The sequence below is a fragment of the Lepisma saccharinum genome, chromosome 15 (assembly GCF_977018435.1).
Source record: "Lepisma saccharinum chromosome 15, izLepSacc3.1, whole genome shotgun sequence".
In the NCBI taxonomy this organism is placed as follows: domain Eukaryota; kingdom Metazoa; phylum Arthropoda; class Insecta; order Zygentoma; family Lepismatidae; genus Lepisma; species Lepisma saccharinum.
In genome coordinates, this window is record NC_139243.1 from 46,630,342 (window position 1) to 46,774,520 (window position 144,179).

Consider the following 144,179-nt stretch of genomic DNA (forward strand, 5'->3'; position numbering starts at 1 on the left):
CAAATTATCACATGTAATGATTGGAGCCTCCTAGGATTTACTTAATATTATAAAAATTCCGGCAAAATTAATAAGCAGACCGTTATAAATTCTAAACTCGAAAAGTAGGCGTTTTCGTGTAACTCCCAGGAATTTTTACTAAGGGAATAAATGCTGAAGTGACAGCATGTGCAGATATAACAGAATACTGCTGGACACCAGTAGTTCCCCAGGAGATTTAAATTAGATTGGGAAATAATATACTCACGAAAGTAAATCAATGAAATGATCCCAATTAAACATAACAAAGCAACTTGCGTATTTAGTCTTTCCTTATTGGATACATATATATTTCGATATTATTAAATGTATTCTCATTTACGCACATGTACAGTTGGTGTAGCTCATTAACCAATAACCAAACTCGTGTTGTTCTTTTTTTTATCCAATTTTAACACACTTATTTGTGATAGTTAGGCATGTAAGGTAAGTTACATATATACCAAATAGGCTTAAGTCACTCTCACTTTAAATAATTTTATAATTATATAATATTTAAAATAACATGTTATCGTATATTGATTATAGCCATGTGACAAAGGTATTAAACAGTTTTTCACTGTAATCCACTAATTATATACTATTTATAATACATAAAACTTATCCTACCCACGCATAAGACAATACCTAACTTATTCTATCTTTCTATTGCAACCCCATACGGAATGCAAGACGCGCTCCTGTTCTGGAAACCAGAGCGAATCAAATCCACCAGAAGCAAACTTATGAATCCCATTAATAAATATTAACCTATCATCGGAGCCGAATGTTTATAGACTCACCATATATAACCCGTACAAACAAACATTTCCCATTTACATTTCGACTGTTTCTTGCTCTAATTGACTGGCCACAATCTCAAGAATAAAATTTTATAAATAAATCAATCGATAGAACGTGACACAATGTGACATGTATATCAAATTCCAAACCATTCATAAATGAATAGGAAAGATTTGTTCTGGATACCAGAATGAATCGTGACATTAAATCACAATTGATTATAACAACATAAAATACATAATACCCAAATTATGTGAAACCCTGCTTTTCTGTTCATTATTTGTAATATGTAGGTAATTGCACATTATAAATAAAGAAAACAAAAAATAAGAAAGCGATAAAATTCGGAATGAAACAAAAAAAGAACGCCCTGGTTTAATTAAAGGTACCAGGGCATAAGTGCATACCTTGGAATGTATGCGGGTAAAGGCGGGGCTATTTTGTGTGTCCCTCCAACCTTTTTCTGAGTAAAGAAAGTAATATCGAATTTCTAATATCGGAATATCAAAAACAAGATTAATGATTACTTACATTTTATCATTAGCTTCAAGTCCACCGGCGATTTGAGACAATTGATCTCTTTGAAGACCTGACTTCACCAAATGGTCGACTGGAGGAGATTTCATCCTTAGGCAGGAGAATGGCGACGGAGCTGACGAAGGACTGATTTACACTGATTTCAGGATTGGAAGCGTGCTGTCTTCCCTCTGAGAAGTGACGAATGTCTGTGCAGTTCTTTGCATCTGTGCAAGTTTCACATTAGGTCAAACGCTTTCTTCAGTAATACCCGATGCTGTCGACTGCCTGACACAGAGGCACCTATTTTCTCGAGGCTGGTGGCAATAGAAAGATGCATTGTAGTGGTCCCTGAAGTTATGTCGATCATTAAGAGACGTTGGTTCCAGATCCTCTTTCTCCCGGAGGCTCGTCAACAGCTTCTCCTTAAACGTTGCCCCATTGGTTGTGGCAACTTGAAACATTGCCCCGACTGGTAAACACAATAAGGAAACGGCCGTGATTACCCATCCAGACACAATAAGAACGCGAGGAGGATGGTCTTCGAGGTAGGTGTGGATCTCCACTGCAGTCAACGATGCCAGGATTCCGAAGAGGATGAGGGGCAGGACGAATCTCGTGTACCTTACCTCCAATCGCCTCCTTCTTAGACTAAGAAAACTCAGCAAGCAATAGATGCGCTTCCCGTTGAAAGTGGCAATCATCAACACCTCAACAAAACACAGGAACGCTGTGGACATGGGAAGAACGTGTTCGTCCACCATTTCGAGTACGTGCAAACCGTTGACCCTGTACCCATAAGCGCTGCACATGAACATGGCTAGGGTCAGCTGCACTCGCAAACTAATTCGCTTGCTAGCAAATTTTGTGGAAATGTCTCCCAATGCAGTAACTAAGGCATCTATCTGTATAGCGATTTTCAGGATTCCGATGATGGCCAGCGAGAGGAAGATCAAAGCACCCCATGCTGCAGGAACAGGAAGATGGTTGATAACGGGTGGAAGTGTTTCGAAAATCATACCAGGACCCCTTGTCGTCACCTCTTCTATTCTTATGCCAGATCTTGTTGCTAGATGACCCAATACACTGTATACCGCAATCGTTGAGAGAATGCTTGTCATACCAGATGAGAAAATAGATATTGATGCTTCAAAATGAACGCTGTCGTGTATCTTGTTTCGTCTGGCTTTGTGAAAAATAGTGCCGATGCCTGGAGCCAATGAGAGGAGAACTTGACTGGCCGCAGCAATCCATGTGTGAGGATTCACTAAGTTATCCAATTTGCAGCTGAAGAAAGCGTTCAGGCCCGCGTTTGCTCCTGGCAGCGTTAGTGCCCTCGCAAGAACCACCACGAGAAAACTCATCCAAACTGTTGAGCCAAGAACAACAGCTCGTCGCAAATGGGTCCACCTCAAGGAAGACACGACAAATACTATGAAATGGACGGCGGCGAGTGTAATGAACAGGGGCCACACAATTCCTTGCGCATATCCAAATTCTTCAGATAGCAACAGGATTTTGTTCTGTAAAAATTGAGTCTCAGGTATTTGGGCGTCATCTTCAGGGCCTTCAGAAGCGGAGCCTCTGCAACGGATGTCGGTCCACTCCGCAGAACACGTGCTCCAAGCGGGCATACTTAGTGAATGGGTGGCAAAAGCGACGGCATATGAGGTGATTGTGGAATAACAGGTACACAGAACGGTCGATGCAATAACAATCATACCTCGGCATCCTACTAACAATGGTGTTTGCTTGTAAACCCATAAGACCCCTTTTCCTGTAAATTGTGCTACAGCAGTTTCCAGATTGTACAAAGGAAGGCCCAAGACAGTCAGGAGAGTAATGAAGGCTATGATGAAAGCACTACCACCATTCTGCACAGCTGTGTAGGAGCATCTCCACGACATCGCCAAACCGACTCCGTAACAAAGGAAGGTTGTCAATCTCTCCAGCAAAGACTCGTGTTCTGCCTCCGTAGTCTTGGTGTGCTCGTGTAGAGTGGAACTTGATTTGTTGCTGTCCGGGGGACTGTCCTGAAGATCCTCAGATGCAGATTCAATGGAGATACTGATGGTCTCACCTTCGGCTTGGGAGTAGGCGATAGAGCTCGAAGGGTCGGTCAGCGAGTCTGCACAACTACTTGCGTTGCTCTCTGTGTCTGCCTGCTCCTGCGGTTCACGCCCGACGTTTCCTGGATCGTGAGAGATGTGGATGCTTTTATCATGGGCCTGAAAGTGGGCGATGAATCTGGTGTTAGCAGTGAATGGTTCTGGCGAAGCGGAAGCTCTGCTGTCTGTCTCCTCACTCTCTGCCTCGTCTTTACAAGCGGGGCTACAGGGCGCTTCTTCGTCAAGGCCGGGTTTAGAGCCAAGATCGGGTATGTCGGGAGGAGCTACCTCACCGACAGAGTCGCGGTCCGTTATGCTGGGGCTGCTTGAGCCATCGCCAGCCAAGTCGTATCCTGGTTGGCGCAGCAGGCCATCGACGAGTGGGTCCTCGGTTGACTCGTGCTGCGTCGTTACGTCACTTCCGGTTCTTGCGAGAGAGACACCGTCGTATGCACGGGCCTCTCCTCCTCTCGCTGTATAATATACTGGGCCGCAGGTGGTCGGCGACCCAGTGCGTGCGTTACTTCTGTCTCCCCAGAGGGCCGGGAGCAGGATACGACAGCAACCCTCATCAGGAGATGGGGCTGCTGGGGTCGGTTGATCGACACCAGTAAAGGCGGGTGGAATCATGTTGAGCAGGGTTTTTTTCACTAAGAACACTCGGAGCGAGTTAAAAGTACGTCTACTCTGTAAATACCTTTACCATCACCCGCAATTGTTGCAGGGCCGTTTCCTGGCACTTTGGCTATTTGTTGGCGCAGATGGTTGCAGAACACATTATTACCCACCACAATTTTTTGAATTGGTGTTTTAAGTTCACTTTATGCACAGTAAGGCTAATCGTGACTCGAGCTACAGTTTAAAATGGGATCCCAACCATTATGTGCCTCCACCGGGTATCGGTCTCTGGACCCCTTGATTACAAGGCTACGACGCTACCACTGCGCCACCACAATTGCTCTGGAAATTATTACGAAGTTGCTCTCAGAGGCACCTTTACGAGAGCAACTCATTGCCTTCGCCAATTTCTTTAGTGAACATATTGCACCAAGCAACCATTTCAGTGCAAACTTCAATGTAGCAACCGTAGAACAATTTTTACGGAGCTGATATCTAGCACCACTGACACTACACCTTGTGCACTAACTTCTTCTTCCGCAGTAACTAATATCCTTACAAAAAAATAATTTCACCAAGTCAAAAATAATGTTTTAAATCTGTTACAAATCGGCTTAGTTATTGATTAGGAAAGCCATGTATGTATTTATATATTGCATGCATGCCTGTATATTTTGTAACTTCATAAATTCGTTAAACTAGTGCATGGATGTCTACCACCAAAGAGAAGATAAAAAATACATTCAACCAGTGATCCCACACCACTTCCAGGAGATGGAAGTCTGTGGCTGCAGTAGTATTGGCAGTGTTGCACTGTTAAGAAATCAACATGAATGGTCTCATTACCAGTCATACATACTAACTACAGCCACGTTTTTACACTCTATGAGTGACAAAATAGCCAGGGAAATTGCCACTGAAATTTAGAGAAAAGGCACTGTAATATTCACTACATTCTGTAAAAAGAAATAATGGACCATAAGTTGTAATATTTCGAGTCAAAATAAACATAAAATTTGAAATATCTTTTCTAATCAACTCCATACTATTAGCCAACCGTAATTGTTTCATGTAGGTAAAAGATCGTACAATTTTTACATTAAAATTTCCACAAACAGCATTGTGTATATGCAATTATAACATTTCTCGGATATGAAAACAAAATAATATTAGAATGCTCTGTTCTATCAAATTCTCAAATAATAGAAAACTTGTAATGTACCTGAACAATTTCTGCATGCTACTCTACAATAATAAAAAAACAAAAACATTTTTTTTCTTTCTTCTCAGAAACATATTTTTACTTAAGGAAAGAATCTCAAGTTCGAAAGGAGCTATACGGACAATATTTCAATTTAGAACGGTAACTTGGTGTTAATTGTCTAAACTAATCTAAAAATTTGCACCTTTAATTCGACCATTTTAAAGCACACTTTTCACCCATTTCTTAGCATTTCCATAAAATAGGAACTAGCAGTTTTAGACATAATACAATATGTATACAGGTGTCCTACATAATAACAATATTCCAAATAATTTATAGTCGTATTGTTGTTTAAGAGCAATAAGCAGAACTTTTTGAAGGTTAATAAAATATTCTAAATTATTTTTCATTTTCGTTTCCCATGAAACACTGGTGTGCCTAATATCAGGCCGTTATTTTACCTATCAAATCATAACCAATTGCATTCTAATCATAATATTCTTTTGTAAAGTTTGCATTGAATTTTGACGCTATCTGTGGTGAATTTACAATTTTCTTTAAAAAAATATTTCATATCATGATTACATTTTAAAATTAGATGAATATTAACTATTTTTAATTGAAGTATTTGAACGCAATTTTTATGTAGCTAGTGCTTTTTCTGGAATGTGATGTCAGTACTTTTGGATATTTTTAAATGTGTCTAAACAATATACGAAGTCGGGAAAATCAGATTAGTTACTTAATTGGAAGCATCAGCTTCCTATAAATTCGTTACAAACTCTACGTATACTAATATTTAATCCCGCACGAGTGTACGTATTTCACGTAACACGTAACCTCAACTTCCTTCTGAATACATTGATTTCGACCTACACTCTGTCCCAGAAACCTGTGGAGCAAGTGCTCTGAGAAAGCAGAGACTCGAGAGGGTTCGACCAATGAGCATGAGAGACGGAGAGAGGTTACTTGGAGGGGCAACGCGACGTTTCTACACAGACACCTGGGACAGAGTATAGCAGCCTAAGTGACGCAAAATTGGGACTAGCATGTTTTCAGGGGAGAAGTCACAAATACACACCTACATATCGTACACAAAATCATATTTGAACTAAACAAAAGCATTCATTTATCAAGTTTTTCTTGTTCGATGTGTATGAGTGTGTGGGTGGCGGGGGTGGGGGGGGGGTAGGTGACGGTGCTTGCACGTCATATCAATAACAACAAGAATAATAATAAAAATGTAATATATATAAGTTTAGCACTGTGCATATTACAATAACAACACCTGCTCCTTCATTTTAAGCGGCGGTAGAAGGGATATCTAAAATTATACATAAATGATATAAATATGAATATAAGTTAAATTAAAGGGCATACATACATATTACATAGAAATAACTATAACATAAGTACCTACAGGGTGGTCACAAAGTGGGCGTACCCCTTTTATCCCGATACTACAGTGATTGTTGTTGTTATAGTGATGTGATCACGTACCTGATAGTTAACTTGTAGAGGACATTGGTATGGAGACTTTCATGATCGTCGCACAGCTGAATTCTGCGCCATGTCCTTGGAAGATGTTTTGCGGAGATATTCTGGCGTCCTATCAGCATCAGAGAGTTCATTAACGTGACAAGGACGGTACGGCTTGCACTTTAAAATCAATTCCATGTGTTTCATCATGGTCGAATGATTGCAAATCACAACATACTTTCGAACGAAAAACCAGGGGTACGCCCACTTTGTGGCCATTGTGTATGCTTGTGTAATGTAGAGTAATGACGTGCTATATCATTAGGGAATATAGTCTAACATCACATATCTCATGAATGCACATGTAGATTAGATTTGCCCAGAATAAATATAACAATGACAGAATAGAAATAAGTAATGAAATAAATTCATACACATACTAATGGACACATATATAAGCTCATCCAAATACATATATTAGCATTTCTTTCACACCCACCCACGCACATATTTATATGGATATAGACATGCATACACAACATATTCTAAAATAGCATCAAGAAATAATTATCCATTTGTGGAAAAAAAATGGACCAAAATGCAGAACCAGTCCAGATTAACTTCTCTTTTATAAAACGTTCGTTCGTTGCTTTGTTTATTTTCTTACATGATACTTTTTATGATTTATTACTGCCTCGTTTCATGATCTATATTGTTCATGAACACTATTACTGTACAGGTGGAATACCCATTTACAACAAATATGAAACGCGAATAAAACATACCGATACATGATTCAGAGAAGAGAAAGAAATTGATGGAGTAAGTGATCAATGTGGGGACAATGTTGAAATCCGCCATCTTAGATTCAACTTCAGGTTTTTTCTGTGTGTGTGTGTGTGTGTGTATATATATATACACATACACACACGTATATATGGAAAGGTGGGTTATGTGACATATGTGAATACGCGTATAAGAATGACAAATGTCACATTTACACATCTTTCACGATATATTCGTATGTAAGCCATATTGAGTACACCTTACATAGTGTTCTTTTCTCCTTCGTTATGAACAGTACTTTAGCTTAGAGTCTAAACTAGTAGATTGTTGTAAAGTACAAATTATGAGCTATCATAATATGTACTAGAGATATAAACACATATCACTTTGAAGAAGTAGTAAGTAATAACTTACTTGGGCCAATATTAGATCACGTAGAAGACAATAACGAGGTCCAGTTATTTCGCTTCATTGTCTTCAAGTTACTTTACTATAGGTACACGTACAGCCAACAGATTCAATGACGTCATTCAGGCAGTCTAAATGACATGCTAATGTTATCTCTTGAATTTACCTTGTAACTACTTGGGAACAGCAACTAGGCCATATTGGGTTCAGGTACCTTACAATATCATTAGGCGCAAGACTGTAAGACTTTCTACTATATTGGGTTTGACTAAGCGAGTTTTAGCTGTATCTATAATATGTTGTTACATCAATATTCTTTTAATTTTAACATAATATTATATTCAACCAATTTCGCCCTGTAATGGGCAAATAAATATAATGAAACGAAATGAAATAACTTTACGAGTTAAAGTCTATCACATTCATCCAACACACGTCTTAAATGCGCTGTCTATCCATTTTCAGAGTTATATAAAAATGAACTTTCTTGCTCTTGACCATTTTCATGTCACATTTCCATATAAAAAAACAACTGAAGTTGAATCCAAGATGGCGGACTTCAAGATGGCCACCACGTTGGTCACTTGGCCTATCCGGTTTCCTCCTTTCCTGTACCATGTATCGGTATGTTTTATGTGCGTTTCACCATCCGTATTTGTTTTAAAATGGTGTCTCCATACTTATGAACCACTCGGTATAAAATGAACATTAAATATTCAATATGTGTAATGCATGAAGTTATTACACGTAGTCATAAAATATATAAAAACAGTTTAACCATAAGAATAACCCTACTAGTACTAGTAGCAGTAGTAGTGCTGGCCCCCGTGGCGGAGTGGTTAGCACATCGCACTACAACGCCAGGGGTCCGAGTTCAAATCCCGGCTTGGGCATGGATTTTGGGAGTGTCCATTCATCAATTTCATCATATCATCACTCATCCCCATCTTCGCAAATTAGCCAAAAGTGGCAGAAAAAGCGAAGTAAAATAAAGCAAATGAATCAATCAATCAGTAGCACTAGTAGTATTTCTGTCAACGATAAATACTATTACTGCTACTACTAGTAGTAATAATTGCGTCACTATGTATCAAGCGCAAGAAATATACCAATATGAGGTTTTTTCGATTATATATAAAAAACGCACTCCTTATTGGAAGCTCTGCACCTAGGGTGGATTTGAACCATGCTTTTTATCTTTAAAAATCATTTTTGTTAATTTTTATTTAAATCGGATTTTTTTATTTAAATCGATTTTTTTATTTAAATCGATTTTTTTATTTCTTTTAAAAAACAAGATTAAAATTGCTTGCACGATTTTTGGCACCATGCACATAGATATATTTTTTTTAAATAGAAAGGCCTTTTCTAGTAAACGACCCTGTAAAATATTTGAACAGTTTGATTAAAGCAAATAAGCATACATTTTTTTTGTTTCTGATACTGTAACTACTATGGAAATGTTTGTTGAGTTTGTTAATGAAACTAATAATAATTTCAGTAACTTTTCTTCCAGTGAAACTAAAACATTCTGGATGAATTCTATAATTGTAACTAAAAATATTAACTTAAATATTTTTATAGTATTTGTATCTGAATTTTGAAGATTTTTTAATGATAGTTCGAAAAATATCAGATGCTATGTTTATTTACAGTTTAATGATATTGACACTATTTATGGTTTAACATGATTAGTGTTTTATATATTTTTCTACACAAAATGTTTGCTACTTTTGCCCATAAAATTATTGAATTTTAAATCAAGAGAAATCCTGTGTTTACATTTCTTTTCGTAAGAGCTTCACACCATCAGTACATATGTTTTATTTCCTTTATTTTCCTAGCTCAGAACCTAATAATCACCATTAAATGATTACGAGAGTACTTTCACCAGAAGTGTGTCTGATATCTACAAAATCCTCATGTACATTATTCTATAAATTAATTATTTAGAGAGATTTAAATCGTGATATAGAACTAAAACAACCCACCCTGTCTGCACCCCATACACACTACTAAATAGGCGCCACCAATGATGATTTGACATCTTAGTATGACGTAACAACTTAGTAACATAGTGCTCATTCTTCAAACAACATGTGTGGCGTTTGATAAACGATTGATTGATTGAATTACATTATTTTACGTCGCTTTTACGCCACTCTTTTTGCAAATGACGGCGATGATATGATGAGTGATGATGTGATGAAGGGACACTCGCCAACACCCATGCCTAGGCAGGGATTCGAACCCGGCACTAACACGACTTCCCCTGTCAGCGTTTTCTCGCACATTTTCCTGTTCAATCCCCGGTGGAGGCACTTTAAACTACAGGTCCAGTTCAACTGTCTGCGCATACAGTGACGTGCGGTGACGTCGACACTTGGGGTAGCAATGAGTGGCGTGGGCAACGGGGGTTGGTGTGGGTCATAATCCCCCCTTTTATGGCCCAGTATGCCTAAAAGAAGAACGTCAAAGAGAGGAAGAATTGCAAAACTAGGAATGACTACTACAAAATTGTACACATAACTCCCACCCACTTTCGAAAATCAAAAACGATTTGATTTGACAACTGAGCCAGAGATTCCGGGTTCGAATCTCGGCTTGACAATGGGTGCTCTTTGTGTGTGTCCCCCTTCATCAATTTTATCGTATCGTCTCCGCGATTAGCCAAAAGTGGCGGAAAGCGAAGTAAAATAAACCAAATCAAACAACCAATCAATGAATGATTTGATTAGGTTTTTGTTACTTAGCGTCGCTTTTTTGACACATTTGGTTAATCGCGAAGGGACAAACAAAAAGAACACCCATGTCCAGGTAGGGGTTCGAACCCGGAACTCCTCGTGTCGTAGCGCGCTGCGGTAACCACTCCCCCAGGTTGGTTGATTTGATGGTTGATTTGGTGTTTTATGTCCACTTTATACACATAAAGGCTAATCGGGACTAGACCTATAGTTTTAAGTGGGATCCGAACCAGTATGTGCCTCCACCGGGTACCGATCCGGGACCACTTGCACTCCCCCACGGAGGTCGGCCGACAACAAACATGAGAAGAAGGCGCTAACCATTCGGATACGTGGGTATCGGTAAAGCAAGCAGCATTTTTCCTGAGTAGTAATTTTCAATTGAATTTTTGAAATACCATCTTTGTTTTTTCAAAAATTTTGCATTGCTTGATTTCCTTAATTTCCCTATCTCACGATCTCGTTACTGCAGGATCCGGGCTCGAGCCATGGCCTGTGCATGAGTGTTTGTTTGCAACCGCTCTTCACCCGTTTAATTTAATCAACGTTCATCGTCATGGCAGAAATTAGGTAAAGTAATGGAAGAGAGAAAAAATACCAATAATTTCCTTCCAGTGCATCTTCAGGGCACTGTGAAATCAGGAGCCTAGAATTCTCTGTTTATTGTCCGTCACGACTTTCATAAGCTCTCAGCTACTTATTGCGATTAAATCTATACAGCTACAAAAAGCTATGGGAGATGTCAAAAATGCAATATATTAAAGGGGAAAAACAGGTAACAAAACACTTTCTTCAATGATATTCATTTGGCTCTTTAAGTTCTGGGATACATTTTTCATTCCTATTTTTTTCATTATTCACTGCAAGCAGAGTACAACACATAGGAAGAAGAATGCACGCTCGTCACGAATTGCGGCCTGAATTGTTTTTGTGAGGTCTCTTCATCAATTTCATTATATCATCACTCATCCTGATTTTCGCGATAACCAAATGTGGCAGAAAAGCGAAGTAAAATAAACCAAACCAACAAGAAGAATTAGAACACGCGTTCTCTTGCCCAAATAAGTACATCCGTATTTATGACTGTTTAGCTTATCCATTTTTTTATTGGAGGCCAAGAGATTAGTATATTTAAATAAAACACTACTAAAACGAGATCAAGAGAGAGCGTGAGCAAATAGTTGTTATTTAATTATTATATATTCCATATTTGAAAAAGAAAAAAGAAAGCATAACATTTTTGTCATCACTTTCAATTGCATAAATAATAAAACTACATCCCATATTATACATACATATTGTACAACGTTAAAAAGTAGTGTAAATATAGAGAACAGAAGTACTGCAGAAAAATTTCCCCTTAGTTCTTTAGAGGATTTACAAAGGAATCGAATGGAAACCAATCCCCTATCTGTCCTATAGGAGATAGACTGGAGGACCTGAAAGCACGGGCTTTCAAACATTGGAGCGGGGGGCGAGGGGGCAAGGGAGTTAGCACGTTTGCACACCAAGAAACAACGGAGCTAAATGGGACAGACGCACACGTAGCCCAATACGACAAATTTCCTGGAAGGACCTTCCGATGGTGGGTATGCATCCGGAGCTCCCCTCGACACAAAAACAGTCGAACCCAGCCCCCTTCGCCTCGGCACTGAAAAAGAGAACACCGACCCAAGGCATAAATTAAGCTGGAAGTTGTTTTGAAGAATGGCAGCGATGCCAACCCTAGCATAATGATGCTAAACCTAGCAGTCTGTGATTGCATGATGGGAAAATCTAACATAATTTGCAAACTTCTATTTCTTTTCTTATCTCTGTACATACCAATAATTCTCTGCTCTACTTTTATATACTGCTGGACAAAAAAAAAACACCTTAATATTTGACATCTGAATTGCAATTACTTATGAATTACGCTCTCAGTTAAGTATTGAACAATTGTGCATTCATTATTGAACATTTTCCATAGTTTTTCCGTTTATTATTTATCTATTTATTTATTTATTTACACGTATTTACTTCTTTGGAACACCTAGTAGGCTCAAAATTAATTTCATGCAATTTTGTTTTAATTTATTGATTTTCAATTCCTGTTGATGTTATTTTGTTTAATGTCTAGAGAGGCATGAATGTTGGTTCATAGTAACTATAGTAACAGATATTATTGACATTGTCATTGCTGGTATTTTTCTTGCAAGTGTATTGTAAGTTTGCTAGCTTGAAAATGAGACGTGAAGAGGTAGTAAAAGCAGTAGCTCTTTGTGACGATGGTCGTAGTGTGCGCTATATTGCTAGGGTGCTAAATATAGCACCAAGTACTATCCATGAAGCTCTAAGACGGTATGATGCAACTGGTTCATATGGTAGAAGACCGGGTTTTGGTCGGAAACGATGCACAACAACACGGGAAGATCGTTTCATGCGTGTCATAGTCTTAAGAGACCGTCGTACGACTTCAAATATTGTGGCACAGCGTTTGAGAAATGTTCATAGAGCTGTGGTTTCTTCTCGAACAGTTCGTAAAAGAGTGAATTAAAGTGGTTTATCATCTCGGAGGTCGGCTACAGGTCCCAGATTGTTAGCACGTCACTGGAAGCGAAGACTGGAATTTGCTACACAACACTTACATTGGAATGTGGAGCAGTGGGAAAAGGTTTTATTCTCCGATGAGTCAAAATTCAACCTACGTTCATCAGACGGGCGTGAACTTGTGTATAGAAGACCTAATGAGCGTTATGCCCAATGCTGTTTCGTTGAAATAACACCCTTTGGAGGCGGTGGTGTCATGGTCTGGGGAGGTATTTCTTTACAAGGACGTACAGAGTTGGTTCTTGTAGAGAATGGGGCAATGACAACTCGCAGGTATATTACAGAATGTTTGGCAGATCATGTAGTACCATATGCACCATTCATAGGCCCACATTTTGTTTTTATGCATGACAATGCGCGTCCTCACATTGCGAATATTGTCACGGTGTACCTGGACGAAGTTGGGATTACGCGATTAGAATGGCCACCACAAAGTACGGACGTAAATCCGATAGAGCACGTTTGGGATCAACTGAAACGACATATCAGAAACCGCGCAATAGTTCCAGAAAAAAAATCCAGAGCTAAGACGTGCTATTCAAGAATAATGGGAGCAATTGGACCAAGAAGCGATTGACAACCTTATTCGAAGTATGCCACGGCGGTTACAAGCTGTAATTGATGGCAGGGGAGGTAACACCCACTACTAGACAGCTTATATACCCCACCAGTACCAGTTAACAATATTTAAAAAGAAATATTGCTAAGGTTTTTTTTCTATTTTTTTGGTAGTTTTCTGTAACTTTCGTTTATGTTCTAATTTAACTTATTAACAATTTTAATTTGCTTTATGTTGAATATATTCAGGTTTTTTATTTCCAATAATTTCTGCAACGTTTAGTTAGCCTTCGAATCAGAATTTATGCGTTATCACAAAAAATGCAAGTGTCCGGGTTTTTTTTGTCCAGCAGTGTATAATGTGATTCTTTCGACTGAGCATATTCTAGATTAGCAAGTCAAATTCTGATAATGTAATTAATAACAATTTTACTTGTATGTGTGTGACATGTATATTTGTAGCTGTAACTTTTAAATGTAATTAGCGGAGACCTATAATTGGGCATCTAAATGCCTGTTGGTCCCCCAAACTTAAATAAATAAATAAAACTTGCTCCTCCGGGAGGGAGAAATTAGCTTCAAAGAACGATATTTTGAGAATTAAAAATAAAATTACATATATATATCTTATTTCCGGTCTAGGTACATGCGGTTCCAACCACCCCCTCTCCTCTTCATTCTCCCGTTTACCTCGCGAGGAACATTTCATGGCAAGAATAAGCAGAAAGTTGTGGGCCACAAATAAAACAAATATTCCGCTTTGTAGTCGACGAATGAATCATCTCAAACTTTCTCCAACTTCGATGTTGAACTCATCTCGAAAAATAGATGCATAACTTAAAACTACATTCATCCTAAAAATAATCATAATAATAAGTTACTAATTATCAATGATAATAATAAATAATTGTTACTATTATTTATATCCTAGCAGAATTCATCAGCGTTTAGCATAATTTCACAGATTAAACAGCTTTTTCTTATCGGGAGGTTGGCAACACAGGGCAGGATCCATCAGGCTTTCATTCCTTCCCTCCAAGGCCATGGCTAGAACCCCGATTGTGTGAAAATTACGCTGTCGGTACCGGCGCTGTCGCGGAAAACTACCCCTGCAAAAAACGGTGTGTGTGCGTAGAGACAGAAATCTTCCCTTTCATTTCGGAAACCCGTTTCTACCTGGAACTCGTGAGGCGGAGGAATAGCCAGCTTTGTCCGCTGAACGCACCGAGGGACAAGAAGCACGTGAAAAAGTGTTGCATGTGAACTCTGGCTTCAACAATACAATAAAGATTGTGATTTGAAAATAATTAGAGATGCGAGATTGATTGATCTGTCTCTGCTAGACTAGCTACTCCTCAGTGCACGTCACTGTGCGCATACTTACTTACTTGACTGAATTCCTTTTGCTCCATCAGGAGGATAGGGCTTCAGTGAAACACCTCCATTTGACTTGACCTTGACCTCTCTCCGTGTTTTTCCTTTCTCGTCTGCTTCTTTTTTTTTTACTCTCCTCTTCCATTTTATCTTCGGACGTCCTATTTCTTGGACTCTTTGGGGGTTCCAGTCTCTTATTTTTATTTGGGATGCAATCCAAAGGTAAATTGAAGCTGTTCTTGTCCCCTGTTACATGATTATTTTATTGTCCTGAGTGTAGCGCCTCTAGTGTGTTTCTCGTGAACTACTAGAGCGCTCCATTTCACTGTCGCCCACTATTCAGGGCTAAGCTAAACTGAACTAACAAGACAGTAACGCTCCCTAGCGAGTTACGAAAGAACTTCGTACTCTTCCAACTTTTGCAATGAAATTATACTGTAGATAACAATGGACATCACAATTCTTAACAAGGTGAGAAAAAATCAAACGACAATTTTGAAATGATATCGCAGGATCGTTGCAAGAACAGTCATTTGTTTTCTTCTCTCGCTTCCCCTTCACTTGCTCCCGTGTTCCCAGATGTATATTTTCCCTCCCTTGCTTGCTTCGTTGTGTCAAAAACTTTAACAATATCAAATACAAGAGCGCCGTCCCCTGAGGGGAAGGGGGCAAACCGGGCTTCCCCTTGATTAGTTCCAAAACCTTATTTCTGATTACATAAGCGTAGCTATTTGTTTGATTGTCTTAAGTTTATTATTCTTAAGTAATTTATGCACAAAAAGGCTAACAATACTGGACCTACAGTTTCAATTGGATCCGAACCACTATGTGCCTCCACCGGGTGCTTGGCTATTTGTTTTAAAAAGAGTTGGATTCATTGTTGACAAGAGTTAATCGAAGTTACTGTTGCGTAACACAATAAGTATATTGCAAAATCATATAGCAATTTAAGCTAAGTAAGACATTGAAGTTATTTTGATGTCATTGTGTAGGTTTTTAAACAAACACGTACAGGGACGGTGCCAGAAAGGTGCGCAGCCAGGGTGCACCTTCCACCATCAACAATCTTAGCCTCATAAATCCCCGCCACCAAAAATTACCGGCCGGGGGGGGGGGAGTTTTTGTTATAACAAACAAGAGATACGCAATTACTTTTAATTTCAAATATACTTTACTAAGAATAATATCGAAAACACACACAAATTAGTGTAGTGGTGAGTATTGGATGCTTTCTCTCTCAAGAGATCATTAACAAATATACATCAATAAGCACGATAGAAGCACAACAAGAATGCAAGAAAATAATAACTATGAAATCTAATTGATTTATCATAAAGCACAAACTAAACAAAAAAACTTCCACATAATAAAACCACTTGAACTATTTCATAATTTATTAACATCTTTAACCAGTTAGTAAAGGAATTAATTAGCTGTTTTGCAATATCTAAAATGTATAAAAATAACAAATTAATTTCCTTTATGTAATTAATAATAGTAGTAGTAGTAATAATAATAATACATTTTAATTGAGTAATTTATTTTTACTTTTAATAACATTACAAATATGGATCATATAATTTACACATATGTTTGTGGGGAGGGGGTTTGTAGATGAATAACTTTCTCCCCCACCAGATTTCAATGATTTCGCACACTGTGCGCACCCCCTTCAGCACCCCTTTTCCAAAACCTATATTCAACAGAAGACACTAACTCTTATAGTGCCATGTTATCTCATGTCATATTGAGCTCCAAATGTTAGTAGCTACTGAAGTGAAACCGCTGTTATTCTTTACAACAGGCAAGCATTGATCCATCCTACTCTGAAAGAGAAACCGCAAATGCTTTCTTGTACTGTCGGAAGTTCATAAAGGCATTTGTCGTTCTAGAAGCGTTTTGCCTTATCGAGCGAAGTGGTGTGATTTTGGCGGAAACCTAATGCGCACTTGCCGTCAAACGGATACCCACATCATCGGTATTTGTCGCGCTAGAAATAATGTAAAGCGACTTCCTCAAAAATGGATTCCAACGTTTGAAAGTGTCATAGGCATAGGCATGTGCAGTAGCGGCGATTGGGAACCAAAACTGGGGGGACAAGGTACCAAAAGTGGTAGGGGCAAGGACAGTTTACTTTCCCTTGGTACGTACATAAGGTTTAGCACAGAGCGGGGGCAAAAATGAGGGGCAACTGCCCCTCCCACGTCCCCACTAATGACCGCCACTGGGCATGTGCCATGTAAATTAAAATACTAGCTTAAAAGTGCAATAAAAATTTAATTTAGGTATATTTGGCACAAAGTTCAGTTAAAAAGAAACTCCAATTTTTAGGTAAACATAACACCGATAGTAAAAATAAAATAATACCGAAGTCTTATTTTAGTCCTTGACTAAGAAAAAAGAATGAATGCCACGTGGAGGTTCCCTGTCTACAAGGTTTTCTGTGGGTCTTGTTACTAAAACTGGCCACCCTAGGGGAGTATAATAAGTATATTTGGATGAAAAGTGTGCTAAAGTAAAAAAGGCAAATTTCGGGAAAATAACACCACTTTTTTTTTTAAAAAATAATAAACACCGAAAAATCAAGATTCCTAGTAATAAGCTTTTGAACAATACCAGTTTCCAGGAGTTGGAGTATTTTGTTTTAGGTCCATCTTGTGCACCGAAATGCTAATTGGGACTGGAAATACAGTTTAAAGTGGGAAAGGATCCACTTTGCCTCCGCCGGGTATAGAACCAGAAGGAGTCGACCGTCCGAATCCCCCCCCCCCGCCTCAATTTCTCTCGAGTCCATGTTGAGTAAAGTTGGTATATTGCAGACATGACTCAGAAATAAACGTTCAGGGTAATGACGCTCGGAGGGGGCAGGGGAACACTAGCCCCCTTGATATTTCTGGAAAGTATTAATCTAATTCGAATGGTAAAATTGTAGCTATATTTTACAATAAATATTGTTTTCTTACAGGCGGTAAGTTACAGCAAATATTATTATTATTTTTATTATTATTATCATCATCTTCTTCATCATCATCATTATTATTATTTTACAGTAACCTTCGGCACGTAAAGACATGGATCCGAGGTACATACCATGAAGGCACTAGATGGCCTGTGATATCTATGACATTGTGAAAAAGTACATAAACAAAGAACTGTTCATCAACAAAGTGATGGATGTTTATTGAAAGGAAGGAAGACGAATCCTGCTTCTATCTTAAAGGTAGACTCGAGTCTGAACTTCTATAGAGAAGGAGAGAAGAGAGAGAGAGAGAGAGTAAGTACTCTCACTCTCCCTTTCTCTCTCTCTCTCTCTCTCTCTCTCTCTCTCTCTCTCTCTCTCTCTCTGTGGCGAAAAAGAAGAAAGAGGCTCCGTCAACCCCGGAAGAAGAAAGAAAGAGAAAAGAAGGAAACAGAGAGAGAGAGAGAGAGAGAGAGAGAGAGAGAGAGAGAAGGAAGGAAAAATAGAAAGAGAGAGAGAGAAAGAGAGAGAGAGGGGGCATAGTGGGTTGGGGGGGAAGGTTGTCCTCTCTCTCCCCCTCTCTCTCCTCTCTCTCTTCTCTCTCTATATCTCCCTCTTTCTCTCTCTCTCTCTCTCTCTCCTTCTCTCTCTCTTCTCTCTCCTTCTCTCTCTCTTCTCTCTCTATCTCTCCCTCTCTTCTAGGAAATTAGAGAAATAAAAAGTAGAAAGAGAGGGGGAACAAGAACAGAGAGAGAGAGAGAGAGAGAGAGAGAGAGAGAGAGAGAGAAGGAGACAAGGTTAAGCGGGAAGAAAGAGAGAGGGAAGAAATGAAGGGGGAACGAACTCTCCTATCCCTTCTCCATTTCTCTCTCTCTCCATACAACGCCAAAGTACATTGGCCATTTCATAAATAATACACAGTGTGGCAACACTGCGGAGTCGATGATGCAAGCGAAATAAGAATGGCGTTATTTTACATTGAGGGCATGACACAGCCAGCCATGTGTTTCTGAGCAGGGCCGGATTGAAGACGAAATTGGGCCTCATGCTGCTACTAAGTAAACTGTTTAATTTTAAAAATGATAGCATTAACTTCAAATCTTCGGTGAACAATAACCACAACGAAGTTACAGTTACGTCACAGCGCAAAGAATAATAGTAACTGTATAATAAGGAACGTTGTGTCCAAATTTCCTTCTAAGATTTATTTTCAGGTTAATATAGCAAAAGAAAACTGTTCACCTTTCGGAAAATTCTGGTCTGTTTTCATCTGGGCCTATTTCAGGAATGGGCCTAATGCTGCAGCATCAATAGCACCCACCTTAATCCGCCACTGTTTGTGAGCTCTTTACTGTACATAGCGTGACTGTGAGACGGAGTGGAAATGGAGGCTGCAGGTGTATCGGGGAAGGGTGCGAAATAATTTAAGACTGTTGGGGGGGGGGAGAAAGAGCTTAATCAACAAACCCCCTCCCCACAAACATACATATAAATTATACGATATACATATTTATAATGTTATTAAAAGTAAAAATAAATTACTAAATTAAAAATATATTATTATTATTAATTACATAAAAAAGAAATAAATTTGTTACTTTTAAATAGGCTATATCAGATATTACAAAGTAGTAAACTACGTCCTTTACTAACTGGTTAAAGATGTTAATAAATTATGAAATGGTTTTATTATGTGTAAGTTTTTATTAAGTTTTTGCTTTATGTTAATATAAATCAATTAGATTTCATAGTTATTATTGTTTTGCATTCTTGTTTTACATTTATTGTGCGTAATGATGTAGATTTGTTAATAATCTCTTGAGAGAGTAAAAGGATTGAACACTCACAACTACACTGTATGTATTCCATATTATTCTTAGTGCAGTTTATTTTAAATTAAATGTAATTGCTTGTCTTTTGTTTGTTGTAACAAAAACTCCCCCCCCCCCAGAAATTTATGGTGTGGGTATTTTTGAGGCCAAGATTGTTGGTGGGGGGAAATCCCACCCGTCCCCCAGGATTTCGCACCCTGTCTCGGCTACTATTACAGTTGACGATCAGAGGTCATACATTAAAATTGAAACTCTACGTGGCAAAAACCCGACAGAAATCTACAGAGCGTTACTGGAAGTGTGCGGCGAGTCAACATTGAACCGTAGTACAGTGTCTCGTTGGTCAAATCGTTTTCATAGTGGTCGTGTGAGTATACAGGATGATGCACAATCAAAATTCAAACACATGATGATTTTTGCTTATGATCATCAGTGAATAATCCTCACAGACAAAGTTCCATGTGGCACACGTGTCACAGCAGTGTATTACCGTGATTTCTTGCAAAATCTGCGAAGAAAAATGCACAAAACACGCCCTCAGCTACTCGAGGCTGGTCCACTCATTCTTCAAGACAACGCTCGGCCGCATATCTGGCATGTCGTCAATGAAAAACTAGTCTATTACGCTTGGGATGTGATAGATACCCCATGCTCCGTATAGTCCAGACATGAGTCCCCATGACTTCGACACTCTTCCCCAAGTTGAAACTGCCTTTGCGTGGACGTCGTGTTTCATCTCTGGAAGAGCTTTCTACTGCCGTTAACCGATCCATTCGTCAGCTGAACAAAGATGGCGCGTTGGATGACATACAGAAACTTCCTCGACGTTGGGATTCGGTCATTACCAAGCAGGGAGACTACATTGAAGGACTGTGAAGAGACATCGCCGCTACAGTAACATACGGGTGAGTAATAAATTAGTGTGAATTATTTTTAAAATGAATTGTATGATTTGTAAATTACTAGTAGCAGCAACAGCAGCAATAGTAGTAGTAATAATAACAATAGCAACAACGAAAATAATAGCAATAATAATAACAGTAATAATCGCAATAGCAGTAATAATATTAACAACCAACGTTTCTATGAATCAGCCTCCCTGAGAAAAAAATCCTGGGGGAGCCCTTGGTTTGGAACTCAAAAGCCGCTTCTGGTCCAAATTTTCTAAATACTAACAATAAAAAACGTTATGCCTACTTATTAAATCCTCAATTCCCTTCACATCGATATTATACCTTACAGGTACCATCTGAAACTATATATCGAGATGGATTCGAACCAAGTGTGTCTCATAGCCTCTAATAATAATAATAATAATAATAATAATAATAATAATAATAATAAAAAATATTATATTACATGTGTTAATAAGATTTATATGACTATTAATAATATTGTTATTCAAATACTTATCTTAGCTTTCGACCTTATTGTCAGTTTTAGTGCCTATTTACTTGTTTACTTTCTCTCTTCTTGAACATTCCTTCGTTTTCCTTCCAATTTTTTTTTGTTTTTTCTTAGTCTTTTCTCCCATTTTTTTGTTTTTCTTGGTCTTTTCACCCATTTTTTGTTTTTTCTTAGTCTTTCTCTCTACCTTTCTTTCTTTCTTCCTCTTTCTGCTTGTTTTATTTTATATTTCGTTTTTGTTTCGCTTTTCCATTTCCTTTCTTCACCTTTTCTCTATGGCTTGTGTATTTATCTCTCTCTCTCTCTCTCTCTCTCTCTCACGTTTCTCTTTATTTCTTCCTTCCTCTCGTCTCTTTTTTCCTCTCTCTCTCTCTTTCTCTATCTATCTATCTCTCCTCTTCTCTATCTTCCTTTCTGATCTCTCTCTCTCTCTCTCTCTCTCCCGCTAAGAATCGGATGTACCTGTAAAAAGCACACCCAATAGCTTGAACCTGGCGCTGAAAATCCCAGATCATACATAACTATACCCTGTCCCAACTATCTCTGGAGCAAAGCCGTGCATAGCGTCAGAGAAGGGGAGAAAATCGAATGGGCAGAGCGAAGCAGTACACGCTGCTGTGAAGGTGTAACTGCAGTCGCTCCCCCTCCCCTCCACGCAATTCAGTTCTCTCTCACGTGTTCATTGGTGGAGCTGTCTCGCGTCACTACTTGCGCAGAGACTTGTTTTCGTTCGCCTGCTCCAGAGATAGCTGGGACAGGGTATACATAAAGAGCTATCATCCGACGCACATTACAACATACCATGGAGGCATGTTCATGACCTCGGCCAACTATGTTATTATCATGGAAATCTCATGACTGTGAATGGGAAGCGATACAGGAATATGGTGGTGCAGTTTTTTGTGGCCTAAACTGGCAAATCTTGCCATCAACAATGTGTTTTTCCAACAGGAAGGTGCAATTTACAATACACCTCGCCAAACAATGAAATTATTGCAGGAAAAGTTCCCAGGACGAGTTTTGTCCAGAAAGGGTGATGTGAACTGGCCACCAAGATCATGTGATCTAAGCCCCATGGATTATTTTCTATGGGGTTATGTCAAATCTAAGGTCTATGAGACTAAGCCACGCACAGTTCGTGACCTGAAACGCAACATTGAACGAACCATTGAGGCTATACCGCTAGTGTTGCCCACGGGACGAGACGGGACAGGCTTTTAAAAATTCGAGACAAGACGAGATTGATCATGTGTCCCTTTGACAAACGAATATTTTCGAGACGAGACAGCATTTCACAGCATTTCCACGAGACGAGACAGACCAAAGTCTCGTCTCGTAGGCAACACTATATACCGCTCAATATGTGTGCAGACGTGCTGGAAAATTGAACATCCAGAATCCATTCCACCAACCGAAGCAGAGGAGGCCATTTGAACGACATGTTGTTCAAAACATAATGCCAATGCCATTGTTTGCTCTTCAAAATAAAATAAAAAACGTCATTATCTATTGTGGTTTTCATTCTATCTAATTTTAAAGTTCTGACGCTCAAATTGGTAGACCCTTTATTACCTTATGTGACTTTCTGCTTTGTATATTTGTTAATTTTAAGTTAATCTAGTCCCGACATTTTATGAATCCGCCTTCTAGGATCTCGTTGACCGATGTTGCTGATGGTTGGGCTGATATGATGTTGCTGTTTCGCCCAAAATGTTATACTTTCGCTTTGCTCGAACGACGTTTCTTGGTCTAACTTGGTACCACACTTCGTACACTTTGTAGCGATCTTTGGTATGAAGGCGCCAGGCCCTTACCCAGGGGGGCCAAGGGGGCCATGGCTCCCCCTCGAACCATGAAATATTTTGATGCAAACCTACAAAAATAACATGTATAATATTTAAGATTTTGCAACTTCTTGTATAAATTAATGTGTTGTCTGCAGTCTACTATATTTAGTAATTATAGTTTTATAACCATTTATGCGAAGCTACTAAATGAACCAATTTGGTCGGGAACATACTGCATTGGACCACTTTCGCTCGAAAATACTCGATCGAATCTCCGACGCTCGATCGTATCGCACTCGTAGCGGATTGATTGACAACGTCCAGTATTTCAGAGCCTAATAAGCACCACTATCAACCTAAAACTTATACATGGAAGGAAACCACTCTACGAAATTACAATTCTAAATAATAATTCCGTATATTATTACGTAAGGCTCAAATACATTATATATGAAAGTATGCAATATCTACAGACCGAAACGTAAAACGGATACACATGCTGACAGACCTGCCTAAGCAATTACAAATATTGTATCACAGTGAAACAAATACGTGTACATCATTGTTCACTTACCGAAAAGGATAATCATATTCTGCGAAATAATAAAATACAGTTATAACATTCAATCGAATAACATTTTAATGTGACAATAATCGTAGAAACATAAAATATCAGCCTTGGTAGTTTCAGCCCATAACCATCTATTTAATTTTCATATATCTCGGTAAGATATACAAGACTGTATTTTTGTATAGAGATGATCAAAATGTTCACTAATTTTTAATTTCACTTCGTCTTTTACTTCACGATCCATATTTGAGGGCGCACTACCATAGACAAATTACGGAAATACGTTCACTAATAGGGTTCGAAGGTATTTCGCTCGTTCGAGTGTTTTTCGCTCGAGCGTAAGACATATCAATTCTGCATGCCATCTAGCTTTGCTCGTGCGAACTATTTGCCGCTCGCGCGAAAAGCGCTCATTCCAGTACTATAGTCGGGACAGTTCACCATCTTTACTCCTGTTTTGACTTTTCTCGAACTGCAGTCTTGATGAGGAAATGTCCTCTTTTTATGGTTAATTCACATTCAGACATGTTCTTCATTATAAGGATAATTCCATAGCGTTGGTGCATTCAGGGTACGAATTCCCATGGCAGAAGGGAAATCTCCCACCTTCCCACTAACGACCCTGTTCTATTAAAATTTATCCCCCATTAACATTTTCCGAAGGGTAAGACTATGTGCTATAACAACAAAGATAAGCAATTACGATTTAGACTTCAAACATACTTTACTAAGAATGACATCATAAACATACAAAGAAGGAATATCTTGTTTTCTCTCTCTCTCTCTCTCTCTCTCTCTCTCTTTCTCTCTCTCTCTTTTTTTCTCTCTCTCTCTCTCTCTCTCTATTTCTCTCTCTCTCTCTCAGGTGTATGGAGGGGCCCAAAGGAAGAAGTTCGTGTTTTTGTGTTTCAGCTAAAAAAAACTTTTAGGGGGCACCCCCCCCCCTCAAATGTCAAGATGAGGAGAAATTGAGTTGGGGATCTGACCCCGAAACCACGTAAATATGGCATAGGAAGAAACAGGAGGCATAGGGCCCCTCTATACACCTGCCAAATTTCATGGAAATCGGAAGGGGACACAGGGGTCATATCCCCACGTTAATTTGTCCTCATCTTGATATTTGAGTCGGGTTTTGCACCTTAAAACAGTTTTTCAGTCAAAACAAACTAACACGTATTTCTTCCTTTGGTCCCCTCTATACACCTGGCAAGTTTAATGAAAATCAGAAGGGGACATTTAGATAACCTACTTTGTTAGTCTTACACTTTGTAATTATATAACACTGCATATATTATAATGTTTTATTTTAATTTGTAAAACTGTAACTGTAGAACAATTGTATAATTTTTGTATAACATTTCTATCTTGTTAAATGTGTTAAAGCTTTCATCCTGGAATGGAATGTCTCACATTTGATATGAACCTCACGCCTCATATCCATGTGCCGTTAATTATTCTGGATTATTTTATATTAGTTGGGCATTATTATTTGATTATTAATATTTTGTATTTGTAATCTTTTATGTTTCATAATTTTTGATAAACAGAAAGATTATTACTAGGCTTATAATCCACTAATATTTCCTTTCTTGTAACAATAAGTGTAAACGCGGCCTAATGTAATAATCCGTATGTTAATTTTCTGACCGAATCTTTAATATTGGATATGTAAATCTGTGTTCTTTCACGGCAGAAAATGTTTATGATTTAGATTGACATAGATTTCGTTTAGCAACAATGGGAAGATCGAACTGTTCTTTTAAGTTTAATGTATTCAATAAGGTTCAAGTTGCAACGGGGAATGATTCGAGTTTAGTCTTTATTAACAGAGATGAATCGTTCCCCTTATACAATTTTATTTGGTTTTGCTGCAACGTGGAAATTAGTTAAACTTTGATATTGAGATTGTGAATATAGACATTGATGAGTATTTAGTTTTTGGAAATGTCGCAAGTCGCGCTGTGCAAATTACGTAATGCTTAACAAGTGAGCATCGATTGGAAAGGTATATAAGTAAATGCGGAGCTTAGTTTGCACGTATTCCATCAGCGTCGGCTCTACGATATAAACATCTAATGACACTTGGGAATAAAGATACCTGTATTTCGCCAAGCCCATTTATACTTCGAAATTTATAATGTTATGGGACGACAGGTTAGGATCGGCCGAAATCCTTTGAGGTTAATGACGCCTGCCTATTGGACATGTATTTGTCACTGTTGACCCATATATTCTCATTCTTACGGATAAATGATAGAATTTCAAATCTTCGAACTTTATTTTGGCCTTCTTCAAAATTTATTGAACGCAGACTTATTTGGACAAGGAAGCAAGACTAGACATGTAATGCAATGTCTCTCGTTTTTCAATGGAAAATGTCATCATTGGCGTGTATCTTGATGCAAGCTCTGCCTACTAACGTTTCTCGATCCCCAGTACTCAGTGGAGCCCGTAGATTCTATTCTGCTTAAATCCTGCCCGTATTAACATCGGTACTCTTGACACATTTTGGTCGCAATACTGTAGGGAGGAGCACGTACGAAAGTTTTTGTCTGCTACTGAATGGTAGGCCGTAAGCTTCGTCTACGGTTGCAAAAACGACAGGGTTCTCTTCCCTGGTACGGCTTCCTCCTAGCGACACACATACACACGTAACTATTCCCTGCACATATACATATTTGGATTTTTCCCATGGAGACATGCAGCAAATTAGAATTCTGGATTCATCGAATCGAATATTAACGAACAGGGGATTCTGTATTTCTTTTAAATTTAAGGATATTCATGGACTGTAAATTGTAACTGAGTGTAATGTAAGCTTTCGTATGTATTGGAAATAAACCATCTCCTGGATAAAAATGAATGAAAAGAATGGTCAAAGTAACCTCCCAGAAGATGCAGTTGCCAATCTTAAAATTTGAGAAGAGTCGTTCATTTATTTCATGATTCACCAAAAAAAAAAAAAAACTTAAGTTCTCGATGCTTTGCTCACCAAGCCCGTACCTGAGAGGGGTCAGAGTATCCCATTTAGCCGTCTGAGTTTTAGCCGATGTGAAATTAGAACATAAGGTATTTGGAAGACAGAGGCAGGCTACGATTGCCATAATTTGCAGCTCTGTGTGTGTGTGTTACTGAAAGGCTATCTATAGTGGAGAGTGAAATAAAACACAGTTATATAATCATATATATATATATATATATATATATATATATGCAAGGGTCGTTCAAGGGATTTTCGTACGTAAAAAATCGATGAATAGCCGGATCATGATGAAACGTGCGGGTGACGTAATGTATTCCTTCGCGAGTAACTAGCGCCAGGCATGACGTATTTCGCGCATGCGCAGCAGTCGCAGCGAACATGGCGGCAAGCAGTGTGTCTGTGGCTGTGGAGCAGTGGTGTGTAATCAAATTTCTCGTGAAGGAGAAAGTGAAACCAGCTGAGATTTTCAGACGATTGCAAGCACAGTATGGTGAACAAACGATGTCGCGGACAAGAGTTTACGAATGGTGTGAGCAGTTTCGCGAAGGACGGGAGCTGGTGACAAATGAAGCGCATGGACACATTCGCCCGACTGCAGTCACACCAGTGAATATCGCACGTGTTGAGCAAATGATTCTTGAGAACCGGCGAGTAACAGTGCGGGATATTGCTGCCGAGGTGAATATCAGTGTCGGGAGTGTTGAGACAATCATTCACGACCACTTAGACTTCCGCAAAATCTGTGCAAGGTGGGTTCCCCGCCAGCTGACATTTGATCAGAAGTGGACACGCAGGACGGTCTGTGAACAGCTTCTGAATCGGTTTCGAGCAGAAGGTGATGAATTGTTGCAATCCATCATCACGTGTGATGAAACATGGTTGCACAATTCAACCCCAGAGACCAAAAGACGCAGCATGGAGTGGCGCCATAAAGGTTCCCTGCCCCCCAAGAAAAGAAAAACGCAGCCGTCCGCTGGAAAGATCATGGCAAGTGTCTTCTGGGACATGAAGGGCGTTACCCATGTGGATTTTCTGGACAAAGGGAGCACGATTAATACCCAGTATTACTCCACATTGTTGAGTGGTGCTGTACGAAAGTCCATTCGCAAGAAAAGACCTGGGATGTTATCTGGAAATGTCATTCTTCTCCATGACAATGCCCGCCCTAACACGGCCAATGTGACAACAACAACTCTGGCCGACATGCGCTGAGAAGTTCTGCCCCATCCCCCCTACAGTCCGGATTTAGCCCCCAGTGATTATCATTTGTTTGCACCCCTTAAAGACCATCTGGGAGGGAAGAAATTCACGACAGACGAAGCACTGCGGAGAAATGTCCTCCAGTGGCTACGACAACAACCAAGTTATTTCTACGCCAAAGGAATTCGGGAGCTGCCAGAACGATGGCAACGGTGCCTCGGCACGCACGGAGAATACTTCGAAAAACTGACATAGTTTGGTGTTTCTTCTGCTACCTATTTCCTCTGCAGAAATAAAAGTCCCGGTCAACCTTGAACGACCCTTGTATATTACGCAGATGAATTGCGTCTTACAGAAAGCTAAGGTCAACCCTCATGCGTGAATAAGCACCCGTAACGGCCATGGTAAGTCTCGCAGGTAGGTAAGATGAGCAGAGCCGCGCTCGCTGTGAAAGAGGTTGAGTTGACAGTAGCGTCGAGACGTTCGTCGCGTCCAGTTAAGCAGCTGCCGTGCGACCGATCAGTGGTTGTGCGTTTTTCTTCGCCTGTGCCTCATTTGTCTGCAGTATATTTGGTTATACAAACTGGCGTCCGACCGGAAGTCACGTCGTCCTTGGCAATTGGCACTGCCATTGCGGCGTTGTTGTTTGCGATCCTGTCAGTCGTCGTTTCGTCCGTGACACATTTACGTGTGTTCCATTTCCAATACATTCGAATGAATACATATTCCTTTCAATGGCATTTACAAAATCACCTCTGGCATTTTATGTTAAAAGAGTAAGATTATTTTTGTGCACGAGTGTGTTAGCCGATGCGTAGCAAAGTATTTTAGGAACAACACTTGAAAAAAAATCTTGAAGGCCTACTAATGAAAAATTTCTTTGTAATCGAAGATCATAATACCTTTTAACGCGTGGTAATATTAAAATGAGATTGAGATACGAAACTCTCGGATCCGGATTTTCGGATCCGAAATTTTCGGACCCGGATCCGGATCCGTTTGGCCATCCCTAATTTAAACCCATATCGAACAGGGAATTTAAAAGTTGGAACGGGAATTTGGTAAAAATAAAACATTCAAATGCTGACAAAGGCAAATTTATTGTATAAAAAATATATACACTAAAAACGTAGTTTTCACCCTCTGACAGGGTCTTCTTCAGTCAAAAATTCACAATAAATTGAAACAGATCTTTGTCTGAAGAAGACCCTGTTAGAGAATGGAAATGTTACGTTTTTAGTTTATATTTTTTTATACAATAAATGTGCCTTGCTCAACATTTGAATGTTTGATTAACATGGAAACTAGGCTGAACAGTGTTACCATTGGGAATTTTCAGTCAGATACAGTAACAGTACTGAAAAGAAGACAGCAGAAGTGAAAATGAAGGGGTTGCAGGTGAGCTGCAAGAATTAATCCAGTTTCCCTCAAATTCCCGAATTCAAATGTTTCAAAATTCTAGCTCGATCATTTCAGCATTGTCTCCCTGTTGTATTCTTGTAAAACTGGGAATAAATTTTTGACAATATGTTACAAATTTTGGTTTCGGAACTTACATTAATCCAACATGCAAGACGTTTTGGTCGGGGGTTGAAGCCTAACTCCCCCCCCTCTAAATACGGCCATGGATCTTGGGCTCGCTGTAAAGAGGAAGGATAATAGCATACTATGAGCTGCTCATACGTTCAAACATATTACATTTTGTACACTGTTCAAACGTTCAAATTTCAAGCTTGAATAGCTCAAGACACCCCCCCCCCCCGAATCTCTTTTTTTTTTCTCTCTTTTTCAGATATTTTTAAGTAAGTATATACAGTAAGTATATACATGCTGTACAGGGACGAAATGATTCACTTGAAGATTGGCTTGTTTACATGTTATATATATACAGGGTGTTCCGTGAGGAAGTCGCAATACTTTGGGAACTGGTTTAACAACAACTGTAAATATGATATTAGTGATTTATCCACACACCCGCAAAATTTCTGCAACCCACCCTCCTTTTTTTCAAGGGCCCATTTTATGGTTAGTCAAAACAATTTTAGAGGAATGTGGCGATAGATTTGGGTGTGTGGATAATTAAATCACTGCAGTGGTTGGTATAGTCGACGTGCTGGCTTTGGAGTCCATGGAGCGCGTCCACCAGCTGCAACAATCACTATCAAAGCCCAGTGTTGCCACACATCTACTCTACGCCACCTTGTCGCTCCCTCGTACTTGCACCTTCCCACGGTCTCCACATTGAAGTTGCAAAGTACGGCAACAGCGTATCCCCAGTCATGTGACTGAGACTCCACGAGGAGTAGACGAGCAGAATGACAGCTACGCCCATTGGCTGCAGGTTGAGTGTGATTGGACGAAGACAACTCGCCCGCTGTTTAACCCCACCCACGTTCGTGGCGGCGGCTTCCTTCAGTTCTTGGACGTGAACGAAGTAAACGCGTGGACTATCCAGAGAAATCTTGGTGGAAAGCCCAACAGTGACGTCAATGTTTCTAGGTGAGAGCCTCTTTTTTTTAAGTTGGAGAGGGACGCAAGATTCCTTGCGCCGGAGAACCAACTATTTTGGTGCAGGTAGAGGTTGGTGATAAGCCCCACAACTGCGTCAAAGTCTCTACCGTCTGTGGGGGCCTCTTTTTTTGGAGTTGGAGAGGAGCGCAAAGCTGCTTGCACCGCACAGCCTTGCGTCGGAGAACCAACATTTATATAAGCAGCAAAATGGTTCTCAAAACCGGTGGGGAAATGCCACAAGGCAGCTACAGGGGAGGAATGTCCACTCCCGTCCTGTGGAACATAATCATCATAAATAAAAATAAATTATAATAAGGCAATCAAACGAGACGCCCCCTCATTTTTGTGTGACGAACTGAAGAGAAATACAATTCGTATCAAAACTAAAAAATTCCCATGGCGCAGGTGCGTCATGAATCCGCCATGTGGGCACCCTTGTAAGGCCTTTACCACCGCATATCTCCGACTATAGCCCTGCATTTGAAAGTCGTGCGGTTGTTACAACTCAGAAATGTCGGACACTTCTGAATTGTAAGTGTATCGCTGAATTTCAGTGCCTCTATTCAAAACTGATTTTATCTGCAAACAAAAGTTATTAGTAATTACAATAGTATCCGAATTATGAATGAGTTGTCGTTTTTACATAACCGTCTTTAAAGCTAAATAAGACAATGATACTAGTTAGCCTATTCAGAAGCATGGACGTGCGCAGGATTTTTTTCAGGGGGGGTAAGCAAGGTACATTTTCCCCAATAATAGTGTTGTTCCCTCAAAAAAAAAATTTCTTAAATTTGAATTTATCATATTCATGCAATAATTAACACATATTATTATGGCTGAAATGAAATTATACGACAAATATATAATTTTTGGTTGACTTTCATTTTTCATGGGTTGGCACGGACCCCCTTGCCCCCCCCATTCCGGACGCCTATGATCAGAAGGGAAGCAACACTATTTTATCAAACTGTTTTGTCAATGTAGAAAGTGACCATTCATTACAAAAGAAAAAATAACCTAGAGAAATGCAATTTAAAAGCATTACCTCCAATCCATTTACACAGTTGTAATGTCCGCCAACAGATGGCATATACCGTTTTATACCGATTATTATACCGTTTATAATCTCAATAAATTTTGTCTTTAAATTATTAAGTTGTGGTAAATAATTTTAAAAATAAATTTACGATAAATACAGTATATTAAGTTTTGTAATCTAAACTCTTCAATAATTTGTAAAAACTAAATTAACTATAAAATTCGTAGTTTCCTGTAACTATTCTGGTGAATTTACTTTATAAGAATAGATAGGGAAGAAAAATTGAATTGCACCGTTAATAGTTTTGGACAGGTTGGGGGGTCGACCGGCTTTTAAAGCTTTTCCTCGTAATTTCAATAATTTTCCCTTTTTAAGTTATGATAATTTCTTTTAAAATGCATAATATAAAGTTTTCCATTACGAATTCTTTAATAGATTTTTGTGAAATAAAATCAATTAGAAATACGCGTACATCGTTTCCTGTAACTATTATAACGAATAAGATTTAAAAGATCATGTACAGAGAACCGCATTTGACACAAAAGCAAGAGACCTTACGCACCTGTTTGTATCTTAGTATTATTTTAACATTATTATTTTTGCGGGGTCGACCGGCTATCTTTTTTTAACTGACAAACAAATAAAGAAAAATGGCGATCATGATTAAACATTTGTAATATTTTTTACATTCAGTGGTCATTATTTTAACATAGCTACTTTTATTGTCTAGATATTTTTAGGAAAAAAATTACTAAAAACGCAAGACTTGCTGTGTTATTTGCACGCACTTTTTCTCTACTTCAGAGTTGAGTTTATGCAGAAACGAAAATTCTTAGCAATTAGAACGTACAATTTTAGAGTATGTAAGGAGTATTATGATTTTTTAAAAAGCATGCTACCTAGCTTCTATCATTATCTGTTTGTCAGAATACTACAGTTGTCAGAGGTGGCCCTGGAGCGGCGGCTAGCATACCGGGCAGCGAGAGCGCATCTGCCAGCAAACTGGATGCAACATCCGCGTAACTGGAACCGCTTGCTATGGAATGAAATACGTTCGTACAATTACATTGACAGTTACAATTAAAATGAGCACGTACCTTGTTACAAGAGGTGTTAAAAATGTTGTCTTTGTGCATCCACTCATTTACGGCATTTCTAAAGAAATTATCACTAACACGTATCACTTCCTCTTCCGAAATTACTTCAATTTATTTTCTAATGTTTTTTTTCTATTTTTCTAATATATGGCGGCTTCAGGTTTAACAGCTGGGAAGCTCGCCACGCAGACGTCTGTTTCTTCTGCAAGGAGCCGGAGGGATTTTTGAAGAGTATGTTCCAATCGTTCTCCAACGTCGTCTAGTTTCTGTTCAGTAAGCACACGACGTTTCAAACTTCGCTTCTTAACAAGAACAAACCCTGTTTCCCTAAATTTGTTCAAAAATTTTCTAACACTGTCTCAAAACACCTTCTAACTTCTCTACAAGAATTCGTAGTGACGTAATAGTCGCACATAAAAAAACGGTTGTTTTAAATTGTACGCATAGCGTGGCATTATTAGACAGCAGATAAACACCAGTAATACGAAAACTAAAATAAAACAATCTAAGACACTTGTTAACACCTTAACACTTCACAAACACGAGCAAACTGGACCAACGCTCTGGATACTGAAGCACTGACGCGTCCAGTGCCAAAGTCAACATAGAACTGTGGGTCTAAATGCCGGCAGATGCGCTCTTACCTCCCGGCATGGTAGCCGCCGCTCCACGGCCAACTTAACCGTCAGATGCACTGTAGAATCTATAATGTTTAATTTTAGAATATGCATACGCGTATTATGTCGCATGTGTGTTCTTTGAGAGTCTCCCTTCATCAGTTTCACTCATTCTTATCATCCCGATTACCAAAAGTGGCAGAAACGCGACGTGAAATAACAAAAATCCTTGCATATTGAGTATGGTGTCTAGACGAGACGAGATAGACGAGTCTTAGCAGTCTCTCGGCCTCATCTCGAATTGGAAATACTCGTCTCGTTTTCTGGATCACAGTACACAGGGTGTTACCACACAAACTGTCACGTCAAGTCTCGAGGAGTCCTATTCTCGTTCTCGTCTTGATATTTACAAGGCCGTCTCCAACGGCAATTGAATATTCTTGGCTTTCATTTGGATAATATTGTTTTAAACCATAAAGATATAAATATAATTTATTTTGCACATAATGCAACTATTTACCCGAACTACAACAAACATGATGGCCACTTTCTTGTTTCTTGATCAGGGAAAATGCTCATTTGACTCCCACGGGGATTCAAAACCCGGATCTCCTGATGACCAGGCAACACAACAGAGGAACCAAAAATGATACATCTTATTGTATCTTAACGTTAGAAGAAAGTATTGTTGTCGTAATAAGATTGTTTCATATTCACTCTTGTTGTAGTTCTAATACTTTAACTACCTGGAATTAAAATCTTAATCCTAGCATACCCGAGGAGGAGGAGGGGGGGAGTGCTCTCGGGCTCACCACATCTATTTTTCCCCCAATTTTTCAGCTGTGAACATTTTTATAGAAAATTGAAAATAAATTACATTGTTCCCTAAGGTGTTGTGAATATTCTGTATTAGTTTTGTTCATAAAAACATAAACGTAAGATAAATAGGAGGTAATATGCACTTGGAGGACGTATCAGGCGCCATCTGTAAAAGCGCGTTTTTCGAGACACTCATGTTAGTGAGAGTGTACTATTGGTTGGTAATTTTTTATATAATTAATAAACAACTGCCCCTCTATAAACAAAGAAGCATCATTAAAATTTATTATTGTTTTTGGGAGTTTTAGCGAATGGGAAAATATGGGTGTGACACTCATGCAATAACTCAGGACTAAAAGTGGTAAACGTTGTAAGTGCCAAAACGGAAAGTGTTGGGAAATCGCATCGTTCCGCACATCAGTCCGTAAGAACGTTAACACTAGTGACCTCTTTACACGCCCTTTGAACTACTTAGAGGACTATCAGCCACATTTCATGTTTACCACATTATAAAGCTTCATACATTTCACAGTTTAACGTGGAAAACGGTGTTTGAACAATTACAGCGTTTACTAATTTTAGTCTTCAATTCCTTATTATTTTTTATTAATGATGGTAATTTATGTAATCATTATAATCAATAAATAACTAAACTTCTATAAAGAAGAAAGCAAGAAGCAATTCAATATAAAAATGGTTTATTGAATTTTTGTGATTTAAAAAAAGTGTGGGCCTGTGACTTCCCCCCCTCCTCTCAGGTAAGTATGTTTCTCTTACGGCACGGGTAAGTTATGGTTAATCTTATCGAGAACAAGACGAGTTTTTTCGTCACCCAATGAGCAACTTCCCCAAAATGATCCAAACATTTCACAATTTCTGAAAATAATCTGCATTGAAGGATAGGCAAGACATTGTTAACAGACAACCGCTCCAGTTCAGATTCAAACTCACAATAATCTAGCGTTATCTCTTTACGCGCCGTTGCGGTTAATTAGTAGTACAATGCATTATTATTATTAATCAATCCATTGCAGATGAAGGCACCACATCCCACTGCCAACTAAATTTAAGAACAACGTAATAACATAGATAAATGTGAAAGACCAAAAGGTGAAAATTCGATTCTGTAGGACCATAATGGAGAATTGAAGAATTGTCAATTTTTCAGTTAGTTTTTCAGTTGCTCCTATAGAACTTAATTGGCTTACCTCTAAAGGAAGAATAAACTATACAATCTTACGGCTTTTTTCAGATTCCTCAAAATCACTGCATAATTTTCTTGCTCACTATATGTTGCCATGGAAAAACTTATCTGCGCACGGTATTGTCATTTTTCAACTTAACTCCATTGTCGTCAGTCTGCACTAGCTTCCGAAATAAGAGTTGATGTGGTTGTATCCAGGGCTGGATTTATAAAGATGAATAATAAAGATCAGGCAATTTTTAAATTCAACGAACTGGAATGCTTTGCTAACAAGGTCTGTCCCAGCGGAGAAAATATTCTAAAATGTTCAGATTAAATTAATTCAAGATATTTAGCTTCTCAGTCCTGTCATTTGTGTCCTGCATAGTAATAATGCAAATAAATATTGTGATATTTAATAAACAATTAATTTGGTATTATTATTATTATGGAACGGCGGTGGTCCGTCCAATCGGTGGGACGACTGACTGCTGGGAGGTCAAATCAGGCAAGAGTTGACCCTCCTAGTCACAGATTTTGATGATATTTGGTACAGAGCTTCGCTTTGCTCCAAAACCTACACCTTTAAAAGGATTTTGCTGAAATATGATTATTCCGTATTATATGAGGAGTGTTCAAAAAGTCATTTTTCACGAACATGTAATTTTGAATTGCACATATCTCGGAATGGATGAAGATATAGAATCGATCTTGGCATGGCCGTACGCAGAAAAAAAAATCGGGAGGGGGGGGTCACTCATCCATGTGCGTTGCAAGAAATTTGAATAATAGAAATAATAATAAAAAAATATTAAATAATAATAACTAAAATTTCATTATAATAAACATTTTTCCAAATGTATTATTATTATTATTATTATTATTATTATTATTATTATTATTATTATTGCTGTCCTTATATCCTTGAGGAGACTTTTCTACTCTATCCATCAGAAGTTTGAATATGCAGCACAACTGTTTTTATTATGTTATTTTTGTACGTTTCATGCAGTGTGTACTGAAATGTACAGTTATTATAGTAATATTTTGTTATTAAATTGTAGATACCTTCAACGAAAAGCTTTAAAAGTAAGATAAATTTTAGTCATCAAGTTTATGTTATTTGACCATTCACAAATCTTAATTTTTTTAATTTTGAAAACTGTGGAGCCAGTTGTTCTTTGGATTAAGTGGTAAAACATGACCTGGTGCCTGTATTGTAACCTCAATTTTTCGATTTAACGCTGTTTCTCTTTGCTTAGTCTGTTCGAATACTAACTAACTGGACTTTATTTCCGTTATTACAATAAAACTAACAAACGTTCAGCTATTTTGTAACTTGCAATAAACGATGTCAATTGGGGAGGGGGGGGGGTGCCCTATGGTTCAGTTCGATCCCACTTTTCGACGCTCATATTGTTCCTATACTGACCAAACAGCATTATATAAAACCACTATGCACTATACAAGTATGTGCTTTATAGGACCGTATATAGGTTAAATATATATGTACTATATCGACCGCTGGGTGAAGGATAGTGAATGTAACATACTACGAAGCTGGATATCCTAGGATATCCTCTTATCAAGGGGGATTTAAACTAGGGATGGCCAGGTCCGGATCCTGGCGGATCCGCATCAGTTTTGCCATCCCACATGAGCGCTTCCTTGGGAAGTAAGAATGTGTTTATAACATATTGTTACCATAATATACACATATATATAAGATACATACATATACAGGGTGACCTGTAATTAGATGTATTCCCTGAAAGGGGTTAAAGTAGAGGCAATTTGCAATAAATTTGACCACATGATACCCGTCCAAAAATTAGTAGTTTTCGAGATAATCGAATTTCTATTGTTCTTTTTTAAAAAATGACAATTTTCCACATAAAAATACGAATTGAACAAAAACAGCTCATTGTATGGCACATATTTCAGCATTTTCTGATAGCTGACAAATAAGTGGTTGGTTGAAAAAAAGTTTTTCCCAAATAACAATCACATGTAAGTAACGGGTGGGTCTAAACTTACAAGTTGTGATAAAAAAAATCCAATCTTAGTTTACCTGTTAATAACAAAACTGGTATGACACGAAGCGTACAAATTACTTAAATTACTTCCTTGTGTCATCAGCTATCCGACAAGGTACAAATGTTGCTAACATTCACATTTGGGTACAAGAAATAATACTTCATTCATCTTCATGTGAATGGAATTAATGAAAAATTCAATTAAAGAACCCTATACGTTTTGCTCAAAGTGGGCACCTCTGTTACAAATGCAGGCACGGAGGTTTTTACGGACATTTGGTCTCGTAACTCGTGATGTGATGGTGTCCTTGATGTGTTGACCAACTGTTAAGATCCTTTCCCTGAGCTATTCTTGAGGGTTTACCGGTGTCTTGTTAACTAAGTCTTTCATGTGGCTCCAAATGTAAAAGTCGAGAAGTTGAGAAGGTAAGCTGATCAAATGCAACTTATTCTTACACACTCAACTTTTTTTTGTTTGTTTGTTTGAATTGTTGTTTTAAGTCCAGTTTATGAACAGAAAGGCTAATCGCAACTGGGCGAGCTTGATTACACGTTCGGCGAGTTTTCCACTCCGCTCCGGACCTAGTGGAAGTTAGTGAAGGACGATATCTTTCAATATATATGTAGGTGAAAAACTAGGAAGAAAGACGCATAGCGTTACGAAAGATTGGGAAGGAAAACAGAACAACTTACGAGATGATGATGATGAGGGAAAACGCTTAAAATCAAAATCAAACAAATATCACCCTTTTAAAATCATCATAGCTTAGCCGCATGGCTGGGAAGAGACCTGCGCTTGATCGCCAGCTCTGAAGAAAGTGATCGGAAAAATCCATCGCGACACTTTACGCTGCTCTCATACTGAACTAGGCTTGGTGACGGTTCCTCTCTCGAACCTTTAGGCCACTCTCTGTCCTCGAGCATAAATCGCCTTCGAAAAATTATACAAGCGGAGCTACAACATAAAAAAAATCACAAAGACAAAGCGTCCATCCTCATCTTTACCTTCCTATTTCCTTCGATCACCTTTCATATTTAATTTCATCTGTTCCTTCACCTTGGCAGAATTCAGTGGGCTAATGGGATGCTCTGACCCCTCTCAGGTACGGGTATAGTAAGAGAAATACATGTGATATGAGGCTTCAACTGTTATGTACTAAATCATTTTGACACAGGCTATGGAAAAGGGGGACTAGATAAATGAACAACATCTGTTTCTGAAGAAAGGTCTGCGTCTTCAGTAAAATTCTTTAAGGACAAATCCTTTTCTGCAGATGGTTTATTTTAAGGTTCTTTCAGAACATTTTACATGGGTTCTTTACAAGTTTCCAAAGATCAAGTGCAGAACAATTATTCTATGCAACTCTTGCAGTTTATATTACGTTTACTGAACATGGATTAGGTTGACAAATTCGCTATAAAGACGACTAGGCGCTTGCTTGGGTCTTTCTGAACGCTCCCTGACATAATGAAGTATAACTTTGACATGACTGGCGAACCTACCCATACGATAGGCTAACAATACGTTTCGAGATTTGAGTCTAAATTTAACATTCCTATACGATGATTTCATTTAAAATATCAGAAAACTTCAATGTACAATTTAAGTAAACTTATTCTTTCGAATGGTAACATGTTAGCATATCTACAGAGTGAACCTACCCATACGACAGAATAATAATGGATCTAAGTCAATTTGAGAACGAAGACTTAAGTTCGTGAACCCTCCCATAAAGGGAGCTGAGTATTTAAGATGTTAACCCATGGGAGTAGGTGATGAAAATGCCCAGCAATTAGGTTTCGAGGCTGTATTTATACCCTCGCATGTCAAGCAGAGCGCCTCCCGTGACATAAAAGATAAACATACAGCTGTGATAGAGAACTAATTTGTGTACAATGGCAATATTTTAAAGATTAAACAGTATGTTCCATAAGGTTGATTTTTCTATGTCTAAAACAACAATTATGACCCTTGAAGTTTCTATGATATTCTTTATTACAAACTTGTCACATTTGTAAAGAATTGCTTTTGAATGTCCATAAGGCTTATGTTACTAATAGATTCAACTGGAATTTAGCTCTCCTGATTTTCATAATAGTTTAATTCTAAAACTGAGAGCAACATATTTTTAACTAATTGTCAACAATGAAAGATTTTGCTTTGATGAAGCTTACAAATAACAAACACGAAACTTTTCAGAGACAAAATTATGTAATTAGGTCGACCATTAAATATCATAACTTTTGTTACTCGTCTGGCCCCCCACACTTTACCTCCGCACTCGAGGTTCGGTGCACTTCGTACTCGGCTCAGATTTGTCTAGGGGTATCTTTCTTTGTACGACAATGCACGTGGGTTGCTACAAGTCAACATAATTATATAATTAACTACAAGAGACAACGGATAACCTTTGCGAAACCTTATTGCTATAGGGGGATAAATTACCTTGTCCATCATGTGTGAAATTAAAAACGGAAATTTTGGATATTTTCTATAGTTTAATTAACGTAAAATTTGAAGTATATACAAGTCGTATCCGAACGTTGATTTCTCTAATTATCGGGCCAAAAATCTAATTTTGATGTTGGAATCTCTATTGTTTGTAACTGGATGCTTTACATTTCATGAATTACATCTGGAGTACGCTTGTCACAAGGTAGACTCGCGTTACTCCACGAAACGTCTTAACAGGCGCGAGGTCGTCCGACGTGTACATTTCTCAACACTCCACGGTAACAAGGCACTAGGCTGCCCGGCGCACCGTAATTACTTCAAAATAACATCCAGTACAAACTACCTTTTTACCTGTAAATCGGACACCAAGGCACTAGCTTGCCCGGCAATCCAATCTCTTACAGCATCCGTTTCGGGAGACCTGTCCTCCGGTCCTAGCTGACCGAAGCAAAAACAGCCTCTCCCTTCCAAGTCTCAGTTCCAACAGCCGACCTCCCCCACTCTCATCTGGGAGTTTATATACGTTTTGTTGGCGTCTGTTGCCAACCGCCCTTCTTTCAAATTTTTTTAAGCCCGCCTTTCTTTTGAACGTTCGAAACACGAAGCAAGAACAGAGAGCTACATGGTATTTATACATGGGATAATACGAACCTAAAAATGCATAATAAATTGATTTACACTAATCACATATATATGTTTATACACTTGATTACCCAATTAATTAACATATTAATAAATATTTCAATAAGGAAAAGAAACACTGTTGCCCTGACACGGGGGCAGGGTAACAGATTCCCCCTCCCCAGCGTTACAATTCAATCTGAAATTTAAATTTCAGTCTATGTGAATTGTCTTAAAGTCACTGAAAGAAGTTAAGCACTGTATCTGAAAAAAGAAAAGTTTACTGATAACGTTATTTTCACTACACGTCAAAAACATCTCTGAAAAAGAAGACTTTCGATTTCACTGCACTAAATGTCCTATTTCCACACGGTTTCTTCCTCAGAAATCCTGGAACCTCCTGGACATCAGGGTCATCTGGACTGCTCCCAGGTGCAGACGTATTCAGCTCCTCCAGCTTCCAAAGAACATGTACGGCTCCCGCTCTAGGGTCGACTCAGCCTCCTTCTCGGTCCATCCGAAGAACCCCCGGCTCCTTAGTCCCCTAGTCCTTGCGTCTGAGACTTCTGCAGTACTCGGTTCGACTCCTGCCGAATTTCAGCTTCAAATGCTTTCAAAAGTTCTATCGTTCGATCACACGACCCGACTTTAAAATGGCTTTCCCATTTTTCATCTATAAGGAAACTTTCCCTTCCTTATCCGGTCATCGAACTGCCATCCTTCAGCATTCTCTTAGCGACGAGAATATTCATCTCCTTTTATCGGTAAAAGATTCACATAACATAAAATCCAACAGTCCGTAATTTAAATCGTATATTCACATGAAATAAATTTACCAGAACTCTAATGTGTAGCGACAATAAATCAGGAACTTAATTACAACTGTACAAACAAGAAGTCGGTCACTCGGTTTCCTTTCCATCATTTTTCACAGCCCTTCTACCCCCTCCCCTTGAGATGGATTCTCAGGGTAGAATTTAGGGACGAGTGCTTTCCCTCACACCTCTCAAATTTCTTCTCGGAACGACCTTCAGCTGGTCAACGTTAGCCAGAACTCTCTTCCCCTCACCCTCCTTTTCCAAAACAACATTATTTGGAGTAGTGAAATTCAGAATTCTGTAGATCCCTTTGAATTTCGGGAAAAAGCACGCAGTTTGCTTATTAAAAGCAGACGAAATTCTATGCTCTTGAAGCAGTACTCGATCTCCGACACGAAGATTAACCCTTCTTCTGCCCTTATTGTAGGCCTTTGACGCCTTTTGCCTCGTCTTTTCCTCTTTTTCTCTTGCAAATTCGAAAGCCGCGCCCATTCTTTCCTTTAACTGTATGACGTAATCCATCTGTCTCTCCGCCGTGACGTCTTCCCCGGTTCCATCTTCCCTCTAAAGCTCCATTTTCCGAGTGTCATGCGGTGTGTACAAATCACGTCCAAAGAACAAGAATGACGGCTTCAATCCAGTCATAGAATTCGTTGCATTATTAATGGCAAAACTTATCGCGTCCAAGTTTTCAGCCCACGACGAGTGTTCCTTGCAGAACTTTCCAAGTGCTTGCTTGATTATCTTAATAGCTGCTTCTGATTTGTTTCCCTTCGGTCTATATGGCGTAATATAGACAGGCTTGCAATTCACAGAACGCAACGTTTGTGAATACAGTTTGCTTCGAAATACACTCTGGTTGTCACTGACAACGTATTTCGGGAAACGATTGAAAACAGTCCTGATTGAAAACAGTACTTCAAGAATGCTTGCGAGATCGTCCTCGCCGTTGTAGTTCTAAGCGGTGTCAAACTAATGTGCCTTGAGAACTCATCTTGAATGACCAAACAGTACTTGTATTTCCCTTTCGTACTTGTAGGCAGTGGTCCAAAAATGTCCAGAAACACTTTGTATTCAGGCGCAGTAGATTTTCTCGAGTTCATAAATCCCATCTTTCTGCTGTTGTCAGGATTATACTGAAGACAAGTGATACAACTTTTACAATAGTTACTGACATCTTTGACTACTCCATCCCAAGTATAATTCTCTAGGACCTTAAACATTGTCTTTCCATGTCCTAAGTGCGCAGATAATAAATCTTCATGCGAAGATTTAAGTACTTCATTCTTCAACTGCTCTGGTACCCACAGCTTCAATCTGGAGCTAAACGGTGGATAAAGTCCAGTGTTTTCGTCAACGAAACGGTAAAGCAGTCCATCATCGTCGAGACAGGAATGTTGCAGATAAAAGTCAAATTTTCTCTTCTCTCGAGAATCCTTTATTTCAACTTCTTCTCCATTTAAACATCCAATTAATTTCGACAAATAAGGATCACTTTGTTGTCCTCTTTTCCAGATTTCTTTATCGTTAAGATCTACGGGCGGCGAAGTTTCTGTCTGTCCGTCCATCTGTCTTCCATTTACAGTGTTGCCAGCTGCATCTACAAACATCGCTTCCGTTTTCCTTTTCTGCTTCCCGTCGAATTTCTTCTTTTGCTCAGAAAGTGGCCTAGTTTTCGCTCGGTCCGGCTTCTCGTTATTCACATCCAAACGAACCTCGTAATCCTTTGCTAATCCCGGTTTATCTTGAAAAACATCAATATGCCTTCTCAGTATGGCAATCAATTTCGGCTTGTTTTCCTCTGAGATATCGGTACCCTCCATCAGCATGGCAATCCTTCTCTCTTCGTCAACCCCCTCCCCTTTGATGTCGCTGCTACGTGTCTCGCTCCGCAAGCAGAAACGTTCTCTCGGACTCCTTCGACTCCATCCGTGGTCGAACCCAGTCCCCTTGAACCAACAGCATCAACGCTGTCACGCGTCGGCGGCGAATCAAAAGGCACAATTTTCGAAAGATCAGGCTCAATTACCCACCCGTTACGATGAATCATGGGTATAAGTCCCAGTTTAGCCATCAATGTCCTTCCCATTAACATTTCATGATTAGCATTAGATAACACAAATATCTGATCCCGAGCCTTGTGTCCGTGAAACTTAATATTCACGTAAGCGTTCTCCAAAGATTCCACATTTCCTTCCGCAAGTATTACATTAGTTTTGCAACCCTTCAATTTCACTCCATTTGCCTTCATTTTCTCGAAAACCTCCAAAGATACAAAGTTATTGGACGACGCCGTATCAATACATGCGTGTACTTCCACATTAGCCACGTTGCATAAAACGATAGGTTCCCTTACGTCTTTTACATTTACATTGTGAGGTGAAAAATTTTCCTTCTGTGTAAAATTTGCAGTTTCCACGCCACGAACTTGACAAATTCGTGGCGACTCTACGCGTTTTTTGTTACTCCTTTCCCACGTTCATTTATCTTGTTTTGATTTGATTTGTGATTTGAAGCTCTGCAACCTTTCTGTCCACAAGTGTAGCATAATTTATTTCTCTGGCAATCTTCCTTCGAAAAGCGGTTCTGTTTGTTTTCATCCCTCACCGCAAGCCGCGAGGGTGGAGGGCGTGAAACCACATGTTCTGCCCTCAAGCGCTCGACTTTCGGGCGGTCAAAACCAATGCTCACAGGGTCCAAGAAAATATCAGATTTCTTTCTTCCCCCTCCTCATCGCATTCCTGGTTAACGGACTTTCTCATCACCAAGTTGCGAATTTCGTCTTCAGAAACGAAAGACTTGAATCTCTGCCTTTCCAAAAACTCCGCTTGCAATTCCAGCGCGTACTCGCTCATTTCTCTCATAGAAGTGAAAGCTTTTTTTGTACAAATAATCCCTAAATATCGGATTGCAGTGCGATTTCACAAAGTCAATTCTCTCCTCTGCAGAAGCAGAAATTCCTTATCCTGCTAAAATGCCTGTCAACTTTGCGAACGCCAATCCCTCGTTAGCAAGTTGAAACCTTTGCGACAAAAATAACTCTGCTTCTCTCTGATAATCCAATCCATGAAAAGCCTGCAAGAATTTATGCCTGAATTGTGAAAAATCACCGAACGGTTCCGTGAACAAAAACCACTCCCTCGCTTCATTTCGCAACGAAAGAGGAATAAACTGCTTCAGATCATCTTCAGAAATTTTCAGTGTTCTCGCGTAATCTTGAATTCTATCCAGATACGAAAAAAGCATCTTGCTTCCCTACATTTCCCTCAAATGTCGGAAGCGGCAAACGAATTTCCTCCATTGTCACTCTTGGAACGCACCTCTGTTCCTCAACAACAGAAAGCTCTGACGCGGTCTAGCTGGACCTGCTCGAGTTACCAAGCGACATTCTTGTAACTTCCCCTTTTCTGTTTCGCAAGATCATCGGTTCGATCCTCGTCCGTTTCTCCCCTTAACTTTCAAAGCAAAAATCTCGTTCAATATCCTGCGACAGGCCCCCATTAATTATGTTACTAGTCTGGCCCCCCACACTTTACCTCCGCACTCGAGGTTCGGTGCACTTCGTACTCGGCTCAGATTTGTCTAGGGGTATCTTTCTTTGTACGACAATGCACGTGGGTTGCTACAAGTCAACATAATTATATAATTAACTACAAGAGACAACGGATAACCTTTGCGAAACCTTATTGCTATAGGGGGATAAATTACCTTGTCCATCATGTGTGAAATTAAAAACGGAAATTTTGGATATTTTCTATAGTTTAATTAACGTAAAATTTGAAGTATATACAAGTCGTATCCGAACGTTGATTTCTCTAATTATCGGGCCAAAAATCTAATTTTGATGTTGGAATCTCTATTGTTTGTAACTGGATGCTTTACATTTCATGAATTACATCTGGAGTACGCTTGTCACAAGGTAGACTCGCGTTACTCCACGAAACGTCTTAACAGGCGCGAGGTCGCCCGACGTGTACATTTCTCAACACTCCACGGTGACAAGGCACTAGGCTGCCCGGCGCACCGTAATTACTTCAAAATAACATCCAGTACAAACTACCTTTTTACCTGTAAATCGGACACCAAGGCACTAGCTTGCCCGGCAATCCAATCTCTTACAGCATCCGTTTCGGGAGACCTGTCCTCCGGTCCTAGCTGACCGAAGCAAAAACAGCCTCTCCCTTCCAAGTCTCAGTTCCAACAGCCGACCTCCCCCACTCTCATCTGGGAGTTTATATACGTTTTGTTGGCGTCTGTTGCCAACCGCCCTTCTTTCAAATTTTTTTAAGCCCGCCTTTCTTTTGAACGTTCGAAACACGGAGCAAGAACAGAGAGCTACATGGTATTTATACATGGAATAATACGAACCTAAAAATGCATAATAAATTGATTTACACTAATCACATATATATGTTTATACACTTGATTACCCAATTAATTAACATATTAATAAATATTTCAATAAGGAAAAGAAACACTGTTGCCCTGACACGGGAGCAGGGTAACACTTTCATAACTTTTATTGTGAATATAAAAAGCAAAAATTATAAGGAATAACATTAAATATGGCCGAATCTTTAATAGGATTCGGGAGGATCATTACACAGCAAATCGTGCTTGGGGACGTACTTCATACGCCTCGTTGTCACATGAAGCAATTTAATGTTCATCTGTGACTATAAAATATCATCTGTAGAAATTGATATGATCCTCCCGAACCATATCAAAGATTCGGTCATATTTAATATTATTCTTAATTATTTTACTTTTTATATTCACTATAAAAAAACGTTATGAAAGATGAGATATTTAATAGTTGAACTAATGACCTAATTCTGTCATTCGAGAAGTTTAGAATTTGTTATTTGCAAGCTTCTTGAAAGCAAAATCTTTCATTGTTGACAATTAGTCAATAATATGTGTTCTCAGTTTTAGAATCAAACTATTATGAAAGCAATAAGAGCTAAATTTCAGTTGGAGCTATTAGTAATATAAGCCTTATGGACATTGGAAAGAAGTTTTTAAGAATGTGACAACTTTATAGTAGAGAATATTATAGAAACTTTAAGGATCATAACTGTTGTTTTAGACATAGAAAAATGAACCTTATGGAACATACTGTTTAATCTTTAGAATATTGCCATTATACACAAATTAGTTCTGCATATCTCATCTGTAGCTATGTTTATCTTTTGTGTCACGGGAGGCGCTCTGCTTGACATGGGGGGGTATAAATACAGCTTCGGAACCTAATTCAGGGGCATTTTCATCACCGACTCCGATGGATTAACATCTTAAATACTCAGTTCCCTTTATGGGAGGGTTCAAGAACTCAGTCTTCGTTCCCAAATTAGCTTAGAGACATAGTTATTCTGTCGTATGAGTAGGTTCGCCCTGTGGACATGCTAACATGTCACCATACGAAAGAATAAGTTCTTTCAACTTTATTTTGAATTTTTCTTAAATTTTAAATAAAATCTTCACAAAATAATGTTAAATTTCGACTCAGAACTTACTGTTATTCTGACGGATGGGTAGGTTCGCCCTGTGGACATGTTAACATGTCACCATGCGTGAGAATAAGTTAATTTACGATTGCTCACAACTTTGTGATAATTCAGTTTGATTTCTTCGAAACATATACGTAATATATTTTCAATTTTTGCATAAAGCAACAGGACTTAATGTTATTCTGCCGTATGAGTAGGTTCGCCCTGTGGGCATGCTAACATGCCATCATACGGAAGAATAAATTCAGATTATTTCGTCTCCATGATTATTATTTATTGATCAAGTTATTCATTATTGATATCTGGCATGGTTAGGTTTCGCCCTGTGAACATGCTAACATGTTGCCATACCCGATATCAAGTCGATGTCTCTAATATTTTACGAATTATAGCAGTTTGTATTTCTGCATATATCTTGAAGCCAGACGATAATGTCCAATTTATATTAAAATCGGAGTCAATACTTAAAACCTTCGCCAGTCACGTCAAAGTTATGCTTCATTATGTCAAGGAGCGTTCATAAAGTTCCAAGCAAGCGCCTGGTCGTCTTTATATAACTGGTATGACAGCTTGATTCATATTATGTAAATAAACTGCAAAAGTCGCGTAGATTTAATTATAAGAAAGAAATCTGTTCTGTCCTTTATTTATGGAAATCTGTAACTAAGATGTAAATTTATAAAAGTATCTTGAAAATAAACCATCTTCAGGAAAATAATTGCCTATAAAGAAGCCTACTGAAGACGCAGACCTTTCTTCGGAAACAGATGTTATTCATTTATAAAATCTCCCTTTTCCATAGCCTATCAAATGATTTAGTACATAACACTTGAAGCTTCATATCACACGTATTTGTACTACTATACCCGTACCTGAGAGGGGTCAGAGTATCCCATTAGCCCACTGAGTTTTAGCCGAGGTGAAGAGACAGATGACATAGGATATTGAAAGGTGATTGAAGGAAATAGGAAGGCAAAGATGAGGATGGACGCTTTGTCTTCGTGATTTTTTTTAATGTAATAGCTGCGATTGTATAGTTTCTCGAAGGCGATTTATGCTCGAGGACGCTGACGACAGAGGGTGGCCTAAAGGTTCGAGAGAGGAACCGCCACAAAGCCTAGTTCAGTATGAGAGCAGCCTAAAGTGTCGCGATGGATGTTTCCGCTCACTTTCTTCGTCTCCTTCGAAGTTTAGAGCTGGCGATCGAGCGCAGGTCTCTCCCCAGCCATGCAGCTAAGCCATGATGATTTCAAAAGGATGGTATTTGTTTTATTTTGATTTTGAGCGTTTTCCCTCATGAGTTGTTATGTTTTCCTTCCCAATTTTGCGTCGCTCTTCATAGGCATTGACCTGTTGATACGTGCTGATAGGAATATTGGCAGCCCTAAAAGAACTCCCCCTGAAATTGGAGGAATGGATTTGAAGGGAGAAAGTGGTTGATGACACGGCACGGCACATTACAAAATAATGATGGAGTAATAGGGATATGATATGGATGAGATCTGATTTTTGTAATTTAGTGTCGCTTTTCTGTCACTGTTCGTTAATCGCGACGATTAAGATGAGTGACGACATGATGAAATGATTATAAGGAGCACTCACAAAGAACAGCCATGCCCATGTCGGGATTCTAATCCGAGATCCCTGGCGTCTTTGTCCATGGGGACAATACATTGAAAATCTAAATGTCAGATACTCGGATAGAAATATACCAAGATATCTAGATATGGAGAAATGTAGGAACTTCCCAGAGATACTATAGAGAATGCATAATTCAGGAAAAAGTAATTCCTTTTTATCCGTTTGTACCAACGTTGTACAAACTCACGAGTTTGGAAACCTACAGGTCGGTAATTCTCGAGTTTAGATTATCTTCCATGACAACAATCTGAAAGACATGGCAGTCAATTCAAGTCAAATCTGTGGATAATAGGTAGCCTGCAAGCAGCCGCCTAAATTTCATTCAAATGGAAGTACGTGATTAGCTTAGCTGTGTTAATAAGGGGCGGTCCTCTACTTGTGGTTATTTGAATGTTAGAAAGAAAAAAAGGATTGTTTCCTGTAACATTTTTTTAAAAAGATATCATTTCATGCTTTTATTTGGAACCGACTGACCTTCCCATCGAGAGAAGGGTGAATTGTCATATTGTAAGCCAAACAAATGTCAGTAGAGCTGCAACAGTGCCATTACAATACGTAACAATCATTCGAAAACTACCTGTTTCCGTGGAAAACGATAAAAATCAGACCATTGGTCTTTAAATTTTTAGAACGCACGCGAATTCATAAGCTGAAGAAAAAAAATATTAAAAAAAGCGAAAGTCTTAATAAGGAAGCGAAATAATAGGAAGAATGGATTCTAAAGGTAAGTGGCTTAGATTACAAGGAATATTAAGCAATATTAAGCTACATTAATAGTATAAATTATGAAGTGGCTACTTCAGCTTACGTGCGAGTACTCACTATTTCATTGCATGGACAGAAATATTCGTAAGGGGAGGGGAGAGGTCAGGCCATGGATAAAACTCGAATGGTAAAAAATCATAATAATTGAGTGAAAAAGCAACACAACTGCTTCTATTACCTTTTCTCATGTCTATTACCTTTTCTGTGTCCAAGAGGCGTGACTCATGAGTAGACTTCGGATTTTTAGGTTCTAAAAAGTGTGCTTTTAGGTTCCTAAAATAGTTGTACTTCAATGTTAATTCAGAGATATCGGCAATAATGATGAGAAAATAGCCAATTGAATCCAGTAATGGTGTTAAATCCCATCCAACTTGTCAATTATATTATTAAAATATTCACATATTTTGATTAGTGTAATTATTATAATCTTAATTATTATCATCATCATTATTTATTTAGATCAGAATTACTGTAATTGTCAATCCTAATATTAAATGTCAAAACATTAAAAATTATCACAACTTTCTATAGATTAAGGTATCTGAGAAATCGAATGATAACGCACAGAAGGCAAAGAGTTATGACATGCTATCACCTATTTTTCATCTCTAGGCATCCCAACCTTACCAAAAAATCATAATAGAACCCGCCGCCCCGAGTGATACCGACAACTTGTTGCCTGGCTCAAGGCCTAAATTACCAACAATTCCTAAAACCCAATGCGTTCATTAGTACCTATGTGTGGTGGAAGGCGTGGAGTGGGGTGGATGCAGCGATGAAAAAACTAGGGAATGGATTTTAAGGTGCAAAATAAATAAGCTGTTTTCATACCGATCGTTTAAGATATGCATTATAGGACATGAAATCAAGTAAAATAAACACACCTTTTTGCACATTTTCGTGAGATTGCATGTGTATACCTTTTTAAACCCTCTTTCATGCTTCAGAATCATTCTCCTTCCTTTTCTTTCATGTTTGGATATAAAATTGGACAGAAAAATCTTGAGCAGCTACATAAAATCCTAGTCTCATTTTGTGAACAGAACGAGAGCTATCAAATGTTATAATACAAATCATTGCACCCCCAATAATTCCCAAGATAATAAAGCAAAACCTCAAGAGAAAACACAATCTTCAACAAACCTATTCGGTAGAAGCACAGTTCTCTATGCGGTCCGCGCGCATTATATACAGAAGGCGCAGTTAAGGAGAGCATTGAATCAGGCATTTTATCGGCACTTTTTTAAAACATTTTCAGAAGCTTTTTCTAAATTTCCCGACCATAATTTTGCACCTTAGGATCCTTTCTCTAGGAAAAACGAATGAAAGTGCTGAAGTCATCCATGAAATAACCAATGAGCGGTATCAGCAAAAACCAACCACGTCGGTGAACCGGTCATCACCGATGCCAAACCTTGCCGCTCTCATGTTCATACGGCTTATTCTCTGCCGGCACGCAAGGCTCTCCTGCTTGTTTCTGCTATGAAGCAGACAGCGTGTGCATCGGCGAAAGCTTCCCAAACTCGGCAGAATTAAGGCTAATGCCGTATAAGAACAAAGGGGGTGCTCCGTTGGTACGCCACTAATTGTTAAAGATAATATCTTTCTCTCTCTGTTTTAGGTGCAAAGGAAGCTAATCTATCCGCTGAGGCTTCGAAAGAGCTCCGGAGACGACGGAAGATGCAACTTGCAATCGCAGCCGCAAATGCTAGCTCCTCGTCATCATCCAAGTCATTCGCTGCAGAGCAAGGTAATTGATCTGTTACGTTCGGACATTTTAGTCGGGGACAAGTCTTTCTTCTAGTTATTATCCAGAAAAGGTTTGCCCAGCATTTTTGTAATAAAGGGATGGATAACACATTTAGAGGTGTTGATAATATACAGTATGTACCACAAAAATAGTCAAAAATTATGTCTTTCGATACTTTATGGAGTTATCGTGAAAAGTATGGGAAAAATCCCTGGTAGCAGTATTTCTGTCATGTCTCGGTGAGGATAGAGGACATACCTCTGCTCGCTCATGCCGCCGGTGGAATGTAGAGCTTCATTGTAGTCACAAACATCTTTGAGTTGTAACGCACCAATTGAAAGGAAACAAGTTTGATGTAACCCAGAAGTGTCACGTGCCCTTGATTGTACTAAATCTTCTTCTTGGAAAGCCACTAAGAAGGAGCTAATTCAATAACACAGGTCTGCATGTTTCAGGGGTTTGAGAAATAATGGTGGTATTTTACTATATCCGTCGTCCTGAACCCGAAAATGACACCCGTTTTATTCCTTCACCATTAGTTCTTGCTCCACGTCTCTCCGCGTCATTAATATGTAGTATACGTATGTTCACTTTGTCTTGTCTGCAATGCATTGTGTCTTGTGACCTTACGGTTTAATACAGTTCCATGTTTTGTTGTTGCAAGCATGTACGTGTAGCAACAATGTTTTCCTGATGCTATGCCGGGAAGTTCAGAAGCAGGGTGACATTATTGGCGGTGACCTGGTGAATATTTCCAGTACCTCTGTAAGAAATTTCACACAGCACCATACGGCAAGGTGAAAGAAGTTATAGTTTAGGCACAGATATAAGAATGTTAATCAAGGATTTTTCCAAAACACTTTACTGAAGTGTACTGTTGACTTGCAAAGTACCTGACAAGTGAACTGTTATTTTTGTATACCCTATCTTACGGAGGCACATAGTAGGTCGGATTCTAATTTAAACTGTAGGTCCAGTGTCGATGAGCCTATCTGTGTATAAAGTGAACTTAAAAATACTCACTCACTTCATCACAGCTCATTAACATAATGCCAAATGAAATATGGTGTTGTATAGTTTGTAACGTACTCAGTAACATAATGTCATTATTTGTAATGTGGTGTATATTTTGTAATATATTGTCTATATGCTTTTTTATGATACTTTTTGATGTTATTTGCTGTAAGAGAACTAAACATAATTTAAAAGCAACTCTCCAGCTTCTTAAACTGTATGCCTTTCCGTGAAAGAAACTTTCCACTTCAACTGATCACTTGTACAAAGGTTATTATGTGAACACTTCCTAATATGAAAGAGAACAGGTACCAGTAATGATGATGATGATGATGACTGTAACTGTTGTAATGGCCCTTCATGGGATTGTGCCAACTAAATGTAACTTCAGCGTGCGTTTGTTGCTGTTTCAGAGTGAATAAAATTTACTTATCAGCATTGACAGTAACGTTATATTTCATTTCATGATTATGATGATGATGATTGTAAAGAAACCTTACGCGATGGAAAGAAAAGAGTGTCATTTTTTAAATCAGTGTTGTCGAATTAGTAAATATCACCTATAATTTTCCAAACCCCAGACATGAAGTTTAAAAATGCAGAGCCCTGTAATCACAACACATTCTATTTCCGAACAAAAAATACACTTTCTCACAGGCCAAGCTTTAGTGGAGGGCGGTGAGGATCCGGGGGGGGGGGGGTACAGATTCGGGAGTACATCTAGGCAGTTCATTAGTTGAAACATTGGTCTTGTATATTATTTAAGCTAATAATAACATGAAGGCTTTGCTTTTACTTTGCGAACTTAGTTTTCACATGAATTATTACAATAATATTTCACTTAAAGTATATGGAAAGTAGTATTATCAGAAAAGAAATGCAAGTTCCCCATCTACTGAACGTGTAACTTGTCAGGGGGTAGTAACTTGAACAGTAAACAATAAAATAATAGCCATGACTGAAACATGAATTGACGCCCAGAGATGGAATTATTTTCGTTATTGAAATAAATAGCATAACTCACCTCTGACTACTTAAGAATCAACTTCCTAAGTTGTGTTTCCTATACATAGCTAATGTGCATACGAGATGGTGTAGTGGTAACGTAACGTCTTCGCGTTGCAAGGAAGGAGTCCCGCTGTTCGATACCCGGTGGAAGCCCATAGTGGTTCAGGTTGCACTTTAAACTGTAGATCCAGTCCCGATAAGCCATTCTGTGCATAAAGTGGATTTAAAAATTAAATTCCAAAATAAGTAAACACAGTAAGAGTTAAATTGAGTCATGTGATTTCACTTTCAATTTATCCACAGCGGAGAGCTCCTTCGTCGAATAAGAAATCCTTGATTTTATTGTTTTAAATACACTTGATGCATAGATAGATCCATCCTCACCAGACCTACAGTTTAAAGTGGGATCCGAACCATTTTGTAATCTGCCTTCACCTGATATCAAACCCGAGGCTCCTTGATTACGAGGTGACGGCGTTACTACAACGCATTGAAGGGGCCTTGTAAGTAGTTTGAATTTCCCTTCCTTGCCTCTGCCTACTAAACGCACCACTTCCAGTTGGCGATCAACTTGAACTAGACTAAAATTAGTGTAAAATGCGAGTACTATATACGTATTTCCTAAAGAAAGTAGACGTTTTGTTTGTGCCGATGCAACACAATACCATTCTATAATATTGGTGTGAAAAGAATGTGATCATCCTCTGGACTTTCTTATGTTATGTGTGTGTGTCGGTGTGTCCTAAAAAACAGTTACTCCCCACTATCTGTGAACAATTATTCAAATAATTATAATTTTTGTAATTTACCGTATTTGCCGGCATATAAGATGCACTTTATTTTCCTTTAAAAAATTGTCTGAAAAACAGGATGCGTCTTACACTCCGATACTGTTTTCGATTACCAGTACCTTCAATTCTGATTTACGAGTAGATGAGGTTTCAAGTTATACTTTAGGCTATATAGCTCTGGAAACGAATATGTTGGTTTGACGAAGAAGAATAAAAATTATCTTCCCTAGTTAGATTAAAGATGTTAATAGGTTGGAAGTAGATCTACATATTAATTTGTACTTCAAATACCGTAAGTTAATTTTAATCCACAGTGAAAAAGCTTTTTCCTCAAAATTGCGTCATACGTCGGCAAATACGGTAATTTAAAGAAAACTGATTTCATTTTTTAAAAAAAGTTGTAGCAAGTTTTCGAACTGATTGTCATTCTTGTTCAGGTACTGCTAGGAATAATGTAATTTCTTTGAAGGAAGTTATTTGCTTACAATATATTTCAATGTCTGTTTAATCAAATCATTCCCCGCAGGCCCGTACCCAGCATTTTTTTGAGGGGGGAAGCCCATATACAGGGTGGCTCAATAAGTCCCCTAACATCCCAGATACATCGTGGAAATGATCACGACCAATCGTTGCCAGACCAAGAGGGAACCACATTTGTATCGGATACATCCTCGAAGAGCTGCGAGTTACGAATGTTGTCAAGAACAATTACAGTGTTGAACAATTACAGCTACTTCCGCTGAATGAAAAGTCCTCCACAGTGACAATGCTAATGTTTACGTTCATGGTGAAGTTAATAAACAGAATATGCGACACTTGTCATCTCATAACTAACTTTGGACAGAAACTGTCTCATAACGTTCGCATAGTGTTCTGGTGTTCCGCCCTACTGAAAAAGAATTTGTAAAAAGCACCTTCTTCCGTAAGCAAGGATGCAAAATCCTGTTCATTTAACAAAACCAAGTAGCCCTAAGCATTTAAAGTTCCGTCGATGGAAAATGGATTAACCAATCGTGTTCCACACAGCATGCCACAACATTAACTTACCAGCCCTAACCATTGGGCTGTGATCTGCCCAAAATAGGTTTTCAGATAAAAAGCAGCGAATGTTCTGTTCATGGACTTCATTTTAAGATTAAAATGTAGCCTCGTCACTGTGAAGGACTTTTCGTTCAATGGAAGCGTGACACTTTAATTGTTCGAGACAACCATTCGCAATGCGCAGCACTTCGAGGATGTATCCGATTAAAATAGTGTGCAATGGCATGCGAACTTCTCTTCCTATTCGTCACTTTGATCTCGATGCGTTACTGACGCGTTACAAAAATTTTAATGTTAATTTCTGACACCTCGAAAAGGAGCAAATTGGCACAAGAATTCAGTCATAACGTTTTACTGGATGAACATAAATCGGAAACACCTTCACCATCGCATTTCTTGTAAAATTCTAGCCTGATTTGATATATCATATCACCCCCTTCCCATTTAAAATTCTGAAGATGAATTCAAGATGGCGAACGTCAAGATGGCCGCCGAACGCGCGGATGGTGTCAATATGATTCCCCCTTGGCCTGGCAACGATTGGTCGTCACCATTTCCACGTTACGTGCTGCAGTGGCCTTGTACCGGGGATTTTAAGGGACTTATTGAGCCACCCTGTATATATATATATATATATATATATATATATATATATATATATATATATAAATAAATCCCGGTATCATTACGGCAACCACCATACTCTGCAGGAGTGTGGCAACCACTGGAAATCTTTGAGTATACTCGTTTTTTAACGTGTATATTTATATATCATATCGTACTGAGAAGCCTGTTTAACTTTATTTGTAAAATTTGGATAAATCTCTAGTAAATTCACTCCGATATCATTGTGAAGGCCATTCGCACCACTATCATTGTAACACCCAATGTATATATTTGTTATTTTGCTATCATTGTGGAACCATTGCAGCAACACTGCTACCAACTGTTGAATATCATACTTTTTGTCCCTGGCTTTGGTTATCAGTTGACATCACGTCTGTTCGTAATGAAAGACAAAGCAGCTTGACAAATATATTGTAATGATGGTCACGAAGAAGGAGAAAAAGAAGAAGAAGAAGTTAGCTGAAAGATGCTCGTATGATTTAATGTGGTGTACTGTGGTGTCAATGAAACCTTTTGAGCATAGCTGGAGTGAGTTGAAGGATGATTTGCGAAATTATTTCCCTCGCACTCGAGCATTGGAATTTTACATAGCATTAAATCGGAACAGTTCCGCATTGTGTATTTCAGGCTTGTATAAATACTGAACTTGTGTTGCAATTTGCAGGAATAAGTACCAATCGTCATGAAATTGGATATCTTATGGTGTATGGTACCTCAACGAAATCAATATCAAACATATTCAATACTTAAAAGGTAATTGTGTGGTATGTAGAGACTGTAATGTTCCTACAAATTACTTATGTTTGCAACCCACGAAACTGAAAAAGTGCCATATATTTGCAGAAATAAATATTCCGAGTGAAAAATACGGTGAAGTGCACCACGAAAGTGAAAAAGTGCAATATAATTGGAAAAATAAATATTCCGAGTGAAAAATAAAGTGAAGTGCACCATTTACATTTATTATAGAATTGAGAAGGTATGTAGTAATTTGCACAAGATAAGCATGTTAATTGCAAACAATTATGCGCAGCAATTATAATTGTACTGTACAGTTTTCGTTATCATGGTTGATTCATTCTTGTGGTTTTCATGAACGGTATTTGTACTCGGTGTTATTGATGATCTCTTGTTCATGAAGTTTTATTAAATTATGTGCTAGTTATTTCAGAAGAAAAGGAAAATTTGTAAACATCCAAACTAACTTTTTTTAAAAAATACATATGGAGGATACTCACTGCTAAAAATCTGTAGTTTCCAATCTGTAATTATATTTATCTTGAGACTTTATCTTCCTTAAAATCCTAAATAAACTTAGTGAATTTTTTCATCCACAGTTGCATTATTTTCTCTTGTAATTAGTTCTTCTTCATGCAAAAAGTATGACAATTATACACTAAAAAAGTGGGAATCAAGTGGGAAAATGTAACATTATATTTCATGTCATGTATGTAGCTGAACGTTTAAGGGAAACGTGCCCTTTCAAGGATGTTTTAATTTTGAAATCATGGTAAAATTCTGTCCCATAGGAGACGCCTGGAAATCATCGAATTTCGCGTATGTTACATTTGTACTTACTTATTATGCATTGCTAAACGTCGTCTGCGTGTTTTTTTTGCTGTTTTCACTTCAAAAACTTCGATTTCTGACAGTATTCTTCGATGCGTTTTCACTTACGTTACGCAGAACATAGCGACCAAATTTTGACGACCGTTGTCTGTGATGGACCACAAACCATTGGCGCTAGCTCCACACACCATTGGCACTAGCACCACACAGCATTGGCAATAGCCCCACATATCATTGGCATTAGCCCCACAAATCATCTACAGGTAGCCCCACGCACCATTCGCAGGAATGAGGTATGCCTATGAGGTTAGGTTAGGCCTGTTAGATTAGGTTCTATTAGCATAAATACAAAACAAAAAAATTCCCGTAACCCCCCCACAAAAAAAAAACATTGGCGTTAGCCCCACAGACGATCCACGGGTAGCCCCACGCACCATTCACGGGATCGAGGTATGCCTACGAGGTTAGGTTAGGTTCCATTAGCATAAATACAAAACAAATTTACAGATTTTCGTGTTAATCAGAAAAAAAACACACAGACTATGTTCAGCAATGCATAATAAGTAAGTACAAATGTAACATACATGAAATTCGATGATTTCCAGGCGTCTCCTATGGAGCAGAATTTTACCGAAATCATTTGTGAAAAACTGGAAGATTTTTTTTTAAAATGGAATTAGATGGAATGAAGGTGTTTTGATATTTTATACCGTTGACCTGTTTTGTTATGTGTTTATTTTAGAAGGGCACATGTCACAACACCCTTTTATTTTAAAATATTCCTTTGGTAAACAATTTCAAAGTTTTACATTCTGTAAATACTAGAAGAATGCTCAACACTACTCAGCTGGCTTATGTAAATAGTATGTGTGAACACAAATGCCCAAAAAGATGAGATACATCCTTTTTACCAGTAACTGCACACTGGACCAGCATTGGAATTAACTTTTATCTGTATTAGCACTTTCAAGCAAGGCTTTGAACTCAATTTAGCCAACACTGGACTTATACCACTTTCCCTTCTCTTCTCTCCCCCAACATGATAAATTTTTTACCAATTCTCTTAGCAGGAAGACTAATTTTTGTAGAATTTTGGCAATCATTGTTACACAAAATTTGAACCTTCATCAAAGTAGTGAGCACTGTTTGGATTTCGAAAAATGGGTAAAATTATTGCAAAGTTAAAACACTTTTCAAAGACATTTCTGTACAGTTTTTAATGGTCATTGATATTTCTTCTTGTGAAAGAAACACATTCCCAGTTAATTACGATGTGTTTCTAACGCCAGAAACCATCTACGGATAGCCCCACACGCCATTCACAGAGACGAGGTATGCCTACGAGGTTAGCTTAGGCCTGTTGGGTTAGGTTCCATCAGCATAAAAATACATTACGATGTGTTTCTAATGCCACAAACCATCCACGAATAGCCCCACGCACCATTCACGGAGACGAGGCATGCCTACGAGGTTAGGTTCCATTAGCATTAAAATACATGATTTTCCTCTTAAATTACGTTATTTTGCTTCTGAAAGTTTGCGTTCGAAAAGAATACACTTCCATAAACATAGGAGAGTCCACAGAAATGTGTTAAGGTAAGTAGTTTCTTGTGTAAAACGTAAGAAAACTGTTTTAACTCTGCGATAATTTTACCGAAAAATGTTATTGGTAAAATTCTTGATGACTGCGAACACTATTTCTACAGAAGAAATTACTTAGCAAGTTTCTGTACCATTTGTGATGTTTCTTGATGTTATTCCTGTAGAGTGTATTGTGTTTAACATGAAAATCTGTATATTTGCTTTCTATTTATGCTAATGAAACCTAACAGGCCTAACCTAACCTCGTAAGCATACCTCGTCTCCGTGAATGGTGCATGGGGCTACCCGTGGGTGGTTTGTGGGGCTACAAAATCAATTCTTGTTTCGCGATTAAACGTGATTCCCACCTTAAAGAATGTTTCGCAATGCATAATAGGCGAATTCCGATGGAAAAAAATAGAAAACTAACGTGGGAAACGTGCTCGCGGTCATCAACAGTTTTAATATGTTATTTATGTTTTAAAAAAAAACAACTTATAAATTACCGTATGCAAGTATGCACGCTTCCCATGGAAAATGTATTTTCCGTTGACAAGTGACTAAGTATCGTACACAAGTGGTAAATAATGTAGAAGTAAATTAAAACCTCAGTAGAATCCATTTACGGAATTTATATTGATGCTAAAGAGAATCAAACATGTCCTGCCTAACCTAACCAGGTGGTGAAGCTAGAATTTGAACTATTTTCACCAGATTTTAAAGTATGCACGTGCATGATCTACACTGTGGTCTGGCATGCTATATACATGTGTGTATTCTTCAGTTGTCAGTGTGCATTTATTTTCATGTTGGCAATATTTTTTTCTGCATGCCATGGAGTTGGAGTTGACGGTGTTACCAGTATGCCACTGACGAAACCCTTACATATGCTTTGATCAATGAAAATGTTCAGTGAATGAAACAAAAGAAACCTAACCTTTTCATTTGTACATGCAGTACTGTTTTGCATTTAAAATATAATTTTCTATAGTTTGACGAGTGTTGACTTTTTCCCCTCTGCGACCTTTCAATTACTAATTTAGTCAGCAATACAGGGTTATTAGAACAATGGTTGCAAATTTGACTTCATGCTGCGACACCTTTAAGGGTCAGAGTATGCCTGCCAAGCAGATTCTTGTTGGTGACACATGCATCAATTTCCATACAGGTTGGCATGTTTAAAACTACTTGTTCTAAACATTTAAAACACAAAACTTTGTTTTCTTTTAAAATACTTTAAACATTTCAAGCACACTGCTGTAAGCATGTTTTTTCAACTTTGTCTTGTTTAAAACATATTTTGAAACTTGATATTTGAAATTTTGTTGTTTTACTTATCCTTAATCTCGGTTATTTAGTTTACTGTGCACAGACATTGGCCAAATATGTATCCATTTCACAAAGAAACATGCCATTATGACTACCTGTAGGTTACATTTAAAACACGTGAATAGTGTTGTTCCGCACTCATTGTTTATTGTTGTTAATGCGATTTGTTTGCATCCACAATAAAATGTGATAATTGGGAAAACAGTAAAACAACTACAGAGATTGATTTGCTTTATTTTAATTGCTTTCATGCCACTTCTGGCTAATTTGAGAAGATGAGGGTGAGTGACGATATGATGAAGGGACACTCACAAACATCCATGCCTAAGCTGGGATTCTAACCCGGGACCCGTGGTGTCGTAGCACGATGTGCTAATCACTTCAACACACGTGTCGGCCACTAGAGTTAGAGTGGGGACTGACAACCGTGGATTAACTAAACCTTGAGCCTACATGTAAGATTTAAAAGTAATGTAAATAGATATTTTAAGAAGTTCTTCAAATGTTTTCCGTGTAACTAGAAATGTAGTCCTTCCTTGCATGATAAACATATTACTTATCAGAAATGTATTCTTGGCACTCTGTTTAAAACACATAGCTATTTTTTCTTTTACCAAAGTTTAAAACACATTTGTGGGACTGATACATGGATGAACAGTTTTGTTCTGCACTCAATGTACATTCCCCTTCCTGTAAAATGACACAAACTTTGTAGGGTTGTACAGTTAATAAATGTGTCACTTTATCTGAACTGGAATGTACATTATTGTTAATGGTTTTTTTTTTTGCATTCACAATAAAATGTGTGGTATTTCCGGCAACAGAGTGGCTAGTACAGGGATAGAGTGGATCCTGGTAACTGTGGATTAGTTGAACATTCTCAACAGCCAACATGGAAGACTTAAAAGTATAACGTAAGTATTTTAAGAAGGTACTCGGGTGTTTACATTATAACTAGAAACACAGTCTTTCCTTGGATGATTAACCCTAAACAGCTAAAGTGGAAAATCAGTAACAGTAACGCTAAAGCTAAGGCATTCTCATCTTGACGACCTTATTCTTTGGCTTTATTGGCTACCAACATAATTTATTTCCGATAGTAACAAACAAAAAAGTTTTGACATGATTTAACGTTCATAGTTGCATTAAAAACAGCAATTTGTTTGGTATTTTCCACATATTGCTTTGGAACAAAGACTGCAATACATTTTTGTTGTACCCTCTTTTCCTTTGATGGTTATCACAGGTTATTTGGAAGTTTGATACATTGATGCTGTGGCGTGAGTTGTCTAAAGCAACAAAACACATATTTTTAGTTTTGTTCTGAAAAACAATTTTTTTTTTACCTTGTTGAAACAAAAAATAGATATGGCAAATTTGGTTACATTAAAGCCAATGCTTCGTCACAATGACTACCCACATAAAATAATATCAAATAATTTGTCAACTAGACAGAAATTGAACCCAGACAGTATCACTCCCTCTTTCAGAGTTTAAGGTCAGTTGAAAGTATCGAGGGTGCCAAGTATATCATGTGGTAAGAAAAGGTGGAAGGGGGGGATACCTTTTTGTATTTACTAGTCTTCATTTTGATAAAGCTTTATCTTTTTGGGTTAACAGATAATTATCTGAATATGTTTTCTTGGCATTATGTTTTAAACATTATTTTCTTCATGGTCAAACGGCCTCCCCGATGGCGCAGTGGTAGCGTCATTGCCTTGTAATCAAGGGGTACCGGGTTCGATACCCATTGGAAGCACATAGTGGTTCAGATCCCACTTTAAACTGTAGGTCCAGTCCTGATTAGCCTTACTGTGCATAAAGTGGACTTAAAGCACCAAATCAACCAACCAACCAATCTTCGTGGTTTAAAATAATTTAAGAAAACAAGGAAAGTTGTTTCTTCATTAAAAAATGCGAACCCTGCTTTTATAGCTGCAATTATCTGGTATTCTTGACTTAAAAATGACAATTTTTGTTAACTTTTCCACTTGGAGTTTTTAAGTCTAGTCTATGTATAGTATAGCTAATTGGGACTGGACCTACAGTCCAAAGTGGGATCCAAACCACTTGTGCCTCCGCCAGGTATCAAACAACTTTAGCACTTATTAAAAACATTGAGTTACATAAAAATATGTCACTCTGTCCTACCTGTAATTATTAAATTGCTGATGGGCATTTGTTACTTCTTGTGTATTTCACAAATAGTGATTATATTGCTAATATTTGAAAAAATCTTAACAGCTGTGCCTTGATTTAAAAACTACTTTCTCCTGCTAAGACAAATTTCATAAGATTGATGTAAATTATAAATGTACATTGTTTCAGAAAATTTCAGCCACAGCACATGCTGAAAACATAATATTTTGTTAATGAAAGTAGAAGCTATTCATAACTTGCAGTCACTCAACACTTCTTTGTCAGCCACCATGGATGAGAGATATTTCAGCATTGGGGATTCCTTATGGTTGTCTGTTAACCTGTATCAGAACAAGAACATTTTTGCAAGTATTCTTGTGAAAGTGATTCATTAACTATATACATAATAAACAACTATATGTACAGACTAAATTCCCTGCAATGTGTAAAACTTAGTAAACTCTACAAAGTGTGTTGTTCTACCACCTTGAGCTACCTTGAAAACAACGATACCATATGAGTGAAAAAGTGTTGTGAACATTTTCATTTTACACAAATAATTTGTATTGAAGTTTATATTTTGACTCACAATAAAGTTTATTTATCACAACACAAACCTATCTATACTTAAGTTTACACTACGACACCACAACGTGAAAAAAACAAAACAAAAAAATGTTGGCCAAACCTTGGAAACAGCCAAAATTACCAGTGCTTTATGTTCGTATATTTGGTAAACCATTTTTAGTATGGTTGGTCGAATGTCGAGCCAACTACTTTTCGCTAGTTGGGATACCACAATATTTTGTGAATTTCTTATGATGAACACAAGAAGAAAACAACTTCAAAAGTTCCAGAACCTTTATTCCCAGAAACAAGTCGGATTAGAAGCAACCCCCTTTTTTAGCACAGCTAGCACAATTTCAGTGTAACATAAAATTGCATTTTATCCTTAAACAAACACTGCATCCGAAGCATAAAATTTGCAATGTTTAACGTTTTTTTGTAAGTATAATATTTTCTCTTAGATATATTAACGATTTTCAATAGGCCGTAATAATTTTCATTTACATTATTGTTGTTGAAACATTGCTTACAGAGAAAATAAGGAACTGTTGTGTGTACATAAATTATCAATTCTTGACTTGAGAAATGTTGCGAGAATGCATATCCAGTGTTTGTTTCAGAACATTCTTAATTTTGCTACAAGTGGAAAACATCAATCATTATGCAAAATTAACAGAAAATATTTAAATTGGAACAGGTGACATTACAAGTGTCGACAACATACATAATGGCTTACACAGTAGAAATTTTAATCATAGTTTCTGCAAGGAAATCACATTCTTCAATACAATATGTACTATGAAAATGATATAATGCATTTTTGTACAGATATTTTCTATAATTTGTCCCTTACTTGCTACAGTTCTAATTAGAACTGATCAACAAAATTTTTATTTCAATGATATTCCAGGATATCATGTTTACAACATTCCGTACAAAGAATTATATACAGGATAACTTGCACCACATAACTGAATTCCAGTTTTGCCATGTACTTTTTTTACACAAGTTAAAGGGGTAAGACAAGAATGGTCAAATAATAAAACTTGGGAACGTAAGTACATTTAAAAGATTAAAGTTGATGGTGAAGAACAGCAGTGACAGGGCACTCTGCTAAGGCAATCTGCCATCTAATAACTTCAATGTTGACCTTTTAAACCAACGTGCCTTCCCATATTTTAAACTTTGGCTAATATCAATGAAGTCTTACATCTTTAGATAAGTGATAATTGAGTAATTTGTTAATCGAAGTGAGAGAGGCTGTGTGCACTGTACATGATTATTTTGTTGGTATTGTAGTTTACTTTATAAGTGTTTGAAGTTTCTTGGATAACTTTTTAGTGTAACAGTTCTGTACAAACACTTTTATTTTAAGCCAATTTTTATTGTTCAGTATTTCAGGATTTGCTTCAATCAACATCTCACATTCGAGTCTCCTTGGTGGCTTCTTTTTGCAAATATGGTTTTTGAAGAACTTCAAAACCACCTTCTTTTGTTCATCGGTCCAAGGTACAACCTCTCGCTTTGTGCCTTCTACATATCCTGGAGCTCTTTCCTTCCGTTTGACTGAAATCAAAGTTCCCTCAGATTTTTCATAAGTTTTTAGTGTCCTAACATTCTCATCCATTTCTGTGGCTACTTGTTCATGATTGTCTTCATTTTCATCTCCTGAACTAGCAATCTCATTCTCACTCAAGTTGGTTTCTTCCGATGCTAACAAATTTTCTTCAATGTTGACATCTATTTCATCTAGACTTTTACCTCTAAACTTAGAAGCTGCACCACTTTCCATCATCAGAAGTAACTTACTAATTTTGGCTGTTTGAAAGATATGATCAGGTAGTCTGTATTCACTCCGGTGAATGCCACCTGTATGTCCCATAAATGTAGACAACTGTTCAATGTCTTGTTCTGACATCGCTAGCAACTGGCTGATTGTTGCAAGGTGTTTCCTTAATCTTCGTGTAGTTATAGCATCAGGATTTTGGAGTCCTGCTCGTTTGGCATGATTGGTTAATACCTTGTATCCAGCAAACGGATTGGTTGATTTGGTATTGCAAAAGAGATAAGGATTATCTTCTCTAACGAATTTGCTCCTTAACCACTTGCCTGATTAACCCGAGTTAACTCGGAATTTGTTTTTGCTTTACATATTATTTACCCGAGTTATCTCGTTAAAATCGTGCAACCGCAGTGCACTTTTCTACCTACCCGGATAGACTCGTTTGAGCTTTAAAAGGTGTTAATTCCCATTTTGGCCACTAGATGGTAGGCCATCTACCGGATTCCCATGACACTACGTAGTTGTCAGCTTTCCAGTGGTAGTTGTGGTCGTTCTGTGAGTGTAGTGCCAAAACTTACAGAGCGTTTTTGTGTTGTGAATACATTCTGTTCATGTTTTAGTGTTTTCCATCGTGTGAAGAACAACAAGATGAGTAACGATAAGCTTAGACAACAGTATAGAGGAGGAGAAGGAAAAATGGATGTGAGTGGAAGTGATACAACAGTGGACAGTGTGTGTACTGACGGGACAGATACAGATAGTTGTGGTGGTGTACAGTCGCCTTCTAAAATCTTTTCTTTGGTATATGATTTGTTGGGAAAGGGGTACTGTTTGACAATGGACAATGATTATAACTCCCCACAACTTGCAGATCTGTTCATTTCGAAAAAGCTGATGTATTTGGAACACTGAAACGCAGTAGGAGAGATGTACCACAGACTCTAAGAACAGCCAAATTGAAGAAAGGCGAAGAAGTAGGGTTGCAATGCGGAAAAGTGACAGTCATGAAATGGAAAGATAAGAAGGATGTGACATTGTTGTCAACCATCCATTCTGTTGAAATGATGACTGTAACACAAAGTCACAAAGCCAAAATTAAACCACGAGTGGTGGTCGATTACAACGACAAAATGGGTGGTGTTGATCAGCATCTTGCTTCATACGCCACACCAACAAAGCGTGGCAAAAAGTATTATAAAAAGATTTTCTTTCATCTGTTGGATCTGTCTCTTTGGAATTCAACATTAAAATGTGAAGACATTTTATTTTCCACAGTTTATATGCTATTTTGAAACATTTGTAGTACTTTCCATGTATGTACGAGTTAACTCGGGTTAATAATTATGGAAGTTTTTTTAATAGTTTGGTAACCTTATTTGACCCCAAAAATAGAATTTCATTACTGTTCCTTAATTGCCGATATCGGTACATTACAAACACACAATAAAAAAAATGTGTAAAATATGGACCACTTTTGGGAAAATAAAGTGTCAGGCAAGTGGTTAACTTGATCAGAAGGTCAATATGTTGCTGAACGTCCAAGCTGAACAAGACTGGCGTCGTTTTCCGTTTACCTTCTATCACAACTCGCTTAAACTTCTTAATAAATATCTTTTCGGTTTGTTTCACAGCATCTGAAATTTTTCATACCCCTGACTGTTTCCAGTATTTTGATAAAGGTCAACTGTAAGCCTAGCAAGTTCCCCAGGTCTTTTTCGACATAGCAGCATGACTCTGCAATACACAGTTTCAAGCAAGTCTTTGTAAGCAGTCTCATCATCGTTGTTCATTTCCAAGTGGGAAAATGCAGTTCTCCCTTGATCTATTAGAAAGTCTCTAAATTTTTTCAGATCACTCGCCAAAGGAATTGTTGTAATTGTATTCATTTCTCTTGTGCGCAGGTTGTTTGCAGCCTGGTGCGACACTTCATATTTCTAGTTTGATTTTATGAGCAAAATCATTGTTCGAAGGTCAGCCTCGACTTCACTTCGCGTGTGTTGATCGAATTTGTTTTGTCGTTTGTAAATGTGAGAAATCGCTATCTCACAACATTCTTTTAAGGAAGTACTTATATTCATAGCATAAGTAGGGGCATTATATCTGTCTTCATCTCTGTCATATCCTGCTACAGATTTCACAGCTTCAACTATTAGATCAAAATGTTTTGGTTTTAGAGCCTGCAATAAGCTTTCTATTGTGGGATTTCTATTCTTGATTTCTATTAAAAGTTTACCCAGCTCTCTTATTTTCCTTGACGTTACATTTATTTGGTGTCTTTGCCGGTGTATTTTGAGGAAACGTGCACCAAAAGAGCATATTAATGCATCCTTTTTAGCAGCAAGTGAAACACTGTCTGCCCGCATTCTTGGGAAAACACTTTCTTTCAGCTGTAGGTCAACATGTGTACCCTTAATGAGGTAATCTTGTGCATCCAGTTGTGCAGATGTCTTTTTTGCATTGTCAGGTTTCTGTAGGCAGTGTTTTCGATGTTTCCATAGCTGTTTTCGAGAATAAAACCCAAGACAGTAAGAACATGGTAATACATTACTTGGAGAATCATTCAGTACTGATTTCCTTACTGGTTTGATATTTCCTAGGTTGCAGTTAAGGTAGTTGCCTTTTTTTCTTAAAACTGTGATTAGATGTTTCCGTTCTTTACTTTTTAATGGTTTTGACAAAATTCTTTGAACTTCAATTTCACATTTGTGATTTCTTGCAATGTGTCTGGCAAATTGTGTGACTAATGTTTCGCAAAAGAAGCAAAAATCTCTCTCTCTCTTTCGGGTTTTCTTTTCTACAAAGGTATTATGCATTTCAATTGAACCTGAATTTTCATGAACTGGAGTGATAGAATTTTCATGGATGTTGTTGTCCTCACTGCCTGTCTGAGGTGATGGAAGTGAACATGGTGATACTTCGTCTTGTAGTCCATGAAGATTTTTGTCCAAAGTTGGGTTCTCTGAGTCTGTGCTACTCTGAGGCACGTAGTCTGGATCTTTTACACTATCATGAACAGTTGAACAAGATGAAGATTCAAAATCATCATCAGTTTGAGTTTTCAAACAACCTAAACTCTGTGGTTGAAAATTTGCGAAATGATCCCCTGCGACATTATTTATGCATGAATCTGCTGTGTTACACACATCACCCAAATCATATTGCTGCACTGTCATCATGTTATCACTCAAATTAAGTCCTTTCACGTAGTCTGGATCTTTTACACTATCATGAACAGTTGAACAAGATGAAGATTCAAAATTATCATTAGTTTGAGTTTTCAAACAACCTAAACTCTGTGGTTGAAAATTTGCGAAATGATCCCCTGCGACATTATTTATGCATGAATCTGCTGTGTTACACACATCGCCCAAATCATATTGCTGCACTGTCATCATGTTATCACTCAAATTAAGTCCTTTCACACACATGAGGAAATTGCTTTGCATGGAATGGGAATCTGTGAATGGATCATGAAGCAAATATTGCTTGCATTCGTCACCACTGTACACTGTCGAGGAAGGTGAAGGTGGAACAACTTCTTCAATTTTCACTTTTGGATCACTGTGTAATAATAGTCCATAACCTCCAGCATCTTCTAAAACTTGGCATATTGTCTCTGAACATGTTACGTTACTATTTACACTCCATGACATGGGTTCGGAAACTGTATGAGGTTTATTTTCACAGGACCTTGTTTCACTGTTGCTCACATCCAGCATTTGGTAAACTAAAAATAAATACATGAGAAAAAAATAGTAAATACTATCTTAAATATCTTTAAGTGAACTACAGTGAATGACCATTACAGTTATCATAAAACTGTATTCATGAAATTTAAGCAGATTTATTAATAGGCACTATTTTGGGTGCATTCCGAAAGTCTTAACGAAACAAACGCATCCAATGAAAATAACTGGGCTTGTGAATCTGTTGAAACCTGTTATTTTACAGACTTATGGGACACTAGACAAAAGCGCAGGTGCAGCGTTTTGTTTAGAAAAAGTTTCCACATGGCATCTAGCGGAAGGAATATCCTTATTGCAAAAATAAACTCTACTGTGGGCACTGTTACTCACTTTACTCACATTCTAAGAACTGTTATAGTCATACTCATTTTGTGCATGTTGCTTCATATCGCTATCTGTTAAAATTATAACACATTTTCCGAACTAGTGCAATTTGAATCCAACAGCACGTACGTTGTCTGGAAGCAGCAACTATTCTCACCGAACAAACGAGCCTCCTGATCCATGCGTTTGGTGAATCTCATTCTTGCATGAAACACACGGAATGAGACTTTTGGAACAGCATAATGAAACTCACGGAAACACTTATGTGACAGCCAGTTACCATAACTCATTTAATGTGTTAAACTCGTGTGACTTTCGGAACAGACCCTTTGTTATTTTGTTTATGAATAAAAACATATAATTCATATCTCATGTTTTGTACATGTTTATATTCACTGTTTGTTTTTCAAAGGCAATCAGATTGCAATCACTTCGTCATATACATTAATTAACGATGTGAATGAACTATTCACATTTTGCTATGCATTGAGGAAAGAAATCTAAATTTCAGTTTGTGATGTACAAATTGCCATAAATAATAATAATTTTAAGTCCAGTGCATTTCAGGCAGGGCTGAAGCACAATAGCTTCCCTTAAATGAATAATTGGTGTGACATACATAATAGCTGATTTGGGGGGAGTTCATCTGTGCTTAAAATATCTGATGGTAAAATCTTGTATTTTTTTTAACTCCAGAGAAATTGTACACATGCTTGAATACTTCTATTGCCATTATTATATGTATGTTTGAGAGCAAATGCATATAACCTACATCTCACAATGTTTGCAAGATGATGGTCGGGTGGAGCATTAACAACCAAGCAAAATGCATTACAAAAAGTATTGCTAATGCAAGATAGAAACATTGCTCAGTGGTTCTCACAATTTAGAATATTAATATTGTCGAACATTAGAAATTCCTCAGAATTAATGAAATGATACAAATAATTTAACTGATATTGTGTCAATTTATAATATAAAGTTTTGGAGTCAGAAATAGTTTTGTTGCAATATCCAGAACTGTGGACGTACAGTATTTCGAAACCACATAATTCATTTTATTTTTTATTCAAATGTGTATCTTAATAAATATATTTTGACACTACTATGTAAGTACAGTGTTGGCAATAACTATTGAATTTGCATTATATTACGTACTGAGACATTGTACCATTATGAAGACCTAAATACTCAATCCCATCCCTCCCTCCCTCCCAGTTGGCTTGTACAAGTGTAGTTAAAGTAGCAATCGAATAATACATAACAATTTGTTTGAGGTAGTACATATCATCTTATCTGGATTTTTTTTAAAGAGGACATTATAATATTTTTTCATAGCAACATTCGAATATTATCCACAAAATGTTGTTTTCGGCTCCTCACTCTCCTTTCCTCAAGGTTCTCATTTGAAAATAATAGTAATGGCAGCAGTAATGAAACTTCTGAGAGTGCCATGAAGATTTGTACTGGTGTTCTTTTTTTCAAAACACACAAATTACACATGAACTCACAATGAATTACAATTTCTAGGAACAACCATCTGATTTGTCTGCATTGATTACTTCATGAAATACCAAATGCAAGTATACAGAAAGAGAGCTGTTTTTTTTAAAAAAAAAAAATGTTCATGTTTTGAACTACATCATAACGTTTTTTGTATGTACACACATTCAAGCGCCTGTTCACTAGGCAAGAATGCAATTCAACATCAACAGCATATTTTTGTGAGTAGTTTGGGTTTCATATATACAAGAAAATGAATTAGTCTGATCACTTAAATTTTAGTCTGCCATACAGAAGTAATTTTGGACTGAACCTACAGTTTAACACAGAATCCAAATCTCAGGACCATTGCGCACATAGGAGCAGCTTAGTTTAAGTTTCAGCCTGACAGGCAATGTGCTAGCAATTATAGCAATGTGATCCTCAAAAGTGCATATCATATAGTAGCATGTAATCAAAATATTATGCAAATCCAAAATTTTCAGACTTGGTAAAAATTAACTTCTTTAGCCTTCTTGGACCTGGATAGCAAGGTAATACAGAGTCCTTATTGTGATTTCACAAATGTCAGTTATTTAGCAAATAATCGTGAACTCTATATTTATGGGATGGCATTTTTTTTTTCGATTCTGGCCCCCAAAGTTAAGCTTAAAGTAAGATTCTGCCCCTTTAAAATTAGGCCCCAAGTTACGTCCATGTAAACAATCGTATAAACAAAGCTTACAGAAACAAAGAAACTTACAATTTTGCAAAACGCAGCTTCTTTCCTCTTCTGACAGTCCTTTTGTGCTTTCATATTTTGGTTTCCATCCAGTTAGGGTGTCTTTTCCACCACCTCTACTCTTCCGAACCATTTGTAAGATCTTTTTCGCTCTCGACGCCTGGAAATAATAATAAAGTTTTTAATGGTATGTTGTTAAAGGTGTGCATGCTTCTACTGTAACACGCTATAAAATAATTTATTAGGGATCCCTGGTTCGAATTCTGGCCTGGGCATGAGTGTTCTCTGTGAATGGCCCTTCATAAATGTCATCACTCCGTCACTCATTCTCATCGTCGCGATTAGTCAAAAGTTTTGAAATGGTACAAAAACTCATTTACATTGATTGGAAATATATTGTAACGGCATGGGAGAGATTCATATCGCAAATATAACATGTTACAAGATAATAAAAAATTGAATTAAAAACATTTATGACAAATTTAATGTAAATCATTGCCACTTCTATTTTTACAGTGCTTCGCCATCCTAATACTATGGGGCCTCCCCCATGGCGCAGTGGTAGCGTCATTGCCTTGTAATCAAGGGGTCCCGGGTTCGATACCCGGTGGAGGCACAAGTGGTTCGGATCCCACTTTAAACTGTAGGTCCAGTCCCGATTAGCCTTACTGTGCATAAAGTGGACTTAAAACACCAACTCAATACCCAACCCAACTCCTAATACTATGTATCTCAAACTCTGGTCTTAGAGATTACTTCGTACACAGATCATGAAATAAATTAATTTCATGAGCATTCAGGCTACTAATGGACGGCTCTTCTATTTCTTATTTTTTATGCAGAAATAAAGCTTTCCAGCCGCTGACAAAATAGGACAAGAAAAAGCAGCCCTAAAAATATGAGAACAAAGGCTTATCAAACAATGAGTGACAGATCTGTAGGAACAGAACATGTACCTTGCTTTCTGATGTATTTGTTCGTTTCCGTTTTTTTTTTTAAAAAAAAAGACGATGTTTGCAATCTGCGCATGAAATCATTGATTTGATTTAATTTTAAACGTGGAAAATACAAAAGTCCGATCTCACTGCAGTAGATTTAAATTAAAATCTCCACAATCTTACGCTAATAATTTCGGCCTCCCCCTCCTCCCCACACACATACACACAAAGTAACACCGATTTTAGCTTGATAACCTCATATTTTGTCTGAATTGAGAATATTCTAGTTACTTACGTACGTGCAATAGTATGCTATTTAAATAAAGTTACTGAAACTTCAACTTACCATAGTTTTATTTGAGTTTGTACTTCTTCGTTTTCCTTTTGCAGCTAGCGCATGTCGGAACGCTGCAAGCAAGACAAAGCATTCACATTAAATATCACTCCTGCTTCTTCGCGTTGGTGGACCGTGTGCTCGGTAGTCTGAAAGAAATGTATACGAACGCTCACGTGGTTTATCCAATGCTACCAACTTCGTTTTCGGTTGCCACTTTAATGAAACTATGAACAAAGTGTATAAAATCAACATATACAGCGACCGACTGTCGCGCTCCAAGCGGAGGAACCGTGAACTAAAAAAATATACAATCCAGACATTCTGCTACCAATGTGGCAACATGGTCGAATTTTCGATGACAGTTTATTGTACTATTACTTCAAAATTTCACAATTTTGACATTCTACTATCATTGTGGCATCAATGACGTATTTCCAACGACAGTTCATTACACTCTCTCGAGTATCAGGAAAACGATAAGCAGGGTTTCCTTCATGGCAACCGTATACGGTCGTCCTAAACACCCGGTCGTCACTTTAAATGGAATTTTCAAATTGACGGTAGTTACATTGGTTGTCGGATAAATATATATATATATATATATATATATATATATATATATATATATATATAATAATTAACATATATTTAATGACAATTATATATATATATATATATATATATATATATATAATTGTCATTAAATCGTTAAATATATAAATATATTATTTTGGTACATTTATAAACAAGCAAATCTTTGTCTTTCACAACTGGTTCAAAATATCAAGATATTAGAAGTTAGGTGAAATATATTTAATAAGTGTTACGTAGATATTATTTAATGATTGCTTTTTATTAAAATGCTCAATAAAATTTCCTACTTTTATTGTGTTATATTTCTTTAATGGTGTAAATCTGTGTAAATCTGTTAATAGTCTCTCAATAAGGAATATTTCCTTATCAGATCTGTAGCTAGAGATTTCAGCGCCCAGAACTAGAATAGATTTTCGCATCCCCTACATCGAATTTATAGTCCCTGCCTAAATGTAGCTGGAACATTAGACATTGAAGAAATATTATTTACCTTCTCTTTTCCCGTTGAACCCGACGAAAAGAAAACTTAGCATTCAAGAAATGTGGCTATTAAAAGGACTGTCATTTGTGCACCCCACCTTATCTTTATTCAGGCAGTATTTTATGTAACTAGGTGAAGTAGCAATAAATAAGAGATTTTTAGTTTCCTATTAAATTAACATATAAGTGCCATGTTTTATTTGTATTCTTTGCGGTAGTCGACAAAAGGAGAAGAAATAACAGGTCGATCTAATTTCTGTATTCCAGGGATAGATGAATTAAATTACTTACATATTGGTCTGTTTGTCTCTGTAGCCACAACCAGTGAGCAGAATTTTTATTTCCCTTGTAGAAAATGTCCCTGTTTCATACTAATTTTCCGTACATTTAAGAAAAATTAAAATTGTGACCACGAAACTTAATCAGTTATTATTATTACATTTTCCTTGAACAACTGAAATAATACATTGGCAAAATTACTGTCATTCATGGAATTTATGAAATTAGTAGGAAAGGACAAAAATTAATTACATCAAATTGCACACTACGAAAAATATACGACAATGTCCACGATAACAGGCAACTTCATGTCAACACTAGCTGTTTTATAAGGATAATTCTAAAAGATAAGGGAAATATGATTATCTCCGTAACAAGTCTAAAAAGTAATCATAGTATATTTTGGATTATTATATTACCTGAAGAAAAAAAGAAAATTTTATTTCAGATTCAAAGAATTTGAATCCAACATATAGGTCGAATATCTTCAAAAACCCTTGTGATTTTGATATTGTCACACAATTTCTCATTTTTTTTGTTCACCTCTAATTTTACCTCATTTTTCCCTAATGTGGCAACACTGCACATAACTCTCTCGCCACATCTTTCCAAGTATCCCATAACTCTCCATAAATGCTGCTCTGTATGCTGGCAAGAGTATATAATAATTAGAGCCCGGAAGTTCAGGCATTTATTTTTGTTAAAATAGGCAGACAAAAAGCATTTATAATGTGGAAAATAGGCACTAAGAATGAATAAAAGGCAAAATAAACCCCCAAAAAAGGCACATTTGGAAGTCGTTTACTTTTATCTATAATTTCTGGAAACATGTTAAAATTGGGAAGAGCATTTCAATTTTCTCCGTCTTGATTGCACATAACTACAAGGTGTTTTTTTTAAAGTTCTCAACATTCATTGATAGTCGTCTGTCAGAAAGAATGTTTTTCATAATAGAAAATGATCTTTCTAATTACTTCGACAGAAGTTATTGGAGCATACGTAAAACAAGCTAAAGTAGCTGGACTCATTTCGGTAACAGCATTTTCACCTTTTAGAATATCACAAATTGTTTCAAGTCCTTATTTGCACTCACTACCCGTTTGCACTTTTCCGCAACAGCTGACCCCTTTTCTCCTGGCACTTCCATCATCTGCTGCATAGATTCCTCGAAGATTTTCATGGATGCTATAAGAGTCTCACCTCTTTTTTCTAGCTTTGTAATTGTCTCTGGCAATGCACCATAATGAGCAAAAATAAACGACAGTTCATTCTTCAGTTCTGAATAGCACAGGAGTTTTTCACTTCACGAATTGAAGCCGCTTCATTTTCTGGAAGAGCATCGATCATCTCACTAATTTTTTCAAGGTTGTTAGCATAATATATAGCTGCTGATATCCAGGTTCCCCATCTCGTCAAGACTGGTTGTGGAGGTAAACTAAGCTCAGGCGCAACTTTCTTAAATTTTCGGGTTCGAGAGGGAGATTTCAGAAATATCTTCTTTGTGTTCGAAATCAACCTGTCCACTTCAGCAGTCAATCATGCACAAGGAAGTGTTAACGGAAAGGCAATATCCTAACTCAGCATGAAATACTTTTTTCTCACACTTTTCTCCTTCAGCAATGTTGAAACATGAGTGAGTTCAATATTGCTTAAATAAAGCGAAAATTATTCACATAATAAACGGAAGAAAAATAAATGCCAACAAGGTTTTTGGGAGAAAAATAATTTATATACACATTTTTTTTTAAAAAAAATGGTCAAATTTCATTGAAAAAGGCAAAAAAGGCATTATAATTAAAAATAGGCAGTGGGGTTTCAAATAGGCAAAATAGGCAAAATGAAAAGGCTGCTAAAATATTCGAAACAACGTAAAAAACGTATATCCGGAAAAATGTTATCAATATATGCAGTAGATAATTAGAGGCATTTTGCCAAACTTCCGAGCTCTAATAATAATACATGGTGGTTATAAAGTATTGAGCACATTTCGAGGATGAATAAAAGAGGAACTATGTAAAGTTTCCATATTTAGTTTCTTGACTTTAATGAACAGTTGAACGCGGTGAACAGTTTTATTCACAACACGTGCGACTAATCGATTTAGTCTCTTACTCGATTCACAACGTCTTCGGAGAGCCGTGGTCTGCCAGCACATTTTTATATTCTACACTTTCTGTATTCTCGGCAATGTTGAATGGTAATCGATACTGAGGCTACGTATAGTTGCAAGTGCAATCCAAACCACTGTGTCATGTGCCTCCATTGAATATCGAACCCGCACGTGCGGTCGATGTCGATTCAAACTCTTATTGCTTCTCTATAATTTGCAACAAACGAGAGGTTGCTTCCAAAGTGTGCTGTTCTTTCAAATTCATTTATGAAATGAGCTCAGTAATTTATCACCCGTCTGTATTGTTTTATTAACAAATAATGTTATCAATATGTAACCGTGTTTCAAAGGTAAGTTCACAATACAGCTCTTTATGTCTTACTTGTTCTCGAACAGATGAGAGGAGAACGAACCGCAAGTCGCCTCAAGAAGCTAGCAGTTCTCTGAGAAAAAAGAATCAAATACAATTACTCCCTGACCGTAAGACCTTCTCGAACACGGTTGTCAGCACGCAGCTTCAATCATCGGCAACAGGTAAGAAGCCTTTCTCCTCGGACCAAGGCTATCCTGCAGAAAACACGAGGCGCCGGCACAGGATGCTGACCAATGAAGGGCCGGTTGGAACACTTCTTTCTCACGAGCAGAGGCACTTGGCTGCTGGTGACGGAATCAACTCCGGATCCAGCAGTTCGTTATTCATCCCAAGGCATCCGCAAGGACATACTACACCCCGTCTATTGATCAACGAGGCTTCCAATCAGTCGAAGCATTTCGTCATACTCCCAGATGGTGAACAAAGCTGCCAAGACGTGTGCAGTTCTTCAAGTTCACTCGAATCTTATCATCCAATCCACACAGAAGGCGAGAATAATATCTCAAAGATTAACCAGCGAGAACCTGAATCAAGTCTCTCAGCTGAGGCCTTTTCAAGGCCTTCCACTACTGGGCACAAGCATTTGGCTGCTAGCGAAGAAAGCAGCTCCCGAATCAGTAGTTCCCTATTCATCCCAAAGCGACTAGAAGGAAAAACCTCACCCCGTCTATTGATCAACGAGGCTTCCAATCAGTCGAAGCATTACATGATACTCCCAGATGGTGAACAAATCTGCCAAGACGAGTGCAGTTCTTCAAGTTCACTCGAATCTTATCATCCAATCCACACAGAAGGCGAGAATATCTCAAAGATTAACCAGCGAGAACCTGAATCACGTCTCTCAGCTGAGGCCTTTTCAAGGCCTTCCACTACTGGGCACAAGCATTTGGCTGCTAGCGAAGAAAGCAGCTCCCGAATCAGTAGTTCCCTATTCATCCCAAAGCGACTAGAAGGAAAAACCTCACCCCGTCTATTGATCAACGAGGCTTCCAATCAGTCGAAGCATTACATGATACTCCCAGATGGTGAACAAAGCTGCCAAGACCAGGGCAGTTCTTCAAGTTCACTCGAATCTTATCATCCAATCCACGGAGAAGGCGAGGATAATATCTCAAAGATTAACCAGCGAGAACCTCAACCAAATCTCTCAGCTGAGGCATTTACCAGACTTTCTACTACCAGGCACAAGCATTTGGCTGCCAGCGAAGAAAGCAGCTCCGGAACCAGCAGTCGCATCTTCGTCCCGAAGCGACCACCAGACTGTCCATTGAACAACGTAGTTCCTAATAAGTTGCAGCACCCAATAAACCTACCATTTCCAGAGGAGAGCTACCAGGAAGAGAGCGAAGAATCAATTTCTCTCCAGTCTTTTCCTCGACCGTGTGAAGAAACAGAAAATAGTGTAGCGAAGACTGAGAAGGTAGAAATTCAAAGTTTCTTTCATTTGATTGTTTCTAAGAAACGCCGTGTAAGGAGAGGACATTATCCTTGTTTTGTACATAAAAAACCTCTCAATACCCGAGTATCAAGATTAAGAGATACTGCAAGTGCACCAGAATTATACTATCAACCAGAAGCAATTTACCTGGTGCAATATAGCGATGATGACTCTACAGAAATTAACGAGATCCAAGTTAAGAGAAGCTTTGAGCGAGAAGATTTAACAAAGGCCGAGAAACACTTAAGCACGTCGGACTCTGTTTCTGACGTGTGTACGGCAAAGAACCAGAGTCTCTTACCGCATGGTTCAAATGAACGATTCGGTGACGTATTGTCACCTTCATTCAATGAAGATACCTGTGTTGCTTCTCATGGTGAAGAAAGTACTGAAAACAATGAGATACAGAGTGAAATGGAAGTCAGCCAAGGAAATAGTTTGGTTTCTATGAATTCCGATTTGGAGCATTTAAGTATTATCGTTGATCAAGAGAAGAGCACAACACCAAAGTCACAATTTGACAACAGCAATCAATCAGAAAAGCTTTCACTGACGAGTAGCTCCAAAAGCATTCAGGAATCGTCGAGTGAAATAGAAAAGTACAATGAATGCAACGAAATGTCAGAAAATGTTTCAACTGAACGATTAGGTGACGCATTATTGCCTTCATTCAACGAAGATACCAGTGTTGCTTCTCATGGTGAAGAAGTAGCTGAATACAATGAAGTACAGAGTGATATACAAGTATGCCAAATAGATAGTTTGGTTAATATGAATTCCGACTTGGAGCATTTAAGTGCTATTGTCGATAAACAGGAGAGCACAACATCAAAATCAGAATTTGACGACGGCAATAAATCAGAAAACCTTTCACTGACGAGTATCTCCAAAAGCATTCAGGAATTGTCGAGTGAAATAGAAAAGTACAATGAATGCAACGAAATGTCAGAAAATGTTTCAAATGAACGATTGGGTGGCGCAGTCTTGCCTTCATTCAACGAAGATACCAGTGTTGCTTCTCATGGTGAAGAAGTAGCTGAATACAATGAAGTACAGAGTGATATAGAAGTAAGCCAAATATATAGTTTGGTTAATATGAATTTAGACTTGGAGCATTTAAGTACTATTGTCCATAAACAGGAGAGCACAACATCAAAATCAGAATTTGACGACGGCACTAAAGCAGAAAAGCTTTCACTGACGAGTAGCTCCAAAAGCATGCAGGAATCGTGGAGTGAAACAAAAAATGATAAACAATGCAACGAAATTTCAGAAAATGGTTCAAATGAAAGATTGAGTGAAACATTCTTGCCTTCATGCAACGAATATACTAGTGTTGCATCTCATGGTGAAGCTGAAGAAAGAGCTGAATACAGTGAGATACAGAGTGATATAGAAGTAAACCAAAAAGATAGTTTGGTTAATATGAATTCCGATTTGGAGCATTTAAGTACTATTGTTGATCAAGAGGAGAGCACAACATCAAAGTCACAATGTGACAACGGCAATAAGGCAGAAGATATTTCACTGACGAGTAGCTTCAATAGCATGCTGGAATCGTGGACTGAAATAAAACATGAGAATAAAAGCAACAAAATGACAGAAACATCAACAATTTCAAATATCTTGAACGTTGTAGATATGCTGAGCAAGAAAGACACTGACACACCACCAGAGTTAATCTCCTCTCTACGCGATCTGGTGGAACTTGCTCGAACACTTCAGGATGCTGTCGCGGAAAACACACGGAAAATTAAACAATTCGAAAAACTTATTTTGTCTTGTACGAAGAACATTTCAAAAAGAATGACAAGGAAAAAGTCAAGGTTGTCTCGTTTAAAAAAGTGTCTCACATCCCACAAGCCAGTCACTTCCTCAACGCCATCAGTGCTGCAAAGGGGGCTTAGTTGCAGTACAATGATCAATGAGAAGAATGAACAATGGGAGGCGATAGATAGTGACGAGACAGAGAATGATCTTGGAAGTTCAGCGACAAATCACCAAGTGTTGGATTGTAACGGTCATGAGCTGCCGACAGGAAGTTTTCGAGGAAGTCTGGATTCAGACAAATTCATGTTTACCGGATTAGGAAACGCAATTCATAGCAAATCTTATCACACTAACGTTGAAGTGGCAGAAACATCACATAAGAAAGGAAGTTCTAGAGAGAACAAAACGCGTAAAGATAATGTACACGATTCATCTAACAGGAAGAACTCAGACTTCGAAGACGATCACGCACAAGGTAGAATAACTTCAGGTAAAAACTGCCTTGATCAGCAAAGTTACACGTCATCAGGGGCAATTTCAGACGTTGAACTTTCCGTTGCTAAAAAACCTGTGCGTCTGGAGCCAAATATATATGATAACAACAAATATCAAACGCAACTCCATTCTTTGGAAAATACCGTCCTAACTACTGTTGATGATGATGTTGATGTCATCGTGGGCAAATCCAGTAGCAGACAGATGAGTGTGACCAGGCGAGGTCTCCACAGAAACAGTTCATCGCAGGAATTGCTGGCTTCGCAAACTTCAGATTTAGTTCAGACGAAGAGTAGTGAATCTTTGGTTGGGAATGAGATTAGATCCGTTAATAGCACAGGGATGAAAGAGCATCGAGTGACATTAGGGGGTGTCCATTCGCTGCAAAGTTCATCGACAAGTCATGAGTATTTGGAAATCGACCGTCCTCATCTACACAGAGGAAGTTTACGAAGTCTAGACGCATATAAAACCACAAATACCATATTACGAAACGATAACACTCTTGAACCTTATCACACTAATTCCGTCACTACTACTGATGATCATGTTGCTGATCACTCTGTTGACAAATCCAGTAGAACGCATATAAACGTGACAAAGAGAGGAGTTCAGAGAAACGTTTTATCGCAAGATTTACTGTCTACACAAAGTAAAGATTTTGTTCATAACAACAGAAATGAAACTTCGGATGAGAATTCAAATAGATCCTTTAAACGCACAGGGATGAAAGAACATCGAATGGCATTAGGGGGTGTCCATTCGTTGCAAAGTTCATCGACAAGTCATGAGAATTTGGAAGGCGATAGTTCTCACCTACATAAAGGAAGTTTACAAAGTCTAGATGCAGATAAAACTACAATTACCGGATTACAAAATGATAATTGTCTTGAACCCTATCACAATGTCGACGAGGAAGTAATGAAAAAAACAGTAAAATCAAACAAGAAAACAGATTACAGCAAAGGTGAAGTGAGTAAGGAAATAGATCAAGATGCATTTAATAATAGGAGCAAGTCAGACGACGATAAGGAGAACGTACAATGTAGAATAACGTCAGGCAGAAACTGCCTTTATCAGCAAAAGTTCAAGTCATCAGGGGCAAAATCAGACTTCGAACTTTCAGTTGCTGAAACACCTGTGCGTATGAAGTCAACAGAAACTGGACTCGAATCAAATATCCATGGGGTGAATTATAATAAAACATATCAGCGTAAAAGTCCTACTGAGGAAAACTACGTCACCATTATTACCGATGATGATATTGTTGATGTTACTGTTGACATATCCAGTAGAAAGCAGACGAACGTGACAAGGCGAGGAGTCCGCATAAACAGTTTATTTCAGGAATTGCTGCCTTCGAAAACTACACATTTAGTACACAAGAACAAAAGTGAAACATTGTATGAGAATAAAACTAGATCCGTTAGACGAAAAGGGATGAATGAGTACGGAATGGCATTAGGGGGTGTCGATTCGTTGCAAAGTTCATCGACAAATCATGAGTATTTGGAAATCGACCGTCCTCATCTACACAGAGGAAGTTTACGAAGTCTAGAAGCATATAAAACCACAAATACCGTATTACGAAACGATAACAGTCTTGAACCTTATCACACTAATTCCGTCACTACTACTGATGATCATGTTGCTGATCACTCTGTTGACAAATCCAGTAGAACGCATATAAACGTGACAAAGAGAGGAGTTCAGAGAAACGTTTTATCGCAAGATTTACTGTCTACACAAAGTAAAGATTTTGTTCATAACAACAGAAATGAAACTTCGGATGAGAATTCAAATAGATCCTTTAAACGAACAGGGATGAAAGAACATCGAATGGCATTAGGGGGTGTCCATTCGTTGCAAAGTTCATCGACAAGTCATGAGAATTTGGAAGGCGATAGTTCTCACCTACATAAAGGAAGTTTACAAAGTCTAGATGCAGATAAAACTACAATTACCGGATTACAAAATGATAATTGTCTTGAACCTTATCACATTAGAATTCCATCACTACTACTGATGATGTTTTTGCTGATCACTATGTTGACAAATCCAGTAGAGGACAGATAAACGTGGCAAAGCGAGGAGTGGAGAGAAACTATTTATCGCAGGATTTACTGGCTTCCCAAAGAAAAGATTTTGTTCAGAAAAACAGAAGTGAGACTTCGGATGAGAATTCAACTACATCAGTTAAACGCACAGGGATGAAAGAACATCGAATGGCATTAGGGGGTGTCCATTCTTTGCAAAGTTCATCGACAAGTCATGAGAATTTGGAAGACGGACGTTCTCATCAATCGAAAGAAAATTTACGAAGCCTAGGTGCAGATAAACCTAGTCCTCGTATAAATACTGAAGAAACGATAGGAGGAAGAATTCCATTGGATGCTCTGCATACATTACCTCGTACTGACAGTGCTGTCCAGACTGGAAAACACACGTGTATCAATACTCTCCGACAGCAAGGGCATCATATGTCGCGTCTCAGAAAGAACTTGTATAAAGAAAACAGTGTCCAGCTTGGGTGTAAAGTTCTTCTCGAACCACTGAAAAACCCTAAACTTGAAACCAAGCGTACTGTGAAAAGAATAGACGATGATTCCAAAATAACACAAAACATACGAAAGTGTAAAGTTCTTCTCGAACCACTGAAAAACCCTAAACTTGAAACCAAGCGTACTGTGGAAGGAATAGACGATGATTCCAAAATAACACAAAACATACGAAAGTGTAAAGTTCTTCTCGAACCACTGAAAAACCCTAAACTTGAAACCAAGCGTACTGTCAAAGGAATAGACGATGATTCCAACAGAACACAAAACATACAAAAGTCGTTCGTGACTGTTCATCCTTTGCCACCTATCGTCGTAATGTCTGACAGAAGATTGCATTCCGTAATAACGGAATTTAATAAAGAAGAAGAATTGAATGTATCTCGCACACTAAAAGTGGATGATCAGATTCACCAAGATGATCGACATCACACATCACAAGCAGACGCAGGTCGGATAGGCAATATGCACGACGACATAGGTGAAGTACGAAACAGATCTTTGAAACTTTGCCCTAATGAAGGCACAAAATATAGCAGCCCTGGACCATTTTCCATTACACCCATGATGAATCCTGAAAGTCAAGCCGGGAAGAAAATTTTTCCGAAATACAATGTTTTCGGGCACGAATCGAGCAGAAATGTACTTTCATCCGTCATCCTGGAAAGTGAAGATGATGGTGACAGTAATCGTGTGCAAAGAGAAAGATCAAGCGAAGACGTTCATGGTGTGGAAGATTCATTATCTCCGCCAGCAGAAGATGAGGACAGAATATTTCATCTCGTCCAACAAAATCGAGACAAATTCAGCGCAAATGCTGATAGAAAGGGAAATGCAGAAAAATGAGAGATGTTCGAATGCAACTTTCGCTGTTGAATTCGACATACCAGGAGTGGTGCCTCTTGCTACGGGCACTGATAATGCTCCAATAACACCCCGAATGTTTTACCGTAACCAATCTTCACGCGGGAGCCAAATGTGATGAACCTTATACACCCTCTGCTAATACCCTATAAGGTATGTTAGTGCATCGAGGCCAATAAGGAACGAGGAAAGTGGTGCTACTAAGAGAGATTCAAAGCAACTCCATATATCGCAACCATCAACGAGGGAAAACCACAAGGAGGACAAGGAAGCTGCAACAGAAGTTAAGAAACTAATACCGCCAACAAACGAGAAGCACGCTAAGGAGTATCTTGTGTCCAGTCCGGAATGGCTTCGAAGAACAAATTCGCTTCATATATATATATAATTATCATAATATGAACATTGAAAAAGCTTTTATTGCTTATAATTCAATTTGGATGTGTTCCTCAATTCGAGGGAAAGTTATAGTTATGTGACTAAAGCTTGTGATGTCTTCTTCCCAAGTGCTAAATACCACTAGACTTGAAATCTATGCATCGCTTATAGATGGAACTATATATAACACGAAAATGAATCAAATTTTTGTTACTTCATCCGTTATGTTAGAAACTGTTCCTCTTCGAGGGAAATGTGTAGTGGTATAATGATAAACATGTGAAGTATTTTCCCACATGTACGTAGTTAGAACATTATGCTGAAAGCAATTGACAATAAAATCTAAGTGTGTTGATAAATTTTGTTCTTGTCATTCGTAATCTTGATTTGGAACACATGTAGTGTTTTTATTTGAAATGGTGACCTTTTTTCGTATTGCAATGTGGTTGGAAGTTTTGTTTTATTGCCATCATTGTGTACATGATCAAAGGACAAACACTCACGCACTAGTTACTTATTGCAATATGAAACAATAATGCCCATAAATTCGAAACGCCTGGTTCGATCCCTATCCAGGCATGGATAAATCATGTTTGTCCTATCACCCATTTCATTCTTCATCTTCATCGCGAAGATGTAGAAAAGAGACTTAAAATAACCAGTATAGAATGTTGAAAAATGTATATACCAATTGGTGTAAATAATTTTAATTGGTCTCCACCTATATTTTCTTCGTCCAAAATAACTCTGTTACAGTCACACATTTTATAAAGTAACTCACCTTGCACCGTTCCATACATGAATTGCAAGAAAGTTGTCTTTTTCATGGATAACAATCAAGGAAAGATCAACAATCTTCTTTACATTTTAATTATCATATATTTTAAGTGTAATAATACAGAGTTAATTAAATTCTAGACGTATCGTAATGGATATGGGAAGAACTGCTAAAAGCGTCAATCCCAAATAGAAGTAAATAAATAAAAATATCATATTATGATTATTATAACTTTTAATTTATAATATCTTAATTTTTGCTCAGCAAAATAGATAAAGAGAAGCTGTGGCATGTTCAGGTCCATTGCCTGAGATTATATAAGTGTATTATATGGTATATTTTCTAGAATAAATACACTGGGGGCTCCAATTTTGTTGAGAGTATAACATTAAATTTGGCACACAAAGGAGATGTACTACGTAGAACGTACAGCGAAAAATGGAGGCTTGATCAGGACTCGGTAGCTCAGTGGTAGAGTAGAGCAATGGTACGAAATGCCAGAGATCCGGGTTCGAGTTCTGGTCGAGCCTGCATTTTTTGCTGAAAGAACTAAACAGTATAACATGTTTCTACTTGCCCCTATCCCGAGAGAGCTTAAGGCTCTCGAGCCCTCAAAATGTGTCTCTTTAAACCAGAAAAAAGTAGTTCGTAACTTCTCGCAAGATAAATAATTATCATTGATATTTTTGATAAACCAACACGAGTTGCCGTTTCGAAACATCGATGATTGACTCCATGTAGGTAAGCATGTCAGTTATTGGCACTTTAAGAGGAAGTAGCTGGAAAAAATGAATTTATCAGTACATTTTTTTGGGTTTCGGTATTTTAAAATCTTATACACCTGTTCTGAAGTGAAATCGTGTGAGACATAGTTTAAACAGAAAGCAGTTATTTTTTTTTTATTCAGAACCTGATAATGTCTAGATACACTGACCAGTTATTGTGACATTTGTGCCCAGTTATTGGCAGTCCATATTTACAATGTGCTAAGCTACTAACATTCGTAGTTATTGTAGGCTACGCAGTAGCTAAGCCTATATTGTAGTTATAAAACAATTCAAATAGGAATGTGCGTAATGAAAATTATGAAAGAACGTAAATCAGTGAAATGGTTTAGATACCGAAAGTCTGTACCAATTGTTTTCAGTCTGATTGCTGGTACTTGGCCCTGGTGGCAACTACTGGTTAACATAAAGATATCAAAGTCAGAACGCTCGCATCGTCATTCTTATGTTTAAAATAGCACCATGGTAGTGTTAAAAACATGAAAGGCCTATTACTTCCGAATTGCGAGTTATTGGCCCTTCTGCCCAGTAAATGGGCATCATGCACATTAGCAAAATCAATTATTGGCACCCTTGAAAGCGTGCAGCGATTAAACAATTTGTTGACAATGGGACGTCAATGCACTTCCTTTAGGGTCTAGCTAACCGTTAAACAAGAACCATGTGCAATAATTTCATTAAAACAATAAGTAACAAGAGAAACATGAAAACATATTCCTTAACCAACCTGCTTAGAATTGAGCAGAAATCTTGAAAATCACAAAAGCCTTCCATTTATAAGCGATTTTTTCACAAGAAATAACAAACTAAATATACGCCGCTTGCAAATGCCATCAACGGAAGCCAGGGCAACAAGGTGGGAACAAGACCAATGTTGCCAGTTTCACACAGATATTAATTTCCATATTACTAAACTTGCCAAAAAACTGGACAGGAAAGCTTACCCCACCTCACCTTTTCCTTCTGAACACCCACGTGTATTTGTTTGTTGTGGTGTAGGAGATGCGTGTTACAATTACACCCCGGATTTTTATGTAATATCAAAGTACAAAATATGTACATAAAATGTAGTAATAATTGACAAATATGTACCTAAACATGTATTATCAAAAGGATATGTAGCTAAATATGTAGTATCAAAGAATATGTAATATTAATAACAATCGAGTATCCAAGCAATTTCAAGAATTCTGCTAGATATTAATTTTATTTGAACATATTCAACATAATTCTAAGGACACAAGTCGTTGAATTAAGATTTGTATTAAGAAAGCACAGCAACGTGTACATATTTAAGAAAGCAATGTTGTCAACTATTAATTATTTTTCACATCGCAAATTATTGTATAATATGTAAATATGTAAGAGAGCTCTTTGAAACTTTTGAAACAAATTGCCGTAAAAGAAGCATCTACAGAAAGAGCAATCGAATGAAAATACATAGCTGCTTTTGCACCTTTTGTAGAAGGGAACGTATTGTGTATCTCGCTACGTTCAGGAGACTAACTTTAATGTCCACCGATGCCAAGTTTCTAGGTGCTTCCCTTAAACCAAAAAGCGAGACGAAAATATATAACCAGAAAGTGGGGCGGGGAACTCCAGCATCTTTCGATAAATAACAGTTACCGTAATTTTGTTTTTGTCTTTAGCCTGTCTTCGATTTGGCAGTCAATTTTAGGTGACCGTAAGCACTAAGCATCTAATTGATTAGAAAATAAACAATTAAAAGGTGGAACCCCCCGAAGATGCCCATCCTCCACCCGCATACATTCGGAGGTATGCGCTTTTGCCCAGGTACCTTAAAATGAACCCTGAACGTCTTTTCCGAGAACGTTTACGGATTCCCCCGGTTTTTTCTTTTCTCCCTTTATTGCATAATTTATACCTTAGTTACGCAAAGTGGAACGGACAAGAACTGTTCTGAAGCCAGAACAGATTTGGTCAACAAATATATATTAGAAAAATAATAATGAAAATAATAAATCAAATAATGAAATATAAAAATGATAAGTTAAGAGTACATGGAGATGTAGAGACATGCCATTAGAAAATATGACATCACAATGAGCTACAAATTTTCTTCATCATGTTTCAGAGATCTAAAACATAAGAAAAAGAATCAAGATAAGAAAACAATAACGAAATATGTTGTTTTATGTAAAGTAAATTATAGTTATGATTATATTTTGTTTATTTTATTTTATCTTGTTTCGTGTGTTCTTTTTAACACTAGGGAACTGTTTTTCTGTTGTGTCTTTCCGGTTTAAAATGGCTTCCGCTGTACTGGAAATTGCAATAAATAAATAAATAAATATATAAAATATATAATATCCTGGCAAATATGTAAAAATATGTAACATACTACTTATGAAAGATCATGCAAGTTATATAATTCGTTGAAATTTTGTTGTTCAAGGTATGTATCTAGAAAGGAATGGAGTATGTAACTAAGTACAAATCCGGGCTCTAGTTATAATTACATGCATAATGTATAGAAAACATGTAAAGTTTTGTCCTGCACATTGAAACAAGCCACCGGTTTTCATAGGGGTGTTCGGAAGTAGAGGCTCCGTATTTATGAACACAGCCATTCTGTAAGTGACGTAATCAGTACCCCTCTCCTCCCGCCTTTGAGCCCTAGAGTCATTCCCACATGAGATCACGTATCGAGTCTTCCATGTCGTAGTCGGACCCACAGGAAACAGGTAAGTCTTACAAAGTCCATTAACATTTCTTTGATGCCCACTTTATGCACAGACATTCTCATTGTGACTTGACTCGCATAGATACTAACATATTCCTCTCACATCATCAAGAGTCGAACCTTGTGGCCCTTGAATACGCTGGTCTCGTTCTAACGGTACAATAACCAAATGAGTTCACTACAAACGTAACGATGCTCTAAAACATATCAATGAATACCATACATATATATTATATCATGCCGCCTACAATGCGTATAATAATGTAAAAACAGAGGCCAATACTGGAGAATATTCTGCAAAGTAGGTCATCTACATATCGGATCATAGACTCGAGAATTTCGAAAGCTTTGAAGTCGACTTTGTCAGCAGAATCTCCTTCAGTGGATGATGAAATTTCTCCAAATAATGAAACTGCCTTCGAGTATCACATGAATGGAATGCGTGGGAGTTTCTCTGAGAGATGTTTCCAAAGCATCCAAACATTAGTTAATCTCGAAGCCATCGCTATGCAATTAGATACTCTAGTACGAGACAGATAAGTTGTAAGGACTCTATACTAGTTAAAATGGAATGTGGAAAGAATACCAAACATGCTACCACAAAGTAATGACATGCATCGACGTGCACCAAGATCTAGGAATCAGTAAAGAATAAAAGAACATCAAACCTCAAGTCAAGCCCGTACCCATGATTTTTTTTTAAGGGGGGAGGGGGAATATCCATAGGATTTTGTAAAGGGGGGATAGATTCATAGGCGGATCTACAATTTTCCTGGGGAACACAAGCATGTGCTGGCCCCAAAAAAAAAAATTGTTTCTGAATTTAATTTTGCATAGTTGCTAATTTTGTCCCTTTCCCACGAACGTATTTTACTGCAAAAATTCAGCCCGATTGGAAAATATTGAAGGTCGAAAGCGACATGAAGTTTTGCCATAAGTATGTATATGTAATGCACATGGAATATATGGGACGTTTAGAGCTTATTTTCCTTGTTATTTACTCATTAAAGTTGGATATAAGAGGCACTAACCATTCAACAGTATCTTTGGCAACCTTCAGTGCCAACGATTGCTTTGACTTCTTAGAATTTGTGCAAGTCACTTCAGCTTTTCGCGTAATATTGGAACCTGAAATCAACATTAGCTGGAAGCAAACATAAGATGCAAAAGGAAGACTAAATTCATCAAATCAAACAGACCCTTTTCTTCTAAGCTTTGGGAGTCTGTCAGTTTCATGAATATTGAACTCCAGTTTTCATCACAAGCCTTAAGTTAAGTTATTTCTTGCTTTCTTTGGAATATACCTTCTCTCTTAACCAGCTCAGCTCTAAGATACCGCAAATGGGCCTCCAACTTGTTCCATGCAGTTTGTGGATGTGGTGTATGCAAGCTAAATGCAACAAATTTCTTACAATACACTGTTCTAACAGAAAGTAGACACCTCTCATCGTTCTTGTCATAGAAGCAGTTGCATCGAAACTCACGAACACAATATCATGAAGCTCCTCTCAAAAGAGCAGCAAGTTTCTGCATGTTTTTTTTTTCCTTGTACCTCTCCTGTTCCAGGTGCTACCTTTGCAGCAGTTAATATTTCGTCAATTTCATAACCTGTAACAGGTAGAGTTAGATTATTTCCGTAACATCTTTGGCTGTTATGCATTTGAAGCTTCGGAACGAGTCACAAGTCTCGAAGCAGCCAATTAACCAAGCGAGCCACTGACGTCATCTCAACCCAGAACCCATCGCTAAGCCCCTTGCTCAGGTTCTACACACAAACTAGTCTCGCTAGACAGACTCGCGCAGTTCGCTGGAGATGTTCCGAAAGTAATTCGACTCTACATATCGGACGTCTATCCATAATTCCTTTCAGATTAGTTTGATTTGTTCGAAAATTCATTAACGTACTATCCCAGTGCAAGATTAAGGGAAGTTTGTAGGTGTTACAAACAACCTCATGCACACGTTTTTGTCGATTTCTTGATGGGAAGCTCCCTTGTGCTTCACTGATAAACCTTATAGTGTTCCTTGTAACGGGTGTTCCAAAAGTAACGCAGGATTTAAATTCTGCAGCATCATTTTTTTCCCCGAAGGGTTGCCAGGATTTTGCAAGGTTACATGTTGTAGTAAAAACATTCCGGTAGTCAATATGGAGCGCTACACGACGGAGGAGCGAGTGACGGTCGTTAAAATTCATTAAAAGTTCGGAGACTGTGAGCGTAATACCTGATATTTTTGGTAGGAGGAGCGCCCAAATGAAACAACTGTGTGACCTCACATTGTGCGATTTTTTTCCTCTGGGGATTAATTAAGTCCAAAGTTTATGCTTGTGAGAATAAGAACGATTCCTGAATTGATAGCAGAAACTCAAAAAGCTATAATTTGCAACAAACGAGAGGTTGCTTCCAAAGTGTGCTGTTCTTTCAAATGCATTTATGATATGCTCTTAGTAATATATCATCCGTCTGTATTAACAAATAATGTTATCAGTATGTAACCGGGTTTCGAAGGTAAGTTGCCAACACAGCACTTTATGTCTTACTTGTTCTCGATCTGATGATAGGACAACGAACCGCAAGTCCCCTCAGGAAGCCAGTAGTTCTCTGAGAAAGAAGATTCAAATACAATTACTCCCTGACCGTAAGACCTTCTCGAACACGGTTTTCAGCACGCAGCTTCAATCATCGGCAACAGGTAAGAAGCCTTTCTCCTCGGACCAAGGCTGTACTGGAGTCCTCAATGCAGAAAACACGAGGCCCCGGCACAGGATGCTGACCAATGAAGCGCCGGTTGGAACACTTCTTTCTCACGAGCAGAGGCCCTTGGCTGCTGGTGACGGAATCAACTCCGGATCCAGCAGTTCGTTATTCATCACAAGGCATCGTCAAAGACACACTACACCCCGTCTATTGATCAACGAGGCTTCGAGTCAGTCGCAGCATTACGCGATACTCCCAGATGGTGAACAAAACTGCCAAGACGAGAGCACTTATTCAAGTTCACTCGAATCTTCTCCTCCAATCCACGCAGAAGGCGAGGTTCAAATGAACGATTCGGTGACGTATTGTAGCCTTCACGCAACAAAGATACCAGTGTTGCTTTTCATGGTGAAGACAGCACTGAATACAATGAAATACAGAGTGAAATAGAAATCAGTCAAGGAGATAGTTTGCTTAATATGAATTCCGATTTGGAGCATTTAAGTATTATCGTTGATCAAGTGAAGAGCACAATATCAAAGTCACAATTTGACAACGGCAATAAAGCAGAAAAGCTTTCACTGACGAGTAGTTCCAAGAGCATGCAGGAATCGTGGAGTGAAATAAAAAATAACAGTGAATGTAACGAAATGTCAGAAAATGTTTCAAATGAACAATTGGGTGTCGCATTCTTACCTTCGTGCAACGATGATAAGAGTGTTGTATCTGGTTGTGAAGAAAGAGCTGAATATGATGAGATACCGAGTGATATAAAAGTAAGATATAGTTTGGTTATTATAAACTTCGATTTGCAGCATTTAAGTCCTATCGTTGATCAATATAAGAACACAAAATCAAAGTCACAATTTGACAACGGCAATAAAGCAGAGAAGCTTTCACTGATGAGTAGCTCGAAGAGCATTCAGGAATCGTCGAGTCAAATAAACGATGACAATGAATGCAACGAAATTTCAGAAAATGGTTCAAATGAACGACTGGATGTCGCATTCTCGCCTTCATGCAACGAAAATACCAGTGTTGCATCTCATGGTGAAGATGAAGAAAGAGCTGAATAAAATGAGATACAGAGTGATATAGAAGTAAACCAAAAATATAGTTTGGTTAATATGAATTCCGAGTTGGAGCATTTAAGTACTGTTGTCGATCAAGAGGAGAGCACAACATCAAACTCACAATTTGACAACGGCAATAAAACAGAAAATCTTTCACAGATTAGCAGCCTCAATAGCATGCAGGAAGTGTGGAGTGAAATAAAAAATGTCAATGAAAGCAACAAAATGACAGAAAAATCAACAATTTTAACATCTTGAACGTTGTAGATCTGCTGAGCAAGAAAGACACTGGCACACCACCAGAGTTAATCTCCGCTCTACGCGATCTGGTGGAACTTGCTCGAACAGTTCAGGAGGCTGTCGCAGAAAACACACGGAAAATTAAACAATTCGAAAAACTTATTTTGACTTGTACGAAGAACATTTCAAAAAGAATGACAAAAAAAGTCAAGGTTGTCTCGTTTAAAAAAGTGTCTCACATCCCACAAGCCAGTCACGTCCTCGTTGCAGTACAATGATCAATGAGAAGAATGAACAATGGGAGGAGATAGATAGTGAAGACACAAGGAAACACCTTGGAAGTTCAACGACAGATCAGCAAGTGTTACCTTAAGACAGGAAATTTTTGAGGAAGTCTGGATTCAGATAAATTCATATTTACCGGATTAGGAAACGCAAGTAATAACAAATCTTATCACACTAACGTTGAAGTGGTAAAAACATCACATACGAAAGGAAGTTCTAAAAAGGACAAAATGCTTAAAGATAATGTACACGATTCGTCTAATAAGAAGAACTCAGACTTCGAAAACGATCAAGCACAAGGTAGAATAACTTCAGGTAAAAACTGCCTTGATCAGCAAAGTTACACGTCATCAGGGGCAATTTCAGACGTTGGACTTTCCGTTGATGGAAAACCTGTGCGTGTGGAGCCAAAAATGTATGATAACAACAAATATCAAACCAAACTTCATTCTCTGGAAAATACCGTCCTCGCTACTAATGATGATGATGTTGACTTCATTGTAGGCAAATCCAGTAGCAGACAGGTGAATGTGACCAAGCGAGAAATCCACAGAAAAATTCATAGCAGGAATTGCTGGCTTCGCAAACTATACATTTAGTTCACAAGAACAGAAGTGAAACCTCGGATGATAATTCAAATAGATCCGTTAAACGCACAGATGTAAAAGAACATCGAATGGCATCCATTTGTTGCAAAATTCATCGCCAGGTCATGATTGTTTCGAAGACGGCCATATTCATGAACCGAAAGAAAATATACGAAGTCTGGATGCAGATAAAACTATAATGACCGGATTACGAAACTACAATAGTCTTGAACCTTATCAAAAGAGCAAGCAAATTCCAGCAAAAGTAAAATGCGTAAAGAATTAGACCAAGATGCATCTAATAATAGCGAAAACTCAGCCTACAAAGACGATGACGCACAAGGTAGAATAACGTCAGTTAAAAGCTGAGTTGATCAGCAAAAGTTCAAGTCCTCATGGGCAAATTCGGACATTGAAACTTTCCTTGCTGAAAAAACTGTGCGTCTAGAGTCAAAGATATATGATAACAACAAATATAAAAGCAAACTTCATTCTGAGGAAGAAACCGTCCATACTACTGATGATGATGATGCTGATGTCATTGTGGGCAAATCCAGTAGTTGGAAGACGAACGTCACAAAGCGAAGAGTACACCAAAAATAGTTTATCGCAGGAAATAGTGGCTTCACAAACTACAGATTTAGTTAAGACGAACAGTAGTGAAACTTTGGTTGGTAATGAGACTAGATCCGTTAAACGCACAAGGATGAAAATGCATCGAATGAGATTAGGGGGTGTCCATTCGTTGCAAAGTTCATCGACAGGTACTGAGTATTTGGAAGACCACCGTTCTCATCGACCGAAAGAAAATTTACGAGGTCTAGATGCAGAGAAAATATCAATTAGCGATTTACGAAAATACAATAGTGTTGAACCTTATCACAATAACGACGAGGAAGTCATGAAAGAGACATTAATATAAAAAAAGAAAAGAAATTTCAGCAAAGGTGAAATGGGTAAAGAATTAAATCAAGATGCATCTAATAATAAAAGCAAGTCAGACTACGAAAACGATAACGCACAATGTAGAATAACGTCAGGTGAAAACTGCCTTTATCAGCAAAAGTTCAAGTCACAGGGCCAAAACAGACTTCGAACCTTCCGTTGCTTAAACATCTGTGCTTCTGGACTCAACAGAAACTGGACTAGAATCAAGCATGCACGCGGTGAATTATAATGAAACATATCAGCGAAAACGTCATACTGAGTAAAACTCCGTCACCATTATTACGGATGATGATACTGCTGATGTCACTGTTGACATATCCAGGAGCAGGCAGACGAACGTGAAAAACCGAGGAGTCCACAGAAACATTTTATCGCAAGAATTTCTGGCTTCGAAAACTATAGATTTATTTCACAAGAACAGAAATGAAACATCGGATGGGAATAAGGCTACATCCGTTAAACGCACAGGGATGAAAGAGCAGCGAATGGCATTAGAGATTAGAGGGTGTCGATTCGTTGCAAAGTTCATCGATAGGTCATGAGTATTTTTAAGTCGACCGTTCTCATCTACACAGAGGAAGTTTACGAAGTATAGATGCAGATAAAAACTACAAATACCACATTACGAAACGATAATAGTCTTGAACCTTATCACACTAATTCCATCACTACTATTGATGATGATGTTGCTGACCACTCTGCTGATAAATTCAGTAGAAGGCACATAAACGTGACAAAGCGAGGAGCTCAGACAAACTATTTATCGCAGGATTTACTGACTTCACAAAGTAGAGTAGATCACGATGATTGATATCACCGATCACAAGCAGTCGCAGGTCAGATAGGCAATATGCACGACAGAGATGAAGTACGAAACAGATCTTTGAAACTTTTCCCTAATGAAGGCATAAAATATAGCAGCTCTGGACCATTTTCCATTATACCCATAATGAATCCTAAAAGTCAAGTCGGGAAGAAAATTTATCCGAAGTACAATGTTTTTGGGAATGCATCGAGCAGAAATATACTTTCAACCGCCGTCCTGGAGAGTGAAGATGATGGTGACAGTAATCGTGTGCAGAAGGAAAGATCAAGCGAAGACATCCATTGTGTCACAATGATAGAATCATTATCTCCGCCTACAGCAGATGAGGACAGAATATTTTATCTCGTTCAACACAATCGAGACAAATTCAGCGCAAATGCTTATAGAAGGGAAAATGTAGAAAATGAGATAAGTTGGAATGCAACTTTCGCTATTGAATTCGACATACCAGGACTAGTACCTCTTGCTACAGGCACTGATAACGCTTCAATCACACCCAAGATGTTTTACGTTAAGGAATCTTCACACGGGAACCAAATGTAGTGAACCTTATACAGGAAGCATAACCTTGCACCCGGTGCGAATACCCGACAAGGTATGTAAATGCATCGGGGGCAATAAGGAACGAGGAAAGTGGTGCTACTAAGGGAGACTCAGGGCAACTCCATATGCCGCAACCATTAACGAGGGACAACCACAAGGAGGACAAGGAAGCTGCAACGGAAGTTAGAGACAAAGATCGCCAACAGAGGAGGAACCGGTAAGGAGTATCTTGTGTCCAGTCCGGAAATTGCTCCAAAGAACTAATCCGCTTCAAATATACGAATGCTCATTATATGAACATTGAGTAAGCTTTTATTGCTTATGATAATTCAATTTGGAGGTGTTCCTCAATTCGAGGGAAATTTTAGTATTGTGATTATAGCTTGTGACGTCTTCTTCCCATGTTCTAAATACCACTAAACATTTTAATCTATGCATCGCTCATGGATGGAACTGTATATAACATATAATATGATAAGGGATACAATTTTTGTTAGTTCTTACAATTAAATTAGAAACTGTTCCTCTTCGAGGGAAATGTGGAGTGATATAATGATAAACATGTGATGTATGTTCCCACATGTGAGTAGTTAGAACCTTATGCTGAAAGCTATTGACAATAAAATCTAATTGTTTAGATAAATGTTGTTTTTGTCATTCGTAATCTTGATTTGGAAGGCATGTAGTGTTCTTATTTTGAATGGTGACTTTCATCTCTCTATGTACATTACTTTGACGATTTTGATGTTAAGATCAAAGGACAAACACTCACACTCTACTTACTTATTGCCATATAGAACAATAATGCCAATAAATTCGAATTGCCAAGTTCCATCCCTACTCAGGCCTGGATGGTTTGTCCCATCACCCACTTCATTCTTCATCTTCATAGTCAAGAATAGGACAGGTTGTAGAAAAGGGACTTAAAATAACCAATATAGAAAGTTGAAAAATGCATGTACCCATGGGTGTAAATCTCGTTATCTGATTTCCACCTATATTTACTTCGCCCAACAGTCACACATTTTATAAAGTAACTCACCTTACACGTTCCATGCATGACTTGCAAGAAAGCTGTCTTCTTCATGGTTAACAATCAAGAGAAGATGAAAAATCTTCTTCACATTCTAATTATCATATATTTTAATTGTAGTAATACAGAGTTAATTAAATTCTAAACTTATCGTAATATGATCATTAACCTTTAATTTATAACATCTTAATTTTTTCTCAGAAATATAGAAGAAATTGAAGCTATGGCATGTTGAGGTTGATTGCCTGAGATTATACACGTATATTACATATTATATGTTCTAGAATAAACACACTGGTGGCTCTGATTTTTTTATGAGAGAATAACATGTTTCTACTTTCGTCTATGCTAAGGGATTTTACGGTGCTCGAGCCCTCGAAATGTGTCGCTTTATAATAGGAAAAAATGTCACATGCGAGATGACAGATTATTGCACTAATATAACAAGAGAAATAATTATCATTCATATATTTGATTAACCTACATGGGCTACCGTTTCGAAACATCGATGACTGACTCCATGTGCCTCACCTTTTCCTTCTGAACACCCACGTGTATTTGTGAATTTGTTAATTTGTGTGTGGGGGGTTGTGTGTAGGGGTATGTTACAGTCATTTCAAAATTAAAAGTAGGGTTTTCGAAAAATAATTAGAAATATAATTTGGATCTAAAATATATTACGAAACAGGTTACTAAGGTTACATAAGACTGAGTTGGATTGTTCATGTTCATCTTCAAACGCAATTAGAATAATTAAATTAAGAAGGTCTCGATGGACAGGTAGCATGGATGGACGAATAAAGGATATTTACGTTATCTATGTTGGGTAACCTGATGGTAAGAGATCCAGAAAATTAAGGCTTAGATTGAAGGTAAATATTGACATCAACCTTTGAGAAATTTTCAAGGATGTTGAAGACCGGAGTTACCTTGCTCAGAACAGGGACAGCAAAGTACCTTTGGTTTCAGGAGTAGCAGAAAGTTAATTAGTTACTAATTGTTTAATGTTTTAGAAACATATTTGACCGTATTTAAAGGATGGAAATTGGGCATAAGCTCCTCCGAAATGACGTCGACAAAATATATACTAGTCACTTGTGACAGGTGTATGTGTTCCAAAATAGCATCTATCGGTGCAAAATTTACCATTTTCGAAATATATCCTAGAATGTTTTCATAAGAAGTATTGGAATTAACAGCGTTTAGAGGAAAGTTTTCAACTAAAATTGTTCAGCAAGCATTTCTCACTTGCAACGTGAACAATCCTTCACTTCGTTCTCCATAGCAATATATTGCAATCTTGTTGATTTGACTGGTTTTCATTTCTGAAAAAGAATGAAGTAACAGGGTGAGTGTTTCAACTATTATAGTGAAACACATTGAAGTGAGCTCAGCACCAAAAAGCGTTTCTCAGTGAACATCACTCGGATGCTTGTAATCACGAAGTTATCGTTTAGTATGTGAATGGCTAAGAAATGCTAAAAGAAACGCCTTGAAAGCTCGAAGTAAATAAGTATGTAAATCAGACATTTTTACACGTAACACTGTGACGCCATCCTACGCGGTAGAAAATATATTTTTTTGCAAATCTGTCGAGTAGATTATAGCTTTGCAATTACAGAAATAGCATAAAATAGTTTGATATACATTGTTGTTTATCATAGATATGAGCGTTACTATAATTTATGCCACTCTGACAGCCAGAACTGAGTAACACGAAATAGACTTGTCATTTCACAAATCTTTCATCATATATCAGTCACAGTCCTTACATTTCCGTAACATTATAACTGAAAATATTAGCTTTAGTTGTAATAGTTACCATTTTGTACTTTCTTACAACAATGTAGAAACAGTGTAGTATAATATAGGCACTGTTTACATGAATAGATATTGACTTTCAAGTTCAAATATTATACCTCACTTATCAGTAATGAACTTGCGTTTGTAAAATTAGCAACATACAACGTCTCGTGATTATTTTTTTCAGGATTACATATCATGGACTTGAACGAAAACACACGTTTACGTCGATTTGTAAGTATATTCGTGAGTGATTACCATTGCAAAAATAATGAGCTGAATATCAAGTTTCTAATATACGTGTTTCCCGATATGAATTGCGACGACACAATTAATCACATCTATACCAGAATGCGAAAGTAGCTACAATACATTGGTGTAGTAATCAAAAAACATAAAGCTTCAAACAATCTCTACACGTACTTGCATTAATCCAATACACATGCAAGCTAGTATTCTTAGATCCATTCCCAAGAAAATCCTGCATAAGCTGTATCTATCTTCGTCGTTTAGAAATAAAAAGCAAACCTACCTTGATATGGCTGCCGATGAGGATGTCTTTCCCTTACAAACCAAATCCCATTTTTAACTTCGAATTCCGGCTTTACCTGGTATGAGAAGTGATTGACATTTCACCAACTAACCGCCCAAATACTTTTGGTCCAGATTTTCGCAGAAAACAGCTTCTCACTGCAACAATAACAAATAAAACTCCTTTATCGAGTGTTGTAAACTTTATAAATATGACGCGTCCACGCTCCGGCTATTCCTGCTTGTGAACGTCCCCCACTTTCCGGCACCTTTGGTTCTGTACAAACAGAGGAAAATACAAATTTCTCCCCCGAGCGCATTTAACTCAAAAACGTTTGGACGGAACACACAAAAATCCAAGATTCCACTGCAGAACATGTTAATTAAATTAAGTACATTAAATTTATAAAAACATGTACATAAATAACAACCAACGACAATGACGTTATACGTCAGATGTCTTTTTCAACAGCCAAGTACCAAAGTGGCCAGGTCCTGCATAAGATTTCAAATTGCTTGACTCGGCGAAGGTACTTAGCTTTACGAACTGCTGTTTGATCATTTACTTTGAAGTTAGACAACAATACCTACACAATTACAATAAAACAATTATAAAAGAATGGCCAAATACCTAGATTGTTCCCATAAAACGAGAATGTCCGGAAAATTAAATTATTTAAATTTTGGTGTATTGCTTCTAAACTAGAGTCCCTGGATGTATGACTTGACATCCTATACGAGTACTCGCGATCCATTCTTCTTACAGAAGGCTGAGATTTACCTACAATATGGTGACGTCTACCAGCAGCTGATTTTAGTGGTGCGAAAAAAAAACTGTAAGTTTATTTATTTTAGAGGAAGAATAATAATTATCATCGCACATTTAAAAGTATTCATCAATTATACGTAAATTTATGCGTTTCTGTGTAATACAAAACGCAATTACGTGTTAGTGCAAAATGTGTTTGCGATCAAAGTTCGACATTTAAGAATTTCTGAACCTAATAGATTGTTAAGGTTGATTACGTGAATGTCGAACATTTACTACTAATATTCCTTAATTTAACAAGAGAGAATGTTGATTGTGATGTGTGCGTCCGTATTATTGAACATATGTTGTCAAACATTTTATAGTCCGAAGTGCAACTACTTTCTATTCACAGTAGCTACATGACATTCAGTTACTTTTTCAATATTATATCATCTTCCAATTTAAAAGCATTATATGGACGATGATAAACATGGAGAGATATATATAAATAAAATGTCCATCAACGGAATTAACGACTTTATTCTATTTTTATGGACTATTTCACAAATATATTGTGGATAATTTTATACCTTTGAACCCAGTGGGAACAATGTACGGTGAGTCACATAATTATTCGGACAGATAAGATTTCTGAATATTTACTGACGTAGTCGTGATATAATACGATGATAAATGTTTAATATTTATTTAACAAACAAAACACAATATGAGCACACTGTTAGCTATCTTCAATTATGTTTAATATAATATATTAGTAAAATATTTTCATTAAACAAAACAAACTTTTTTTGTGGGTTAAACAAAATTATTCGGACACATGGAAGGAGAAACAGGAAAACACGCTTGAAAAGCAACGAACAGAAATGTCAGTATCTGGTAGGCATCCCTTTCATTTTTAACACCTTGGATAAACGATTTGGCATACTTTCTACCAATTTTCTGGTGTACACTGGCGATATGTTGGCCGATTCATGTTGTTCATGATGTTCATACATCAATCAATCCGTAAATCGAAATTGTCACTGTATCGCAAACTTACGTTAACATTTACTATGTGTCCGAATAATTTTGTGGCACTATTTTTCAACGGTAGGGATTCATCCTTCGTTATATTGTTGCTGATGTTCGTTTTTTAACTTTTTATCGTCCAATTTTGTGCTAAACATGACATTTTTTAAACGAAAATCAACTTCAACGCTGTACACAGATTTCACTCCCTTCCCGCTCTTAACACATTGACTGCCATGTGTATGATATGTCATACACATGGCTTCTTGCTTCTGGGCCACGTGTATGCTACTCCATACACAAACAAGAACCTGATTCTTGGCCGCGTGTATGGAAACGCATACACAGTTCAAGCAAAACTATATGACTGTTAAATAGCCGTGGCGTACAGCTAAGATGGGGCAGTAATAATTTTAATTTCTGTAATATCTTACAAGAGTAAAAAAATCTTCAAAACTTTATTTACGCTTACGTATTCTTTTCACTAGTACAAATGTATTGACAACTGAAAAAGAAGGGTAAATGTGTAAATACACTTTTTTTCTAGTTGGAATTCACAGCAAACGATAATACATTGTGGAATACATTGCTAGTACATCATAATTCTTACAAAACGATTTGTTATATAATATTTTTTTGTAAACTTATGTTCCTTGTAGATATATAGATATAAGGATGACATATTTTGTACCGAACACTTTGGAAGTTCAATGATTTTTGTTGAAACACTCCCTGCACATAAAAGGATTTTTGGGACATTTGTCAAATACTGTCTTCACCCACCTGGCGAATTTCCTCCCTGTCGAGTCAGGATTTCCACTTCTGCCATAGATTTTTTAGCAATGTACACAACGTCCTTGCTTCTTTCTTCCATTATCCCCTACTTTGTCTATCAAGTGATGAGTTGTAGATTTTTGCCTTGTTGCACAGGTAAAGTGAGTTGCTGTCCAGGAGGTAATTGTTCAGAAAGAATATTTAGGATTACAAGTTCCCTGAATTCATTTATGTGTATGTTACTGGACTGGATGCAGTCACTGTAGAGAATGTAGGCATTGACGAGAGCCGTTCCCCATATAAATTCAATAATAACTTTCTTGTACCATTTTGTAGTCTTTCGCAGAGCATTCCCATATGAAGCCAACTGATCACTTACGTCAATGAAGGACTTGCCAGTATTGTATTCAACAATTGCGGTAGGCTTTCTAATTTCTGAACCACGTCTTTCTGTTACAGTTACCTCTTCAGAAGAGTGAGCTGTAGATAGGACTAACACATCTCTCTTATCTTTCCACTTCAGAATAGTCACACCTTCCTGAGTTTCCTTTCCTACAATATCACCTTTCTCAATTTATCTTGAAGAACATCTGCTGGCAAATATTTACGGTTAGACCTAATTGTACCGATCAGATGGGTATTATTGTCAATGCCAAGGTAAACAAGAAGAACGCTGGTGCAATAATTATCTGTGTAAAGGCGCCGGCCTTCACCGAGAAGATGTCTTATAAGCTGTAACACAACAGTTTCAGGAACTGACATGTTACCGGACATGTCTATATTTCCAACATAAAGAATAATGTTCATGTAATTTTCACTCCGTATTTATTCTTTTTTGAAGGGATGTACTGCCGAAATGAAAATCATCCCCGCCATGGTACCATACTTTCGTTGACACTATTTTACCCTGGTGTGTATATTTCTTGGAATTGTGAAATGAGTTTGTTGGTGATGTTCCTAATTTTATGTAATCTATCATTAGGGACAACACGTGAATTGTTTGCAAAATGCCACATTCGTAGAAGCAGTTCAAATCTGTTTCTACTCATTATACTTCGGGAAAGATGAAAATCATATGAAGCACTAGTGCTCCAGTAGTCTGATAATTTTGTTACTTTGATCACCACAAAATTTTAAAACAACGTGATATTCGGAAAGAACAAGACAAAATGTGGTAACACAAAGCGAATAATAACGTGTATGAAATCATATACACGTGGCATACAACGTCAAATTGAAAACCTACGCCGCGTGTATAGAAATGCATACACACCACAAAAACCTCAATAATGGGCTTAATTTCAATTGCATTGAGATATTATGCATACACATTTCATTCACAGTCGGTCAGTAACAAGAAAATCAGATTGGCCCAGAAGAGGTACATTTTCAGTTACATGGTGGCAGTCAATGTGTTAATCGTTAGAAATTTACCGTGTGTCCGAATAATTATGTGACTCACTGTATGTCATATTCTCCCTTTGTAAAATATTTCTGTCAAAACAGAAAGATTCTTATGATTATTGCGATGGAATTGATGAACTACATAAAAATGTGTATTTATGTCAAATACCAGCACTTAACATGTCTGTAAATGTAAAAGAAATTCGAATCAAGTTCCAAAAATGAAAATTTGCTTCTTAAATACCCTGTGTACCCTTTCACAATCAGTCAATGTGATTTAATGTAACCTATTTGCTTTATTTTCATCTATGGTGGGTTTGAAAGAACAATAGAGCTAGATATTATCTCAACCTGTTCTAAATGTAACAAGTATATGGGGAGAATATAATTATTAACTTAAATGTCAGTGAATATAAATTTATAATTTATTCTAAATGACTATCAATTTAATAGATTACTATACTCGCGAATTCGCAATCTATTTCGATCTCTTCATTATACACACACACCTATTTTGATTGACACGATTCCGATATATGTCCATGCACAGTTAGAAGTAAATTGTCGTTCGTAGAGATTAAAGAAACTCACGTTGATATTGCTAAAACTTACGACCTATTTTGAAAAACAATTGCATCATGTAGTGCCCTTTGATTTTTACCATTACCTGACTTGTCTGCCGGAATTTAGAACAAAAACTTCTAGTGTCCACTAACAATGCCAATACCCCTCATGGTACTGTAAACCTTGTTCTATGTGTGTGTGTGATTTCTTATCTATACATTTGCAAGACATACAAACACGTAGGTTCAAATTAACAACATAACTTTAATGCCTGGAAGCCATTCACGTACATCTTACACACCGTTACTATGACAACCAATCAATAACATGCTATAGAATACAAATTCTTCTTCTTCCTCTTATCATGCATCTATCATCTCCTCCTAGAGTCTCTTTTTTTGTTTTAAGTGCTGGTCTCAACATATATATCAGGAGGTCTCCTAAGTCTATTCGATCTTTTGATTGGTGTGTGCCCAGCGTCTGTATTTGGTTGGTTTTGGTTATATCTTCCCTCTGCATCCTCCGCCTGTCCTGCTGGTATCGATTCAAGGTTTGAATCAGGTAGATATGTTGATGAGGGGTTTGGTTCACACTCACGTTTTCGTGGCCACCTGACGTGTACCGTTCGTGTCAATCCGTCGAACAACTGCACTTTATATATTAGGCTGTTGCCAACTCTAGACAATACCATTCCTGGTACATGCTTTGGAGAATTTACCTTCGGGGTCTGCACCCAGACTGTATCATTCGAAAGATATGTAAGATAAGTTTTGTCAAGTCTCTTCCTCTGTACTCGGCCCTGCCGTGATCCAAGAAATGATGGGCGATCCACTAGCCTTTAACGTTCAGTCAGATATTTATGTCTCTTGTATCTCAGTTGGTCACTTTCCCTTGATTCATCATCCTTATCTCCCATTGCCTGTGTTCGAATTCCAGCTCTCTCTTCTCTCGCCTTCTGAGCCAACTGCCTCAGATGCTCTTCTTTCTTTTCCTTTCCTTTAAGGTCAAATTTCTTCTCCAGCTGTGCTCTCAAACCTTCACTTTCCGGTATTTTAGTATTAATATCTGCGTTATCATTTCGTTCGGACCCCGTATTTGTGAACAATGTGTTACAATGTGCTAACAGTTTTCTCCAACCCGGATGAATACTGTCCAGCCATGAACGTCCAATCAACGGATAACGCAGTTCTTCTTCACACAATATAACCGGCAATTTATACAATATATCATTAAATGATAAATCAACCAAGGTTTGACCTTTCAACTTTAACTTATCATTATTCACGCCTCGTAACGTTAGTGAAGTACAGTGGGATCCATGAGTATTACCGTGCAAATTATCCATCACCATGTTCGTGCACTTTATTTGACGCAATAAGAGCTTCAAGAATTAAAAGAAAACTCAAAACAAGCTGTTGACAACTTCTGCACCAGCATACTTAAAAATCCATCGCTTAAAAACACACAGGATGTAAGATAAAAATTAATTAAAATAGTCATGGACAATTTGCACGGTAATACTCATGGATCCCACTGTACAATGTGTTCGCCGATGTGGAAACAATTCTTTGAAAGACTTGTTATTAAACAGAGTAACCGTAGATCCAGTATCTACTTCACATTGTACAATTCGCTTATCAATGCACAAATCAACTATGCACAGTTCTGCTGACACAAGAACATTAGTGCCATCTATAGCTTGTGCTCTTGGCTTGAAGCTAACACTCCTTGCTTTTGAACGAGTGAGTGTTGCATCTTCCACTTGCGTATTTTCTGTGTTCGATGAAATAGTGCACGTACTATCTTCTGGCGGATGAGAATCAATAACCTCAACGTGCAATAAAGACAAACCATGCAACTCGTTATGTATGTTTTGTTCAACAATAGCATCTAAAGGTTTAATATTAGACGTAGATATTTGATCACTTGTAATTGTCTTACTCGCAACTCCACCATTATTTTTCCTAAACTTGCATTTTACATGCCAATGACCTTTCTTTTTGCAAAATGAACATATTGAATATTTTGCTGGACAATGTCCAAGATCATGCCTTCTGGAGCATCTATCACATTCTTTAGTGCTTTTATAACTTCTATTCTGAGGATTAACGAAGTTCTTTTTGTGTGCTTGCGAGAACTGAAAACATGGCTTAAATTTCTGTGTCCCAGCAAAAGCAACTAGATTAGAACTACATTCCTTTTCACGATGTGCGAACATTTGTGTTTCCCGTTCAATTAATTCCATTTGAAGCACAATATCTTGACATTTTGCTGGAGTCAATGTAGGTTCAGACAGTAATTTCTTTCTAATGGCGTCAGACCGAACGCCTACAATTATTTGCTCTACAATGGCTTCCTGTAAGTACTGGCCAAAACTACATTTAAGTGCTTGTTGCTTAACACGTACCATAAATTGTGTTGTATTCTCACCTCTTTCCTGCGTGCACTGTCTGTACTTAAAACGTTCCACTTATTTGTTTGTTCTCTGGCCATAATATTTAAGCAGATTGTCCTTGAGGGTTGAATACGTTTGCCGTTCGACTGGTTCAGGTGCTAGGATAGTCTTCAGCACTTTGAATGTTTCAGGTCCTATAACTGCAATCAGTATGGGCACCTTCTTGGCTTCATTAACATCATGAGCCAGACAAGACTGTTCAAACCTCGTTAAATAATCTTCTATTTCTTCCGAATCTGGCCGGAACTCAGAGAATAAATTCAAACCGAACATATTCATAATTGTGGTCAACTAAATATCACAATATCGTAAACACAATCCGTATCAAACTTTGTTCTTGTACAATTATTGTAATCTACGCCGTAGACACAATTTGTATCGCACTGATTTGAATTTGCCCTTGTGCAATTATTGTAAATAATACACAAACCGTGTATCTTGGTTCTTACCGTAGAAATTGATCAAGCCGACACAATTTCTCCTTGCATAAACCTATGCTGGAATGATGATCGTCGTGTACTCTTCGTGACGTCTTCATCCATACTTCTTCTTAGGAAGAATCACCAAGAATATCCTGTACGACTGCGCCATAGATGTAAGCCTTGTTGTGTGTGTGTGTGTGATTTCTTATCTATACATATACAATACATACAAACACGTAGGTTCAAATTAACAACATAACTTTAATGCCTGGAAGCCATTCACGTACATCTTACACACTGTTACTATGACAACCAATCAATAACATGCTATAGAATACAAATTCTTCTTATTCCTCTTATCATGCGTCTATCAGGTACATGAAGCCTACTGTGTCTTTTGCTTCTTGTTACGGGTTTCCTAATAAAGGTAACATGCTTTCCTTAATAGTCTCAATGAGTTTCCTTTTCCGTGTGATAGTAAATCTCTTTGAATAGGTTAATTAGTGGGTTAAGTCAGTTACGTTTAGTGTTCTTAGCATCTAAGTTTTTCGAATAGGTTAGGCTAGTTGTGCTTCATGCATTAGTATTTGTACACTTTCACTCTTTGCCTGCACGAATAAATTTTAATACCAGAAAAGTTTGTTTTTTTAAATAAAAGAAAGAAAGAAATAAAATTAACATATTACCACGGTTACTTTTGGAGCCAAATATTTACAAGATTTCTGGAGAATTAGAAATTAATTAAAATTACACACAGGAATTGTATTTCCAAAGTTTAAAAGCTTATCTGGCGTATGCAATTCTTGTGTATTACTATTGCCTTACACTGTGGCGGAAATTATGGTGTGGGGACTGAGAATTATTATTTGGAGGAGTATTGGAGGAGACAATATCCGCTCTTTAATGTAAACAGTAAGTAAAAAATTGGCATGGAAATTTTGGTGGGAGGATTGAGTATTAATATTAAGATGTAAGATATCAATATTAATATCTTGATAAAGTGTTAAATTTTAGGTTGTCAAGGGATTTTTGTAGTGGGGGAGAGTTCGAATATTATATTTTGGGGACTATATTTAGGATATGGTATCCACAGATTTTCGACGCTGAATGCGCGAAAATATGAGCTGGAAAAGAGTAAATATAGCGGTATGTTATGAAAGTATTGACAATCCATTAAATGAATTAATATTATTGGCGGGCCCCGTGGCGAAGTGGTTAGCACATTGCGCTATGATGCCATTGGTTACGGGTTCAAATTCCGGCCTGGGAATGGATTTTTTTGAGTGCCCATTCATGAATATCATCACATCATCACTCATCCCCATCTTCGTAATTAGCCCAAATTGACACAAGAGCGAAGCAAAATAAAGCAAATCAATCAGTCAATTAATATTATTGAAAGACTGCAAAGAATTGGATGTAAAAGTTTTCTCTCTCGCTTCACTCGCAATAATGTGTTACGAAAATGAGTGTTTAGCATTTTACTGTGCTGAATGTGAAGTTTTATAATATACAGTAGTTGCATTACAAGACATTTGATTGATTGATTTGCTTTACTTCGCTTCTTGTGCCACTTTTGGCTAATTTGCGAAAATGGGGATGAGTGATGATATGATGAAATTGATGAATAGACACTCACAAACATGCACGCCCATACCAGGATTCGAACCCGGGACCCTTGGCGTCGTACCGCGATGTGCTTACCACTCCGCTTGAGGACTGGCGGATTACAAGACATGAACAATATTCTCGATATTGATTTATAACATCACGTCTTAAAAGGTAATGCTTAGTGTTGGTATACTGATTAATCAAAGCAAGTGCATCAATAGGGTGATGTATTTCTATTAGAAATATTATTGTATTATTGATTCCCTGTATGCTGTAATAGTTGTTCTAAGTGTTCTAACCTTGCACGTTGCCCAATAAAACAGAAAAATAAATAATATGAAATTTGCATTTCTAACTTCCTCTTGTCACAGGATAATTTTTGGTTTAACATGTGAAATTTGCACGTAGGCTAATTATTTCTAAGGATTATTAAAATAATTAGTTTACCCAAAGTAGAGGGGCGAGTTCTTTGAGGGAGGAACCGTATTATATTCTCGCCGTCATTTTAAAATTGTGTCATGTCTCGTGAAACAAGAATTTTATCGGTTACACAGTTCCAGCATATTATTTGGTTTGCCCAGGTTGAATTTTCTATGTTGTGTAAACATTTGTGTTAAATACTCAAATTGTGGGTTTTATGGCACTCACAAACATTGTTTAAGTGAATATTTATGTAATTTAATTTATTACGTGTAAGCAGTCAATGTGATAGCTTGAGGAGATTATGATGAACGATTTCTTTGGAGGGGTGGGGGCACCCGTGTTTATAAGGAGCAGGGGCAGATCAAGTATACTGTTCGGTAAAGCTAAGAAAAACTTTACTTTCAGTAGACAGTAGTGTGTCTGTCTTCTGTGAGGACATACATATTATATAGGTTCATCCATATTTAACTCTTTTACCTCAACAAGCTGTTTCCTGGTTGGTTCATGTACTCTTTTACAACTTACACGAATCTTCCTTTCCCTGCATATAAAACATATGAGAAGCTCTTTGTGCTGCAACAAAACTCATAAATACAGAATTGTCGTGTTTGTGAAGAGAGGAAAGAGCGCACATGTTTCAAATCTATATTCAGGAATCGTCTGGTAGCAACATACGGCAGTTGGCTCCTTATTGACTTATGTTTTGTGTAGCATAATGTAAGTGTCGGGAGATTTCAATTTCAAAGCGACATGAATGGAACGTTTGGAGTTGGCGTAATCCATATTGATTCCTGTTTGTGAAGAACTTGCATCATCACAACACTACCCACTCGAAACTTAGGCCGTGTTAGCTAGATCTTATTGCAAATGCTTGGCTTCCGGAGCGTGGTGCTAATCATCTCCACACGGACCCATACCGTCACTCCACACTCCCCATAAGCCTGCATGGCATGTTCCAAAGTGCAGGAAAAGGCTAATCATCATTTAGCTGTTGTCCAGTGGGATGCATATTTATTACCATGTTTGTTCCTTACTTTTACGCAATGAGAACTTCACGAATTTAAATAAACCGACAAACAAGCTGCACCAGCTTCCATCCATCCACTTCATAAAAACATAAAGATGCAAGAAAAAAAATAATGAAAATAGTCGTGGACAATTTTCAGAGCAATACTCACTGTACCAGCCATCAGAAATACCTTTCTCGTATGGGTCAGTGTAATCAACAAGAAAAACTACATATTATGTGATATTGTAATATACATTAACATTTTGTCTTGTATTGTTACTGCGTTCAGAATAACTTAATAACATTCATACCTAATTATATCTACTTATTGTTCTGTGTTTGTAATCTTTATATTCAATTTTATAAAATATGTGTTAAACTAATTCACCTTAATTGTTATACAACCATGTAAATACCATTCTTTCATTTGTATGTTTTCGTATTTTCTATCAATCTGAGATAAGAACAATGGTGACGATGCAAGATGAAATACATGAAAAGACGAAGTGTTCATGTCTTACCTAGGATTCAAACCTAGAACCACTAGCTTCGCAATGTACGTCGCTAACCACCCTAGAATGCATAATCTCTAGTTATCTCTCGTATAAGAAATATTTACTGGACATGAAGGAAAAGGTAGAAATGATATTCGAACAGATCTTATTCTAATTCACCTCTTGTTTTCCTCTTCCTTATTTTCTCTGCTGTGAATCATAATTCATAAATTTATAAGTGAAACTTCACTTTTTAAAACTTTGACTGTAATCTATACTGCATACCTACAACAATTGTGATATTTGTTTGAGGTGAGAGTTTATTAAGCTGGTCATTTACAACTTATCTTTAAAGTGAGTCGATTACCCCCTTATTTATTTTTCTTGGCCAGGCATCATTTGAAAAGTAAACATAAAACAACTTTCAAGTTCTCACCGTATTTGCAATATTTTGAAAATTTTAAGGGCAATTCATTTTTCATTATCATATTTTATATTTCAGTCATATCTTGTCATATTTATTTCGTTATGGATGAACATTTGTGTTTTCTTATCTTTATTAATTGTTTGATTATTTCAAATTGAAATAAGGAAATTTTATAATTTAAAGTGTGTTTCAGTTACACTTAATTATGTTAGAGTTAGTATCAATAGTAACCTTTGAAAGAAGGAGTAACATTATTTTAACATATTGACCATGTGTTTACTGCATACCTTCCATATGCATATATAATATCGACTATAATGAATTTACATGGGTTCTAGAACTGACTGACCTAATAGGATAATTTATTTCGTTATGTAAATGAATGGACGTTATCCCACATCCTCCTTACTCTCCGGACTTAGCCTCTACGAACCAAAATAACTATTTAATTGCATTTATATAACAACGGGAGTACATTGAAAAATGACATCAATGGTCAACTATGTTCAACTGTGACGCTACTGCAAGAATTTGGTTAAATATTGAACATATCTCGAAAATTGTATTGGATAAAATTTGGTCCTCACTTTTGATCTAGTTTGTGATTAATCAGTAGGTATCGAATAGCTAGATTATAGGAAAGATTGGTTTGATATGGTTTATATTACTTTGATTTTCTGACACTTTTGGCTAATCGCGACGACGAGGATAAGTGACGATATGGTGAAATTGAAGAAGTGCGAGATACACCCATGCGGAGGCCGCGACCCCTGGTGTTGAACGCTCTGTGCTAAGAAAAGAAAAGAAAAATGTACAAGGTAATAAATCGTTTAGTTACTTTATAGCACTAGATTCAAAAGTTCACAAGATTTCTAATGATCTAAATGAGATCACTTTTTGTGGTCAAGTTGACATTAGGGATGTATTATAGACCTCAAAATTTGGGTTGTGTACCTCTAGATATCGATATAAAGATATATTCATTGCTAATACTATGATGTTTGTCTCTCATAGATAGATGAATTTACTACAAATCCATCGTTGCAATTTAGCTTCGTGATGTCACGTGATACATAAAATTGATTTGAGAGATGAAATGTCTTTGCCAATCTAGTAGTTGGGAGAAACGATACTTGCCACAGACGGACGGAAGGACATATACATGAACACAGACCAGGCATGAAGGTCTCCTTGTAATTTCTCATTATTATTACCACATAGCTTAACTCAAAATTATATGTAGGGATGGTACTGTGTGGAAAATGCGTGTCTTGTTCTCGGTCTCGTCTCCGGTTCAAAAACTTGCACCTCTCTCACGTCTCGTCCCGAGACCCGAAATATTTACTACAAACAACATATACAACGTGTCACCACACAAACGTTCCCTGCGTATTGAGATCACTAAGACAAACAAACTTTATTGATAAACTTTTCCTGTTTTGCGGGTTCTCAAAAAATGAAGCTTTATTCCTAATATGGAAAAAGGCGGGTCTTACAATTGACCCAAATGCATTGACGTGGTACTTACTATAAACAAAATTTATGATTTGCACATTTGTTGAGGCGGTGTGATAAGCATCACGCTGCAGACACCTTTATGCCCAGCATTGGATGGGTGAATCCCACAGCCGCTACATGCAAGAACATGCTGAAAAAGAATCTTACCCGAAATAGACCATCACCACAATCGATCCCTATCGACTGGACCAATGTGGCTCCTTCCCCCTTCCCCCCCTATTCAGGGTCGTAGCTACAATTGATTTTCAGGAGGGGCTCATCATGGGTTGTCGGGAGGAGGGCTTTATTAACCAAGTCAACTTTTTTTTTTTTTAAAAAAAAGGTGTTGAATTAAGGTAAATTATGTATGTGTGTGAGAGGAGTGTTCATTAAGTTAATGTAAATAATAACCCATGGCATAACAGGCTCGAGATCAGCCAACCAGTTAAGGGGTTTTATCAATATTTCAAGATTATTATTCATGAATCTGAAGCAAGACCGACACTAAGATTTTTTAATTACTTCAAGCAACCCAACACTTGTTGCTACGTCACCCTTGACCCCTTTTGGTTGATGTAAACTCCATCTTACGAATAGATGTGTTCTCCTTGAAAGCACTGATCCAAAAAGATCAACAATGTCTTGCGCCCTCCGGTGCCACGGTTAGTCAAAGTGTGACTCATCACCAGCCAGGCTCGGACGAAACGCAACTCATGAAACCGTCGCGGACGAACTGTAGCATTTTTCTACGAATTTCGATTTCGGACGAACTGCAACTCGGACGAAACCTACCGAATCTTAAAAAAAAGAGCTTAAAGACAGGTTGAAGGAACATAGGGATGATGTACGGCTTAAGAGAGAGAGAGAGAAATGCGATTGTTAAGTATATAAGAGCGTATGTGACGTCAGCTGAAGCCAAAATAGCTTGCGGCGTCCGCCATGTTGGGATGTGCCACCCGGCTGTTGCGTCTATTTGTTAACATTCAGCGAGAGGGAATTCCGTCGGGAAAATTAAGGCTGCTTGTTATGTTTCTTTATGTTTAAATCGTCAGAAACAATAACACGAAGCTCTTAGTAACTAGTTTTGACGAAGAAACAAAGAGATCTAGACCTTTTTACTATGTACTGGGGCGTGTGCATTTACCATATGTAATGTTGTATTAGATCTCGTTAGTACACCAGAAAGAGTTTAATGAAATAACAATAGAATCAAAATAGGAGTTGCATTATAAATCCTACACTCGTAAATGCATTATATAAAAGTATGAGCTATGTACAAAGGTTTAACACGAATTAATAACAATTTACGTCACTTCAATAAGTAAGCATAAGTCGAGATTATAGGTAGATTTCGAAACGAAACATCAGGAAATAAGCGACAAAAGACAGGAGTCCGTTCATTCAATGGAGGCATTCAGACCGAAGCGACTGGCGACAAGCGACACTTGTCTCTTGGTAACCGACTCTCAGAAATGAATGCAATTTCTTAAACCGAAGCGACACGGCATGTGTAGCGCGAGCACCTGAGAATTCTCACCGAAGTGACAGGTGATACGTGTTGCTTGGTAACGAGCAAATCAACAGCAACGTTTCACACCGTAGCGACATAAAAGGCTTTACAAGCCTACGTTCGGTTAGTGAAATCCTCAAGAGACATATGTTGCCTGTCTCTTTGGTCTGAATTATCCTTTAGACTGAAGGGGCCTATGTTGATTGTCGCTTGCCACTTTGGTGTGAATTCTCAGGTGCTCGCGCTACACATGCCGCTTGGGAACGTGCCAATCACGTTCGATTGATGAAATCCTTAAGCTACAAATGCCGCGTGTCACTTCGGTGTAAAATCTTCCTAAAAGCAAGCATTCACCGCGCCGCTACAAACAGACCGAGGCGACACGATAGACGCTATTGGGAAAACGGACCAATCTGAGTGAAACATGCAGCTTGCCGTGTCGCTTCAGTTCCAAAAATTGCATTGATTTCTGAGGGTTCGCTTCCAAACGGCACGTGTTGCTTGTCGTTTCGCTCTGAGTAGAGATATTTCATACCGAAACAACAAGCGATAAGTGCCTTTTTGAGGATTTCACCAATGCAGCCTTGTGCGGTCTCTCTTGCCACTAAGGCAGGTGTAAACGTTGGCTGGCTCGTTCCGACGCAACATGAGTTGCGTGTACATTCGATCTGAAAACTCCATTATTGTAGGCTACAAGCGACACGAGCCATGCGCCACCAACAAACCGAGGCGACACGACGGACTGTATTAAGAAAACGACCCAGTCCGAGCGACATTGCAGCTTGGCGTGTCGCTTCGGTTCGAAAGGTCTCATTTATTTCTGATGGATGGTTTCCAAGCTACACGTCTCTATTTTACCATGTTTGAAGTCGTTCAATGAATTTATATTCCATAAAATTCTCAACACGTATAAACATTTGAAATAGTTAGCTTTAGGAAACGTGCGATCGATTGTTGCTATTCCGATATGTCACAATTTTGAATTTAAAATTTTATACATACCGTTAATAATAATACCACTAATAAAATCACAACAGCAATACATGTATAATAAACGTAAATATGTTGTAAGCATGTTTATCTGGTACCTCTCAATTCCTTCTTTTTTTAAAACATTTTCTTGCCACTTCTATTGTTCCATCCGACAGCTGTGCATAGAGGCGTAGCTCCTTATTTATTATCTACTCTCAGTGTCACTGAAGTGTACAGATAGTATGCACTCTAAACGAACATTCCACGCTCAAATCCCTACTTCCACCACTGTATCAGCTGTAACTGTGGCACGTCCAAAGATGGGGGTTTTACCTCACCCCCTCACCTATTTTTTTCTTCTTGGTATGGCGACGTGTTCCCTAAATATACAGAAATTCATATTATGAAGAAACTAGGGTAAAGGGCGGACAGATGGCGCAGGAGGACAGATGGCGCATCACGTGTCTAGCATAGAAGGAGCAGGCCGCTGGCGCCACTTTTCCGCAGTTTTGAAGAAGAGACAACAGGACGAACGAATGAGCGTTGTGTTCCCGATACATCAGATAGCAGGACGTAGCTGGTAAGTGAAATGAATGTATTACCATTATTTTGTAAGCATCATAGATCTCACATAGGAAGCAATTGATAAATTTTCAAACGAAGTTTCGGGAAACTTGTCTATTGCATTTCCATACTTGTTTTGTACCAGGTGGTTATAATTAAAGTGACGGTGTTCAGAGTGGTACAGCACGGGCTGTAATGAGAGTAGCAGTCTGAAACTTCGTAGATATGCTAATGAAGCAATGCGCTCGCGAATTATGCAAAAAAAAAAAGTTCCAATTCTAGCCACCAGGGTAAAAAATGGCTCTGTAAGCAGTCAAAACGTGGTATAGTTACAGGAAAAACACTATAAATCGCAGAAAACAATAATCTTTGTAATAAAATATCGCTACAATTTCACTATTCGAATTACATGAACATTACTAAAGGAAAAAGCAACAAGCGTCACCAACAACAACCAGGGAGCTCACACAATGGTTAGGCAATGTCACCGACTTTGACGTCAGAGTTACGGAAAATTCCACGTTTTGACTGCTTACAGCGCCATTTTTTACCCTGGTGGCGAGAATTGGAACTTTTTTTTTTTTTTCATAATTCGCGAGCGCATTGCTTCATTAGCATATCTACGAAGTTTCAGACTGCTACTCTCATTACAGCCCGTGCTGTACCACTCTGAACACCGTCACTTTAATTATAACCACCTGGTATATTAAGGTCAGTGTTGCCATCTGGTGAGGTTTTGTGAAAACATTTATCTCGACGTTGTGGAGTAAGATGACGCAATGTTGAGTGGGACAGATGGCGGCGTTTTTTATATTTACATGAAAGTTGACAATATCAGTAATCTACTACGGAGTCTGATACTATTGTTTTATCACTCATAAATCAAATGTTCTACTCGTTTCATTACCTCATGCTTTACTTTTCCACTTTTTTTACAGAAATATGCCAAGAACGCTCCAGAAAACAACGGAACGAGCATCTTGAACTGAGGAAGACATCAGGTTGTTTTCGTGTGAGAGAATCGTTAGTTGATGTGGAGAGAGTGTTTTCAGAGTATAAATGTATTCTCGTGGATAACAGGCATAAGTTTACTTTTGTGCATCTGAAACAATACGTAGTTATTAAGTGCAATAGTAACGTTTCATGCTGAGTAGAATGAGAGACAGTTGGTGAAATTCCACCTTCTGCTAATCGTGATGTTCAGTGAAATCAGAATGAGTTAATGGACTTATGATAAAGATGCATATAGAAAAACCATTTGTAAAATATGGTCAGTTGTCAATAAGGTAAGCCAAACCATATTTTTTTTTACTTATGTAAACAGTGGAATTAATAAATAGTTACAACCTATGGCTAAATTTTCTGAGTTGCAAATTTTTAAAATTTTAAATGCATATTTTGATCATTTAAAGAGCATATTTTGAGCATTTTAAGAGCATATTTGCATGCATATTTAAAGGTTTTTTAGTGCATAACTATCCGAAGCCTAGTTATAAACCAGATATCTAAATTTCCCTTCCCGGAAGACAACAAATGTAGTTTCACGGTACAGAAGGAAGAACTATATAAATTTTCAAGATAATAATAGCAGACTTTGCTGTACTAACCTTCTCACTGATAACTAAGTAATCGGTTAGAAATATTACCTATGAATCCGATAAAGACATGTTGCTGCCTCCTTTCATAGACCAGTTGTTATAACATTCAGCCGAACAGACGAATGGGCAATCGATACCCTGTGAGGGACAGGGCGTGCCTGGGAGGGGAAGAAACGAAAGGGTCCCAAAGGACATAATTTGCAGATCCATTCACGGATGTCGCCAAAGTTGGGAAACTTGTGAAGCTTAAATGAATCAGAGGCAAGAATCCATCTCGAAGGTTAAATAAACAAATTCTGTTTTTATAAATCACTCTTAGCCACACACGGATTGTTAACAATTATGGAGTTTCATTTGAGTTTGTTCTTTTAAGTCCACTTTATGCACAGAAAGGCTCGGCGGAACTAGATATACAATTTAAAGTGGGATCCGAACCAGGGACCCCTTGATTACAAGGCGACGACGTTACCACTACACCATCTGGGAGGCCTTTTTTATTTAGTTACTTATTTCTATGGAGTAGGAATGTTTCAATGTGGATAAGCCTGTACAGCTGTACCAAAAAGAGAAGAACCCTTCTGGCGCTGGTGTCGAACTTACAACCTTAAGCCAACGTGGCTGATGCAATCAACTGCTGACCATGGAATCCTACCCCTGCGTTGCCAAAAAGTACGGCGTTCCGACACATCGTCTTCACCTTTATTCAGTCCCAAGTGTTGTATAATCATGAAGGGGGAAAACCGTACACAGCGTAAGCAGAGACATAATATTTAACTCGGTTGAATTTTTGTTGTAAATATGGCAACACTGAGGCACTCGGGCACAAGGGAAGGGGAACATTTTTGTCTGCGATGACTGTAAGAGTAAACAAATGACTGTCCTCAAGTGCTCGACGTGATGGAGGATGCGGAGACATAGTATCTCCCAGCTAGAAAATAATTCGTAAAACACCCTCCTATAGCTCGACCACAAGGAAAAGAACCTTCCGTTAAAAGCGTTCGCGCATCTTCCCTGCCGTTATCGGTGCTCGGGCCAGTGTTGCCAGGTCAGACTTGAAAAAATCGGGAGATTGTTCCTTGGGAAACCAGAAGATCTGCTACCAAATCCGATGAGTGGGGAAACAATGTATTTTTATCAGGCGGGTAAACGAGGCATATTACCATGTAATAATGTTCCCCTCTCAGAAAACACCACTTGAGTTTGAAATTATCACGATCCTACATTATAATAATGGATGTAAATTACTGTGACTGAAATCAACTCATACATCTGAAATTATAGGTACTTTTATGTCAACATTTATTTTCCAGAAGGGTAAATAGTAATGTAGTAATAGCAATAAAATAATAATAATGACCTAGCACAATTTAGTATCGTTTGGCATAATTTCACAGTTCAAAGAGCACTTTCATGGTTGAGTGGAGTTCCACTCCACCTCTCCCCTCCATGTTCAAGTAAGATGAGCAGGAAACGTGTTTTTGAGCAGGCCGTTGGAGGTTCCATAGCAATAGAATATTAAGGATTCTCCCCAGAAATCAATAGGTCTGGCAACACTGACTTTCCCCGCGCTTAAGGCTCCTTCCCCCTGTCCTTTTCTCCACCCGCCAGCGCGATGAGGTTCTGCGCAGGTTTCTTACCTTGTGGTTCCACTATAGCTGTCTCAATGCCATCATGTCACACCATAGAAGGATGCTACCAGCTAACCCCAAGGCTCGACCAAACAACCCCCTAAATAAAATTTTCAACTAAACACTGACTGTAAAATGTAATGTCCTTCAGATGCATTAATGAAGACCATGCCTCAAAACTGTGCTAGGGAAAGGAAATTCAAAGAATTGTAGCAAAAGAGGAAATATGTAAATAGAATTGGGCGTTCACGATCCGAAAATTGAGGCAAAGAATACGGATCATGGCCGGCCTTTGTGGCGGATTGGTTAGCACAACGTGTTACGACGTCAGGTTCGAATCCAGGCTTGGGAAGGATGTATGTGAGTGTTCCTTGATCAATTTTATCATACGTATTATCACTCATTCACATCTTCACTATTAGCCAAAAGTGTCAGAAAAGGGAAGTAAAATAAACAAAATCAATTAGGATCATGGTTATCAAGTAATTGGGGATGGGAGAGTGGGAGCTTCTGTCGCATTAACATGTTTGATTGATTGATTTGGTGTTTTAAGTCCGCTTTATGCACAGTAAGACTAATTGGGACTGAACCTACAGTTTAAAGTGGGGTCCGAACCACTTGTGCCTCCACCGGGTATCGAACCGGGGACCCCTTGAATTACAAGGCGACGACACTACCACTGCGCCATCGGGGAGGCCCTCGGGTTGCCAGAGAATGCTACTATGTCACTGCATAGCGGCGATATCAGGATCTAGTCGAGTGGCAACACTGTGTTTGTGAAGAATTCAAAAACATATTTACAGAGTGATCCTCACGAACGGAAGTGCAGTTTTCAAAAGACACGTTAACAAATGACATTCCTTTATGGACTTTTTGTCATGACATTCGATGGTAAATATTTATAAGAAATTCAATTGTTTCTCCAAGAGAGATTGCAGAAGTCAACTATTTTGACGTAATGTGTATCATCGGTCAACATTTCGAAACGAACATTGTTGTCGGACTTGAAACTACCAACTCTGTGACAGAATACGAAACTCGGTGAGTTTCCCACTTCATCACAGACCAGAAATCCCATTTGTGTCCAAAACGTTCCATATACTCCTGCAGAATATAGACTTTAAGTCTATGATTTGAATAATATTTATTTTCAGCGCTCCTAATGAAGACTGAAGTTATGAAGAACCAAGGATTATGTCGTCACCAACTACTTTTTCCATCTTAAAAGATTTCTAGTACATCAATAAAACGTTAGGGGACGGTGGATTGCACAGACTACATTTTTGATGTTAAAGTAGCTATTCTACATTTTTCTTACAGTTTCTGTGCAATGATATATCAACTTAACACTGTTGATTGAACATAAATACTCTTAGAATACTTTCCCAGATTTATAGCTATATTTGTGTCAGTCAGTGTGGAACAGACAAAACACTGTCTCTTCTCTTAATAAGAAATTTATTTTAATTTCTGTGTATTCTCAAATGATGAAAAATACATTATATTAAGACAGAGAGAGACAAGGAAGTGGCAAAGGCCCGTAGTCAGAATTGATCTCCGGGGGGGGGCTCACGGGTTATCAGGGGGGGACTTTGTAAATCATGTCCGTTTTTCAAAAGTTTAACAGTGTTAAATGAAGGTAAATTATGTGTGGGGTAGGGGGCTCATTAAGTTACATAAAGTTTAGAAATATCACACAAATAGTACATTTTTTCTATATCTTTTAAAATATCGCTTGAAGTGTTAATTGGCTGCTACTGAAATCATCCCTTACTACACACTCCATACAACGTTTGATGATACAGATATTTATATCATCAAAGAAAAGATGGACAATATTCAATCATAGTGCCTATAGCGTATATTCCACTCCCCGGCCGAAGCAATGAAATTCCCCTTCGTTCCCAAAACTTGGAAGCTGTTCACCTTTGACGCAGATGCGGTCATAGGATTAGTTTCTCTTCATCAATTTCATCACATCATCACTCATTCTCATTTTCGTGATTAGCCAAAAGTAAAAAGAAATGCGAAGTAAAATAAACCAAATCATTAAACGGATCAGGGGAAACAGGAAGTATTGATCCTAATAAGCTCACTGCACTAAAGGCCAAATTACATAAATAAATAAATATACGAGTGATGATACGTGTATGATACGAAAGTAAAAGTGAAACGCATTGTAGCAGAAGGTATAGCCTAATGAGTAGAGACCGGACTTATAAGCGAAATGCATATTCTTTTCCAGACTTCTAATGGTAAGAAGAAAGGTTATTCTTCGTATTACATACCTTGATGAGCTATTTAACTAAGGTTGAAAGTGCTTATAAATGCTTATTTCTGCAGGAAACGGTTATGTTTGCTTATTTTATGATTTTGGTTTAAATAGCACAATTTACCCAAATCTATCATATTTCAATCCTATTTCAATCATGCGATGCCATCGGGATGACGAGATCAATGCTTCTAAATAGCCGCACGAGAGAAACGGCATCCTAGAAAAGATACAATGCATCCATAATCATTTTTTTTAAAATTACCTGATATTATAATAACACAGTTTATAACGGTCATATATTGAGTAACAGGTAATTGATCTAATTGCCCGTTATTAAGAATTAATTACAATTTGTAATATTAAAATCCGTCCCGAATAAAGGTGTCTAGCGACTGTCTTAGCTAACACTAACTTGCTCAACCACCGTTTTTCGCCCGAATTCGGATTTATATGCATTCTTATTGGAAATAGCAGGAAAAGAGCAACCTCTAAACCAATGGACCGAATTGGATGAGATTTTAACAAGCGGAAGACCACATCATAAAAGTACTGATTCCAAGATTTGAGCCTAATCAGAACAGAACTACGGGAGCTATGAATTATTAAAGATTCATCGCTGGGTTCAATGGGAGACGCTACCCTACTGAGTTGGCCTTCTCTCTCCGTGACTGACACAATAGCGGAGGATTTAGCCTAATCTCTGCACGAGAGGCTGCTACCAGAGGTTAAGGACCGGAGTGAGCGTTGACCAGGATAGGAGGACAACGGTCAAAGCACCAGAAACAATAAATTGACACCTGAACACAGAGACTAGAGCGTCACCTCGTTCAAATCTGGAATAAAAGGGATGATTCGGAATAGCGAGAAAACAGTTTGCCTACAATCGCCACCGGAGTGTGAGCTACGTGCGACCTAGCTCAGAGTCGCGATCGGACCAGAGGTCTGGATTTCTTTTTTCCTCGAGTGAGTGTTTTAGAGCCATGGTGTAGAACAGAGTAGACCCAGGGGGGTCGTTTCCCCCTCGTCGTCAACGCATTCGTGCACATACGTGTGGTATGTGAGAATAACGCCAGAAACGTCCACCTGTTCAATCGTCCGAAACAACGTCCTAGGTTAGCAGAAGTTAATAACATTTAATAACCATGTGAGTCCATGTGAAACCGTGAAGGACTGACCTATTACTGCGCTAGTTGTCGCATGGAGTCGACAGTGTACGTGTACCGTCATGAACGTCCCTGTGAAGTAAACGAGTGAAGCCAGGGACCGATGATGCCATACGGAACTGCCGGGAGATCCATTTTCGCCAACCAGGATAACCGAGAAGTACAACACTGGAGTGTATACGTCTTCCAAAACTGTAGGACCACTTTCACCCTACCCAGGTCAGAGGGAATGCAGTGAAGGTAAGATCCAACCATGTGCGTGTGTGAGAGAGATGACGCCAATCTACCGCGAATCTGCGTAAATCAAATCATTGCATAACTGAAATCAGTGTAGGGCATAACTAGACATCCGTATTCAGGCGGACTAATCAATGTTTTAGATCAGAGTTTATGTTAACAGCAAACAATAGTTCATTTAAATACATTTATACCTTCAGAAAAGATAAAAGGGGTTCGCATAAGGAACAATTATTCACTTTATACTTAAAATCCTAAACGGTAAATTGTAAACGGCAATGTAGCCAAGAAATAGCATGAGTATAGTCAAAGTATTAATTAATCTAACCTTTGTAATTGTCATATTGTCGCAATATGCCATGGAATGAGTGTATGAATGAGAGATCGAGTGAAAGAGGGCAAGATGTACTGTGTATTTATCTGTGCTTTAATATATGTGTATATTCAGAACCACCGTAGTATTATGTAACGTCATTAAGGTACTTAAAATCAAATCCTCCTAGGTTTATTCTCGGTAACTCCGACTGTAGGCACTTATCCTGACCGTACTATAGTTCATGTCATGTTTAATCCGCGTGACAGGTGTCACGGGGAGCGATTCTGCGTTGTTGCGTTGCTTAGTTCAGTTTTGGTTAATTTTTTTCAGCGCGTAACAAGTTGAAAGCTCGAAATAATACATGGCAACATTCGCTTTCTATTATTGATGAAATTTTAGTAACGTTATTTTCAGAAACTCACGGTGTTGGTAAAATTGTGCCCGACAAGCTGAGTGGAATTACTGAAAAATCCCTGTTACAAAACACTGTGTCGAATTTATAAAAAGATTTCTGGTGAAGAAACAGACATTCAAGAGGAATTCACCGAAGAAGAACTGTGGTGTTTTTCACATGCGCCTGTGATGTCATGCTACGTGGAATGAACATTTTCACTGTACAAAATCATTCTTCACTGACAGACGCAGGAGCTTCACGCAAGAAAATCTCAGGATGACCTTCCTTACATACTGTAACAGCTTTGAATATGTTAAGAGATCTAATAAACAAATATTTTTTTTAGATTTTCCTGTATTTGTTTATGCTTATTTTGGTGCTTATTTTTTCACTTTTTATGCTTATTAACTTGCTTATTTTACTATTTGATTGTGCTTATAAATCCGGACTCTACCAATGAGTAAGGTTACATAAAGATCATATGGCATATACCGTCGACTACAACTCTGCTAAACATGTTTCCTTCGTAGCCGAAAGTTCCTGGCTCTAATGATGATACAGCGCATATAATGTTCCGCTCGGGCAAGCGAAGGAAAACAAGTCTCTGCACAAGTAGTGACGCCAGGCAACTCCACCAATGAACAAGTGAGAAGAAACGGGATTGCATGGAGGGGGAAAGCTACACAAGACTACCAGCTTACCGAGCAGCGTGTACTGCTTCGCTCTGCCACCCGATTTGCCCCCTCTCTGTTGCTATGAGCGGCCTTTCTCCTCAGATGGCGGGGAAAGAGTTGTAGGTCTTATTCTCAGCATACGCCACAAACGTGTTTGAGTCTAGATTGCTATATCGAAAGAAAGAAAAGATCGAGAGGATACAGGCAGAGGAGAAAGAGGATGATGCAGAAGAAGAGGGGAACAATATTTTCTCCCCAAGTTACCTATCGTCTCTCTCTCAGTTTCTCTTGTTATATCTTTCTGCCCCTCTATTATTATGTATGATTCTTCCTCTTCCTGTGTGCTGCTTCGTTTTGGGAAACGATATGGAACTACAGAGTGTATTATTTCTGTTTCTTTTTCTCATTCAGGTATCTAATTCCCATATATGTATAGACACACACAATCTCTTCTTGTTATATCTTTCCTATCTCTATATGTTTTATATAATCTAAATAAGTTCCTTCACCTCTTCTGTCGTTCATTTCTTCCTCTACAACCGCTGTGAAGAACTTCTTTCATTTTGTTTGTTGCTCTGCTGAGACTGGCTTTATTTTCACTGGATCATCTGCAAATAAGAGAACTAGAAACTGGTACAGGTAGATGTTGGTGGAAAGCCCCACAACGCCGTCAACGTCTCTACCATCTGTGAGGGCCTCTTTTGTTTAGAGTTGGAGAGGGACGCAAGGCCACTTGTACCTTACGGCCTTGCGCCGGAGAACCAACTACCTACCCTACGTACAAGCACAACAAGCACATAGAACAACCTTATCTACTCGACTCTAGCGTTTCTTGGGTCGCAAGGGTCGAAGAAACCCTATCTCTGCACACTTGCTGAGGAAGTCTACGACCCAAGAACACCTACGATACGTAGCGTACCAGAACAACTAACACATAGAACAACCTTATCTACTCGACTCTAGCGTTTCTTGGGTCGCAAGGCTCGACGCCGCCCTATCTCTGCACACTTGCTGAGGAAGTCTACGACCCAAGAACACCTACAAGTACCTAGCGCATAAGGACAACACACGCATTCGACAACTATATCCACTCGACTATAAAAGTGCACTTATTGAGGTCAAGCATATAACTCGAGTGGAATAATCAGTGTGCGAATTAACGGGGAGCGAGGGGGGGGGGGGTACAGGAGATTTCCTCCTATAAAAGAAAATTATTTTTATCACTGCCTAGGATGCTTTTATGCCCCTCAATGAGTGAGATTGAAACCATATGATATAACATTTCTTAACTATGAAACAATCACATTTGAAAAATCATTCGTGTCCATTATCGGTCCAGCATCAAAGATTTGCCTACCGAAAAGTATGCAGCTTTGTGGATTAAAGAAGGATGCTATTCTGCAACTGACGTACCGACCGAGACAACATCAGACTGTTTTCCACTTAAGTTTTCATGGCATAGTGCTGATATTTTACATGTATTAAAGTCCTCACAAGAAACACGTAGGTAAGTTATATGGACGTTAAATTTGAACTTGGCAACAGAAATTTGGTCAAGTTTTCGACGTTAGTAGTTGATTGGATTGTTGTTTAAAGCAGATAGTGAACAGATAGGTTAATCGGGACTGAACCTACAGTTTAAAGTGGGTACTGTTTCTAAATTACGTGTAAATATTATAATAGCATTTCATGACCTAGGTCAGAACCAATGTTAGAAAGTCCTTTGAACTGCAAGGGAATTGTTTAAGTTCCTGACTGGTAATATATTATGCAAATTTACGCAACCAAAAAATGGGGGTACATTGCACATCAAGTGGACTTGAAACATAAATTCAAATTCAAGTCCCCAAAAAAGAAACAGTTTCCAAAATGAAAATACAAATATGCCAAAGAGTGGGCATTCCCCCTCCCCCACCCCAAAAAAGCAGAATGCTTAATTCGCACGTGAGAATTTAATTTTACCAAGTTCTAAGGTCTTACAAGTACTCACGCAATCGGTAATTGATAAGTATGTGAACGCAGTTACTAAGATACTGCTTTATTTGTCAACCATGCCCAATTATTACTTCCGAATTGTTGTGCCCCGAAGATGTACAGTCATACGAAATAAAAATGAGACATCTAGATCTTGAAATAATTACTCCACTTCACAGGCGTCAGGGACGTCGTAACCTGAGAGGTGCCCCCCACTCATCATCAAGGGGGGGGATATGGTCTTTTTGCCCCCCAAGTAGCTCCCTAAAATAATAAGACTATCTTTTTTCGAACTTACAAACATGGATCAGAGGTACCATGAAGGACAGTAGATTAAGTGGTTCCTGAGGCTGATTGATATCTGTGCATTGTAACAAGTACAAAAAGGCAAATATCTGTTCAACAAAGTGATTATTGAAAGGAAAAAAGGGAATCCACTTTCTATCTAAATTGTAGAATCGAGTCTGAACTTGTATACAACGCCAAAGTATTTTCAATGCAATTTGAATTTTATGATGTGTAAAGTAGTAGTAGTAACATCGACGAAAATAATAGCAATAATAATAATAATAATAATAAATTTCTATGATTCTGGCCCCCTGAGAAAAATGCTGCGGGTGTCCTTGGTAATACAGCGTGAGCACAAAAACACTCCCTGGTTTTGAAAGGGAATAACTTTAATACCAAAAGTAGTATTCTACAGAAATGTTCACAGTAGTTGTAAAAACTCATAACGTTTTCGTGGTGTTCATTGGAATTACAAATGCTCAATGTGCGCGCCACCTGTTACGCGGGAAACATCGAGACGATAATCCAGCTCCAACCACACCTTCTCAAGCGTATCCGGTGTGATGAAGTTGACAGCTCTACTGATGCGTTCCTGAAGATGATTCAAGGTTGTGGGTAGTGGAGGTACATAGACCTGGTCCTTCACGAACCCCCAAAGGAAAAAGTCACAAACTGGCATGCCCGGTGATCGTGGGGACCACTTGCATAGATTTTGATCATTGGGTCCAGATCGTCCGTCCTATCCAACGGTGTGGGAGGTTGTCATTCAGAAAGCTGCGTACAGATTGATGCCAGTGTGGGGGCGCTTCATCTTGTTGTAGAATGTAGTCACCTCTCTCTGCAGCAAGTTGAGGAATTAACCAGTGACGTAGCATTGTTAAGTAGCTTTCACCTGTGATTGTTGGCCCCTCAAAGAAGAACGGACCGTACACTCGACGCTCTGACACTGCACAAAAAACATTCACCTTGGGTGAGTCACGTTCCACATCAAGAGTGGCTCGCTTCCCCAGATCCTAACATTATGCCTGTTCACTTTTCCACTCAAGTGGAAGGTCGCCTCATCACTAAAAATGATCTTTGTCAGAAAGGTTTCATCGTCCTCCATTAAAGTGTGGATAGTCTCGCAAAACTCACGTCGCTTTACCTTGTCTTGTGGATATAACTTTTGAACCAATTGCAGCCGGTAAGGGTGAAAACGCAAACGCTCCCTTAAAATCTTGCTTACGGTAGTTTGTGGCATCTGCATCTGCCTGCTGGCTTGACGTGTTGATTTTCTGGGACTGCGTACAAAGGCTTCTCGCACACGCTCCACAATTTCCTCAGAGATGGACGGTCGGCCAGAATGTTCTTTTCCTTGAACACAAATGCATCCTCTCTCAACAAATGTTTTATGCCACTGCAGAATGGATTTGTGTGTAGGTGGATCAACATTAAACTTCCGTTTAAATGCACGCTGTACTCTCACAACACTGCTTGTTTTGGCAAATGCTAACACTCACCAGTTTCTTTGCTGCGGAGTGAACGCCATTTTCGATGTTACTGCCCTGTAGCTACCGAATTCACAACTAGCGATTCTGAAAAGAAAGATATTAAAGTATTTTGAGTTAACTAAGCTTTGAATATCAATTTTATCAAAATATTCAAGTAACTATTAATTTTATGACATCTTGAAACCAGGAAGTGTTTTTGTGCTCACGCTGAATTATTTCATTGGAAAGAATGCAAATTCACAACAGTGTCAAAATTCAATGAAAAATAAACCAAAATCGAGAATTTTATTGGAATGACTAAAAATTGCCACTTTAAAATTTTAGAGTTTTGTAAATTAAACATAATGAACGTCGAACCAAGAAACGCCAATTTAGAACCTCGCATAATTCTTTATTTCAACCTTCAAGATGTTCTGCTAATTGCTCATAGGTGATAGTGTGATTTTATTTTCATTGGTTTGGTTTATTTTACTTCACTCTTCTGCCACGTTTGGCTAATTGTGATGATGTCATGAAATTGATGAAGGTACACTCACCATGGACAGATTGGGATTCGAACCCGGAGCGGTTCACTTTGTGTTTACTTTATAATATTATTTGCATGTAGACTTCAAGTAATGTTACATAATTTTATATATTTATATGTTATTTAATACAATTTTTTTGTTTATAAGTCTTATTGGTTTTCCACTTTCTCTTAATTTTCTTTCATCTTGTCTTCCCTGCAAGTGCTAGTCATTGTAATCATTGTGTTTTTATGTATTTAACTCTATTCTGTCCCTAATGATTTCCTCCAATTCCATATATCATCTTATATGACTGCTGAGAACAACTTATTAAAATAGTACAAATAACACACACAGATCAAATGCATCATCAATTGTTTAAGGACATATGTGACATTAAATATTATTCAAAATAAGGATCATTTGTTAAGTGTAATGTAGATATCACCTTAGGCTTTTTACAGTGCTTAATATAATTATCCAACAATACAGTGTCCCAAAATAGTGTCTACACTCTTTGAACGTTAATAACAGGAACATTAATAACAGCAAGTATGATTTTTTTATGTCGAATATCTTAAAGTTATAAATGTTCAAACCGACCACCATTGGCAGCAATACGTTATTTGCAATGCTGAACAGATTTTGCAAACAGCCTGTATGGTATCCACGAGGTGGGAAGCGTAGGTCTCAACTGCATGTCCCAGGTCACTCAGTGTCTCTGGCTTTGTGGCGTACACAGCATTCATCGCAGTTTCCCACACGTAGGAATTTAAGTGTGTTAAATCAGGAGATCTGGATGGATATTGAACTCTTCTTACGTTGCTTGAAACAAAATTTTCTCACCTCTGCCATTTTATTACACAGGCTGTGATGGGATTAAAAGAAGGCCTGCATCCTCTCACACACACTCACACAAGGATTGCAGCTTCAAGTTCAAAAACGTTCAGTCAAGTCATCTTTAATAGTTTCTCTGTTATTAAAGTTCAAAGAGTGTACATTATTTTGGAATACACTGTTTCACCAAATTATTTTCCCTAGTTACTCTATAGACTGCAAACAATTTTGTAATTATGCAGAGTAGCTCAAACACAAAGATGGTAATAACATTTGGGTATAGTTTTGTTTCGGCTACCCTGTATATTGTTGGTTTTCCGTTACTTTTGGCTAATGATAACAATGAAGATGAAAGGGTACTCAAAAAGAGGTGCTCGAACCTGGACCCTTTGATTGTGAGATGATTGCTCATGGACCTCAGCCAGCCAGTAATTTTGAAAATATTCAAAATGGAGGAGAACGTCAATGTGAAATGACTTCAAACATCATGGATCGCATGTGACAAATTTGGCCTCCACGACGGCGCAGTGGTAGCGTCGTTCCCTTGTCAATGGGTCCCGGGTTCGATACCGGGTGGAGGCACAAGTGGTTCGGATCCCACTTTAAACTGTAGGTCCAGCCCCGATTAGCCTTATGTGCATAAAGCGGACATAAAACAACAAATCAATCAATCAAGCATGTAACAAATTTATTTCATGATATTGATAACTAAATGTCTTTCACGTAATATGTTAGCTTTCTTTATTATTAACATCAAGTGTACTTTATAGGATATACCAAAGTCACTCATATCCCAAAAGGCAGCAGACTTATAACAATATCCGATCTCAGACCATCCAGAAATTTAATATCTGTGGCGTCAACTACTGGCACATATTAACTAAATGGAGAAAGGCAAGTATATATTAGTAAAAGCAACTGTAATTTTACACAAAGTATTTAGTTTTAGAAACAGTTAAAAATTATTTTCAATGTGGGATTCATAAATTTTCCAGTATGAGAAAAGACACTTGGAAATTTAGAAAATATTAAAATTCGCCTTTGCTATCCCACACATATTTATACTGAGAGGCACACATTCTGAAAGAGAATCCAAATCTGTAATCACTTAAAGTTGAGAAATAGGAGTTACATGCCCTGAATCAGTTTCAATAGAAATTTCCAAAAGAAACTCCTTACTATCCCAGATGAAATGAAGAATTTAGTATCTTAACTTTGGCCCTTGAAGCGCCAAAGGTATCAGAAACTACAAACAGTCCCCATTACAACCGAGTGCAATGCCAGTTAAAATACATTTGTTTATTGATTGAATTGTTTTATTTTACTTCGCTTTTTGTGCCACTTTTGAGTGATGATGTGATGAAATTGATGAACGAACACTCACGAACATCCATGCCCGGGATTCGAACCCAGGACCCCTGGCGTCGTAGCGCGATGTGCTAACCACTCCGCCACGGGAGCCGGCGTACATTTGTTTAATATGACAAATAGGCTCTCCATTGGACATGCTGTATCTGTGAGAAACATGCGACTACAATTGTTTATTTTCTTGGAAACGATTAACCATAGTGTTTACGATAGGTGACCTATCACATAACACTCTGATTCTTTAAATTTTGAAACCATTTATTCTTTGGTTTAAATTGGTACGGTATGTATTTCACACTCCATTTTTCAATATAATATTTTTTCCTCTGTTATTCTGTTCAGTTAATAACTAACTGAACTTTATTTTCGTTATTAACAATAGAAACAATCACTCTGATGTTTGGTAACTTGAGATGAGCGATTTCCAGGTGAATGGAGTCTACAGAGCTCAAGCCCCTGCCCTTTCCAGATGCATATACTAAGCTTTCGAAAGGTTTTCTTTGGGTATATACAGTACTGTGCAAATTAATGCGGACAAAGAGAAAAAATATATATTTTTTTCATTTTTTACTCTTTCTTGGAGATGTACATAACGTACACTTACACTAATATGAAATATGTCCTCCTTTGGCTGCTATTAGCTGCTTGATGCGATTTGGCATTGATTGAACCAAATTTGAACACATAACTTTGATATCACTGTCATGAAACCACACATGAATCACATTGGTAATGACCTTTTGCTTCGTTGAACAGTCCATTTTTGCAACACGTTTCTTCACAATACCCCATAAGTTTTCTATGGGGTTCATATCCGGTGAATTCCCTGGCCAATCTAGAATCGTTAAATTGTTGTCAGAAGCAAATTTACGTACAGACTTTGATGTGTGACAAGGAGCAAGGTCATGCTGAAAAATTTCTTGTCCGTCGTTAGTGGGATTTTGAATGAGTGGGACAATTCTGCGCCTCAATATGTCAATGTATTTTGCGGAATTCATCATTCCATCCACTGGTACGAGCCCTCCAGGTCCACTGCAAGTAAAGAATCCCCAAAACATTTGCTTGGGTGGGTATTTGACTGTCTGAATGCAATGTTCAGGTCGTAAAGGTTCACCTGGACTTCGTCGCACAACAGATGCTTTGTAGCCATGCACTTCAAAGTGAGACTCATCTGAGAATATTACCTTCCTCCAATCAGCGACTGTCCATTTCTGGTATTTCTTAGCCAATTTTAGGCGTTTCGTCTTCATTTTAGATGTCAACAATTGCTTTTTAACCGGTTTCCTGGATTTTCTTCCAACTTCAAGTAAGCGACGTCGAACAGTTGATGCATCAATACTGATCCCAGCAGAAAGCAAATCACGTTGCAGGTCCACACTTGTTTTGTATGGGTGAATTTTACTGTTTCTTAGCAGCAACGTGTCACTTCTAGGTGTTGTTTTGCGTTTTCTACCACACTTTCCTTTTCGCTTTGGAGAAAAACTACCAGTTGCCCTGTAGTTTCTGATAATTTTTGACACCGCTGATTTCCCAACACCAGCCTCTTAAGCGATTTGCCGCACAGTCATGGATGTGTTCTCACTCAGTGTAATAATTCTAGAACGTTTTCTGGGTGTTATATCCATAATGAAAACTCGTAGGAACACGGAGCCCAACAAAAGCGTGTTTTCTACAGCCAAGCTCTCACAGAAGTCTGTTGGTTAATAATATTGGCATTGCACAACGACAACAATGAAACACCAACAACAATGCTTCAAACCTTGCAATTGTTGTAAACATTCTCAAGTACGCATCAAAAAGTTAGCTGATACTACTAGTATAAATCTGTTACGTATTTATTCGATTATCTCACATAAAGAGTGTAAAAACTAAAAAAATGTATATTTTTCTCTTTGTCCGCATTAATTGCACAGTACTGTATATATCTGTACTTTTTTTAATTGGCTAATAGTCTGTTAATCATTATTCCTTTTCATTAGTAATGTGAGCGATACAATTGTTAATTCACAAGATATAAAATTATTTTCCCATAGCAATAAAGAGATGGATGGGGTGGGGGGGAGTACGTGATAGGGGGAGCTGTTGGATGGTGCAGCCACCATACCAAAGGACAGGAACACCTGGAGATTCACGGACCTTTGGCTGAAGACATTGTTTTATATGTTAGTATCACACAAATTATAGTGGATAGAGATTGGCCATGCTTAAGTTTACTTTTACAAACAGCATTGGTTTCATGCATCACGCACTGTAGCTGTGCACTTTGATTGGGTTACAAGAAGTGAGAGTCTACTGGGGGAAGCATAATAATTTTTCTCCTGAGATTTCGACCAGTGTACGTGACCGGTGGCCACCCACCATAATGAGGAAATTGGAGAGCTTTGAATGAGTGGCGTAACCTGGACATGGACACCCCTACAATAATGACTCAGGACAGGACCGGCGCTAGTGGCCGCAGATGCCGTTCTCTTTCGACCCCCCCTCCCCCCGTAGCAACGGGAAATTGAAAATTAATATATTCGTAAGTAAAACATCAAACTATAAAATAAATAATGAGACTTTTAACGCCATTTCAATACTATTAAGCACAAAATGATATATCGCTCGACCACAGTTAAACTTTAAAAAAATGCTACACTAATTTCATATTATTTTATGAAAACTCTCTAGCTGTATCTAAAATGTAACAAGTATTAGGAAACAAATGAAGGCTTGACTTCATGTTTACAGTTGTAGGTCTGTGATATATGGTTGTATTTTTAAAAGAATTACATGTAACATTCCCGGATCTGAGGTCTGAATTCTTTCCTGCGTTGTCCCCGCATAAAGCGGTTCTGGAGGTTCACCCAGTCTCAAATTAATGGGTACCTGGGGGCAACCATGGAAGGTAAAGGCGGCCGGAGAATGGTGCTGATCACATCACCTCCAAAATGGCCGAGATCGAGAATGTGTGTGACCCTACCCCCACATCCTCTAAATGTGACTTGATGGCATTGTGCTATATGCACAGGGAACTTTAACTTTGCATGTAATATTATTTTTCGTATAATGCCATCTTGCATAAAATGGAAACAAGCGTGTTTCAGACATGATTGACCGAAGATAGTATTTTCATTAGCCTTAATTTCCAAAGAAAAAACTTTGTTCGCCACTTGCTACGGTTACCGTCAAAGTTAATAAAATTCGAAGTGCAACATTCACATTACAGTCGGGACGCGATAAGAAGCGGCGTACAATCAGAACGCAGAACGGCAGAACTTGACCAAATTCTGTCTCCTCGTTGGCTGCCATGTGGCTGGAGGTTTTCTGCGTTGCCACGTTCGCACAAACAGACTGACAGGCTAGTCAGCTGTTGGCAAGCTCGGGAAAAAATAAAACGTCACGCGAAATTAAGCACGTACGTATCAGTATGCTAATATATGTTATTTCCGTCGTAAAGTTATAATTTGACGAATCTAGAAGTTTGAGTCTGAAGTTTCTTGTAGGTTAACGTTAACTTCCCGTGTGAACTTTACATTCTGGCAAGCATGAAACATGTTATCTTCCTGCTCTACACAGCAACCGAAAACCTTCACTGAAAGAACCTCTGTTGTGTTTTTATTATGGTACATTGTAAGCATCAGTTACCGGCAGATTTTTACTTGTGTTGTATCGTATCATAATTACCTACAAAAGAAAATGCGTCCTGTGTTATGAACAACTGTGGCAAATCGTTCTCCTTTGATTTCATGCCGCCTCTATTTGCCTTCTTTGTCACACCGCGACGTTTGTCTTTTTCGCAACTCAATACCGACCGCAGCTATGCCCGCCTATTGTTTTTGTATATGTAACTCGCCCTTTGTTTTGTAACGACATGGAATTTATACTTCTGTGACATAGATGAAGCTTCAGAACGTACAAATGAAATGTATTTCTTGAAAATTAGTGCGAATAACGTATAAACAAATTACGTACAACTTGGTTTCATTAACACGTTTTTTAAATTATATTTTGCGGAACCTACAAAAATTTACCTTTTATACAGAATTTCACAGAACTGAGTTACTGTATTACAGAGAAGAATTTATCAAGAACAAATCAATTGTGTGTGAATTGATTGATTGAGTTGGTGTTTTAAAGTCCACTTTATGCACACTACGGCTAATCTGAATGGACCTACAGTTGGAAGTGGGATCCGAACCACTATGTGCCTCGACAGGGTATCGAACCCAGCACTACTTGATTACAAGGCGACGACGCTTATCCTACCACTGTACCATCGGGCAGGCACACGTGGGTGTGTGAAGTGAGATAATTTGGGAAGCTACAGGATAATACAGGCTCTGGCAATACAGAGTTCAATTAATTACAACGAAACGCTTGACAATTGCTCGATTTCCTAAACATTAATGATACATTTGGTACACGTGTAATTAATGCTTCGATCTACCTGTATGTAAAAACATAAAAAATGAATGAAAGAACAGAAGTACTAAAGAATAAGTTGTTTTTGCTGAGAATGAGAACAATGGAAGTGTCCCGTTGTTGACTGTTTAACCAGATGTTTGATGATACACGTGTTTCTGTGGACTCGCGAAAATCCTGAAGTAGGTTAATCCGGCAACTGCGCGTCGCTACCTGAGCGGGTGGTTCCACGCCGCTTGCTAGCGCGTCCCGACTGTACGTGCAAAATCATGAGCATGACCCTTTATCAGTTTAAGGTCTCCTTTGGTGTAATTGTTTTATTATAGCCAAAATCACTTTTAGTTCATCTTTTAATTCAGTAGCCTTCATGTGTTAACATTCCGAGAGTTTTCTACACTTTTCAAACAAAAGATCAGATGGCATGTCTTTATACTTACTAATAGGCTATCATAAAAGAAATTGAAAATTCACTATGATGTTTAAGCTGCTCAAATCTTTCTCTTAGAGCTAAAATAACAGTCTAGGACCTGGTAATAAAAATTAACTTAGTACCATTTTTGTGGATCTTCCAACAGATTCATCATACTGAAACTGCTTCTTTTTTCTATTTCGGCCGTGTTGCCTATCTTTGGGTCATCTATTTCTAAATTCGATGCCAATTCTTCCTCATGAACTGTTACTCCCCGCCTTCCCCCACACCCCTTACGCCTAAAATTTTCCGTTCTGGGCGGTAGCACGGTTCGCCCCCCTCCCCCCTTTCCGATTCCCTGACTCAGGTTTCTGACCACACTTCACCCAGGGAATTTGCATAATGACCTCAAAGTAGTAGTGACGGTAGTTCCAGGGGGAGCTCAGCCCCCTGGCCCCTGCCTGGCTACTGGCCTTTAAATATTTAAATATTCTAGTGGAGTTGAGGGTGGAATGTAACAGTTAAATGAGAAATTAATTGTCTTTTGGTGTTACGGGTGGGACACCATGAAAACACAAATAAGGCAAAAACTTAAAATAAACGAATAGTAAAATACCTTCTACTTTCTAACTTTATTATTATTATTATTATTATACTTGAAATTTTGTCCAAAAGGACAATTTTATATTATTCGCTCATAAGATAGGATAAAGTTCCAGCATTGCATTTAATTTTGAGAATTGAAGTTCAGGACACTTTTACATGGAATGCTCCATTAATATCCATAAACCTGTGTGCGAATTAACGGGGTCGGGTAGGGGGATGACATGGATTTCCCCCGCACAAAAAATTTAACTCCGGCTAAATAAATTGAGTTTTATTGTTATTATAACTTTGCGTTCTTTAGTAACAAATGCAATTTAAAAATCATTCGTGTTCATTAATGTTCCAGTTATCAATTTATCTAGCGAAAAATGCGCAGCCTTGTGGATTATAGAAATACAGTAAAAAATCGATAATCCGGACTAATGGCGGGATAAGTTGACAGGTTTAACGAAAGTCCGGATTAATTGAAATAACCTAAAGAAAAGTAAAAAGTGCATTAAAACTCTGTTTATAGCTACAAACTATTATTTTATCACATTTTGATAAAATATGGTGACTCTATCTTTCCTTTTCCAGCAACAATGGGACCTGTCGTTCATTTTTGAACTCGTTATGAAAAGGGATATCTTGCCTTGTCCAAATTTAATTTTCTTTTAAAATAACTCACTATCCTACAGTACTTTTATCACATTTTGATCACAAGAAGTGTCTTCCTTCATCTGTCCTCTTTCATCAACAATGAGAGAGAGCTTTTGTTCCATTGTTGTACTGTCTAAGTTTCAGATTTGCAGCCTTGTTTTAATTTAACTTTCTTTAACAATCTCGCATTTCTGCAATGTTTCTCTCATATTTTCATCGCATGTTGTGCCATTTCCCGGTTTCCCACCAAATTTAGCGAAATCAACCGATTCAGTGTGCATGGCTACATGGGCGTAAGTGTTTGGCGCTCATCTCGTGACTCGAACCCGCGATATCTCAATCTCTAAACTAACGTGGCTTCTTCTCCCGTTCCTCTTTTGTCACCCTGACTTATCTGTTAGCGTTAGTAAAGTGTTTATCTATGGGGGAAATTATAAAATAAAGTCTATGCAAAAAACCTTCACACATTAGAAGAACTGAAGGAGAATATCAGGAGAGAAACTGTAGGAATTTCAAAAGCTGAACTGTTGCTTGTAAATGGATATTTCAAACAAAAATCATACCAAAAAAGTGTGGATGCACGAGGACGACATTTCCAACATCTTCTGTGACGAGATACGTGCTTATTTTGATTGTATTTGTAACTGTAATTCTGAGAACTTGAAGTCATTTCGAACGGTTTCCATAGCGGAGATATCACACGCGATTTGACGGGAGTAGTCATCTGGGTGACCGCGAAGCATGCAGCCTTCAGTCGCCCAAAGAGCAGAAATAAAGTCTCCGATTAAGAAAAGTTTTCATTATTATAGACTGAAAGAATTCTCGCAAGTTTAAGTACTAACTGTTTTCAAAATGTTACATAATTTTTGTATGAGTCTTTTCAGTGTCCTATATTATTTACACCATCAACGGTCATCACTATTACTTAGGATTTACTTACCTTAGGACTTACATCAGTTATTGTAGCAAACACCTGCCTAGATTATTATTTCTCAAGACAAACATTTTGTTTGTAACCCACTTTCATTATCTACAGCAGCAGTATTTGCGGGACATATTCATTGATTCTCCTTCTCCAAATTGATTAAAAATCCTATTCATTTCCATATTTATTGGAGTTACCTAACATTCTTCCAACGACTTTCTAGGACTAAAAGGAATACCTTAGAGTATCCCGATGCTTTCTTAGATATACATATCTGATATTGGTCCACATTACAGAAGTAAATTCCAAGTAATAAATGTAATAAAGGAGTCCCAAGTTCGATACCCGGTGGAGGCACATAGTGGTTCGGATCCCACTTTAAACTGTGGGTACAGTTCCCATTAGCCGATCTGTGCATAAAGTAGACTTACAAAAAAAAACTAAACCCAACTGAAATAAGGAATGGATATTGATGAACATTTCGACCATTATTTCACCGATCGGTACATCTAGAAGATTAACATGACCATGTAATGCTAAGCACTTTTCAGAGCAGATAAATAAGTTGAAAAAATGCATGACAGCTACTGCTGCAGCTAAAAAATGCTTAATAAGACGTCTATTTACAACTATGAATGCAGAAATATGACTAAATTATCGATTTAATCATATTTGCGATGTTTGGATATCTTCCCGTGGACAGGAAGAACTTAGTCGCAAAAGTTGATTCTCTTTTCCAAACCTATCAACAGTGAGCTGTCCAGTTAATAATTGAATGGGTAAAGAATCAACACTTGGATATTTTGAAAATATTTATTTTGTCTTCGTACATGTTCAGCACCTGATGAGTTGAAAGTCCAGTTTCTCTTGAGCTCAGGGACGTTTCTTGTTTCTTGGCATTCTCTCTCTTGACACTGAAATAATAGCAATTCAATGCAAATTTAGTTATTTTCAGCGCGTGCTGTAATGAGAAATGCACCATAAACAAGTATCTTTTAATTACAAGATAAGATTATGCACACAACGTCTACAGGTATCTTCAATCGTGCCCTTCAATAGACAGAAACTCATACACTGTGTATATTTCCTTTGCCGCTGGGTACAATTCAAGTGGCCATATGCTACTTAGCTTGTCTGCAACTTTTACACACACACACACACACATATATGTGTGTGTGTGTGTGTGTGTGTGTGTGTGTGTGTGTAGAGAGAGAAAGTAGAGAGATAGGTGTGTGTGTGAGTGTATATGCACTTGATATGTCTATGTAATAGGATGTCCCTGTTTTGCTCTTTTTTATCCTACGATAAATGGCATTTTCTATTTTGTATGTATGCAACCACCTGACACATATTCGTACTTGTCACTGACCTTTAGTTATTTATGCCAGAAAGCTATAAAACTTGTATCACGATACGAATAGACTGTTCATCCTCTGGAATTTAAATATATCTTACAGCATACAGATACGTGTATAGTGATAAAAACATAGCATCATTCTCTCTTAAAATCTCATCAGACAGAGAAAATAAAAACCACTGGAAACCAGGAAGAAGTTGCATGGAGTTACATACATACAGAAAAGAAACTGTCATTTTTCGACCGTTAATAGCACGGAAACGAGACCTCTATGAGTAAACCGCTTTGAAGTAAAGTTCTTCGTTTTGGTCAAAGTTGTTGGTGATCACGGCGGCGTTCTGTGATTTTATGTTCAAGGCTTACAAGTAGGAAAATGTACCAGTAAATCGGATTGTCAGAATCTCTTATTCTATGTTCTACATATTTTCTTACCGTAACACTGTTTATTAAGAAAACAAATACTTTGGCTGTCACGTTCTTCAGGCACGATCTACCAAGTTTTTCAAAAAAGCATTCTCTCAACTCTTCTGCTATAAAGTTGATTCTTCTATTTCTATTAATTAATTTTAAAGTCATTCTGTGACTGACAATCTAACTCAGTTGCAGAAAAACCTTGATATTTTTGAAAGAAGACGAGGTTTTATAAGCTTCTGCTCAGTGGCTGTACGGGGATTGAAGTCATTGAATAGGACCCTTAGATGGTTGGCTTCGTGCGTTAGTCATTAAGAAACTTTCGACCCATAATGTAAAGGGCATACAAAATTTCCCTCTATGAGATTTTTTGAGTTGGTTTTTGAGTTTTAAGTCCACTTTATGCACAGTAAGGCTAATCGGGACTGGACCTACAGTTTAAAGTGGGATCCGAACCACTATATGCCTCCAGCTCTATGAGATTTCATATGAAACATTAACTACACAGTAATGTAACAACTCATTCATTAATTAATCAACGGGTACCTATTTGTTGTCGAGTGCTAACAAATATTCATGACCTATTAAAATATCTAATACAATTCATTCAATTAATTGTAGTGTACATTTAAAATGAAACATTTTCTCATAGTAAACTGTAACATACTTCTTTTGTTTTCTAAGTGCCACACATCAATTTCATCATAATTATCATTATTCATCCTCATCGTTGCCATTAACCAAAATTGCCTCTTCTTTTTTTACAAATTTTCGTACTGATATCGCCTTAGCAGATTAACAGAAATCGTCTGAAGTTTGAACTCGTGACCCCTCCCAATACCGTTGCAAGCTTATTTGTGATTGTTCTCCTCAATTATTCAAAGTACCTCACTTTCATATTCAAATACACACAAGTAAAAAGTTCATATCACATTAGTGATTTTAAATTGTATTCTCGGGGACCACTTTCTAACATTGTTGCCTGATATTAAAATAAGCGAAAACACTCTGCTATGCTTAATAAAAAAAAACATCCATTCATTGTCAGATTGTACAACTGTATAGGTCGAGGTTCATAAGCCTCGTCCATCTCATTCTAGGGACTGCATATTTTGTATACAGTTTATAGTGGAATCACAACACAGGTTGTTAAGAATATCGTCAGTAAAGATAAGAATTCTTGCTGTGAAATTTCTATGCTGTTTAACCTAATAGAATTCGAATCCCTGAGAGAGCCAAGTACTGAGCTTTAGCATTCCATATTAGCAAAACCTTTATACGTACGTATTTATAACCTCAATTTACTAATCAGGAAATCCCCCTTAGCCAACCAATTAGCACATTTTATATGACCTTCTATAGAGGAAGAGGACATGACATTTCCGAGCCGGTATTATTGATGTGATATTCTTAACAAGTTAATGCACATATATAGCTGTAAGTGTATCAATCTTTATGCAAACACTTAGGAATATTTTGAATGCAAACAATTCTTGTGACAAAACAAAGAATTAGGAAATTCTTTTTAACCAAACAATCAACACAAATTTCTCTTTTTTATAGAGAAAAAAAAAGAGCATAACATTCCCGAGACAGTATTATTGATGTAACATTCTTAACAAGTCAATGCCTTAATGTTTACACACATACATAAGCGCATCAATCTCTACACAACCACACACACACACACACACACACACACACACACACACACACATATACAAAGAATATTTGGAATGGAAAGAATTCTCAGAAAATTCCCCTTAGCCAAGCAAATCACCAGTTACATGACCCTCTCTCTCTCTCTCGCTCTCTTTTCCCTATATAAAAAAAGAAGGTTATGACATATCCAAGCTAAGGTCTAAATCACAAACCCTGACACCTTCTGTAAACAAACGGTCTCACCGATTCGATGTATCACTCCGCGTCAGCTGATCCATGACCGCAATCATGTGCTGTTACACTCATAGTTCGCCGCACCTATTCATTTTATATAAGAGCCTCTGAATGTGAGAACCCGCTCTCAAAACTTCAGACGAATATGCAGCCGCATACATTGTTACTCTCCCGGTCATTCTCTCTTTCATAACCCTTAAAACTGCAGACACTGACACACCACTGCACTGGGATACCAACTTAGCCACTTCATTTACTGGTTTCTCAGGATACCACTGACAGAACGTTACATAAATATTGAGTAGAATCTGTTTCTCACCCCTTTTCAAAGGCTGTCCTTGCTGGTGTTTTGAAAACAAGTTCGGAGAACACTGAGACCTTCCCGCACGCACAGAACTCGGCATGTTATTTTTCTAAGGATAAGTCAGGCAATATTACTAAGTTGCACTACTTCCTTGCTGTTCACATGATTATTTTTAGAAAATAACCAATGTTATAAAATATTATTATGTACACAAATCTCTAAGCTCATTGAAAGTTACAATGCTTATTACTACAAAATGTTCACACTTATCTTGCCTTGCCATGTCACCAAGTTATTTTACGAAGTGCACTCTATTTGGCGGAACAAAAATCGTTATTAGGATGCTTGTCAAAGTTTCCAACCGCAATAAATTTACTAACTTTCTTTGTCATCATCATCAATATATTTATTGGACTTACAGCATTGCATATGGCTGTTTATGCCCATTATATATTTTATTTACATAAGATACAATTTACATAAAATCTACAAACAAATTTCAAATACACTCCTATCTATATCATCCTTAGAAATATACATTACCATGTTATATCATTTTGTCTAAAGAGATGCAAGTAAAATATATTCAATTCGCATGCAAAAAAAAAAAAGAAGCCAAATTTATGGGAACTGATTACTGGTGCAAAGAGTTAATCATAAAGGTGAAGCAATAAGTACAAAAGAAAAAGCATTGGGTTTAAAGTGAGACGTCATTTGCGGCAGCGTATCCCATACTACAAATTTGCCATTGTTTTACCTTACGTAATAAATCCTGTAACAACGCTGGATTTTCGTGTGGATTATTTTACTTCTATGAGTTTGCAATGCTTTCTGCATGCAGGTGGTTTTGTTTACAGAAGGTGTCAGGGTTTGTGATTTGAACTATAGTATTATTGACGTGACATTCTTAACAGGTCGACGTCACATATACACATGCGCACGCACACTCGGGGAATGTTTGCAGAAGTTGACTTGTTCACCGAGTTCAGATGTTTACTCATTGATGACTCCGTCGTTGTCGTCTATCAAAAAAAACCTAAGTATTTTGCAAACAATGAGAGTTATCGAAAAATCTCCCCTTGTCGATTTTTTTTGGTGACGTAGAGTACGCGTAGAGAGGTCGGGTTTAGTGTGTCGGTCGAGTCTCGGTGTTCTCTGTCCACCCATACCAAAATAAACATAGGTCGTCATGGAACCAATTTTTTCATCAATCGAAAATTTTCCAAGTCCAGCGTTAAATTGCAAATATCTCGAAAATGGTAAGAGTTATCGAAAAAATATATCGAAAAACACCCCCATCCTGGTATCGTTAGATACCCCCCCCCCCTGTCGATTTTGGAGGTGTAGAATACCTATACCAAGTTTTGGTGGTCCTGAGGTCAAGAGGTAAGAAGTTAGCCCACCTCCCAAAAACTTTGATCACTCGTAACTTTTGAACGAATAGTCGTAGAAAGGTCGGGTTTAGTGCGTTGGTCGAGTCTCGGTGTCCTCTGTCCACCCATACCAAAATAAACATAGGTCGTCATGGAACCAATTTTTTTCATCAATCGAAAATTTTCTAAGTCCACAGCGTTAAAAAAATCTTAAATTGCAAATATCTCGAATTTTTGACAAACAGAGGTGTCCCATAGGATCTTTGAGAAAAAAAAAACACGTGAAACTCTACAGAGGTGTGGTTATCTAACCGCAGCCGTTAGAACCTTTACTTTTTTTGTTGGGCACCACGCACCCTGGCGGGGTTATAGGGGCCAGGAATCCTAAAAAAAAAACAATTATTATTTTGTTTGTTTGCTTGCGTCACAATACGGAAATAATGAGAGGCACGCACGCGCATATGTGTGTGTGTGGCACATCGTTCGCGAGAGGTTTACAAAGCTCGCGATATATAAACATTGGCCCGGACTTAGAAAAAAATTACGATAAGGTGCATTCGTACTTCAAGGATGAGAAAGTGTTTTTTCTCGTACCGGCTTTTCTGCGCTGTGAAACATCGTCAGCGCAATAAATGAGGCGCGGAACGTGGAGAGAAAGTGAGTTTTTGAGGTTTTGGTGCGATTTTCTTAGAGGTCAAAAAATCAGGGGTGTGCTGGAACATACAATTATCTATCTACTCTTTGTTTATTTACGTCCCTTTTTTATCTCTTCCGTAAATGCGACGAGGCACCTAATGTTATTTACTAACAACAATGCCTGTTATTGGTTTTAAAACGTGTCGATAGAAATGTAAGGATTCAAAAATATGATGTGAATTGGGGAGGGGGCACCATCACTATATCCCCTTCCACGGTCCTCATAGACCGAGAAGGAATTTATAGGTCAATCAACTTTAGAGCTGAATATGCATTTTACACGTGATACTTGGAGATATATTGTCTGTATCACCCCTCCTGCCTCCTCAGCTCCTTTTCTCTAGCTGTGGCTGATGTGGAGGTGACATAATAATGATCACCATCTGTGGTTTATTCTGAAGGGCCCGATGTAGATTGTGAAAACTAAGAATTTTCATGACTTTAAAGTTAATGGTAATAATGTACCAGACCCCCCCTTCCTCCTTGATACCTTAAATTACCGTAAGACGCAGACTGAAAGTAATTTTTAGCTCCATTTAATGTGAAACGTAGCTCGTTTTTGTAGATCCAGTTTGTCAACGCTGATGGATGACACGTTATTGAGCATTTGGCTTAGACTTTGCCTGAATTTCACGGTGGGGTAGCGCGCTCGGGTTTTGAATTGATTTTTGTAATTCGTTATTTTATTTTGCTTTTCTTACACTTTTGGCTAATCGCACAAATCAGGATGGATGACTAAATGACGAAATCGATGAAGGGAGACACTCGCCGTACCTAATTCGATATTTCAACTCGGGACCCTTGGTGTCGTAGCGCGCTGTGCTAACCACTCCGTCAATGAGGTTGGTTCGCTAGTGCGTTCGGTGTAGGCTAGTCTGATAGGTACTGTCTCTCGTCCAATTAGATTTAATAACATATACCCTGTCCAGTTTTTCTCTGGAGCAAGTGAACGAAAACATGTCTCTTCTCAAGTAGTGACGCGAGACGGCTCCACCAATGAACACGCGAGATATTTCGTGAAAGTGGTAAGCGACTTCATCTATATTACCAGCCATCCCAGCAGCTTGTACTGCTTCGCTCTGTGCACTCGATCCCCTCTCCAGGCAATTCTCTATCGCTATGCGTGGCCTTGCTCCAGAGACAAACGGGACAGGGTATAGAAGAAAAGTCTTGGAAGTCGTCAGATTCATGTATGGATAGAGAGATAGCCACACTTTTCCGCACCAAGGGAGAGAAACGTCTAATACTTACCTCTCCACATATATTTTCCCAGATACTGAATCCTAGTTCAAAATTTTCATAAGCGACTGTCAGTTTTATCTCCAAATACTGTCAATGCATCGATTTTATATCGGTAAATAAGTGAATAACTCGCTTCTCCACAGACTTCTGCGACATAGTAGAGAAAGATAAAGTTCACCAGTAATTTTTGGAAGTAGGCCAGGTCACTTCTACAAAACTAATTACGTAATAATATTACCAAAATATACTGCTGGACAAAAAAAACCGGACACTTGCATTTTTTGTGATAACGCAATGGGTCGATAAAAGCTCTGATTCTAGGGCTAACTAAATGTTGCAGAAACTGAATTAAGTACGAATGCATAAACAAAGTCCGAGCCTATGAATGGTGCATATGGTACTACATGATCTACCGAACATTCTGTAATATACCTGCGAGCTGTCATTGCAATTCAGATGTCAAATATTAAGGTGTCCGGTTTTCATTGTCCAGCAGTATAGTATAATCAAGAGCCGCGATTGTGTGGTCGGTATGGCGTTTGATTGCCACGTTGACAGGGGCGGCGCCAGAAAATTTCGACCGGGTGGGCAGAAGCTTTATATTGATAAATTAGGGTGGGCAGTACAAACGTAAGGCATTATGTGAGTTTGACTAACATATATTCCCCCTTTCTGTCTTTCTCTCTCTTTCATTCGAGATCTCCTTCTTACCTTAGAAAGCGATTCGAAAGCAAGGAATTCATCAAACATAATCATCGTATCCCGTAATTCGTATATTTTTCACAGTGCTGTAAGTGTGACCCTTTAGAACACACTCAAATGTCAACCTCCCTCCTGAATAGTACACCCTGGAAACTGTATTCTTGTAGGCAAATGAGTCTCTGGTGCCTGTAACCGCAGTCAAGATATTCCTTTTGGTGTTTTGTGTCTCCGTGCTTTTTTGTGTTCGTCCCTTCATGAGGTTCGTATAATTACCATTCAACCTCACCGTCACCAATGGTCAAAACTGGCAGAAAACCGACGTGAAATATAACAATGAGTCAAATCAGTATTGATTACTTTCCACAAATAGAGTATCAACAGTTCATAGCACTTCGAAAGTTGAGGTAGTAATTTCAACTCCACAATGCTTCATTTTTTATCAAAACAGATAACTCCGCGAACAACGACATTGCTTTATACAAGTCTCAAATATTTTTGTCCGTACGTGAAAGAAATAGTTTAAATCTCAGGCCAATCCATGGGCATCCGGAAGGGGGAGAAAGTG